The sequence below is a fragment of the Xyrauchen texanus genome, chromosome 10, assembly GCF_025860055.1.
Source record: "Xyrauchen texanus isolate HMW12.3.18 chromosome 10, RBS_HiC_50CHRs, whole genome shotgun sequence".
In the NCBI taxonomy this organism is placed as follows: domain Eukaryota; kingdom Metazoa; phylum Chordata; class Actinopteri; order Cypriniformes; family Catostomidae; genus Xyrauchen; species Xyrauchen texanus.
In genome coordinates, this window is record NC_068285.1 from 32,658,251 (window position 1) to 32,801,689 (window position 143,439).

The 143,439-nt window shown below is 37.5% G+C and overlaps 11 protein-coding genes across 17 annotated transcripts; 6 read left to right on the top strand and 5 right to left on the bottom strand.

Annotated features, from left to right (window-relative positions):
- Positions 1-4,410: 4,410 nt before the first annotated feature.
- si:ch211-215i13.3 (brain and acute leukemia cytoplasmic protein) lies at positions 4,411-6,341 on the bottom strand. Its single transcript, XM_052136754.1, has 3 exons — positions 6,077-6,341; positions 5,736-5,869; positions 4,411-5,503 (listed from the first exon to the last, which is right to left on the bottom strand). The coding sequence occupies exons 1-3, from the start codon at positions 6,258-6,260 to the stop codon at positions 5,303-5,305; spliced, it is 519 nt and encodes a 172-aa protein (XP_051992714.1). The 5' UTR covers positions 6,261-6,341; the 3' UTR covers positions 4,411-5,302.
- Positions 6,342-8,297: 1,956 nt separating this feature from the next.
- On the bottom strand, positions 8,298-16,890 carry LOC127650496 (V-type proton ATPase subunit C 1-A-like). Its single transcript, XM_052135942.1, has 13 exons — positions 16,761-16,890; positions 16,214-16,373; positions 16,063-16,130; positions 15,671-15,756; positions 15,346-15,440; positions 15,156-15,247; positions 14,808-14,906; positions 14,571-14,639; positions 10,211-10,303; positions 9,882-9,975; positions 9,587-9,684; positions 9,340-9,463; positions 8,298-8,953 (listed from the first exon to the last, which is right to left on the bottom strand). Exons 2-13 carry the CDS (start codon positions 16,343-16,345, stop codon positions 8,858-8,860), a joined length of 1,146 nt encoding a protein of 381 aa, XP_051991902.1. The 5' UTR covers positions 16,346-16,373; positions 16,761-16,890; the 3' UTR covers positions 8,298-8,857.
- Positions 16,891-19,825: 2,935 nt separating this feature from the next.
- azin1b (antizyme inhibitor 1b) lies at positions 19,826-30,431 on the top strand. Its single transcript, XM_052136411.1, has 12 exons — positions 19,826-20,013; positions 21,449-21,592; positions 22,171-22,347; positions 22,479-22,652; positions 24,751-24,923; positions 25,049-25,177; positions 26,803-26,884; positions 27,021-27,095; positions 27,194-27,347; positions 27,503-27,618; positions 27,726-27,943; positions 28,098-30,431. The coding sequence occupies exons 3-12, from the start codon at positions 22,246-22,248 to the stop codon at positions 28,171-28,173; spliced, it is 1,299 nt and encodes a 432-aa protein (XP_051992371.1). The 5' UTR covers positions 19,826-20,013; positions 21,449-21,592; positions 22,171-22,245; the 3' UTR covers positions 28,174-30,431.
- A 278-nt stretch (positions 30,432-30,709) lies between these two features.
- Positions 30,710-40,943, top strand: rrm2b (ribonucleotide reductase M2 b). The gene is made up of 9 exons (XM_052136219.1): positions 30,710-30,835; positions 35,379-35,528; positions 35,742-35,858; positions 36,748-36,881; positions 37,403-37,497; positions 37,592-37,725; positions 38,030-38,134; positions 38,228-38,341; positions 38,446-40,943. Exons 1-9 carry the CDS (start codon positions 30,824-30,826, stop codon positions 38,596-38,598), a joined length of 1,014 nt encoding a protein of 337 aa, XP_051992179.1. The 5' UTR covers positions 30,710-30,823; the 3' UTR covers positions 38,599-40,943.
- Positions 40,944-43,951: 3,008 nt separating this feature from the next.
- Positions 43,952-62,144, top strand: mtdha (metadherin a). Of its 4 annotated transcripts, none has more exons than XM_052136716.1 (11): positions 43,952-44,367; positions 45,297-45,425; positions 49,663-49,747; positions 50,045-50,209; positions 52,725-52,880; positions 56,612-56,692; positions 56,914-56,997; positions 57,587-57,711; positions 58,742-58,843; positions 59,204-59,318; positions 59,464-62,144. In XM_052136716.1, exons 1-11 carry the CDS (start codon positions 44,011-44,013, stop codon positions 59,529-59,531), a joined length of 1,467 nt encoding a protein of 488 aa, XP_051992676.1. In that variant the 5' UTR covers positions 43,952-44,010; the 3' UTR covers positions 59,532-62,144. The 4 variants fall into 4 exon arrangements, with proteins under 4 accessions (XP_051992676.1, XP_051992677.1, XP_051992675.1 ...); XM_052136717.1 differs by having other exon boundaries at positions 50,048-50,209; XM_052136715.1 differs by having other exon boundaries at positions 45,294-45,425; positions 50,048-50,209; positions 59,464-62,123.
- A 1,549-nt stretch (positions 62,145-63,693) lies between these two features.
- On the top strand, positions 63,694-75,073 carry laptm4b (lysosomal protein transmembrane 4 beta). Its single transcript, XM_052135637.1, has 7 exons — positions 63,694-63,971; positions 66,720-66,837; positions 68,680-68,753; positions 68,855-68,977; positions 69,070-69,168; positions 70,584-70,679; positions 72,896-75,073. Exons 1-7 carry the CDS (start codon positions 63,879-63,881, stop codon positions 72,968-72,970), a joined length of 678 nt encoding a protein of 225 aa, XP_051991597.1. The 5' UTR covers positions 63,694-63,878; the 3' UTR covers positions 72,971-75,073.
- A 2,593-nt stretch (positions 75,074-77,666) lies between these two features.
- Positions 77,667-79,165, bottom strand: rpl30 (ribosomal protein L30). The gene is made up of 5 exons (XM_052135643.1): positions 79,063-79,165; positions 78,897-78,945; positions 78,134-78,279; positions 77,913-78,043; positions 77,667-77,768 (listed from the first exon to the last, which is right to left on the bottom strand). The coding sequence occupies exons 2-5, from the start codon at positions 78,915-78,917 to the stop codon at positions 77,716-77,718; spliced, it is 351 nt and encodes a 116-aa protein (XP_051991603.1). The 5' UTR covers positions 78,918-78,945; positions 79,063-79,165; the 3' UTR covers positions 77,667-77,715.
- A 1,636-nt stretch (positions 79,166-80,801) lies between these two features.
- si:dkey-284p5.3 (uncharacterized protein LOC557830 homolog) lies at positions 80,802-90,770 on the top strand. 2 transcript variants are annotated; one of them, XM_052135640.1, is made up of 4 exons: positions 80,802-81,079; positions 88,140-88,436; positions 90,267-90,317; positions 90,392-90,770. In XM_052135640.1, exons 1-4 carry the CDS (start codon positions 81,001-81,003, stop codon positions 90,409-90,411), a joined length of 447 nt encoding a protein of 148 aa, XP_051991600.1. In that variant the 5' UTR covers positions 80,802-81,000; the 3' UTR covers positions 90,412-90,770. The 2 variants fall into 2 exon arrangements, with proteins under 2 accessions (XP_051991600.1, XP_051991599.1); XM_052135639.1 differs by having other exon boundaries at positions 90,267-90,770.
- A 270-nt stretch (positions 90,771-91,040) lies between these two features.
- On the bottom strand, positions 91,041-101,952 carry rida (reactive intermediate imine deaminase A homolog). Of its 2 annotated transcripts, none has more exons than XM_052135642.1 (6): positions 101,440-101,545; positions 93,746-93,851; positions 93,574-93,628; positions 93,411-93,479; positions 92,010-92,065; positions 91,041-91,520 (listed from the first exon to the last, which is right to left on the bottom strand). In XM_052135642.1, exons 1-6 carry the CDS (start codon positions 101,502-101,504, stop codon positions 91,461-91,463), a joined length of 411 nt encoding a protein of 136 aa, XP_051991602.1. In that variant the 5' UTR covers positions 101,505-101,545; the 3' UTR covers positions 91,041-91,460. The 2 variants fall into 2 exon arrangements, with proteins under 2 accessions (XP_051991602.1, XP_051991601.1); XM_052135641.1 differs by lacking the exon at positions 101,440-101,545 and adding an exon at positions 101,768-101,952 and having other exon boundaries at positions 91,050-91,520.
- Positions 101,953-109,945: 7,993 nt separating this feature from the next.
- Positions 109,946-119,743, bottom strand: stk3 (serine/threonine kinase 3 (STE20 homolog, yeast)). Its single transcript, XM_052135978.1, has 11 exons — positions 119,582-119,743; positions 119,164-119,244; positions 118,948-119,076; positions 118,529-118,643; positions 118,279-118,443; positions 118,020-118,187; positions 117,112-117,249; positions 113,889-114,011; positions 113,566-113,767; positions 113,066-113,238; positions 109,946-111,583 (listed from the first exon to the last, which is right to left on the bottom strand). The coding sequence occupies exons 1-11, from the start codon at positions 119,602-119,604 to the stop codon at positions 111,425-111,427; spliced, it is 1,476 nt and encodes a 491-aa protein (XP_051991938.1). The 5' UTR covers positions 119,605-119,743; the 3' UTR covers positions 109,946-111,424.
- A 2,951-nt stretch (positions 119,744-122,694) lies between these two features.
- nt5c1aa (5'-nucleotidase, cytosolic IAa) lies at positions 122,695-142,917 on the top strand. 2 transcript variants are annotated; one of them, XM_052136770.1, is made up of 7 exons: positions 122,960-123,109; positions 126,981-127,025; positions 130,231-130,398; positions 131,344-131,473; positions 137,296-137,418; positions 138,717-138,901; positions 140,088-142,916. In XM_052136770.1, exons 1-7 carry the CDS (start codon positions 122,963-122,965, stop codon positions 140,442-140,444), a joined length of 1,155 nt encoding a protein of 384 aa, XP_051992730.1. In that variant the 5' UTR covers positions 122,960-122,962; the 3' UTR covers positions 140,445-142,916. The 2 variants fall into 2 exon arrangements, with proteins under 2 accessions (XP_051992729.1, XP_051992730.1); XM_052136769.1 differs by lacking the exon at positions 126,981-127,025 and having other exon boundaries at positions 122,695-123,109; positions 140,088-142,917.
- The last annotated feature ends 522 nt before the right edge of the window (positions 142,918-143,439 follow it).

A 143,439-nucleotide genomic window follows, 5' to 3' on the forward strand; every position in this document is an offset into this window, starting at 1 on the left:
TGAGATATCGGCCCAGTTGCAAGAAACCTCTTAAGTTAAGAAACCCCTCGGAGTATTTCAAGGCTGAACTACGTTCACATAGGCAGAAAAAAATCTAATTAATAGGGATGCTGTTACGCAGATCCGTTTAGGCTTTTGTAGTCTAATCAGGACAAAAACACATTAAACCAGATTTTAACAAGTCTTGGTAGGTGGTTTGTAATCCGATTAAATTCAGATTTTTCTTAATGCGTCTCAGTCTGAACAGTCAGATCAGATTTCAAGTGGGGTTTTTTCGTCATTTGCTGTGCGTGATGGCTGTTATACGTCAGGTTTTGCAACGAGAAAACATACTGCGCCATACTCCGAATGGCATAATCAATGCGATCAAAGGGCTCTTCAAATTGAATAAAATAATGATGGCCATGCAGTAGGATCATTACAAACAGAATTTTCATAAAAATTACTTCAAAATGAGTTCAGCCTGTTTTATTACACATTTCATCCATACAAAACTCTCACAGTGGAAAGTAAACAGGGTATAGAGATCATCCAACACACTCTCATGGTGAAATCGGCAGGATTCGTATGACTTTTCTAAATTTGGCTAATTTGTATGATATTGTACGACTGCACTCGTTTGAATTGGACGTTCACTACAGCCAATGAAGTCGCCGGACACCGTTTCCATCTAATTCGTGACAATTACTTGCTTCTGTCACACAACAGCTTCCTATCATGTTTATACACCCTACTGATTGGTTAAGTTTAGATAAGGGGTTTGGGTAAGGGCATCATTTTATTAAGTATGTCCTTAACGCCTTGTGTGCGGAACTCGTGCTTACTTCCACATTAAACATCCGGGAATTTCCACGTGATGAAGTCGTACGAGTTTATGCAAGCAACATCATGCGAGACCATACGAAATAGCCTCGTAAACTCATAAATTATGTGTGAATTTTTATGAGATCGTGTTGGATCATCACTTCTGAATGAAACACACATGTTATTTATGTTACAGGGCATGCAAAACACGGCAAACCTCTTATAATAATACAGACATTGGCTTACCCAGAGAGATGCGCTAAGGTGCAGTAACCCATACCTGTTGCGAGAAACCACAATGTGATAAAGTATTGAATGCCATGCGAATACAGGGTGCTTGAGCATTTTGAGTGTTTCATCACAGGACACGGGTCCTCGTCTCACCGTCTGAGCTTTTTATGATTTAATACGGGGCACAAAGTGTTCAATATGGGATGTTATGCTCTTTGCTAAAATACAGGACCCCAAGATAAAAGGTGTCCCGCAGTGCTCGAATTGAGGGGGGGGCTGGGGGGATCCGGGACCCCCCATAAGGCATAGGGACCCCACATAAGAAGTAAAAAATTGACTTAGGGGTGTCCCCAAGATACTTATATTATAGTAAAAATAATGACAAATCTGATTCAAGCAGTGGATATGGTAAATTTCGTGAATTTAATATTTACAAGAATTTATATTAAGTTTGTTTATAGGCTAATTGTCATGTCTCTTTAAAATGTAAACGCTGCCTCACATCTAAAGACCGATAAGCGCATGACATCATGACTGCTTGCTTGGCGCCACTCTGGTGAAGCTAACTTTAGCTAAAAAATTTAGAATAATAAACCTCCACTCGCAGTCGGGAAGAGAAAGCTACTTACTGACATTTTTGAGGGGTAATTTTCTCTCTATATATCTTTCTACTATATCTATACACTCAATGTCAGGGCTTTTGTATTACTTGCATAAATTGGAAAAATTTAGGCTTAGTCATTTTTCATTATTATTAGGCCTGGTTCAACGGGGGTGCTAGAGATCAGAATTTGTATAAAACTTGTTTTTCATTCTGCTAAGCGAAGGACCAACGGGCACGTAAACGCTGCTAAATTTTGGGAATTACATCCACATATAAATGCGGGATTCACTCTTGAAATAGTAATGATTGACATATTGATAACCATAGCATTGTTTGTTGCTGAATAAAGCAGCCTTTTTGACAGAAATGTTTGAATAGTCTGCTGACTGACTCACTCATAACGGTCCCTTGCCGTCACCTAGTGGCGTAACAATGTAACTGCACTGAAAACGTTGACAAATTCCCACCAACACTAACACACAGACTGACAGCCTGTCTCGTCACAATTTATATATCTAATAAACTAGTTTCATGCATTTAAAAAAGTATTTTGGAACAAACATTATTATCACAATGCGTCACCTCAATCATCCAGTTGTTTTTAGGGTAGTAAATACTACATTGGTTAATAATGCTAGAATTATTCAGTTGAATGTACACTACTGTTCAAAAGTCTCTTCTGCTCACCAAGTTGGCATTGATTTGATCCAAAATACAGTAAAAACTTAAATATTATGAAATCTTAGTGAGTCTGGAAGCCATCTGATTATTTTCTACTGTTTTTGAGACATTTTGAAGTCTGAAGACACTGGTCTTCAAGTGCCTTATATGTAGTCCCCTGGTACAGTCAGGTCCATAAATATTGAGACATCGACACAATTCTAATCTTTTTGGCTCTATACACCACCACAATGGATTTGAAATGAAACGAACAAGATGTGCTTTAACTGCAGACTTTCAGCTTTAATTTGAGGGTATTTACATCCAAATCAGGTGAACGGTGTAGGAATTACAACAGTTTGTATATGTGCCTCCCACGTTTTAAGGGACCAAAAGTAATGGGACAGATTAACAATCATAAATCAGACTTTCACTTTTTAATACTTGGTTGCAAATCCTTTGCAGTCAATTACAGCCTGAAGTCTGGAACGCATAGACGTTTCATTTCATCCCTGGTGATGCTCTGCCAGGCCTCTGCTGCAACTGTCTTCAGTTCCTGCTTGTTCTTGGGGCATTTTCCCTTCAGTTTTGTCTTCAGCAAGTGAAATGCATGCTCAATTGGATTCAGGTCAGGTGATTGACTTGGCCTTTGCATAACATTCCACTTCTTTCCCTTAAAAAACTCTTTGGTTGCTTTCGCAGTATGCTTCGGGTCATTGTCCATCTGTACAGTGAAGCGCCGTCCAATGAGTTCTGAAGCATTTGGCTGAATATGAGCAGATAATATTGCCCGAAACACTTCAGAATTCATCCTGCTGCTTTTGTCAGCAGTCACCTCATCAATAAATACAAGAGAACCAGTTCCATTGGCAGCCATACATGCCCACGCCATGACACTACCACCACCATGCTTCACTGATGAGGTGGTATGCTTTGGATCATGAGTAGTTCCTTTCCTTCTCCATACTCTTCTCTTCCCATCACTCTGGTACAAGTTGATCTTTGTCTCATCTGTCCATAGGATGTTGTTCCAGAACTGTGAAGGCTTTTTTAGATGTTGTTTGGCAAACTCTAATCTGGCCTTCCTGTTTTTGAGGCTCACCAATGGTTTACATCTTGTGGTGAACCCTCTGTATTCACTCTGGTGAAGTCTTCTCTTGATTGTTGACTTTGACACACATACACCTACCTCCTGGAGAGTGTTCTTGATCTGGCCAACTGTTGTGAAGGGTGTTTTCTTCACCAGGGAAAGAATTCTTCGGTTATTCTTCATCCACCACAGTTGTTTTCCGTGGTCTTCCGGGTCTTTTGGTGTTGCTGAGCTCACCGGTGCGTTCTTTCTTTTTAAGAATGTTCCAAACAGTTTATTTGGCCACACCTAATGTTTTTGCTATCTCTCTGATGGGTTTGTTTTGATTTTTCAGCCTAATGATGACTTGCTTCACTGATAGTGACAGCTCTTTGGATCTCATATTGAGAGTTGACAGCAACAGATTCCAAATGCAAATAGCACACTTGAAATGAACTCTGGACCTTTTATCTCCTCCTTGTAAATGGGATAATGACTGAATAACACACACCTGGCCATGGAACAGCTGAGCAGCCGATTGTCCCATTACTTTTGGTCCCTTCAAGTCAGTCACCTGACCTGAATTCGATTGAGCATGCATTTCACTTGCTGAAGACAAAACTGAAGGGAAAATGCCCCAAGAACAAGCAGGAACTGAAGACAGTTGCAGCAGAGGCCTGGCAGAGCATCACCAGGGATGAAATGAAACCCAGCATCTGGTGATGTCTATGCGTTCCAGACTTCAGGCAGTAATTGACTGCAAAGGATTTGCAACCAAGTATTAAAAAGTGAAAGTCTGATTTATGATTGTTAATCTGTCCCATTACATTTGGTCCCTTAAAACGTGGGAGGCACATATACAAACTGTTGTAATTCCTACACCGTTCACCTGATTTGGATGTAAATACCCTCAAATTAAAGCTGAAAGTCTGCAGTTAAAGCACATCTTGTTCGTTTCATTTCAAATCCATTGTGGTGGTGTATAGAGCCAAAAAGATTAGAATTGTGTCGATGTCCCAATATTTATGGACCTGACTGTATATTTGCCATAGTTGCCCTTTTGGGTCTGCTGCTTTCTCACCCTCTAAATCCAGTATTACTTGGAGTAAGCCATTTAAAAGAAGAATAGTAGCTTATCTCCCTTTGTTATATAACATTGGGCTGAAAATATATATCTTTTTTAATTCTTTATCAAAACAAAAGCCTGTTCTTCTATGTAAGTCTGTTTTTAATAAATAGTATATAGTTATGCATATTATGATCAAATAAATGTATTGTATATTTTGTATAAAATGTATATTGCGAGACCCCCCATAAGACTTGATTCAATTCGAGCACTGGCGTCCCGTATGAGACGTCGTAAGATCGGCCAAAAAACAGAATGTCCCCACTAAAACGGGCAGCAACAAACATTGCATATGCCACCACTACCATTTTTAAGCTGTTGTCTGTAAAGAATATTCATAATTGGATACTGCCCTCATGAAAAGCATAATCAATGGTAAAACATCCATCACTAAAATCTCATGCACTGTGAATATACCATGACAACTAATGTGGAAGTTATAGGAAAAGCGACTAGTCTAAACATAAAAAAATCTGATCTGGCCACATATAACTTGCAGTTTGAACAGTCACTGAAAAAACAATTGAGGAAAACTATTATTTATTCTGCAGTGTGAACAAGGGTTTTCTTGCAACTGACAGCACAATAATATGAACGTGTGCATTGCTTAGTAAAATCAATGAGAATATGAGGAGATCAGGGTGCCACTAAACTGAGGCCAGTGTGCTATAGAATCCATATCTGACAAGCTAATGATCAAATGTATCTTTTCAAAACCATTTACTGTAGGCAAAGTGTAATATTTCAGCAACAGTGTAATATTGAGATGTTATGACTTGTGATAAAGCTCAATTTCTCTCTGCTGCCTTTATGATTTCTCATTTAGCCCATAACTCCTCTGAGTTTTAGTGTGTGTGCTCTCCATCTCAGACGAAGATGAGTTTTTCCCACTTGGCTCCCCTGGGGAAGAGGCAGCATTACTAACAGATGAAACATCCTCTGACTGAGTAGTTCCCTCCTTGGATGTTGTCTGCTTTGAGTCACTTATCGGCAGTAAAGCACAAACAAGCTGTCACCATAAAACATGAAAAACAGATTTGTAAAGCTCACAATTCAAGCATTGACACAGCTGCTCACTACATGGTTCATAACAGTCTCAGGGTTCATTTGTCTGTGCATACTAAACCATAAAGTTTAAAGAATTATGCATCTTGAATCTTTGAATTTGTAATGTCTCATAAATATTGTGATAACTGCTTTTTATTTATTTATTGACTATTCTCTTAAGGCAATACACTAACCTCATGACTACATTGGCAGTTTGTCCTTTGATGATTTGTACAGGGACTGGAAGTCAAAACCTGCTTCCCACATTGTGTTCCTGTATTAACCATCCGTCTGTCTTGTCTTGAAGCTTTGGCCTCCATACCTCTACCTGAGGAGTCATTGGCACTCATATTTCACAAAAACCTGTGGAAGCATCTTTTTTCCCCTAATAACACAATTCTTTTTAAAATCAGTTTAGCCTACAAAAGGTAATTAAAGCAAGCTACTATATAAATCTAAGCATCTTATAAGGCTATAAGTTTGCAGTTAAATGTAGATTCCAAGCTTAATAGCTTTGTTTACAAAAATAATATACCTGATAATTTTGCATTCTCTTTAATAGTATGGTTACTTTCTCCACGAACGACATGATTCTTATAAGTCACTCCGTGAGGGATTTCAGCGTCAGTATTGGTCAGCCACGTCGATTCAGTCTCTCTGGTCCAGCTCTCGTGATATCGCGGTTCAATAGCATCTGCACGGCTCCCACCGCAGCCCATTGAAATAAAATTGAGCGGCGCATCTGCAGATAAAATTGTGCAGCCGAGCGCGAGCAGCTTCGCAATTTCTCTTGTGCTCTCTTCAGCTCACTCGTGAGCAGTGAGTGCACTTGTGCATCTGCTAAAATTCAAATGTGTCATCACTTACGTCACTGAATGCGGGATGCAGTTTAAGGCTACAGAGGCAATTTGCAACAAAACAAACAAGAGACAAATCTGCTTGAACCATTTTAAACAAATACCCATCCGGTGATTCTCACAAAACCTGTAAAGAAAATTTCCTAGTCATATTTAACACCAAATCAATTCAACATAATGATAATAATAATAATTTGCATAAAGAAAATTAAAGTTGCAATATGTAATATATTTACTGTACTAAAGCATACAATTATCATAATATATTGTCAGAAATTTAAGTTGAAATACTGGCTTCTATATTCTACTTTGAAATATCCGTTCGGGGATGGAATTTCTGTTTGTTTTGGCCTGTGTGATCCACTGCCCATTTCCCAATAGTATTAGAAAAACAATAGTATTTGGACACCCAGGGTTGCCAGATTTGAAACAAGTTAGCCGGCAAACACATCACTGCTGCAGCCATAGAACCCAGTGTAATGGTGGCCAGTATAAACCTCACTCTCCTGACCTCAAGAGGTGCACTAGCGACAGACACTAGGGGCTGTATCCTTTAGCCTCCTTGTTAGCGCACCCGCTTTCCATGCCAGAGATGCAGGTTTGAGTCCCATGTAGAGTGGGTTGAACAGGAGCGTCACAGTGGTGCTGTGACCCGGATGGGACTGAGGTTTAGGGGGGTGAGTGTAATGGTGGCCAGCTGATAGATAGCTCTGAAATGTGTATAATCCTCACTCTCCTGACCTCAAGATGTGCACTAGCATCTGATGCTAGAGGCTGTAGCCTTTAGCCTCCTTGTTAGCGCACCCGCCTCCCATGCCGGTTCGAGTCCCGTACAGAGTGGGTAGAACAGGAGTGTCACAATGGTGCTGTGACCGGATGGGAGTAGAGGTTTAGGGGGGTGAGTGTAATGGTGGCCAGCTGATAGATAGCTGTGAAATGTGTATAAACCTCACTCTCCTGAACTCAAGAGGTGCACTAGCAACACCCGCCTCCCATGCCGGTTCGAGTCCAGTACAGAGTGGGTCACACCAGCAATACATCTAGTTAACATTAACAGAGTTATATAAAAATCCACATGATCTGGTTTATAATTGGCCAACAATAAATACATTGCAGAAAACTTAGTGTAAGGTTCGTTGCTTGCCATTGTCAATTTGCTTGTTCCTGTTGCGTGTCCTCAACCTGGGGAAGAAAAATCTCTCCAATATTTTGAATATGGACTGTTACCCATTTTAAACGCTTGATGTCAGTATTAAGTATTGCTCCTTTAAGCATACATTTAAGACCATTAATGCAGCAAACACTCCTGGCTGTCAGCAGTGGACTCGGGCACCTCTTGACAGACAGCAACAGACTATGTTGCCTCCTGAAAGTCAGCAATAGACTAGGGTGCTTCCTGACTCTCTGCAGCAAACTCTGGCTCCACCGGGAAGGCGGCCGATAGCAGAACTGACAGGGGAGCAGACATCGTAGGAATGTTGGACTCGATGGCCTGGACAGGAACCGCTAGCGACTGGGGAATGGCTTCCCTGTCCAGAAGTCCTCTGCAGCCAGAACAGGAAGTGCTGGTTCTTAGAGGACAGCCTCTGTGGCTAAAGTGTGGGACCCAGAGTCGATGATCTTGGCCGTGTCAGGACTAGGAAAGGCTCAACCCCTCCTCCCCCTCTTACTTCTTTTTTACATGTATCATGGTTTCTATAGTACCATGGGGTTACCATCAGACACCATCACCATGGTAACACAAAAGTGCTTTTTATAAGAGAATAAAGAGCTGTATTGCTGTCTTTTATTAATAATACTACCTCCTTCCGAAAATAATTCAGCAGGATTAGTGCAAAGACAGTGATTTTAACATGGATTCTTACCTCTGACCATGAAATGAGAAGCAAAATAAGGTTCTATCATTTTATTCACTCTGATTGGTCTTTACAGTATACCCAGCATGTGATCATCTATTTCTCCTTTTCCATCAAAATATATAAATTATGCAATCTCACTTGAGATGCACAAACACAGACAAACATGAACATATTGGTTGACAACATAATTAAAGATAATCACTACAATACCAGCGCATGGCACAGAGTAAGCTCATAGAGGAAGCTAAAAAGAAAAACAATAATTAGATGCACAACCACTATGGTTCAGTAAAAGAGGAGTGATGTCACTGCCTCTGTGTTAAATGTTGAATGACACGTCTTCAAAGGACAGATACAAAAAAAAAAGATATTCTTCATTTGTAAACATATTAAAGCAAAATAAATTTAACCAGCAGTCACACGACAGATGTGACTGCTAATGCCAATAGCCATCTGCAGGAATGATAGAATGAGACAGAAATAGGAAGTTACTGGCAGAGAGGTAAAAAGGACAGAAAAAACAAGTCATTAATAAATTAAAGGGACCAGTCTCTGTGTCTCACAAAAGCAGAAATGGAATGGTGCATTTCAATATGAATTCTATTTGAAGTCCAGGAGATTACATTCAATCTTGTAGAAAACATATGGATAGTACTCCTGCTGGCTGAAATTCAGACCTGGGATGTCCATAGATGCCTATAACACAACAAAATTTGAGAAATTAGCTGTGATACCAGTTAGGGCTGTAAATCAGTACCTAGATTTGACATTGGACATCAAGTGGTGACCCAACACAGCACCAAAATGGTTTATCGTACAAACATGTAAGCAAAACAAATGTCCTTAACATCAAATGTTGACATCAATTAATATGACCATGAAAGGCATAGGCCCAACAATATGCAAAATTATTAATATGACATAGGCTTTTTTTTTCACATTGATAAGCCTAATTATTTTGCCATCCATACTATCTATGATTATATGGTGATTTGCATGTTATTATTTGCAATGCATTTAGCATTGTTATTCCCTCTGTATCAAGCCAATTTTTTAATCAAAGTCATAGAAAGCTCTCTCACATCAATAATAGTAGCACTGCTGTCCAAGTACTTGTAAAGGTCTTGTAGAACTTCTCTCAGCTTCTTCACATTCTTCTTGCTGGGTTGCAACAGCATGGCCTGGAAATTGACAGGCAGCCCATATCTGATAATTGAAAGAATATTAAAGTCATTTTTTTGATGTTCACATCATTACACAATCTTACATACTACATACAACAGGGACTGAGATATGTGTTTTTACTCGCCAAATATCAGCACACTATACCTCAAGACAGACTCTGTAAAAACTCGAAGTGCCTTGATGTGTATCCATGCGATGAAGCCCTCACTGAAGTTTACTTTAAGCCAACGTACCAAAGGGCCCTGTGTGGATGGGCGAAAGCAGATTGTCCATTTTAATCAAAATGCATCTTTTCTCTTTCCTGTTACTAAAAAAATCAAGGCTAAACAAGGCTCAGGGCCTCTCAAGCTGCCTGCGATTTTAAGGTTCCTCATCAACATCATTGTGCAGGAATCTTAATATTCAATTGTGAATCAAATTTAAGCAGCTGCATGCATACAAATTGCTTCTTCTTGTCCGTGGAGAGGCGAGTCATCTCCTCTTTGTCTGCTTTCATCTCCTCTTCATTGTACTGAAAGTCACGCACAATGAACCTGAAAAATTATCAGTAAAGCTGGGTCAGTTTCCCTGTTTCTACTTAAAAACATCATCAAAAACCAGCAAACATTCAAAAACACACTGATATCAGTCTTTGCTTTATACAGCACTATCTTCCTCATAATCTGGGAATATATTTTTGTTTTTTTAAGCATAAACCCAAAAACCTTCAGAATAAACAGTTTTATATTTGACTGTGTTAGTGCAGGCTGTGAGGGAAAAGAGACTCACTTGTTTTCTCTTGCTTTGTGTTTGAAGTCATCAATAGCTTTTCTGAAGAGTGTGACACTAAACAACCCACTGTCTTGGTCTTCAGATATAATTCTAATATGAGAGCAGATGAAAACTCTGAGTTAGGATGCATGTAATCATCACACCAATAAGGCAGTCACTTTCATTCACTTAACTGAATGAAAGAATAAACTGCTAGTTTAGTTGACAAGGACACAAAACAGCACGTAAACTCAGCAAACTCTCACTTTCAATTGCTTTTATTTTCAGCAAATTAAACATGTGTAAATATTTGTATGAACATAAAAAGATTCAACAACTAAGACATAAACTGAACAAGTTTCACAGACATGTGACTAACAGAAATGGTATAATGTGTCCATGAACAAAGGGGGGGTGGGGGGGGGGGGGGGGGTCAAAATCAAAAGTAACAGTCAGTCTCTGGTGAAGCCACCAGCTGCATTAAGTACTGCAGTGCATCTCCTCCTCATGGACTGCACCAGATTTGACAGTTCTTGCTGTGAGATGTTTCCCCACTCTTCCACCAAGGCACTATCAATGGGATTGAGATCTGGGCTCTTCGCTTGACATGGAAGAACACTGACATTCCTGTCTTGCAGGAAATCATGCACAGAACGAGCAGTATGGCTGATGGCATTGTCATGCTGGAGGGTTGTGTCAGGATGAGCCTGCAGGAAGGGTACCACATGAGGGAGGAGGATGTCTTCTCTGTAACGCACAGCGTTGAGATTGCCTGCAATGACAACAAGCTCAGTCCGATGATGCTGTGACACACCGCCCCAGACCATGACGGACCCTCCACCTCCAAATTGATCCCGCTCCAGAGTACAGGCCTCGGTGTAAGGCTCATTCCTTCGACAATAAACGTGAGTCCGACCATCACCCCTGGTGAGACAAAACCGCTACTTGTCAGTGAAGAGCACTTTTTGCTAGTCCTGTCTAGTCCAGTGATGGTGGGTTTGTGCCCATAGGCGACATTGTTGCCGGTGATGTCTGGTAAGCACCGGCCTTACAACAGGCCTACAAGCCCTCAGTCCAGCCTCTCTCAGCCTATTGCAGACAGTCCGAGCACTGATGGAGGGATTGTGCATTCCTGGTGTATCTTGGGCAGTTGTTGTTGCGATCCTGTACCTGTCCCGCAGGTGTGATATGCAGATGTACCGATCCTGTGCAGCTGTCCTTCCTGTCTGCCTGTAGAACTGTCTTAGGCGTCTCACAGAATGGACATTGTAATTTATTGCCCTGGCTACTAGGGTTGCAATGGTATGAGATTTTCACGGTACGATAACCGTCCAAGAAAAGATTGCGGTTTCACGGTATCATACAATTATTATTAGCAGTTACAATGTCATTTAAAGGAGTGAAAACAGGAGTTTTATTTATTAATTTTTTTTTGGTTGAACAAACACTTATTTATAACTGAAACTTGAATTTTCTTTTTTAATTGATGTGTAAACAAATTCTCCCTTTTGAAAATAAATAGAATAAATAAGAAAGCTAACCGAATTATAAACATGATAAAAAAAAAGCATGTAAATTTAACATGTTATATAACTAAAGTATGTTAGTTTACATAGCATGTTAAATTAAATACTAAATGAAAAGTAACATCAGCTGTGTGAGCATTTAAAGTAATGTCCTATGATTATTAACAGTTAACATATACTGCTCCTGTCTGTAACTTTAACTCATGGTTCTCAACTGGTTTTGCTTCAGGACAGATTTTACATTGGAAATCAAGTAAAGGAACCTGTATTTAATGTATCCTGGGTCACAATTCCATTTATATTGCATAGTTTTGCAAAGTACAAGGACGTGCATCAAGTGACATTATTTTTGTTGTTGATGTCAACAACAAAATCTTTAGAAAGTTTTCTCTCCCCCTTTTAAAAACTGAAGAGCATATTTATATATATATGAGCCCATTATTATACCGTTTATTTTCTAATTTCAAACATAACAGAACATACATATTACACAGGAGGAAAGGCTCCTCATTACCATGGTTAAGTCAGTGTAGCTAGTCTTAAAAAAATAGTACAATAGTATAGTATAAATAATAGTTGCTCTTTTCCTCCTCAGTGCTGTTTGGCATGTCAGGGCTGTTTACTGTTTGAGAGGTTCGACTTGACTTCCTCCGTAACCCTTTAAACTAGAAAACTCTCACTAGCACTGAAATTGGACACATCAGTTTTGAGGTCTGCGCTCCGCAATATCGAGGAAAGCCTGGTTTTTGCAAGCGCGCCAGAGAGAAGAGCAGATCATTAGCTCGAGCTCGTTACACTTGTGCGAAAGTGCAGATGAGAAGTCTTTAGCTGTTTGCGAGATTATCATTAAATCTGCCTCGGCAATCCTAAACAGGCTATCACTTGGGCGGCCGCCGAAATATCTTCAATGTGAAAACCATGACATTGTTCTTTCCCTGCTGTCCAAGACCCAGTCCGAATAGACCAGTTGAGAAACACTGGTTTAACTCTCACACACACTCACTTATGCCAGACCCCCTCGCCTCACTTCTCACTGACATTTTCTCCACTGCGTGTGTGTGTGTGTGTGTGTGTGTGTGTGTGTGTGTGTGTGTGTGTGTGTGTGTGTGACGCAAGTTGACGAGTCTGACAGGCAGTCGAGGATGAAAGGAGATGTGCACGCGCATGTGAGATTCTCCGTCCAGTTGCATTTTTTTCTCAATACCGTAAGAATATTGAACAAGCCTAAGGCATGTTCACGTAGATGAGCAGGGACCCAGGGCATCTTTCTTTTGGTGTTTTTCAGAGTCCTAAGTTTTTATAACAGTGACCTTATTTGCCTACCGTCTGTAAGCTGTTAGTGTCTTAACGACCGTTCCACAGGTGCATGTTAATTAATTGTTTATGGTTCATTGAACAAGCATGGAAAACATTGTTTAAACCCTTTATAATAAAGATCTGTAAAGTTATTTGGATTTTTACAAAATTATCTTTAAAATACAGTGACCTGAAAAAGGGGTTTCTTTTTTGCTGAGTTTATATGACACTGTTTTATTGTGTATAATCACATTAAACTTTGTGAATTTAACTACTTACATTTTATGATGCATATATTTTTCCTTTCACAAAAACACAACACATTTAAATGTGAAAAAGTGTGAAAGTTTTTACATGTAAAAGTATACAAAAACTTTTCCTACTCCCTTAAAGATATTAATGAAATAAGTGTCCTGAGATATCTCACCGGTATGACAACTGTGGACTTTGTAAACAGCAAATAAAAATGTCTCCAGACCACAGAAATTGGCGCTTTTCATCTGTCAATCATTTTGCTCGCTCTCATTTGAAGATGAGGCTTTGATTCATGTTTGTCAATTGAGGGCGCAACTGTGCCACTATTGAATTTGACAGCCACAGGAACAAACAATGCTGCTCTTTTGCTCAGTTTTGGTCTCAAAATTATCTTTGGAGGGCGGGGTTTTGGAATGAGGGGCGTGGCTAATTCAACGGCTCAGTAACATCAAAGCTTTTGAATGCTAATCGCTCACATCACCTTTAGGTCTGCATGATTATGGTCACTTTTATTAGTTGTTTTTATTACTCTATTATTATTAATTATTTTATAACACAATCTACCTGGCATCTTTTGTTTTTAATGAGAAACAAATGTGCACCAACAGTACCATTAACGTAAATATTTTAACTGAGAAGGATATGCCACGTTGCGGAGATTTTCTCGATTAAGGGCACACCTGAAAGTGATAATATATCATTGCTTTAATACTTATTACTGAGTAGTTTTTACTTTTATTTTGTACCAATTCTTTAGGCAGCTTGGCATAATATGTGTTTAAAGTGAAGTCTAAGTGTTAATTTAGTTAATTTAGTTAAATACTTTTATATATAAAATAATGATGAGCTGTTAAGTAAAGAACAGTCATCAGTTGATACTTTCAAGCAATAAAGTTCATTACAAAGGCCTGTTTTAAAAAAGCAATATTTCAATTCAGCCCCCAACAGCTACCAGGGATAGTGTTAGCATCGGTCAGTCATTTAAACTTTTGATGAGTTTTATTTCAAAGGTATCAAAAATGTAGGCAGCAGAAGAAAAATACTGGACCGAATCCAAAATGATGATTAAGTGTCATAACTCTAGCTTGTTTCTGATTTAATACTGAGTGTGTTATAATTTCCCCTCATGCATGCCCCCTATATACGAGATGTGTTTAAGCATGTATACTAAATAACATTTAATAGATCAGTAACATAGAATAATGATGTTGTCATGCTTCAAGCAAGACAAACAGTTATGTAACAACTAGAAAGCTCATTATACTATGCTTTTGACAAATCAATTTTGAGGTGTTACTTACTTTGTGGATCTTGGAACCACCATTTCAGCAAGAGTTTCATAAGTCTTCTGCCAGTCAACATAACTTGTCCTTTTTGTTTAGCCATAACAAAATAACAAAGAAGATCAAAATAAGGTTTTATTTGTCTTATCAATGCTTAAATTATTTTAGCCAAAGTGAACACTGAAAAATAAGAAAAGACTTTTCTTCAACACAAATGACAGAAAAAGTAAATATAAATACTTAGTCTTGGCTTACTTTGGGACAACCACTAGAAGAGTGATAAGGTATTCAGAGTCTAGAACAAAATCATCTTTCTTAACAATATCAGCCAAACTCCTAGACAAAAGACTCCCCCTAGTGGACAAAAAAGGATTAACGTACAACATTAAAATAGCTGATTTAACAGTGAAAAAAAGATTTAAAAAAAGAATCGAGTATTTGTACTTAATATGACAGATCTGTATCAGACATTTCCCCTTTAAAGTTCCTTTTCACAAAGGAAATCTTTACTGCGTAACTGTTGTTGCAAAAGCAACGTAATTCTTCAGAAAAAGGATTTCCGTGATGTAGCAGAAATGGGAATATAAAAGCCCTTCCACTTACACACTCTTTCTCTCCAGGCTCTGTAAGTTGCCTTTTAGGCTATTATAAGCTGAAGCTCTTGCTTTAAGGTCATTGTCAATCTGAGTCACTTGCTGTATAATAGAGAAGCAAGAAGTGATATTAAATTAAAGACCGGTCTTTTAGTCTCTACACACAACAAACATGGGTAAATTATTTCAATAATCCTCACCTTGGTGATGATCTCTGAAATGTTCTTAAGGGACTGTTTGATTGGATACTTGGCCATATCCCACTGGAACCGTGAAATATATGTGACTAGATCAACTGCATGGCAATAATTATCAATTAAACATATTTCTAAAACACAATCTCATTTATTAGGACATTCAAATACCACTGATTGGATTAAGAGGGATTACATAACCTTCTTGAACATTAATTTAACATTACTACCTGTTAAATATGCTTTATAGTGGGACTGACAAAAATCAAGAGAAACAGAGTTTACCATCAATAATGTGGTAAGTATATATTAAGGATCTAAGTTCACTTGCCTCCATTGGCCAAAAGATTCTCCTGAACTTTATCTCGGGTGTTCTCTAACACATCAGCCATGTACTGGGCCACTTTCCTCACAACGCTGGGGAATTTTTAAATATAAACAACACAGGGTAAATATACATTTAACTATATTTGGAGAACCATAATGTGAAAGAAGCTAAAAAATAAATAAATAAATAATAAAAATAAAACTTGGGATGACATTTGTATCGCACTTTTCACAACAAACATCCTTTCAAAGCGGCTTTACAGAAAATTAAGATGCAAGTCATCATTGTGCGGTTTGATTAAAATAATAATAGTAGTAATAGTAATAAAACCAGTAATCAGTTTGGTGAAACTAAAAATAGATTTCCTGCAATACAAATGCATTATGTAGACAAACCTCTCAATGAACGCATCCAATTTGGCGAGCTCATCTGACAGCCCAACAAGGATATCCAAAGTACCCACCTGTGGAGGAATATCCAAAATCATGAGTGAGATTTCAAACATGTGATACAAACCAGTGATTTAGTCAATGAGTAGTGATTTACTTTAAGGTCAGGAACGTTGAACTTGTAGTTAGTGGACAGGTTGTTGGTATGGCTTGTGGCCATGTTCATCTTGTCCCATGTCTGCTGGCAGGTCTTCTCTCCAGGAGCAGAGATCAACCAGAACTCTGTCATGACGACTCAAAAGATCAATCAAATGGTCCTAACATTAGATGGATACCAAAGGCAGCAGGTGAGACAACAAAACATTAAAAAAAAAGTCATTTACAACATAAATTACAGAGGTCCCTTTAAGGTTGATCAGACGTCACACTTCTCCATTTCTTTCCATATGAAAGAATGACAGGTCACGTGTCATTCTTTCTTAAAATAACGCAGCGCTATCAATAAAAGGATTAAACATCGTAGACATCCAATTGATCACACCATTTATAATCTCAACAGTGTGCACTGATATTCCATACGTGATTTATATTAGAAGCAGCGGGTTAAACGCGCTTGTGGAAGTCTGTAAATATATAATATGCCCCGGTTTTTATGGCTTTCACGAGTCGACTATAACATTTAATGAATCCTTGGCCATACTTACCGATCAGAAAAGTTTAAACTTCAGTAAGATGGAAAAAAAAAATGCGTTAAAATGTATACCGTTTAATAAAACAGCGTTGACAACACAGTTAATTCCGTTGATGCGCTGCAAACCTTTCGAACGGCGTCACACTTGAAGTCAGCTGATCGGAGGACGTTGTGTTTAGTGTAGTTGACAGTGCGTTCAGGATGCGCAAAATGGATTTTGGACTGGCAACTGCGCATAAATAGCGCAACTATTTGCTTCTCATTTCGTTTGGCACTACATTTAACCCTTATTTTGTGTTATTATTATTTGTATTTTTTTTATCCCCTTTTTCTCCCAATTTGGAATGCCCAATTCCCACTACTTAGTAGGTCCTCGTGGTGGCGCAATTACTCATCTCAATCCGGGTGGCGGAGGACAAGCCTCAGTTGCCTCCGATTCTGAGACCGTCAATCCACACATCTTGGCTACCATGAGGAGATTAAGTCATGTGAATCTACCCTCCCTAGCAACCAGGCCAATTTGGTTTATTAGGAGACATGGCTGAAGTTACTCAGCAAACACTGGACTTGAATTCACGAATCCAGGGGTGGTAGTCAGCGTCAATACTCGCTATAATATTTACATTCATATTATTATTATTATTATTATTATTATTATTAACATTGTTATTATTAACATTATTATTATTAATAATAATAATAACATTATTATTTACATTGTTGTTAGTATTATTTTTGGTAGATTCGTTATTCACAAGAAGATTGGCATGGAAAAAATCCACTTTTGAATTATTTCTTCTAGGATTTTAAAATTATTTAATGACTGTAAAATTGTTTAAAAGCAGAAATCCGACCATATCACTGTTATAAAAATGTACCTATTGCTCTTGTGTTTACATTAGCTGTTTAATCATCAGAGACCCTTAAAATAATTGCTTAATTAAAATAACTTAAAAGCAATTAAATAATTCCTATTTGTTCATAAAGAAAAAACAAACTACACATTACAGCAGCTGAAACTCTGAAATGCAAAATGATGCAAAACAGTTTTGGGGAAGGAAAAGTTCACCCAAAAATAAAAATCAGCCTGGCATCCCAGATGTGTATGACATTATTTCTTCTGCTGAACACTAATATTTTTAGAAGAGTATCTCAGCTATGTAGGTCTATACATTGTAAGTGAATTGACACAAATTTTGAAGATCCAAAAAGTATATAAAGGCAGCATAAAATACTCCAGTGGTTAAATCCATGTCTTCTGATCCGATATGAAAAATTGTGGGTGAGAAACAGATCAATATTGAAGTCCAGTTGTACTATAAATCTCAACTTTCACTTTTCTTATTTTATTTTTGGCAATTCACATTCTTCATATATTCATATATCACCACCAGCTATACAATTTTTACATGACTGTAAAATTGTGTAAAAACAGAAATGCAAAGAGAACTGTTACATTTGTGTGTGTGTGTGTGTGTGTGTGTGTGTGTGTGTGTGTGTGTGTGTGTGTGTGATTTGCCAACTTTATAATGCGTTGTTGATAAACTGACTGTTGTTGTAATTGTTTTAATATAAGTATTCCCATTCAAAAATGTTTGTAAGGTTAAGTATTGGAGTACTGCTACCTAAAGATTTGGAGGAGGAACAGCAGGGTCTTTATTCAGTAAAGTCTTTGGGTACTTATTCAAAATCTGTTCTGCAAAGCAGGTGCAAATTAAATAAAAATGTGTCTCAAAACAGCATATACATCATAATGTTATTAGAGCATAAAACAGTAGGGAAAGAGGTTGGTAAAAAAACATAAATAAATAAAGGTTTTTCTAGGGATATCATAATTCAAACAATGGCATGTGACAATATAGCTATTCACTTTATACGGCCACAAGGATAATAGGAAAATATTATTAAGAATTCACTAGATGTTTCAATAACTTACAAAAGAAGCAGGATATTCAACTGAAGCAACCATTCACTGAACAAAACAGACCTTCAGAGTAGGGCATGCACTTGTTTTGGTACTAATGCATTTATTGTAGTGAGTTATTTGTCTGAAAATTAAGCTTTTTGTCTGTTAGGGACTTATCTGAAATTATCTGGCAAACAAGCTGGAAACCGGAACTGTAAAATGTGACCCTTTGACCAGCAAATGGCTATGAAAACATTTGTAACTTACAATATTTTTTGTGTGTTTATTATTGTATAATATGTTTGTTATGACAGCTCTGACCCTGTGGTGTTGCCTGTTATGAGTCACGTTATTTTCATTATCTAAATTCCATTATGGATGAGACAGAATACAACTGTAGTTTATTCAATAAAATGTGATCTGTCGATGGAGGTGAGTAGAGTACCTTATGGTTCATTATAGTCCTGAAAAAAGGTAAACATTTGTATACATCATACATTTAAACAAAATATTTAATCACATTTTGTGTTTTCAAAGTACTTTATTGTTTTGTGTATGTTTACAGCCTACAGTACTATCATACCAAAGATCATTTCACTGTTATAAAAACATACATATAGCCATTGTAATTACCTTAGCTGTTAAATCATCAGAGACCCTGAAAATAATTGCAATATTTTTTTATAAGCAATTAAATCATATATATGTTTTTTCTTAAATAGTACACATAACAGCAGCTGACACACTAAAATGTATAGCAAAAATGATACAAACTATGCTTGGGTTAAGATTAAATAACTAAATAAAATTTTTTTGCGGGTGTGGGGGGGTGGGTTTGCCAGTTTTACAAAATGTACAAACAGTACAAAAACAAAAAGTACAAAAGTTGGCCCATACATGTTTAGAGGAGCGCTGTTCTCGTGGAATGAATTCACGTCACGAGTACATGTGTCCACATACATCAGTGCTCCACACCCACCAAACCGCAGATTTAGCTCATGAATATTAATCAGAACATGCTGACGTTCTTTGAAATATACTCCCCTGAGCGTCCAGTCCACTGATCAGTGGTCCAGTCACGTAGTTAATTAATATTCATAAGCCAAGCCTTCACCCGTACCAGGATTTGTACGTTGGCGCTCCGCCTCTTATTCTCTCACATCTCGCCCGCCTTCCACCTCCAGCACCATTTCTGGCCGAGACAGTCAACAGTGCGTTCGTGTTCGACTGAGCCCTCGTCGTCCAAGCATATGGCACATACCGCCTCTTTTCTTTCTTCTATCTGTGTCCCCACCACTCTTTAAAAATTCCGCCGAAAAAGAGAAGACGATTTTCCAAATCATTCAGGCCGTTATCTCACGTAAGTACAGCATTTCTTGTTGTTCTTGTTTAAAAATCCCCGTCCGCTGTGTTGAGCTCGTGACACTCAACATGGCGGTTAATGGTAGTAGTCGTGCTTGAAATACAGGCAGCGGCAGTGCTCCGTGAAGGACGACGATAAATTAGTTTAAAAACAGCAACGTATGATACAGTTAATATAATAAATATATAAATATAGTTATTCTAATCGTGACGGTTGAAGTTGGGTACATAGTTAATAGCTGATTCAGTCAACCAAACCCTGGCGCTTACGACATGCCATTATCAGTTATATTATTTTACTTTGTTCCGACCAGGGATGGGACAATCTTATGTATGTTCACGAAATAAACTGTGGCCTTGTGAAACATTGTTTTATTAAAACAGCCTCATGGCAAAACATGATATAAAAACGTTATATTACCGAAATAACCAACGTCATGCCGGCTTGTAGATCTCTGCGTGTATATATGTACACACACATACAGTAAATATATCTCTGTGTGTGTGTATACATATATCTATATCTGTGTGTGTGTGTGTGTGTGTGTGTGTGTGTATGCATATCTATAACACATGGTTTAATATACATATATATTAAACTATTTATAGATCAATTATCAATACAAAATAAGAATCAATCAAACATATGAAGGTTATGCAACATGTTGTATATGAAGAAACAAACACACCTCTGATGAATGTTCAACAGAAACACAAGTTACTTAATTTATTGATCCTAGGTGTGGAGGTCAAGATAAGACTGTTGTTTAATGCTTAAAAAATTAGAACACTACTTAACTGATCACCCAGGTCTGCGTAACTAGTCAGTAAATGTGTAATCACTTTATAAAGGTATGACAGCCTACAAATACTATTTTGCGTAAGCTTAAAGGAATAGTTCACCCAAAATGTTAATAGTTCACCTCTCATAATTTACTCACCCTCATGCCATCTCACATGTGTATGACTTTCTTCTGCAGAACACAAATTCTTTTTTTATATTAGAAGAATATTTCAGCTCTGTTGGTGCATACAATGCAAGTGGGTGTGTGCTCACCCACACCTATAATATTGCTTCAGAAAATATGATTACACCACTGAATTTGTATGGATTACTTTTATGCTGCCTTTATATGCTTTTTGGATCTTCAAAGTTCTGGCCACCATTCACTTGCATTTAATGGACCTACAGAGCTGAAATATTCTAAAAAGGTTCATTTTTGTTCAGCAGATGAAAGAAATTCATGCACATCTTGGATTAACTATTTCTTCAATGCTTCCCAGAGAACCGCTTCTCTGTACAAGTTTGGCTGTATCACAAGTGTTCTTTCTGGTTCAACTTTTTGGTTTTGCTGTATTACAGTTTTTTTTAACCAATCATCAGCTCTTTTAAGCAAATGTTTTAAAATATATATGAATTTATTTTTCCACAGGGCTCTCCACTCTCTCTGCAAGTGTATAAACGCTATCCAGAAGGCCTAGGGGAGGCCCTCTACCGCGAGCAGTTTGACTTTAACGCTGAGCCGCCTTGGGATCCTAGCTGATAGCGGGAGAGGACCATCTCCCACATCGTCCATGTGAGTAGCAACATTGTGAACCTAAATAGACAATATACCTGACCCCTGAAGCATTAGTTACTAAATTAATGTTGCAACACACTGGTGGATTGCTTTTTGTTTCACATAATGCTGTGGGTAGCTTATATGTAACACCCCTGTCCCCCAATTGTACAGCAATAAAATCCATTGGTAATACCATCAAACGCTCCAGTGTGCTTCAAAGCCACAGGGATTTAGCTTGATTGGGTCGGAGTAAAAAAAAAAAAAAAAAAAAGGCAAGATTCTTAAAGCTTCTGTGTTTATGTCATTTCCAAACACACTTGACCAGTTACTCATGTGATGCTGTCTGGTTTTGTGAGTAATTCTCTTTGCTTATTTTACTTTACTTTAGAAATGTGCCCAATAAGCAAAATATGGAACAATGTCAGCCATGCAAAGTGTATGATTTCCTCAGTTTCTTCCTGTTCAGTGGATACTGTGGTTTGAAATATGTGGGTAGATGAAGTGATTGCCCGCCTTAACAGAAAGTTTCATGTGAAAGTGTCATGTTTATATGTTGTGTTCTAAAACTATAATGCTTTTGTTTCTCTGAACAGTTTGTTGCATACCCAGAATACTCCAGCGGCTCAGTAAACTCTCTATGATTGTCGGTTTTGCGGAATACGGTTGAGATGAAAGGATTTGTTGATGCACCAAACTACATAATTGAAGTACTTGAGGGAGGAACGACCCTTGAAGATGTTGTCGACAACCACGTCTATGAACAAAATCTGGTGAGAGGAATGCTCTTTGCTGTTTTATAACAGTCTGGATTATATTCAGTCACCAAGTACATGGAATGTCAAATCGCGTTATGAAAGTCTACTGCTGGTGTATCACATTGTTCATCCAATTTGTTCCTCAGGCTGAAAAGAATGCATTTGTTGTGGCCAACCTTGGGGCCCTAATGCGACAGCATGTTCTGTGGAAGACCACCATGCCCCTCGTTCGACCCTTCTACCCAGTCAGTTGTAATAGTAGCCCTGTGGTCATTGAAGTCCTGTCTGCACTCGGTGTTGGATTTGTCTGTGCAAATAAGGTAAGGTTGTCGAAAGACCCATTTTGCAATTTCATTTTTTACTAGGGGTGTAACGGTTTAACGTGGCACGATACATCGCCGTTAAAAAATGGGACTATGTGCATCGTCGAAATTGGAAATCCCTTCATTGCACATAAGGAGCTCTAAATTACGATTGCACTCAAGCAGCCACATGTGTTTTATGATGTGTATGGCTGAAACAGAAAAGCGAATGTAATGCTGGGTGCACTAACATCAGGAGAGAGACTGGATCGAATGTCTGTTTGAAGATCGAGTGTGATCTGCTCTGACTGCGTGAGAGAAAATTACAATTTTCAGAGGTTTAATGAAAGTGCTGTATATTATGTCTACTATATATTATGCTGAATACTAGGGGGATAAAATTCTAATGTCAAATGTCATGTCTGATTTGGTTTCATAAGTAAATTATTAATTATGAGGATTAGCATGCACTTCAATTAAATATGTATTTTTGAAAAGAACATTTTGATTTAATCTGTGACAATATTATTTTAGAAAAATAGAATTGTTTTTTTTAAATATTTTAAATGTATTTAATCATTGAGTGTGTGTAAGCAGCAAATATCTAACATAATTCTGTATTTTCAGCAAAGCTGAATTATTAGCTAATGTTTCCATTTGGTGTCACCATTGCCCTGTTCTGGGCTGATTTTAAGTCCCAGTACATCTCTGATGGATTATTTTGGACTATTAAGAATAGTACTTTTAGCTAAATTTTAAACAAAATAACTTTTCATATGTTTTTAAATTACCGTAATTTCCGGACTATAAGCCGCAACTTTTTTCCCACGCTTTGAACCTCGCGGCTTATACAATGACGCAGCTAATATATGGATTTTTCCCGCTTTCAAATTGTATAAAAAAAATTAAAAAAAACATTCTGTGATGTGCTCAGTTTTTTGGCGGCGTGAAGCTTTCATTAGACCAATGAAATTGCCGAACGGGTTAAGGTCAAAACAACTTTTTTTGTTTACTGTTTAGATTAAATCGAGCGCGCTCAAACTTCCCATCATTCTGATTACGGTAGTAATTTTGTCACCCTCACCATGGCAAAGACATGGAGAAACGCATATGATGCTGCTTTCAAGTTGAAGGAAAAGGAAATAGAGCTGCTGCACGGGAGCTTGGTCTTAATGAGTTGATGATAAGACGTTGGAAACAGCAGCGTGAGGAATTGACTCAGTGCAAAAAGACAACTAAATCTGAGGCTATTCAACTCCGACACCGAAGGAGATGACTTCAGTGGTTTCAGTGCACAGAACGAGGAAGATAGTGACCAATGACTTTCTTGGTAGGCTACTGTTTACTGCAAATGTTTTATTACAAGCCGTGTGTGGCACCGGGGGCGTGGTCAAGCGCCCGTCCGGGAGAGAAAAGCTGTAAAGGCGCTTACACCTGCGCTAAATTATGTCTAACACCGGTGTCTAATTTCAAGTGCCCTGCTTCACGTGTCCTTCTTGGGAAAACTGTCACACGGGCACCAGTGTGACAGTTTTCAGCAGGGCACTTGACGTTCCAGGTAAGGCTTTTAATGGCCACAGCAATGTTTACAATCAATTTTATAAAGTTTCTCAATTCTTCTATGCGCCAACACTAGACTGACGTGTGTCGCTCTCTCAGCTCTGTGGCTGCTGCCTTTTTATGCCGCTCTCCCCATGCTTACTGAAATTAGACACCGGTGTTAGACATAATTTAGCTCAGGTGTAAGCGCCCTTACCGCTTTTCTCTCCCGGACGGGCGCTTCAATGTACCGGTAGGCACCTGCGGCTTATAGACAGGTGCGGCTTATTTATGTTCAAAATAATATTTTATTTAAAAATCAGTGGGTGCGGCTTATATTCAGGTGCGCTTAATAGTCCGGAAATTACGGTAATAATAATAAAAAAATGTAATCTTAACTTGAGTGATTAAGGCTTAATTTAAAAAAATTGTGAACAAACCATGAGATGAGTGAATTGTTACATCTCTATTCTTTACTGATGTTCTTAAAGACATTCGAGACCTCTCTAAACACAGATCTGGAAGCGTCCCTTGGATTTTGTATGTTGTCTAATGGAAAATTATTAACTTCTTTCAGGCTGAAATCACCTTGGTACTCAATCATGATATCCCTCCTGAAAATATCATCCTGTCTGGAGTTTGCAAGCAGTTCTCACTCATTAAACATGCAGCCAAGAATGGCATTAACTATCTGATGTGTGAAAATGAGGCAGAGCTTCGCAAAATTGCCCGTGCCCACCCTGAAGCCAAGTAAGTGCTAAAAACTATTTGAAATGTATATGATTGTGTTTACTGTTTTTAATGCACCATTTATAGGGAGAAAATTGAGGGAGAAGATTCATTATTCTCTCTATACACTTTTCTTATCTTATAAGGCTTTTGCTGCAAGTGTCTACGGAAGCACAGGTGGAAGAGGCTAGTGTGACCATTGGATGCTCCCTGAAGGGCTGCAGGCACCTTCTGGAAATGGCCAAGGAGTTGAGCGTAGATGTGGTTGGAGTCACGTAAGTCAGGAGTCTTCAAACATTTTCAAGCCAAGAACCCCTTGGGATGTAGAGAGATGGAGCAGGGGCCCCCGTTGACTTTTATGCCTATAAAAGCGTGTATGGTACCTTGTTATTGTATGTACATTTTTTGATGTTTACATTGCAAACCCATTAAAATAATCATTAAATTACGTATAGCAGAGGTCTGCAACATTTTCGACTCAGTGCTATTTTTTTATGTTCCTTTTTAATCACTGTGCTACAACCCCTAAAAAGAGAGACAGACAGATAGGGTTTTTTCAAAAATGTTTAACGGAGACCACAATTTCTAACATTAACTCCTCATAGAGCTTTCAGACTGCTTCCACCAAACTCAGCACAGACCTTCAGACTATTCTGTAATATTAGGCTTTGTCTTTTCTAATTGATCAGACTTACAGGTTTTGCACAGCAGATGATCAAAAATCAGGGAAAATCCCATTGATCTACATTATAGGAATGTTTACGTTGGCCAACGGAACACTCGTTAATTCAAACTCCAACTGTCAAAAAAATTAAAATGTAAACAAACACACAAAAGGCCTTTAATCAACTTTATGTTGCTCTCTCTCTCTCTATATATATATATATATATATATATATATATATATATATATATATATATTATTATTATAATTTTTTTTAATACATTTATATAAATGAATTGTAATATTGAATCATATGTATAAAATCATGACCACTCACATGAGATGAGGCTCTAGTCTTATCAGGAACCTTATAAAAGCTGTTTTAATCTACATAGGGTAGAGGCACCCTCATGGGGTCTGTAATTTTAGAATCACATGACCATCTGAATACTACTTGCTTAATCTCAGTAACTGTCTTGTTATTGGACACTTTCACTAGTGAATTTCTAAAATGGCATCTGTAACTGAAAACTTTTGATTTTGAATGATGCTGCCATCACACCATTAGGTGTCACTAGTGAGTCCAAGATGACACGAACAGAAATTCACTGAGTGGAGCTTTAAATGTCTTAAAGGGTAACTAAACCCTAAACCAACCTTTTGTAGTTAATGATCTGTAAGCATGGGGCTTTATTAGTACTGGTCATTGATTCAAGTAATTTTTTTGACATTTGTGTATAAAGTGTTTTAATTCTACAATATATGGTGTAAAAACGTCTGAGTGCTGCCCTCTTCAGGTTGAACGGTGGCTACTGCAGTTGAATTTTCCTATTGGCTGTTGCGGTACTTCGTGACGTAAGCGGTGACAGCTGACGTAAGCAGGTTCCAGCTCACCACGCCAGATTCATGTACATGTCGTCTTGCGACCGTTTGAGGAATAATAATAACATAGAGTCTGACAGCAGCTGTCAATTAATCCGTCACTACGAGTCTCAGGTGCCCCCCCGCTCTCGGTTCCTTCCCTCTATCCCCGCCGGGATCTGCCCACTTTTCCAGCATTTTCAAATATTTCTAGTGGGTGGAGTCAGACTCTGAGCAGGTGTTTAGTTACCCTTTAAACTAGTTAAACCTTTTAGACAAGGCTTTGTCAAGCCATCATCAAAGTTTGTCTTGGAAAACTTTATCTATCACTTTGTCCTGTTCAATAATTTTTAGAGTCTGCTTCTGTTTCTACAGGTTCCAGGTACCAGTTTCATGCAGAGATCCTCAGATGTACACCCATGCACTGTCAGACGCTCGCTGCATCTTTGACATGGGGGTGAGTTGTCGGTATACTGCTATTATCTTGTCTTGGGTATCACATGAGAATTGTCACTCTTTTAGGAATTCAAATCAATGGCATATTCCTTGTATACAGTATTGGAGTGCTGAGTCTTCCTTGTGTCGTTCTACAGAAGGAACTAGGCTTTGACATGAAGATTCTGGATATCGGTGGTGGATTTAGTGGTTCTGAGTTTCAGTTGAAACAGGTACGTCAAGCTTGTCTCATTTGCTTTCCTCTTTATGAATGTTGCCCAATATTGACATTACTCAAAGCATTTCTTCTTTTGTGTCTGCTTTTCTTCAGATACTGTCTACTGTCAGACCACTGCTGGAGGTCTATTTCCCCTCTGTGTCTGGAGTGAACGTCATTGCTGAACCAGGAAGTTTCTATGTGTTTTCCTCCTTCACCCTGGCTGTCAATGTTATTGGCAAGAAAGCAGTTTACCAGGACATTCATGGTGAGTACCTTCTCATTTATTCATACTTGTTAGATGGTCCTCTCCCGTCCCATTATATGTATACCATAAATGTGGCTTCTCTACATTAACATGGTGTAGAAATGGCACTTTCTCTGCCCTGTCATATTTTCTTAATGTGTCTTTTGCACTTTCAGATGGGCTGACCCCAAATGACGAGCCAGAATTTCTGTATTATATGAATGATGGTGTTTATGGATCTTTTGTGGGGAAGTTGTTTGGAAATGTAATCACTGCACCCTCTGTGCACAAGGTAAATAACACACATGCACTGCCGTGAACAATAATTGTACCATTTGTCTGGTTGCAGATTTATTGAGGTGAAGTATATAAAGCTGGATATTGTTTTTCGTTTTTCAGATGTCCCTCACATTAGATGACCCAGTGTTCTCCAGCAGCTTGTGGGGTCCTTCATATGATGCTCTGGACCAGGTGGTGGAGCATTGCCTCCTCCCTGAGCTCTCCATTGGAGACTGGCTTATTTTCAGCAACATGGGGGCCAGCGGTCAGAAGGGGCAAGCAACCTTCAGTGACACAGACCAACCACCTGTGTATTACACCATCTCCACAGATGACTGGTAATTGTGAACAATTTTACTTTGACCTTTTGTGCTTTTGGTTGACTGTTTGTCTCTCTTGCACTTTGACTTATTTTATGTCACGTTTCCAGGAGATAATGTGATAAAAGTTGTTTTGGTTTAATGTTGCGCTGTTATGATTTGTTTTCTTCAGGTTTGAGATGCAGGAGGCTGGGATTTCTCTTGACGACACCATAAAAAACTTCTCATTGGTCCAGTATGGCTTGTAACTGAGCCGAACTCCGTCCACTAACCACTAGGCATGTGAATAGCTTGCAGAGTCAACATTCCAACAGTCATGGGTGGAAAAATTATATTGGTGCTGGTGGGGAAGAAAACAGACTTGATGTTATTGGGCAAACTAATTGATTGACAATTATTACCTCAGTTTCTTACAATTACAAAAAGGCTCACTGTCCTTATCACTCAAAACAAATGACAGAAAACCCATGTTAAATAACATATGCAACAAAATGGATGACTGTGGAGATGGCACCCAATTCTTGGGGTACATATTCAAACACTGTTTACATAAATGTTCAACTAATTTAATTGTATTATGTATACAAACAGTATATAGATATAGATTACCTACACTCAAAAAATAAATAATAATATTAATTTTAAGATTTATGCATTTCAATTTCTTAATAAAATTCCACCAAACTAAATTGAGTAATCTTTAAAATAAATTGTAATTAAAAATTAAATAAAATAGTTTGTTTTAATTTAATTTTGTAAAAAATGTCACTTTGTTTTGTAAATCTTAAAGAATAGTTCACCCACAAATTAAAATTCTCATTTACTCACCCTCATGCCATTCCAGATGTGTATGACTCGCTTTCTGTAGAACACAAAATCATTTTTAGAAGAATATTTCAGCTCCGTAGGTCCATGCAGTTTAAGTCAATGGTGGACAGAACTTTTAATCTCCAAAAAGCACTTAAAGGCAGCATTAAAGTAATACATAAAATACTTTTTAAAGTGATATGATCTGTTTGGGGTGACAACAGACCAAAATATAACTCCTTTTTCACTGTACATCATGCCATTGCAGTCTCTAGGCATGATTGTGATTTCAAGCTCAATTACACTTCCTAGTGTTTGATGCATGCGCAGAGCACTAGATGCACTATATGAAGTGTAATCAAGCTTAAAATCATGATCACCAAGGAGACTGCTTTCAAGATTTATTGTGAAAAAGGTGTTACATTTTGATCTGTTCTTACCCAAAACCGATTTGATTGCTTCAGAAGACATTAATTAAACTACTTAAGCTTCAAAGATCTGGTCATCATTCACTTGCATTGTATGGACATACAGAGCGGAGACATTCTTCTAAAAATCTTCATTTGTGTTGAAAGAAATGTATACACATCTAGAATGCATGAGAGGTGAGAGAATTTTCATTTTGGGATGAACAATTCTATTTAAAATAGGCAAAAATATATTTTTTGAGTGTACTGACAGTCTTGTAAATTAGTTGTCTGTACAACATGATACATTTGTTGAAAGTGTAATCTCAATAAGAATAGAGTTTAGTATCTACACAAATAGGCCATGACCCGTAGTGTATAGTAGAATTTTTTTTTTAGTAATTCTGTCCACTAAGACCAATTAGGGAGTATGTCATTGCTCCTCTTGCCAAATTATTATTTCCTTATTACATGTGGTGCGTCACATGACCGTATCTCCAAAGGTTGTTAAATATTTCATAGTGCTCTTTGGTTAAGTGCTGTACTTTTGAGTATCCCCTATAACGATTTTTTAACTTCTGCCAGATTAACATTGTGTCTCATGGTGTCCTATTGGTCTATTGGCAACACTTTATAATAAGGTTCCATTCATTAAGATTAGTTCATGCATTAGGTATCATGAATAAATAATTAATATATTTTTGCAGCATTTATTCACCTTTGTCAATATTAGTAAATAGAAAAATACAAGTGTTCAAGGTTAGTTCATCATATATTAATTTAAGTGAACCGAGACAACTTTTGAATTTTAAAATGTATATGTTGAAATTGAGATTAACGCTGGAAAAATATTGTTCATTGTTAGTTCTTGTTAACAAATGGAACCTTATTGTAAAGTGTTACTGGTATATTTTATAAGCCTTGAAAGACTGCATGGCATAATGGAATTGCAGACAAAATCGCTTCATGGAGCTCACCTCAGTATCACACCTAAAAGACAGTTTTACCACAATTGAATTAAATGCGTCCATGCCAGGCAGTTGTTCTCGATCTAAAATTGAAATCGCAAATGATGTATATCGCAAATTTATGTGTTATACCTTCTGTGTGTCTATCACAATTAAATGACTGATTTTTATTATAACAGCTCACTCTGTTTTATAAAATCAACTATTGTTAATGAAATATGCAGTACCTTATTTGTCTAAGGCACTAATGGACCATTGCCTGTTTTTGACTGTACAATTGTGCTTGTAAAAGTAATGAAAATATTAATTTAATACATTTATTTGAGCTAATACTATTGTTGAGTCATTTTTGTGTCTCAAAGGTCAATGTGAATGAATTTTACATGACAAATATCAGGAACTTTTGAAAATAAATCAACCCTGAGTGAATTATTGAAGTAAACTAATGAGAAAAAATACCGAAGACAAACCATAAGTTACTCCTAATAAACGTTTGACATCTGGTTTTATATACCCTTCTAGACATTAAATGTATTCAAAACCAACCTCATAGTAGTTCAAAAGAGTAATTGTGCATTTATATAAGATTAGTGAAAGGGTTAATTTAACCGGAGGAGGAGCAGCTATATTCGTGTTTCACTCGGTAGTTTAAAGGATTTTCAATGATAGACGACATACAGAGAGTGCAGCTTCAGTTCTGCTGACCAAAGACAGTTATGGAGTATCAGGTAATAATAAACTTACATTTTAGTATATTTAAATACGTGTTTAAAGCCTCAGAATAAATGGTGAATCTGCCTGCCCGGTTATGTCATGTCCGCTGCTGCGAGCTTTCATAACAATGAGCCTCGCATTAGGTAAAGAGACCATAATTTTAAATAAAGAGATATAATCGGCGAGCAAAATGTCGGAATTTGTTTATACAAGAATAACAGCGTCAGTAAATATGTATCAACGATTGCAAAAATTACCTTTTAGATTAAAAATAATCTACATTAAGAATTTAATGGTAATGTTGATGTCTATGTAAAGCGAATAAGATTTTTTTTTTTATTTGAATAGTTCCTATTTACCCAATAAAAAAAAGAAATTAATTTAAAGTTTATACTGTAATACTCACCGTATTTTATCACATCCACATGAAAACTGTGGCTTTAATTGGTTGAAAAGGAGATTTGTCATCAGTCTGTTCACAGAACTCAATAGACCTTTTTCACACTTCAAGTTTTGGAACGCGGAAATAAAAGTGGGCGATCACAGCAAATATGATTTGCACTTACCCATTTACTCAAAGACCAAAAGATAAAATCCACTATTACGTTTGAATTCCAGGGTAATATAACACAAAGCACAGTCTGTGGACTGTCTCTTTGTGACTGTAGTTCCCTTGCGACTCAGTACACTTGACACTGCGTGTTAACGGATATGGGGGAGTGTCCTTCCACGTGGCCTAGTTGAAACCTCTACAATTACACCAATATTCTAATATTGGCTATGGTGTTTGAGCTCTGCCCTTTTAGGCATGAAGCTGTCCTCTATAAAAGCAGGTGTATGAACACAATTACTCAGAATTTTCTTCCTTCAAAACAGCAATTCATCTCTCATGTAGAAGCTGCTTTGCCATCCACTACACAAGTCAGTGGGCGGTTCACAGCAACGAGAAGTCACTCCGCTCCCCTCTAGCGTTCCGACAATCATCTCTCAGCCTCGCCTCTTGACGCTTCGCTGGTGAACGGGCCGCTTCAGCATCCTGATGCGTGAATGCATGGCAAGTCTTCATGGGTGTGTCAGAGCTGATGTTTACAACGATCGAGCACAATTTGTGGTCTGACCACACAATATGCCGTTATGTGCACAGACCGCGACACACACAGCGAGATTTACAGCCGTTAATTCCTCGTTCTGGAGAAGGATGGCGGGCTCCAGCCAATTCTAGTTCTGAGATGCTTGAATCGCGTGCTTGTGATGCACCCATTAAAAATTTTAACGCCGAAACAGATATTTTCGCACATCCGTCCTCAGGACTGATTTGCGTCAATAGATCTGAAGGACGTGTACTTGTACCAGTTGCACAGCGTTCGAGGGAACTGGTATAAATTGAAAGTCCTTCATTTCAGTCTGTCTCTGGCTCTCCACATGTTCTCGAAATGTATTGATGCAGTGCTCGCCCCATTGAAATCAAATGGTGTTTGTGTGTTTTAAATGACCTCAGTGTCTGGTTATTACTAGCCAATCAAAGGCACTACTGAGCGTACACAGAGACTTGCTGCTTTGTTATATGGAAAATCTGGTCTAATGTTAACTGGCAAAAAGCACACTTTTCCCCAGCCAGTAAATTTCCTTTTTTGGAGTTCATGCATGAGCACCTCATGAACAAGCACGTACAGACCATTCTTTGGTGTCTGTTTCAGTCCAAACTGAAAAAAACATTACCACTGAAGTAATCTCATTTTCATGTGCTTTGCGGTAACTCGCCACTGTCTGGCTGCTGTAGCACCACGGACAGTGCCAGACTTCTACCAACAGGGTGTTATGCTAGGTCAAGTTTTAAGAAAGAAAGTACTGACCACAAATGCATCCAACACAGGCTGAGGCACAGTGTGTAATGGACGGCTGACTTACGACACCTGGAAACAGCTGTGAAACGGCCGTGACATATCAGCCGTCTAGAGCTACTGTCTTTCTTGCTTTGAGAGCTTTTCTTTCAGATATTGTGAATCATCACATTATGATTAGTTCGGACAACATTACAGTAGTGGCATATATATGTTGCCATGACACGCTGACCCACGTATGTCCGGCTGTGAAGGACTCAACAAACCATATGGAAGGAGGATATAGGGAAGCAGGTTTTTCCAGACTCAGGTAAGGCTTTTAATTGGCCAATTCAATACTTTACAGCTTCACAAACTCAACAGTTTCCAAGGCATGTTGGCACTCAAACTCATTAGCTTCACGACCATAAACACATCAGCTTCCATGAGCACTGTAGGCTCACTTGTGCCAGACTCTCTCTGCTGGTGGTGTGGCCGTTTATATGCTGCTCTCCCCATGCTCACTGGAATTAGAGAGAGGTGTTTCAGTAGACATAAATCTAGCTCAGGTGTAAGCACCCTTACCGCTTTCCCTCTCTACGGACGGATGCTCGACCATGCCCCCTTTGCCACACCATCAAAATTTAAGTATGCGCTTCTCCTGGAGCGCCTCCTTCATTCTGTTATCAGCAAAGTCAGAGTGGACATGGAAACAGTTCTGTTAATTGTACCAAAATGCCCCAATCAGCCATGGTTTCCGGAAACGATAGAGATGTTATACAACTCGCAATAGGAAATACTGCTGAGGAGGGATTTCTCTCTCAGGTGCTGGCATCCCCAGCCCAAACTGTGGAACCTGCATGTGTGACCCATGAATGGAGTGCGCTAAATGTGCCAGAACTGACACATTCAGTCATGAACACCATTTCATCCGTCCACGAGACTCTTATATGTGCTTAAAGGGAATGTGTTCACTGATTGGAGTCTTTCACATGGCAAAGACCCAGTAAACTGCCCCATACATAAAATTCTCATATTTTTTTCAAGAGCGATTAGACGCAGGACTCACGCCGTCAACGCTCCAAGTTAATGTGGCGAATATATACGCGTATCACGCACCTGAAGCCAGCACCAGTATAGGCAAGCATCATTTAATCATAAAGTTCCTTAGAGGAGCAAGACGATTAAATCCACCTCAGCTGGCTACAGTACCGACTTGGGAAATAACTTTGGTCCTAAATGTGCCCGCAGGGCCCCCTTCGAGCCTTTGGACTCTGTTGATTTGTGCCTGCTCTCCCTTAAGACCACACATTTGCTGGATCTGGCCTCTGTAAAATGGGTTGATGACTTCCATGCTCTATCAATTGACAATTAATATCTGGGGTTTGGCCCCGGTCTTTGAAAAGCCACTGTCAAACCCAGAAAAGGATATGTGCCTAAGGTTCTAATCTTGCACTTCAGAGAACACCTTCAAGCTTTTTTCCCTCCTCCATTTAATTCAGATGAGGAATATTCCTTGCATTTGCTATGTCCTGTGCGGGCGCTACACGCATACGTTGAGGACACCCGCCATTTCAGACTGTCTGATCAGCTCTTTGCATGCTATGGAGGACGCAAGAAAGGAATGTCCGTCACCAAGCAAAGATTCTCACTGGATTGCTGATGAGATTGCCCTGGCTTATGAGTCGCAGTGTAAAATCTGCCTAAGATTAGTATTAAAGCACACAATTAGAGGCATGGCCTCCTCATGGGCATGGACGAACTGTGTGTGTCTTTACAAGACGTATGTTTTGGAGCAGGATGCTCTTCTCAAAACACATTCGCAAGGTTTTACAACCTAGATGTAACGTCTCTCTCTTCACAAGTCCTCTCTGTTTCGAGCACTTGCTATTTAGTTTGCCAAATATACTGTATATAACTAATGCCCCTTCCTTAAGTATGGTCTCCCCATCGTTTTACACAACCGCCTGCATCTGGTCATTGTAATTTACCATAATGTCACAGGCACTTTCATTATAAATAAACTCCCTTCCCGACTGGGTTCGTGTAGGGGTTAATACATACTATGTGACTATAGTTCATATATTCAATCTTAGTGCTCGCCTCCTGGCCCAACATGAGGGTCACTCACTTGCGGCATACCCATGTTGGTCGCTGTCCCATGGGGTCATGTTTCCTCTCTGGAAGGTTATGTTGTGTAGTGCGGCGTGATGGGATTCTATTCTCTATATGCATTAGCACACAATGTCAAGTATATGGAGTTGTAAGGGAATGTCTCTGTTACATACTTAATCTCGTTTCGCTGAGACGAAGAGAATGAGACGTTGTGAACGTCTCTGGCTGCACTAAAAGACTCAGTTCTTCTGAGGTGTGAGCGATGCGCTCCTTGTCCCTCCGTAAGATCTGAGGAAATGTGTTTGCGCACCTGCTTTTATTACGGACAGCTTTGCGCCTAAAAGGGTGGGGCTCAAAGACCATAGCCAATATTAAAGTATTGGCGTTATTGTAGAGAGGTTTCAACAAGGTTGTGTGGAAGGACACCCCCCCCCCCCCACCCCCATATGCGTTAGCACGTAATGTCTCATTCCCTTCATCTCTGGGAACAGAGGTTATGTATGCAATCGAGACATTTTTCTGTTCCATCTGTACTCCCTTCACACAAGTAAAATATAATTAAAATCAGCTAAAAAAAAACTGTGCTTCTGTTAATGGTTATGTTTTTTTTTATGTTATACAGAATGGTCACAAACATGTTGACCCCTACAGTATTGAAGATGAGCCCCTCCTCAGAGAGAACCCAAAGAGATTTGTCATCTTTCCTATTCAGTATCCAGACATCTGGAAAATGTACAAACAAGCTCAGGCCTCATTTTGGACAGTTGAGGAGGTAATTATAATTTTTTATTTTAAATCCACAACATTTTTTAATTATAACTTTTAAAAGGTTATAACTCATTGGTATAAAAAGCCCTTAAATACTTTATTATTGAAAATATGCCAAATGTATTGTAATAACTGTTGTACTTCAGGTAATATAGTCTAGATTACATTTATGATGCTGGATGTGAAACCACAAACCAGTTTTTTATGGATTGTGTAGGTGGATTTATCTAAGGACTTGGTTCACTGGGACAACCTGAAGCCTGAAGAGAAACAATTTATATCACATGTATTGGCCTTCTTTGCAGCAAGTGATGGGATTGTCAATGAGAACCTGGTAAATCTGCCTCTTTTGAACCATTACCTCTTTGTTTTGAATTCATGATAATGGTAATCAACATGAAGTGCCAGGAATCTGCTTGCACTACTGCAAAAATCGTCAACCTGCATTTGATACTTAAACATTTCTACCTGATCTAACCCTTAAAGGAATAGTTCACCCCCCAAAAATGTATCTCATCCTTTACTCACCCTCATGCCATCCCAGATGTGTATGAGTTTCTTTCATCTGTAGAACACAAATTGTGTTTTTAGAACTATATATTTCAGCTCTGTAGATCCAGACAACACAAGTGAATGGTAAACAGAACTTTGAAGCTCCAAAATGCACACAAAGTCAGCATGAAAGTAATCCATAAGTGTACAATGGTTAAATCCATGTCTTAAGATGTCATATGATAGGTGTGTGGGAAACAGATCAATATTCAAGTAATTTTCTTTTACTATAAATCTCCACTTTCACTTCCAAATTCATCTTTTTTTTTTTGGTGATTTACATACTTTGTGCGCATCACTACCTACTGGTTGGGTCAAAGATGGAGATTTATAGTAAAAAAAAAAAAAAAAAAAGGACGTAAATATTGATCTGTTTCTCACCCACACCTTTCATATTACTTCTGAAGACATGGATTAAACCAAAGGTGTCTTATGGATTACTTTTATGCTGCCTTTGTTCTTTTTGAGCTTCTGGCCACAATTTTTGGGTGAGCTACTGCTTTAAATTAGGTTTGTCTGTGTAATATTATGTCTTCAGTTTCATTCAGACAAGCTAAATAATATTTTGAATCAATGAAAGAAAGTAATTTAGATTTTTGAATTTGGTTATGAAATAGGTTAGTGCAAGTTGTACTTCCATTAAACAGTTATATTTCCTTTACTTCTCATAGGTGCAGAGGTTTAGTCAAGAAGTGCAGCTTCCAGAGGCTCGATCCTTTTATGGGTTTCAGATCCTTATTGAAAATGTTCACTCTGAAATGTATGGCCTGCTCATCAACACCTACATAAGGGATTTAAAAGAGAGGTGAGATGAAAATGGGATGGTGTAGTATTCAGTTTGGTACTAGTAAATTAAACAAAAATCAGCTTTAATGTGAGTTTACACAGGTGACAGGTGCAAGATTCAGTTAAACACATTTTCCACAATGTGGTTTATGAGCAGACACGGCACAATGTTTTGTGTGTGTGTGTGTGTTTTACATAAAGCCTTAAAGGAATAGCTCACCCAAAAATTTAAATTCTGTCATAATTTACTTACCCTCAAGTCGTTACAAACCCGTATGACATGCTTTCTTATGCAGAACTGTCTTATCAATACAATGGCAGTTGACTCACTTTAAAGCTTTAAAAGGACCCAAAAGTGTCATAAAAGTAGTCCATGTGACTCCTGTCTCGTATTCAGAATTCCTATTCCTTTAAATAGCCTGTGTTAAAAATGTTGCACATTACATAAACATGTAGTGTATATTTAACATAAAGGCACTCTCTAAACCAAAATATATTTTATGTAAGTAAATACTTATGCTTTATATTTTCTTCCTACAGGGACTATTTGTTTAATGCAATTCAGACTATGCCTTGTGTAAAACTGAAAGCAGACTGGGCCTTACAATGGATCTCTGACACAAAGTCAACTTTTGGTGGGTGGAAAAATACAGTTTATGTGCAGTATAGAATAAGACAACAATATGGATTATTACTGTTGATTTAACAGAAGTTTTCCCTTATTTTTAGGAGAGCGATTAGTAGCATTTGCAGCAGTGGAAGGCATCTTCTTCTCTGGATCATTTGCTGCCATCTACTGGTTAAAGAAAAAAGGTTTGATGCCTGGCCTTAGCTACTCCAATGAGCTCATCAGCAGGGATGAGGTTAGAAAACACAATGCAAATGTTATAATTCTAGATATCTTAAGCTTTAAGATATTTGGATTATGGACATATACCTGTACAATGAGTTTTGTTTTATATATATATATATATATATATATATATATATATATATATATATATATATATATATATATTAGTACAAATGTACCAGATTAAATCAACAGATTTAAAATCTAGAAATACACATTGCAGATACAAAATCTAGAAATTTGATTGGAAAAAGTTACATTTAAAAATGGATCTTATCAAGGCTATTCTAATTATGAACTGTCATTTTTCACAGGGTCTGCACTGCAATTTTGCATGTCTAATGTATAGCTACTTGGTGAAAAAGCCTTCTGCTGACAGAGTGATGGATATCATTACAAAAGCTGTGAGCATTGAACAGGTAATTACACACAGGTGTATCCCAGTTGTGCAGAATGCATTATTTCAGTCATGATAGTAATTGCGTCTCTATTCCCTTGTTTTTTTTTTGAAGGAGTTTCTCATAGAAGCTTTACCAGTCAACTTGATTGGGATGAACTGCACTCTCATGAAGCAATACATTGAGTTTGTGGCTGACCGGTTACTTACAGATTTGGGATTGCCAAAAGTTAGTGCCATTGTAGTATTTGTGTTTATTTTAGTAAGCATGTTAAATGCTTATTGATTTCTTTATATTAATATTGCAATGTTTCGTCATTTTCATCTCCAAAGTTTTACCAATCAGAAAATCCCTTTGACTTCATGGAGTCAATTTCGCTGGAGGGAAAAACTAACTTCTTCGAGAAGCGAGTGGCTGAATACCAGCGACTTGGAGTGATGTCTAACGTGATGGACTGTGAATTCACTCTTGATGCAGATTTCTAATGCTGAACTAGAATATAGTATTTATTTATTTGGAAGTTGGGTGTTTCATTACAATACAGAAAAATGGCAGTCAGTTTAACTAGATGTGTCAAGAAAAGTTCAAGCAGGATTTTCCTTTTCTTTTTTCCACCTAATAATTTTAACACATTGTTTTGGTGATTTCTAATTGCAAGCAAATTTGTTGCCTGGCAAAACCATTTTACCCTATTGTCGGTTGTATTGTCTAAAAATTATTATATTCACACAACTCACCCTCATGCCATCTCAAACTTTCTTTCTTTGGCGGAACACAAACAAAGCTAATTTGAAGGATGTACGTGATGCATTATTGTTTATACATTGTAAGTCAGTGGGGTCCAAAACATTCAAGCTCCAAAAGGATATAAAGGCATCTTAAAAGTAATCCATATGACTGGAGGGTTTTAATCGGTGTTTTATGAAACCATACGGCCTCTTTGAGTGAGAAACAGACCAGAGTTTAAGTCTTTATTTACTATAAGAAACTATCCCTTTAATAAAACATATAAAATGTAATGATGAATAGACTACATCCATGGTACAAAGACAGACTTCAGATTAAAGTGACCAACTTGAAACAAGGGTTAGTTCACTGAAAAAGAAAATTCTCTCATCATTTATTCACCCTCACACAAACCCAGATGTGTATGACTTTCTTTCATCTGCTGAACACAAACAGATTTTTAGAAGAATATCTCAGCCCTGTTGGTGCATACAATGCAAGCGTATGGTGACCAGAACTTTTGCGCTCTAAAAAGTGCATAAAGGCAGCATAAAATTAATCCATACGACTCCAGTTGTTAAATCCATATCTTCAGGAGCAATATGACTGATGTGAGTCAGAAACCGATCAATATTTAAGTCCTTTTTTTCTATAAATTCTCCCCCCTGTATATGTGGCGATATGCGCAAAGAATTTGAATCAGCAAAAAACAATGAGAATGTGGAAGTGCAAGCGGAGGATTTATAGTAAAAAGGACCTAAATATTGACCGATTTCTCACCCACACCTCTCATGTCAGTTCTAAAGACATAGATTTAACAAATTAAGTCATATGGATTACTTTTATGCTGCCTTTATGTGCATTTTGAAGCTTAAAAGTTCTGGTCACCATTCACTTACATTGTATGGACCTACAGAGCTGAGATATTTGTCTAAAAGTCTTACTTTGTGTTTTGCAGAAGAAAGCAAGTAATACACATCTGGGATGGCATGAGGGTGAATAAAAGATGAAGGAATTTTTATATTTGGGTGAACAATCCCTTTAAGAGTGTTCCTAAGAAGAAACTAAGTCTGTCCCAATACCGATATCGTCTGGATACCACGCTCATGCACTGGTACTCGAACTCATAGAAATGCTCAGATACCAAAAAAACCATACCATCTTAAGTACGAATATAATTACGTAAACATTCAGCCCACAAATAAATATCACGTTATGTCCTAGTGAGATTATTTAACCACAAAAGCTGCAATTTAATGAGATAAATATATAGTCAGCATGTAATTCATATATGAGCGCTATTGAACGTGTGGAGACAGTGTTGTGCTGACGCTGGCTGCTCATACATTTTTTAAGGCTCCTCCAAGTCTCATACAGGGAAAACACCATCATGAGATTGTGATCGCACTCCGTTTGTACCAGATGACAGTAAAACGAGTGCAAATTCACATTGTATAATATATAATTAAATATATATTTAAATAAATGGCAACCTTTTGCGGTTTAATAATCACTTAAGTCATATAGGGACCGACTCTTCCAGAGTGGGAAGCTGCCATCATAACATCAGAGCTACTTGGTCAAAACAACACATAAACACTTCAAAATAAAAGCTCAGTCAAAATTAAAGGCACATTTATAGGAAAAATGTATGACAGAAATATATCACCACTGTAAAGTTATGTAATATTCTCTGTAATTCTACTACTAATAATAAATCAGAAGTAATTGTATTATACTTATGCAGTATCTAATATCTGTGATGCTCTGACACAATATTACTCCAGTGTTGTGTTTTGGGTTGTGTTGGATGTTGAAAACTAATTTGTATATTTTCATTTAATTAAAGTTTTAATGAATTCATTTATTTAAACGCCATTTGATGATACAATTTAAATAAACTGATGATATGGACACCCCTAGAAGAAACAAAAACTTAAATATTTCTGGTGTAAACCTAATAGGATTTCAAAGATGTTTTACATCAAAACAAGTAATGTGTGTGGGCACAGGCTTCTTGGAAAAACTATTTTATGAAGAAGCTGTGCCTCTATAAACCTATGGACTCTTTTTTTTTTTTTTTTTTTTAAATAAATAATTCAGATAAAGCCATTTTTGTGTTGCAGTAATTTTTTGAAGTGTCATATCAGTGTTATAATAGCAGCTTATTGCACACTGAGGTGTAAGAGTAAGTTGCAAACAGCATAACGTGGCTCTCCTCTATCTGTTAAAGGGGTCATGACATGAGAAACCAAATTTGCCTTGATCTTTTGGTATATAAGAGGTCTTTGTATCATTAAAACGTCCTGCAAGTTTAATATTTTAAGACGTCCTCCCCATTCTAAACGAATCATTTATTTAATCAAGCTCAAAATACAGCTCGTTCTGGATTCATGGTTAGAAGTGACGTGTCGGTTAGAAGTGACGTAACAGCGTTTGCATATGACCGCCTCCAGCACAAGACAACTACGCTTTAAGCGCAAGACAACTACGCTCATTTCAGTATCGCCGTCGCCTCACAAGTGTTCAGTCGATGGACAGCGAGCTCTGACAGAGACTACTTGTGCACAGGAAAATTACGATGCCACACAGATGTGCTGTTCCTGGCTGTGGTCAAACAAAACCTCTGAATAAGCTGCCGAAAGATCCAGACGTCAGGGAAAAATGGATGCAGTTTATTTTTTGCGGACGACCCAGTCACGGCAGTGTTAACTTAAGCGTTTGTTCTGTACATTTTAAGGATGACTGTTTTGAGAACAAATCTCAATATGATGCTGGCTTTGCCAGAAAACTGTTGCTCAAAGATAAGTCCGTGCCGACTATTCTGGGAACAACGACGACGCAAACTGTAAGTAATCTATTTTAAACTTTAAACTACTTTTTAAAGCGCAATTTCATTCATTATGAATAATCACAGTGTTTTTACTTAGTTTACTTGCATATTGTTCTGGCTGGGGGCGTCAATAATTGATACATAGGCACTGACGTTAGCCAATCATAACAGTGGGCGTTAACACTGAAGTCTTAAATGGAAAATGCCCCCAAAACAGACTGTTTGAATCAGAGTAGTGGTGGGAAGTTCGGATCATTTTACTGACTCGGATCTTTGAGTCTCGTTCAGCAAAATGAACGAATCTTTTTTCGAGTCATTTCGTTCATTTCAGCAGAATATAATTAAATGTCATGTTAAATAGCCCAAAACATCAAGTAGTCTACTTACGAAAATGTTGATTCAATTTGAAATAAATAAATAAAAATAAACTATAGGGTAATGCAACCAAAGCCAATTTATAAGAAACCGAAATGTTAATTTATTAATTGGGTCTTAAGTTTAAGCTATTGCAGTTAGTTCACCTCACCTCCTTTTTCTCCGCCTCTTGTGTCATCGGGTTCGAACTTCAAAACGTTAAAAATACTTAGTTGTCGATGTCGACTCGTCAGTGTCTGTGTGTGGGCCGTGTGGTGTGACACAGCAGCCAATGCACTCACTGACTGCATGCACATGCAGCATACCGGTCCGGATCCGGAAAGATAAATGATTAGTTCAAGTCTCGACTCTCGAGTCTTCGGGTTTGGGTTCGGCCGGGTCCGAGTCTTTCGTTCTTCCTGTCAGTCCCATAGAGACTATGCTGTCAGTACCGGAAAGAGAAATGATTAGTTCGTCTCTTCGGTTCGAGTCGTTCGTTCTTCAAGTCAGACTCACAAACCCATAGCACTATGCATTGACAGAAATGATTAGTTCATCTTTCGAGTATGAGTCCTTCGTTCTTTTGTCACGTGACAGCCCTATTAAATACTTAACCTAGTTCATAATTCACATCATTCTTACAAACATGTTGTAGTTAGTTTTTTTATTTGATTTTTACTTTTACAGTTACATGTTACGTTTCTGGTCTCAAATTGTATCTTTTTTCATATGTATTTGTGAATTTCTGTCATGAAGATTCTTTTCTATAACATTGAATGTAGTAATGTAGAATGTAGTATTCATGCATTTTTCCATTCACTATGTTTTTTAGTCCATAAAAAATCACCTAAAAAGTCTACGAGTTGTTTTGTGAAAAGTCACAGTATATAACTTAAATATGCAGTTATTTAATAAACCTATGAAACCTACACCTTTGTAACATAGCTTATTACAACACTGTACACACTATATTGACTGGATGTTTATTGTTTGTTTATTTTTTGCCAACAATGCTTTAAAAAAATTGGATAACTATCCAAAAAGGAATTAAATAAAAATAAATAAAAAATAAATAAGAATGAAAAGGACACTATAAAGCCACAGAGTAACCATATAACTTAAATCACAATATGCAAAATGCATAGTGCTATGGGTTTGTGAGTCTGACTTGAAGAACGAACGACTCGAAACCGAAGAGACGAACTAATCATTTCTCTTTCCGGTACTGACAGCATAGTCTCTATGGGACTGACAGGAAGAACGAAAGACTCGGACCCGGCCGAACCCGAAGACTCGCGAAAGATGAACTAATCATTTATGACTTCATGTACCTTATGCGATGTTGCGCGCATGCGCGGTCAACACAAAATGAACGAATCACTCTCTGAGACAACTCGGTAGTCCCGAGTCATATTAAAGATTCGTTCAAAATGAACGAATCGTTCATGAACGACACATATCACTAAATCAGAGGATGAGAAACAGGGTGGGAAAAGGTCATAAATCACTAGATTTTAAAAGTTTTTCTAAAAAAAAAATATATTAATACTATAATTGCACCTAAGGGAACATAATAATACAATAAAAAAACCCATGTCATGACCCCTTTAAGTAATTCATACGTACCTTACAGCAGTTTTTCAGCTTGATGCATTGAACGGAAACCATTATCGAGTCATTTCATTGAGTTGGCATTGGCTGTGGCTAAAAACCTAGTGAGTTGCCTACCTAGACAGCACTCGTGGACAACATAAGTGATTGCAGCATTTTTAGGCTTCATGAACCTATGATGCCCCAAAATGTTGCTCGCTTCTATGATACCCAACAGTGTTGTCTAGCTAGTAAACTCGCAAGGTTTTGAGACACCACTATGTAAGAAGGCGAGAAATATCAAAGCCACGCCCTCCTCCCCGATCACTGTCTCCCGCTGCCAGCAGCAGCTCAGTATCCGACTCTGCGTGCGGTTCGTGAACGCTTGTTGAAAATGGACCAGGACTGGAAAACTTTAGCCACCCAACGAGCCGAATACGTGTCCGACCGTCTCCGCGGGCTAATGTCCTCCGGTCTGGACTTTCTCCAGGTCGAGCTAGGGGTAGATCTGGGCATAAAGCCGAAAGAGTTTCCGTCGTGGGTGATTCTGAGCGCAGCGCTGAGCGTTGTGGCACTACTGGTGCTGTTCGCGGCCTGTGGTCGAAGGAAGCGCCGAGCGACTACCGTCACTGCTACCGTGACTTCCAGCACCACAACCGACAGCCAGGTCAAAGCCGCCGTGCTACCGAAAACTGTGAAGACCGAACCAAGCGAACCGAGGAAGAAGAACAAAAAGAAAGCCGCTGACAAGGTAAGCTGCCTGTTATTCTGATCTCCAGGTCTGAATGATCCTGGCTCAAAACCTAGTAACTTGTCTATCCAGACAGCTTTTTAGGCATCATTTTGGGACATTATCGAAGGTTTGGAACGCCCTTATGATACCCAAAAATATATGCAGTTCAGTAGGTTTGCGCTCATAGCCAGTGTCTTCTTGTAAAATAAATCATCTCCCTCTGGCTTGAGTTTGACAGGCTAACGGAGACTAGCAGGAGTAGCTGGCTAACTAAATGCTTTAAAACCATTAGCTATTATCTATATTTGAAAAAGACTAATGCATTTATTGTAAATTGACAAAATATGTAAAAGAAAAAGAACAAATGCTCGAAAATCAGCAAGAATACTGCTTCATAATTTATATTTTTATTAGTATTTTTTATCATGAATATTATTTCATTTTTGTTGTATGTGTGCTCCGTTTTAGGGATTTGTGTTTATGATTTTTAAGTGCATTGTTGTAATGAAAATAAAATAAAAAGTTGCTAGCTATTAGCTAATTGCTAACCTGTCAAAGCTATTGAGTAACAGCTGCTAAGACAAAAGGATTTTGCTAACAGTTACTCGCTATTAAAACCATTTAATTATACTGTGTTGACTGTTCTCACTTGCTATAGGCCTATATTAGCAAATCAGACTTTGTGGTTTTGTTATAAGTGCTCTGATAAGACGGACATTGAGGCGATAGAGAGCCACGTAGCAGCATAGCAGACCCGTGGCTAGCTCTTAAGTTTCGTATTCACTAAACGCCACCGCTTGAGTTCGATTGTATGTGATTTGCGTGTTTAAGGTCTGGAGAAATAACCGTATACGTGGCCTGAGGCAAGTTTAAAGTAAGAGACATTGTCTGTTGTAGGGGGAAGGAAATGTGTTGTTTGATTGGTAATTGTCTTGTGCCCGCAGCAGAAGGCCCAGGCGAATGGACAGACAGTGGCTGAACCTCAGGAGGAAACCCAAGTCCCTGAGGAGAAGAAAAAAAAAGCTGCACCTGCACCCACACCAGCACGAGTTCAGCCACCACCTGCTGATCAGAAGGTTGATGCTCCAAATATTCATACTTGTTCTTTGCAGGAATTGTATTTGTTATTATATTTTAAGGATTAGGGATGGAGGCTTTTTTTTACACTGTGTAAATAGATGGCAATTAAGCATCTTATTCTTTGATGCTGTTTGCACACCTTCTTATTCTAACATTCTGTATAGTGACATCACTACAGTGTGTTAATTGTGTTTGGAGTCCCACAGACAACCTAACCCACCCTTAAACCTAACCCTTACCTTACAAAAATTAATCACGGTTTTACTTCAGTAACCATAGCTTCATCATGGTATTTTGAAGTAAAATAATAATAACCACAACTTGTTGGTTATTACACATGGTTAATATATTAACACCATATGACTGTAGTAACACCATTGTTTACTGCAATAAAACTATAGCTTTTGCCAAAAAAAAAAAAACAACATGGTTATTGTAAAACCGTGGTTAATTTTACACAGATCATGGTCCAATCACTGCAATGAAATTAACCGTTACTCATTTTGTGTATTTTTATAAGTAGTATTAAAGGATATATTAAGAGTGGAGACAGGAAACGGGACAAAAGGAGGATTCGAACCTGGGTCCTCCACACTGTATTGCAGGTGCTTTTTACACCTAGTACAAATAGTCACTCCGTATTTTTAAGTGTTGATTGGGAGAAAAAGTAGTTAGTTTGGAACACACGAGACCCCCGGTTTTCTGTGCGCCTTGCAAAAACTCACGGTGACCATAATGTCAGCCAAAAATATGTCACTGCAGTTGTGACTTCTATAAAAAAATAATACATTTATAAAACCATAATGCATTTATATGTTATATATTTTTTTCTTGTTTGGGTGGCTAATACCAAGTTACTGGCTAGTTGTGAATTTTTTAAAGTTCAAATATTCCATGTACCAGTAGTTTTTCATGAATAGGATTATGCAAAAAAAAAAAAAACTGTTTTAATTCATCCAACACTACTTTAAACAAAAACATTTTTTATCAATCGTGCATACTAATTAAACAATTAATATGCACAAATGATAAAAAAATTAGTTTAAAGTAGTGTTGGATGAATTATAGCATGCCAATAGTGCTCTACTCTGCTGTCACTTCTTGACATTCTATTGATGTCTATTTCTCTGCAAACAAAACTGTGGTAACATAAGTGACTATGGCATAATTTTCCACAAAAAAAAAAAATAGATTAAAGCAACTTTAACCTGGATTTCACCATCAAAATAGCCATAGAAGTGGGATGGTGATAAAAACAAATAATAGTAAAAATGTTTAGATGAAAAATTAATGCTGAACTTTGGAAATTAAAACAATACTACTTACTAAGTCTTAGTACTTCTAAATGACCATTTGAAATAAGAAGAATTGTTTTGCCTAGTAAGTCTCCCTGGTAGTTTGTATCAGCCTTGATTCAGTCTGTAAACACTGTGATTAAGAGAGGTCGGTGGCCTGTACCATAAAGCTGGTTTCGTGGCTGCAGGTAAGTTTTAGATTAGTTTGCATCAACCCCAGATTTTAGGTACCATGAAATTTGATCAGCTTTTAGCGGTGATCATCCCCATAGTAATTTACGCTACACTGCTAACCTGCTCCGTAGCAGGTTTAGTTCTGGATTACAGATCGCTAACAGATGCTGAACCAATCAGCTGTGAGTAAAGTGACACCTCTGGTGCAATAAGTCACTCCCCATGTCTCTTAAAGCACACTACAGATAACATCTTAGAAATACACAAAATCGACTCTACATGATAAATTATTTATTTTAAAATCTAAATGTAGATTTTCAGTAGATAGAGTTTTGTATTTTATGTTAAATTTAATTGCTTTTCATTTACCCTCTTTAGCCATTCCAAAAATATCTTTGAAAATATAAACATAATATATTAGGCTATCTATAAAACAGCCAGTAAGGTGGATTAATATGATACCTGCCACCCAAACCCCTTCTTTCTTTCTTGGACTCAAGATGAACATACAGTATTTTACTTGAAGTTATAATAATATAAGCAGTACACTAAATTTTATAAAAAAATTTAAAAAAAAAGAACAAATACATATTTTTATTGCATACCAATTTTTCTATAAATAATGTGTAATTCATTCATTTACAGGTTATATTTTATTTCAAATAAAGTGGAAATTTAAGGCATCACCTCCTATTTTGTTAAATATTAATGAGATGAGACATAATTACCTCCTATTTGAACTAATTTTGTTCAGAAATCAAGAATCCAAAGGAAACAATCCATCTAAATTTATTTATAATATTTTTAAGCAAATCCCATTTATGTTACTTTTATTCATTTAACTTTCTCCATTTGCTATATTACCCTAAATATATTTAGTTCAGTTTTATTTCATAAGGACAATGGCATTTTACCCAAAATAATGTTTTGGGCATGTATTTCTATTGTGCAGTTAAATAATAAATGAACTATTAAATATTTATCTAGTCACTTCCAATAATTTGTCAATGTAGAGCACTCGTATTGAATTAGAATGAGCCTTTTTTTCTCCACAATTTCTCCAACAATCCCCTTTTACCAGCTATTGTATTTACTTTGAATAACAGGTGTTACCCTCTATCTGCCCAACACTTTAATGTGTTCTCTAATCTATTTGGCATGAAATCAGTATCTTTAGCAATTTCTTGTAAATGAACTATCTTTCTTTATTTGACTTTAATTTTTTCTAGCCAAATTCTAAAAGTAATATGAATACAAAAATCATCTATTAATTTAAATTTGTTACTTTCTAACAGGGATATACTAATAGGTTTCCCCATTTGATTAATGTTTATCATCCTCCCATTTCACTTTATATCCTTCGTTCGTTCATCCAAATCAATATAGGTTGAATTGGGCAGCTTTATAATCATTTATTAAATGTTGGAATTCTAGTCCTCCAAGCCTTTTTGAGAATTTTAAGACTAATTCTAGGTGTCCTATTATCCCATATATATTTACAAAGTAGTTTATTACATTGTCTTAACACATTTTGATATATACTAACTGGTAGATTTTGAAAAAGGAAAATAAACTTAAGCAGAATATTAAACTTCATAGTCTCTGTTTGTTTAGTAAACAATAATAGCCTATTTATTTGTTATTGTTTTGAATGATATATATATATATTTATAAAGTTTTCAATTCAAATAAATATATATTTATATTCTATTATTTTTTATATTTTAAATAAATTGCCGGGATGTTCTCATTGTGGGCCTATATTAATTCACTTACGCATTGCTATCCAAGCTGTTTTATATATATATATACATATACATATATATGTATATATATATGTATATGTATATATATGTATATATATATGTATATGTGTATATATATGTATATATATGTATATGTATATATATATGTATATGTATATATATATGTATATGTATATATATATATATATATATATATATGTATGTATATATATGTATTTTTTTATCACATTAAGAATTTGTTTCCAGCAGTCCTCTTGAGTTGTTGTAGCAGCCCCTGTTTTTTTCTTGTTTTGTAAATGTCTTAAATTACTTGATTATTTTACAGTTTTCCCTTGTACTGAGTAAATCATGTGTTTCAAGACTTCATGATTTCATGCTGAACTCTTGAGCGGTGTAAATGCGTTCACATTTTTAAAATATTTTTGAAACAATGCCTTTTAATGGTGTTTTAAATGATTTTGAAATTTAATTTTCATAATCATCAGCTTTCAGTAGAGAGGTAAATCCGTCTCTCACAAGAAGTGAATAGCATTCTCTCACACAATTGGTTGTGTTGTGCAAACATCACTCATTCATGTGCAGGAGTGCGTAATCTAATCTTAAAGTCAGGATCAAAGCGGGAGTTGACAGAGAAAGTTGATGAGCTGCATCATGGAGTCAATTAACTCTGATTGGTTTGAATTTGTCAATCTGAAACTGAGTTTGTTCAGCGACCTTTTTACAGCCCTCTGGTGTCAGTATCTGGTTTTTATCTGATCATGCAGATACAGCAAGTGTAGGGTACATCTAGAGAAGTATGCACTTTGACCCAAGGCCTTTTCTCTTGTGTTGTGTGCAGTTTGTACAAGACCAAACAACTGTAAGATATCTAATATTGTTCTAACTGTATTATGTGGCAGAGGTGAACTAATTTATAACTATAGTAAGTGTGCGGGGAAGATTCTCTGTGCCTGACTTGTCAGCAAGTTGTAAATTAGTGTTTTTGTCTCCTTATATAGAACAAGAAAAATAAGAAGAAACCAAAACTAGAGATGAAGTCAACCAAAGATGCTTCCTCCACCGATGGCAAGGAACCTGAAGAAGGTATGAAACTGTGCTGACACATTACATTTTTGTCTTATGCAATACATAAACCTCTAATCAAAGAATTTGGATCAAAATAGTCAGAGTCTTGTTCAGACAGTATCACAGCATGTTGAACTTTGTTCGGTGTAGTCACATTCTATTAAGAGTCATTATCAGATAATTCAATCTGTTTATCAGTGATTTTGTAGCATGTGGTACTTAACACAGTGACTAAATGCGAAACGGTTTGAAAAATTCAAATGAGATGGTTAGAGAGGAAGGGTAAAAATGCTTTCTCACTATGACTGTGTTTAGCAGGTGCTTGGGAAATGAAGGTTAGTAATCGAGAGAAACGTCAGCAACGCAAAAAAGATAAGGGCCCTGGAGACGGCTCTGAGAGCCCTGAAGCTGGAGATCGTGCCAGCCTGAAGGTAGAGCAACCGGTGGTTGCAGGAGCAACAGGCACCAAGAAGAACAAAGGTAAAGTCTTCTTGCATTTCCTTTATTGATTCCTTTGTTGAATCATCTTGTGCCAAAATGGGAAAAACTGATGCCAAAATTTTACTTTTTATGTACTTAATAGGCCCCCACAGAATCTTCACCCTTTTTTCTTGATTTAAAGGGATAATTCACCCAAAAATGAAAATTCTGTTATCCATTTACTCGCCTTCATTCTTTCCTCCATTGACTTACTACTTTAATCGCCATTTACTTTCTTTGCATCTTTGTCCATACAATGAAAATGAAGGGTGACTGAGGCTCTTTTGTGCACATGTTGCAAATGATACAGAAATTAAATTTTTGTGTAAACTATCTTTTATTAATGATAAAGTTTGTCTAATGTAGCCGAGCATACAAAATCTTATTAGTAGCTGAAAGCTTGGTCAAAGTTAGCCAAAATATGTAGCAAATTAACATGTAAAGGCCATGGAAATCAGCAGAGCTTTATGTAGATGCAAATTCTGTACAGGCCTATTGGTGCCAGATCAAGCCCACCACCTCATTTCATGTGGCCTGTGAGCTTATTTCAGAAACGTAGGTTAGCATGTGAACAGGTTGTCAGTTAGCACTTTCCTTATGAATATTAATGAGCCTTTCCCTGACAGTCTAACCTTGTTTTTGGTGTGGATTTTGCTCTCTCCAAAAGCAGAACGTAACTGCGCTATCTGCACCAATTGGGCTTGGCGATAAAACGATATCAATATTTATCACGATTAAGAGAAATCCATGATATCGATGATAAGCTTTTGTGTAATTTTCGATATTTAGCCTGTGTTCTTCATCTTACACATGCGTGTATGTTTCCACTGTCACGTAGAGAGCGAATGTGAGCAAGCGCTTTCAATTACTTCCTATGGAAGCAGAGCGTCAAGTTCGCGAGGTGGTTAGTTGACAGCAGTGTGGGGCAAGCGATTCCCTAGCGTTGGAAGTGGCTTTGTGCGGATTTCTTCCGCGTTAGTGGAAACGCAGCCTCAGACTGTATGAAGTTGCTATTGCCCCCGCTACGCAGGTCACCGCTTTCCGGATCCAGACCCCAGATTGATTCCATCTTGACTGCAAGACATCATGACGATGGTTACGCCCTCTCATCGTCTCTAGTGAGCAGCGCGACAAAACAACAGTGCCTGTACAGTCTGCGCTATATTCTTGAATATTTTTCTCTAGGACTGAAACATGCTTCACTGATGCCCGGTCCCGGTCCACACACGCTTCCTCTTTCCCCCACATGTGAGTAAACATGAGATGCGTGTTTCCAGAGCGCCTTTAGACCATAACGTTTTTCTTTCTAAATTGATTTTTTATTAGTCGCCATGTTCCAAACCTTTAATAATAAACAAGTAGATTTCTGTTCTAAATAGAACATTATCAACAGGGCTAGTCGCTTCCTGGATCAATTATTAGCAGAACAGAATGGGAAGAGGTGCGCGAGCACAAAGCAGATGCATTAATTCGCGGACTCGTGCAGCAAAGAATTCTCTTTTGCAAAACTCCAAATGTCTCTGTGATTAAATTAGTTATGTTCCAGGATACTACGGAAGAACTATGGTGAATTTTGTATAATTTTTATGGACCAAGCTATCAGTTTTCCTTCTGTTTAAAATCTGTTCTCTTCTAATGCTCTGATTGTAGGAAAATGTAACTAGTTTTATTTGCTTTCATAAACTCCAAGAAGACTGTATTTTAATCCGTATGATTAATGAAAAGAATCTGTACAGGAGAGCTAATTTAGTCACACTGTCAGAATATTTCAGATTAGCCCTATATAAGGTTTTAATTCTTTCACAGGTGTTACTGATGATTTCACATTTTACATTTGCGTCCCTAACTCAAGATCAACGCATCCTGTTAAATGTGAACTTCAGTGCACAAAATACGCTTCATGTCTCAGTCCTGATCATTCTGTCTGTTTATTGTGTTATAACTGGCTGACTGTACATTTTAAATATATTTATGTGCATAAAGTATTGCTTATTACACAGCTACTTGCCAAATAAATACATTTATGTACATAAATTATTGATTCGTGTAAAAATGATACGTGAAGAAATTAATCTCTAAACAGCTGAAATCAGTTACCGGTTTGTGTTGAAGTTCTGTTGATGTTTACTTTGTATTTAATGAATGTCTGACTGCTCATTATGCATCTTATAACTAGACTACTTGCCAAATAATAAATGAACATGAAACAATGATTTGAGTTTAAATAATTTTATTAGCTGACTTGCAGAGATCACAAAAAACACTTGAGTAATCTGATACGTGGATGTGCTGTTGTTACTGAGAAATATCAGACCGCGAGATGGCACCATTGACCAATCAGAATCGGGTATTCCAGAAAGCGTGTAAAAATGTTTGTAATTGCATGGGTGCTAAATCGGGTGCTAAATCAGGTGCTTGTTCCACATTTTCAATCGCTGCTTTGGACAAATCGCTGATGTGTCTATGTGACACCCCTGCCTTAACTGTTTTTAACCTATGTTTCACGTATCTGTAGTGACCTCAAACTGGAATGATGTGAACTCAGTAAATGGAAGAGGGTCGACTGAAGTGCCAGTGAAGGCCTCATCCCAAATGAACACTTCAAACAACGAGAAGTGGTCTGTTGGCAGAAAGAACAGTGATAACTCCACCTGGAAACAAAAATCAGAGGGTAATAGATTAGAGTTGCTAATGACCCTGCCTTGTCATGCTTGTAACAATTAGGGTTGCTGTGTATTGTTTTTGAGCTGTTAGGCTATTTTGACAGTTTGTAGTTTGTTGCAACATGTAATACTGACTGGTGTCCAAATGAAATGTAAAGATTTTTTTAGTTTTTAACAATTTTTTATTGATTCCATGCAGCAAATCAAATAGACACAACAAAAAATGCAAAATCAAACCACATGAATTCACAACCTTTCCCCCAAACATTAACGTTTAAAGTTTCGAATATCTTCATTAGTATACGAAGACGTGGATCTATTGAGATCAAGATAGAATTCTTTATAAGCATTATTAATATCAATGGCCGAGTTAAATATTTCTCTACCAGCAGAATTCACTGAGGGAATGGTAGAAAAAGACACTCTCTGCTTTATGTATCTAGCTAAAAGCTTCCCCGCCTCGACTCAAAGCTTTGCCCTGAATAGCCAAAACTCCACCTTACACAACAAAATAGTACTATATCTGTATTTCAATAGGGGCAATTCTCTGAGGCGATCAGACAACATTCAGTGCTTCAGCACCTTTTAATATTCCCTTCCAGTTCCACGAGTTCTCGTGAAGGATGCATATTGTATGATCCGATCCCTATAACTTACTTAAATGCCTTCCAAACTACGCCCACAGAGGATACTGAGGACCAATTGGTTTCCATATAAACATTGATTTCAGCCTTTAACATTTGTTGGAATTCAGGATTTTGCAAAAGGGATACATTAAACCACCAACTATATGATTTATTTTTCTCAGTATGTAGCAACACCTCTAAACTCACCAGGGTGTGATCTGAGACCAAGATGTTTCCAATTGAGTGATCAACAACAAATTAAATGAGGGACTTGGATATAAAAAAAAAGAATATTCTAGAATAAATCTTATTGACTGTTGGAAAAAATATATAGTCCCTACCAGATGGGTTCAAACGTCTCCAAATATCTGTAAGACCAAGATTTTTTACAATTCCTGTGACGTATCAATGTTGCTTTAGGGGGCTTACACACTTTTGCTTCACTGTGATCAAGGACCAAGTCCATCAAAAGATTAAAGTCTCATTGCAATATCATATCATGAGGGGTGTCAGCTGATTCCAACAACCTTTCAAGATCTATAAAAAAAGCCCTGATCATCAGTGTTAGGTGCATGAATATTAGCCAAAATCAACCTTTGCTCCTGAAATTTTTCTAAAGCAATAATGCCTCTTCCTAATTAATCATTAATCTCTTTGAGACATTTGAATTGTAGATGCTTACTTATCAATGTAATGACTCCCCTAGTCTTACTTGAGCCAGCACTAAAGAAAATGCATCCACCCCATATAGTCCCAAATTTTTCAGCTTCCGGCTGGGAATGATGCATTTCTTGAAGAAACACAATATCATATTTCTTACGTTTAAGAAAATAAATTCCTTCTTTTTATGGGTTGCCCCAACCCATTCACATTCCACATGAAGAGAGATGATCCACTCATATTAACATTTTGAAATATGAGAAAAAATAGATTGTGTCAAAAATAAAATGAAATAAATAAAAATGAAATAAAATTCCCCCCGAACAAAAAAACACAGTAAAAAGAAAAACGTGCGCATTAATCCCACACACGACGATTAATCCCACGCGTCAATCCCTCTAAACTCAAACAGTTCATGTACGCCTAAGAGAGCCCCCATGACAACTTTGCTGCAAAGAATGTGTAGATTCATCCACATAACTGTTCCGAAGGTGTGTTCCTCCACAAAATAAACTCCCATCTGCTTGGTGGAACCATCACCAATAGAAACAAAAAAGGTACCCAGTTTCCTTGGACAGTCAAGTGAATGTTCAGTGAGTCAGGCCCACTCGGCTGTTATATGAGTGCAACAGATGCCCTAATCACTCCAATGTTTTGCAAGATATATTCCACAGCACAAACTCCAACCAACAGGAGGCATAAGCACAAAGAATGTGCAGATTCATCCACAAACTGTCCCGAAGGAGTGCTGCTACACAAAACAAACTCCAGCCACTAGGCTGAAACACCAGCACAAAAAGAAACCAAGAAGGTTCTCCGATTCCTCGGACAGTCAAGTGATTGTTCAGTGAGTCAAGCCCACTCTGCTGAATAGAGAGGATCACACAATGACCTACTCATTCCATTGACTATGAAGGACATCACTTGCTGTGGGCATGTAAATATTTTGTGGCCATCCTTGCCATCTATTCTCACTTTGGCCGAGAACATCATTGCAAAAGCAACCTTCTATTGATGTAGGAGTTTCTTGCCTTCTTTGAATCTACCACGTTTCTCTCTTGTCAAATTCGCAATGTCTGGGAACAAGAAAATTGTGGTTCTTCCAAGAAAGTCTTCCTTCACTCCTCGTCTCGCATAACACGAGATTGTTATCGGCTGATCTCAGAAATTTGGCCAGAATTTATCGGGGCCTGTCTCCCTCCATGGATCTCCGAGCCAGAACTCTGTGAGCTAGCTCGATTTCCAGCTTATGGCCTGTTATGTCAAGCAGACTCTGGTAGAGATGTCTAGGAATTTTACCATATCTCGGCCGCCTTCGTTCTCGCCGGTTACGATTCTCAAGGTCTTACAACTTTTCTCAGACTCCCTCCAAGTCTGTCTTGGTCGCTGGCGGTTTAGCAGCTAATTCCCTCTCCGATGACTCCAGGTAATCAATCTGTTTCTCAACGGCCGACACTCTTGTAAACAACTCGGGAAATTTAATCTCCATGGCAGTGATTGATCAACGTATTACAGCAAGATCCTTCAAGTCAGCAGTGACCTTTGTCATCATCATTGACATGTTCGACAGTTGATGCTGAATCTCTTTTACCGCACTGGCCAAATTGATCCCGGGCCTGCTCAGGGGCTTCAGCTTGAGCACGTAAGTTTCTTTTAATGTCTCTAGAGCCCGAGGATTTTGAAATCTCTTTTTTTTTTTCTTTTTTTTTTTTATTTGAAATGCTTAATTCCCAATGCGATCCAAGTCCTCGTGGTGGCTTAGTGACTCTCCTCAATCTGGATGGCGGAGGAAGAATCTGACCGTCAATCCACGCATCTTATCACGTGATTTGTTGTGCATGTTACCGTGGAGACAAAACACGTGTGGAGCCTTCACATTATTCTCCGCGGCATCAACGCACAATTCGCCTCGCACCCCACCAAGAGCGAACCACATTATAGCGACCACGAGGAGGTTAACCCATGTGACTCTACCCTCCCTAGCAACTGGTCCAAATTGGTTGCTTGGGAAGGATTTTGGATTCTTTGACATTGTCTTCCTAGAACAGTTAAGAATCATAGTGTATTGAATATCACCTGTTTATGAGATAAAAAGTATTAAAACTAGCAAAGTGAGCAGAGCTTGCTGTTCACATGTCCGACCCTCACATGGTGCCACGCAACAAATGTAAAGCTTTCTAAGTTATTTCACCATTTCTAGTATTTGCTTTTTTTAGATCCATGGTTTAATAGTGAATTGCACAGTAAGATGTTGCAACACGTTTATCAAAAGACCTTGTGTTGCAATTTAGTAATTGCCCAGTGTGTTCATCTATATTCATCTGAATTAATATATATATTTTTTTTTCACCCATGGAAGGATTTTACAGGCAATGTTAAAACGTATGTAAAACTGCAAAGTAAACTTGTAAAAACGGTTGACATGGATAAACAAGTCTTATTTTTTTTTACAGGGCCATGCACTGGTATGGATGGTCGTGTTAAACCAGATCCGAACCCAATAAACTATGCAATGCTAAGATTGAGCACTTCAGGTGGTTATAACTTTTTATTTTCACTATAAACTGTTATTCTTGCTAAGAGCACACAATATGAAATTCCTCATTGAAAAAAATGTATGTACTTTATAGTATTTATAGAATGGTATTTAGTATTTGTAGCATTTATATTGAATTTTGTCCAAAAACAAAAATCTTTACAAATATGAAAAGATGATGATTTATGTTTGTAGCATTTATATGTAATTTTTTTATAGGTGGAGAGACTGTGACTCAGCCTAAAATTGAAATGGGGCAAAGGGACAAGGTCACTGCTGTTGACAATGAGTGGTCCAGCTTCAGTAAGATCCCAACTTGAAATGTTTCATACAATGCCCATAATTTGCTTGATGGGTATTTTTTTCTTTCTTTTTTTCATAATTTTCTTTTCCCTTTTTCTCCACAATTTGGAATGCCCAATTCCCAATGCGCTCAAAGTCCTCATGGTGACGTAGTGACACGCCTCAATCCGTGTGTCGGAGGACAAATCTCAGTTGCCTTCGCATCTGAAACCATCTTATCACGTGGCCTGTTGAGGACATTACCGTAGAGACATAGTGTGTGTTGAGGCTTCACGCTATTCTCCGTGGCATCCAAGCACAACTCGCCACGTGCCCCACCGAGGGCGAACCACATTATAGTGACCCCGAGGTGGTTAACCCATGTGACTCTACCCTTCCTAACAACCGGGCCAATTTGGTTGCTTAGGAGACCTGGCTGGAGTCACTCAGCACGCCCTGGATTCAAAATCACGACTAGGGGTGGTAGTCAGTGTCTTTACTCACTGAGATACCCTGGCCCCCTTGCTTGATGGGTATTTTGATATAAATAGATATATCATGAAGAGCGTTATGAATGCTATTAAAGCTTCCATTCTCCATATGATTTCAGATGGTATTGCTGCTGTGGACCCGAGTTCAGACTGGAACGCTCCTACTGAGACATGGGGAAATTATGAGGAACACAAAGTAGATACTCCTGCTCTGAAAGAGATGCCAATCTCTAAGCCACTTGGGGTGTGGAAAAACATATATCTAAAAAAAAAATATATACATATATACATACATACATACAGACATAAATACATATATACAGTGCATCCGGAAAGTATTCACAGCGTTTCACTTTTTCCACATTTTGTTAGGTTACAGCCTTATTCCAAAATTGATTAAATTAATAATTTTCCTCAAAATTCTGCAAACAATATAGAAAAAATATAATCAATAATTTAATTTAATCAATTTTGGAATAAGGCTGTAACCTAACAAAATGTGGAAAAAGTGAAGCGCTGTGAATACTTTCTGGATGCACTGTATCTCTATAAAACATCTAAATATATACTTGTATGTATCATTCAGGCTTAAAGGGATAGTTCACCAAAACATATTTCATTATTTACTCACCCTAATGACATCCCAGATGTGTATGACTTTTTTCTTTTGCAAAACACAAATTAACATTTTTAGAAGAATATCTCAGCTCTGTAGGTCCATACAATGCAAGTGAATGGTAACCAGATCTTTTGAAGCTCCAAAAACACATAATGACAGCATAAAAGTGATCCATACTCCAGTGGTTAAATACATATCTTCTGAAGTAAAATGATCTGTGTGGGTATTATATTTAAGTTGTTTTTTACTATAAATTTTCACTTTTTTTGTGTTTTTTGTGCATATCACCACCTATTGGGCTGGGATGAGAATTTATTATAAAAAAAAAAAATTCTCACCCACACCCATCATATTGCTTCTGAAAATATAGAATTAACCACTGGAAGCTTTTGGATTTACTTTTATGTGTCTTTATGTGCTTTTTGGAGCTTCAAAGTTCTGGCCACCATTCACTTGCCTTGTTTGGACCTTCAGAGCAGAGATTTTCTTCTAAAAACCTTAATTTGAGTTCTGCAGAAAGAAAGAAAGAAAGACATGTACATCTGGGATGGGATGAGGGTGAGAAAATGATTTAAAAAAAAAAAATCGGTTAACTATTCCTTAAATATACAAGACTGTGAGGATTTAACTAAAAAAGTATTCGTGTTGGTTTCAGGAATCAAATGATGACAAGGACAAGGCAGATCCTGCTGGAAGTGCTAAATCCAAGAGAAGAAAGAAAAAGAAGGGACCAGAGGAAGAAAGTTCAGCCAATGAGGTAAGAATAATTACTTTCAATAACGTAAAGTAAATACTCAGACTTAATTGGGAAGTGTGTGATTGTTCTTATGTTAACATACTTTTCCTATTCCAGCTTTATACGCAGAGACAACTAGAAATTAAACCCTGTGGCTCTGTGGTACTATTAAAACATTGCTTTGTTTGTTTGAGCATCCTGACCACCCCAACACAGCAATGATGGTGTAAAAACCAATGTTTTGAGTTTGGTGTGGGACTATCAGTTTGATCCAAATTCTTTAGCCAATGGAAGATGGCAAAAGAAACCGTTTCGTTTGACGACACTAGTGGTGCTAGTACTTAAATTATGAATGCATTTATGGTTGTGTCTTTCATCCAGGTGACCCAAGAGAGTTCTGCTCCTGCAGAGAAGATTGTGACCGTCAAATCCAATTCTCCTTGTGTGCCAAAGGAGGAGGTATCCAAGCAAAAGGTCCCTCCACCATCTTCACAAAGTGAGTAAATCAGAATTTATGACTCTTATGAATGTAAACTTTTAACAGAAGTTTAGCGGGAATTAAACATGCATGACCATAGAAACGAATCCGCAGTTTGAAAATGAATCATACTGAAAAGAATCCTTTATTTTTGCTGCCACAGAGAAATCTGATCAGAACTGGGAACCACCGAAGCAAGTTCAGAAGAAAAAGGCCAGGAGAGAGACATGAACCTTGAATATCGTCCAGGATAGCTTATGCAAATAGATTGTTTATGCAATAATTTCACAGTACAGAATTTCATACTGAATAAATTGACTGTGCTTTTAAAAAGAAAATCCAAAATAGCAACAAAACGTGAGTAAAGGTGAAACGGTCCATGGACTGGAACACTACTTATGTGCACTATTATGCTTCACTGAGGTTTGTTAAGGAGTACTTATCCTCCTTGATATCAGACACCCTTTCAGTGGGGCAAAACATTCATGATCATTTTTTTTCCAATGGGTACTGAACTAATTTTGAAATGTTTATAATCCTGAAGTTGAACAGTTGAATTTCATTTTGAGGACATTTACTTTGCATCAATTACTGTTCTTGTGACACTTACTGATGTACTACTAAGATGCATTAGAAAGTGCTGCAGTTATGGAAGTGTTGCATTTAGTGTGAGATGCCACAGGAGGGCGCTGCAAGTCAGCAATTTCCGCAGCAGTGCTTCTGTGACGTTAGCTTGAGCAGTGAGAGGTTTATACTGTGGTGAAAAACAAGAGAACCAGTTATATTACAAATAATTTTCTAATGCTAAACCTATTTTCTTAGAGCTTTTCTTTCATCCCAGTTATATATTTTACCCATATAATTGGGTCCGTGGATCTTGGAGATGTTTGGAGATACAACTCTTCCCTTATCAACTCTTAGTTGATTTGAATGCTTTATTTCACACAACCTAAAGTAGAAAAAAACCATGCCATATGTATAGAACTACAAGGGCTTTTTTCTATGCTAAAACTCTTCGTAATTGCACTGTGCTGAAGGTTGTAAAAATCCCACATGTATTGACTTTTTTTTTTTCTTGCACAGTGTGAACATCTTGTTTGACTGAGTACATTTGTAGATTTATTTGATTATGTTTTGAAAAAATCAGCAATGATTAGAGCAGCTTTTATTCCATGACACTAAAACAAGTATCAGTATCAGGAGTCTGTTGCCTTAATCTGTACTTGGTAGTGTATGCTCTTTGTTCTCAAAGTCTTTTTAACTGGAGGTGTGGCGTTCACTTTCATTTCAAATTAGTTTGATGTCAGTGTAGCACTTGCATGAACTTAACCATTTATAGTGATGGAAAATGTCCTGATTCTCTGTCCACTCGGGCAAGTACCACTCACTGTAAATATGCTTTAATGAATGAGAATGGATGTGGGGGGATTTTAAATGCTCATTCTTATATGGCTTGACTTAGTTGTGTTTTGCCCATGGTCATTTTGTAAATTTCGGTAGATCATGTGTTTCCGAGGCACTCTGGGCTTGCAGACGCCTGCCTTAGTTTATCATTCTAGGGTTACTCATACGATGTATTTTATGGATTAAAGAATGATCATGTTTAATTAAGTCAATGCAATATTTCTATGTTGATTTGTTAAATAAAAGGAAAGGACAACTTCCTGCTATTTTTTTCCCCCACGGCAGTGGTGCTCTAGCTAAAGGTGGATATTTTTATTATTATTATATTGATTGTATTGACTCTACAAATCTATTTTTTGATAGATTTTGCTGTATCCAGACCATAGCAAATGTAGTCTCGTGTCATGTGCAGACTCATAGTGACCTTTTCTGATTTAATTTTGGACCTGTGGTGCATTAATCCTTGTCTATTGATTTCTGTAGTTTCTCTTTCAAAAGAATGTTTGTTTGTGTTTTAGTGGAAATCCTCTGTGGTAGCCTTTCTACTGATGTTGAAGGGGGAAAACATTACAAAGAAACAAAAAGCATAGATCATGAGATCATTGCGCTAATCAAGTTAATTACATGGATATATATGTCTCAGGCAACTCTAAAACATTTCAATGTTTTCATTTATTTGGTTTCAATAAAGCAGTCATCTGTGATTGCATTTGCCAGTTTAAAAATGTAATTCTAAAACTTACATCTAAACTTATATTAGTGATTGACCAGTTTGGATATCAAGGTTCCTAACATTTTGACCAATTAATTTCCATGATCTTGAAAACTGGAAATTTGAATTTTATGAATAATTTTAATTCTGACAGGCTGGCAAATGATTCATTTGGGGCAATTTGTGAACCGTTTGAACCAATTTATTGAAAAGAACCAACTCAACCTCTACAAATGAGTGATAACTAGGTGATGCAAAACTAGAACAATTTTATTCATTAGAAATTTTCATAAATTATGATGTTATTCATTTCCATTTCTTTTCCAGGCCTAGAAAACACAATTTTAAAATTCCTTGATATTTCCTAGTTTTCTAGGTGCAATATCTGGTGCCCAATGAATGAAATAAATGCTCTGCTATATGACATTTCATAAAAATATTCTGTAAAATCAGGTGATGTCTATCACCTACGGAATTTCACTGTGCAAAGTTAAATGTTACTGAGTCTTAATATAGCCTATTTGAATACAATTTGATGACAGCAAATAAGATATATTTACTCATATATTTCAAAAGCATGAAATGTGCATTATGCATCAACAAGGCTGTCAGTAGACAATGGTGGAATGACCACTTCTATAAGTAGTGCAAGCAGGTAAAGTTATTGTTCTATGTCAGTTGTCTAAAAATAGCCAAATATTGGCCAATTAATCAGCCTGGCCAATATATTGTATTATCACTATACTATATATTCCTTAAAGGGATAGTTCATCAAGAAATGATTTTTTTTTTTTTCTTCTTTTGTTAGAAATGAAACTCCCTGCCCAGTAGGGGGTGAAAATCATGAAGAATGTGAATCACCAAAAACACAAGAAGAAAGTGAAAATTAAAGAGAATTTAGGTCTGTTTCTCACCCACACCTATCACATTGCTTCGGAAGGCAATGATTTTACAGCTGGAGTCAAATGGATCACTTAAATGCTGATTTATGTGATTTGTGGACCTTAAAAATGTTGGTACCCATTCACTTGCATTTTATGGACCAAAAGATCTGAAATATTCAAAAAATCTTAATTTGTGTTCTGCAGATGAAAGAAAGTCACACACATCTGGGTGGGAAAATTATGAGAGAATTATAAAAATTAGGTGAAATATTCCTTTAAGTGTAGACCTGCACTTGAAAGCTCAGCATTCCACTTAATGGTTGTATATTCATTGTCTGCATCTGGCATAGAATAAGGGCTAGCTGGTCAACTTCAATAAAGATGGAGCCCTCAATTGCATTTCACTCTTTGTATAAACACCATGTTGTTTTGCTGTTGCTGTTTAAACTTATTTACATTGGCTGACAGGTTTAAATCCCATAAAACTGATGAAGCTGCCACCCACAGAGGCTTAGTGGGCACAGACATACACATGCTCATTGGTATTGGCCATCTGCTCTCCTCCGCTGTCACGTAGTGCATGTCTTGGCTGTCCTCATCAACAGAGGATCCCTTAATATAATCTCAGGATATTTCTCATGCCCCTGCCCTGACTGACAGCAAAGCGATAAACCAGCACTCCGCCCCCCTGATAAAACCATCAATGACATGAAAAATGATCATCTTTTACAAATATGTGACATTTTTTTGTGCAAGAACCTTTACTAATATAAGTGAACCTCAAGGAACATTAAAATAATAATAAAAAAAGGCATGTCATGACCCCTTTAAATCTTAGAGCTGGAGCAAGGCCTGGTGTATGATGGAAATCACAAACATTTATTTGGCTAATGCAAGAAAAACACTCCCAACTGTGAGCAAATGTAAACAGGAAGTAGTACAGAATGTTGAATCTTGATAATGTCAGAGCAAAACATAAAAAAAAGATGGCCACACTGGAAAGCGAGGGCTTAAGACTCATAGGAGCCCCTCTCTACTTCCGATGTCCACACAGAAGGTCAGCCTAGATTAAATGCATCAGACACTCCTCATGCATATGAAAAAGCAAACATACATATTGATTTCCTGACTTTAGCAGTCCTCATGTATTATTATTATTTTAGTATTATTTTGCAGAAAACAAACATTTTACAAACAAATACATATATTGCGGATTACGATGTGCATGCACTGTCACAATAGCACCAAAGTAAACTAAAAAGTTCAATACAATCGTTTTTCTTTTTTAGATTTTACTTACATGGATATAGCCTACTGCTTTTCACTAGTTCTGGAACCCCTGACGTCACTTTAAATCCCCCCTCCGGTCACGTGGTGCGGAGATGAGCTGAATTAATGCAGCGGTGAGGAACGAACTGGACAGTAACGGGAAACGGAAACAACTCGGGATTTAACGGCGACCGAATGCTGCGACGGTGAGCGACAGCTCTCGAAACCCATCGCGATTTGAACAAAATTCCATTCCATCGATCTGAAAGGCCATACGTGAAATAGTTGTGCCGTTATTTGGACGGAAAAATGATTTCTCCGTGGGACAGATGGGACACGACCGGCTGCTGCCTTTGTTGTCATGTACGGACGGGCACCATTATCCTGGGCATCTGGTATATGGTGAGACAAAGCTATATATATATATATAGAGCCTAATCATGTCATTTTTATATAACAAAGAGCACTTTTATAACCATAATAAGTTTATTAAATAGAATAGTAATTGAATGCTTTTTCTAATTCAGAAAAATTAATACATTGGCTGGAACTTAAAATCTAGTATGTTATCCAGCTGTACAGCATTTCGGGCATACAAGATATACTCTATGATGCCTAAAATGCTATCAAAGTAGATGGCAATTTACCACAATGTGTTAACACTATAGAGCCAATGCAATCAGAATATGTCAACAGAATTAAAGACTAAAATCTAGGAAGCATTAGATAGACATCTAAGATTTGTTAAACAACCATAATGTCAGACTTCATTTTAGTCAAGCTTGTTTTAGAAACTAGAGCTCTTTTACTTAGTATAAATAGAAAATAATCCTTAACCTCTCGCTTGAGACGGTCTGTTACTAAAGAAACACTGTTGTGGTTTGAGATAAGACCTGTATACAAATGAATAAGCATTCAGGAATATTCTGGTCACCTCCAGTCTCTTGTTTTTGCACCACAAGGAACAACAGAAATCATAAAAGCTTGTGACACGAGACTACATTTGCTATGGTCTGGATACTGCAAAATCTAGTAAAAACCTATGAATCCTTGTCCTGACTGCTGACAAGGATTTGTAGTGTCAATACAGTCATAAAACCTACTTTGTGATGTTTATTGACACAGAAAATACTGTCACAGATAAAAACATTATCAGGGACAATGAGGATGGATAAAGACAATTTCTACCATGTACAGGTCCTTCTCAAAAAATTAGCATATTGTGATAAAGTTCATTATTTTCCATAATGTAATGATAAAAATTAAACTTTCATATATTTTAGATTCATTGCACACCAACTGAAATATTTCAGGTCTTTTATTGTTTTAATACTGATGATTTTGGCATACAGCTCATGAAAACCCAAAATTCCTATCTCATAAAATTAGCATATTTCATCCGACCAATAAAAGAAGTGTTTTTAATACAAAAAAAGTCAACCTTCAAATAATTATGTTCAGTTATGCACTCAATACTTGGTCGGGAATCCTTTTGCAGAAATGACTGCTTCAATGCGGCGTGGCATGGAGGCAATCAGCCTGTGGCACTGCTGAGGTGTTATGGAGGCCCAGGATGCTTCGATAGCGGCCTTAAGCTCATCCAGAGTGTTGGGTCTTGCGTCTCTCAACTTTCTCTTCACAATATCCCACAGATTCTCTATGGGGTTCAGGTCAGGAGAGTTGGCAGGCCAATTGACACAGTAATACCATGGTCAGTAAACCATTTACCAGTGGTTTTGGCACTGTGAGCAGGTGCCAGGTCGGTGCTGAAAAATGAAATCTTCATCTCCATAAAGCTTTTCAGCAGATGGAAGCATGAAGTGCTCCAAAATCTCCTGATAGCTAGCTGCATTGACCCTGCCCTTGATAAAACACAGTGGACCAACACCAGCAGCTGACATGGCACCCCAGACCATCACTGACTGTGGGTACTTGACACTGGACTTCAGGCATTTTGGCATTTCCTTCTCCCCAGTCTTCCTCCAGACTCTGGCACCTTGATTTCCGAATGACATGCAAAATTTGCTTTCATCCGAAAAAAGTACTTTGGACCACTGAGCAACAGTCCAGTGCTGCTTCTCTGTAGCCCAGGTCAGGCGCTTCTGCCGCTGTTTCTGGTGCCTGTGCACGGTGGCTCTGGATGTTTCTACTCCAGACTCAGTCCACTGCTTCCGCAGGTCCCCAAGGTCTGGAATCGGTCCTTCTCCACAATCTTCCTCAGGGTCCGGTCACCTCTTCTCGTTGTGCAGCGTTTTTTGCCACACTTTTTCCTTCCCACAGACTTCCCACTGAGGTGCCTTGATACAGCACTCTGGGAACAGCCTATTTGTTCAGAAATTTCTTTCTGTGTCTTACCCTCTTGCTTGAGGGTGTCAATGATGGCCTTCTGGACAGTAGTCAAGTCGGCAGTCTTACCCATGATTGCGGTTTTGAGTAATGAAACAGGCTGGGAGTTTTTAAAAGCCTCAGGAATCTTTTGCAGGTGTTTAGAGTTAATTAGTTGATTCAGATGATTAGGTTAATAGCTTGTTTAGAGACCCTTTTCATGATATGCTAATTTTTTGAGAAGGACCTGTACTGTATTTGTTTTAATTTATACAATAATCATAAATTATTGAAAAAGTCTTTGATATTAATCGGGTGATCCTGGTTTCTATTTGTCTTAAGGCATCTTTATACAGCCAAGTTAAGGATTCTCTGTGACTGCTCAAAATTATGTGTAAAGATGCAATGCCACATAAAAGCTACACTAAATTAAGCTTGTGCTGACCCTCCTCAGCCCCTAGTATCAAAGGCAGTTCTGATGCTGCTTTGGTTAAACGAAATGCAGCATCAGAGTAGCCTTAAACATTGCTGTTGTCATAACATATATTTAATAATTGAGTTTCGTATGTAAAAGTATAACTACATCTTTTCATTTCTTTCATATTTCTGTATTCATAATTTCATATTTAAAACATTTAATCTCATAACATTATTTATGCCTTTTTAACTGCTGTGTAAATGCATTTATGCCTGCTCGGATTAAACAGTCTGTGTTAAAACACCTAAATGCCACTTCAGATGCAGCTTCTTTGCAGTGTAAAGATGGCTTTAGAAATAAATGATCCAAAACAAAAAAAATTGTGAAATGATCTCACTTCCTTGCAGCTCATCAATGCAGTGGTTTTGTTAATCCTGTTGTCGGCCCTCAATGACCCAGTCCAGTACCACTACCACCTCACCAGTTCAGAGCTTGGCACAGAATTGGACGTCATGGACGATGCAAGTACGTTTGACTCATTGAATATCCTATTGCATGTAGTTACTGAATTCTGATATGAGTAGCCTGGTATCATCAATTTTTTTAAGTTTAGCAAGAACTAATTCTACAGAGACTGGCATCCTATTTCCTCATGGTATCAGCATATCTGCCTGTGCTATAGATTTTGGCTCGGTTAACTTTGATTAAAATAGGTTGTCCTCATCAGCAGGATTAAAGATATGATTCTGTGCTATTGGTCTGGGCTGCCTTGCATCTGAGTTCTGTTATATGAAGCCTGTTTTGTAATAGTTGCTCAAGTAGACATTGTGAACTAAAGAGTGTAGTTTAAAATACAGAGGGGATTAAGTGTACCAAGTGATTTCAAAGGCCACTATCAGTATTCTCACAGACACTTACTGTGCATGTGGAGGTCAAATTAAATTGATAGAGTTACGGAGTATCATTTAAAGTATCATAGATTAATTTACATTTTTGATAATGTTAGCTATTGGATGCAATGCTGTATTTGTATCTGTAAAGCTTTTTTGTAATTCTCAATAAAATAAATATGCTTGTATTTTGTAGAGAACGAGAGCCATTGTTTGTTTTGGAAACACAGCATAATACTGTAGATAGCTGGTCAGTTTACTAGTTCATGAGTGTCTGTGTCTTGTGAGTAGCAGTCTGTGTACTACATTTTTTATTTAGGCAGCTAATGTTACTGACTCGTATATCAGTCTCTAGCTTTTTCTCTTTAACTTTCAAATGTTTTGTACGTTTGTTTCTAAATGAATCAGGCACAATTGATGATGTGACTGCATTTACAGTACATCCATGGTCAGTCTTGTTATATATATATATATATATATATATATATATATATATATATATATATATATATAAATCCTGAAACTTTTGTCAGAGAAACAGCTTTAAAATGCCATAATTTTTAAATGAAGTGCTCGCAATTTCCAAACTGATCACACTTTAAATTTGGCAACTGGAAGTTGAAAGTTCTGTTGCTGAAATCGATCTGTGCTAACTGAAATTCAAACCACTGCCCCCAGTGGTCAAAGCTGGAAGTGTTGTTGGGGTGAAATGTCCACAAGGTGGCGCATTTTTAGATGTAAATTATGTTATTATGTTAAATTATGTTATGTATAATACACAGTCAACTCCCAAACCCTAAACCTAACCATCATTGGAGTAAAAATGTAACTTAAGAGCCGCAGTACAACCTCCGAATTGCTTTCAATTTTGTTTATATAATATGTTCCTGGGTTTCATGGGACCCAAACCTGTGTCTCAGAGATTGCTCATGCATCAGTAGCACTACAGGGAATGGTAAACGCTTTTGATTTGATTTGAAAATGTTTGATGGGGGATGCACCTGTCAGTAATTTGATAGAAAGTGGTCAATTTCCGGGTACTTTCCCATGTGATCATGTTGGAACTACTACTGCATGTGTGTTTAGTAATCATCTAAATTTGCATGTTTAACTTTGCCAGTAGGGTCCAAACCATTGTTTGGTTAACCATTTTGTTATCTAACAATTGTTCAAAACGTGATTGGTAAAAGTGAAATTTTGAAGCAAACAAGTTCAGCAGAAATTCAACACAAAGTAACACAGCTACAGGACAAGAGGTGTGCAACAAATACAATTTAACAATATTATTCACAAGAAAACATAAATTAAAAGATCTGTCTTGGGATATAAAGAATTGATTTTGGAATCTCACATCTTAATTACCAAGAAAAACAACACATTAACCCAATACTAGCTTGATAGATTCAAGGCATATACATTTTGGCCATGAGACTTAATATTGCTGGTTCAGTATCTCATATTTTTCTGTTCTCCACAGATATGTGTATTGCTGCAGCAATCTCATTGCTGATGATTTTGATTTGTGGAATGGCAACCTATGGTGCATACAAGGTATCTACCGGTATATCTAATAACGATTAATTGATTTATTATCAGTTTCTTCTACCCAAACTGACCAGTTTAATGAGATCTTTTTTCTTCTTGCCTTTTAGCAACATGCAGCCTGGATCATTCCTTTCTTCTGCTACCAGATCTTTGACTTTGCTCTTAACACGCTGGTTGCAATAAGTGTTGTGGTTTACCCCAATACTATACAGGACTACCTTCAGCAATTGGTAAGGATATAGTCCAAACCTTGCATTCTGATTTATCGATATTGCCAAGAATAATTTTATCATTGATTCTCTTCATCTTTATGTTTTAACAGCCTGGGACCTTTCCATACAAAGAGGACTTGATGTCCACAAACAACATGTGCCTAGTATTAGCAGTGCTTCTCTTTGTTGGATGCATCTTAGCATTTAAGGTATTTTGAAACAACTATACCTTGAACTTTACATTAAATATGTTTTACACTAATGCATGATCTTTAAGAGTCATCATTAAAATCAGCTATGTTATGTTTCAGTCACAACATATCAGTTTACTAATTGCCAGTTGTGAAACACTGGCCTGTATGATGACTACTGAACCCTTGTACTTCAGCTAAACACTCTGTTGTCCTTCCAGAAGCTTGACTTTTCCGGTAGACTTCAGATGTGATACAAACTGCTTTATGAGAGCCTGCGCGCATTAGAGTGAGAGGGAGATTACACTGCTGGGATAAACACACGGAAAAAATTAACCTCTTCGCTTCTCTTTCATACAGTTGAATGAATGGCAATGTAATAGGCTGTTTATTACATTGCAATGTAATATGGAATCAATCCGAATCGGTTTAAGAGTGAGTGTTATTGTTGAATTCAACAGTTAATATGTTGAAGAAAAGAAACAGTCCAGACTCATTTGGCCAGACTGTTTGGCCTTTGATTTAGGAAAAAGTCAGATCAAAGGGACAATTTCTTGAACAGTAAAAGCAGATATTCCAAAATTTGGACTAAACAGGTTTCAGATTGGTTAGAACTAATATTGTTTTGCACAATTCATGCTGACTTTGTTTTCAAGAAAATCTATAGTTCAGGTATCCTAAGCAACCAAATTGGCCTGGTTGCATGGGAGGATAGAGTCACATGGGGTAACCTCCTTGTGATCATTCGTTCTCTGTGGGGCGCGTGGTGAGTTTTGCGTGGATGCCGTGGTGGAAGGCGTGAAAAGTGTATAGTGACAGCCATTTCCCACAGTGCCACATGCTATAGTTTATCTAAATATGATTCAAACAACATTATTCTAATTCTTTTCTCAAACTAATTCTTGTAAAATTGTCAAATCTGCAGTTTTATTTTATAATTTGAGAAACTACAAGGAATATTAGTACTTTTAGAAATTTGTTTGTCACAGCCCACAACTATTTTAATGAATAGTTCGCAGTAGTTATTTACTAACCCTTGTGTTGTTCAAAAGCTGTTATGCTGTAATTTTTTCCATGGAACACAAAGGGAGAATTTTTGAAGAATCTTAACACTAATATTTGCATTTTTAAGATTTACGCATTTCGATTGTTTGACAAATTTCCATTACATTTAATTTATTAATATTGAAATGAAGTGTACATATTATGAATTTAAAATGTATGCAGTATTTAATTGAATTGAAGTTTTCATGAAAAATAAAGAATTTTACTTGTTCCATAGGTTCTTGTTATAAATGTTAACCAGCTGGAATGAAATCATGTAGACAGGGTGCTGTGTCTGGGGCTCATTATGTTTATTGTTAAGCCATATGCACTGCTCATGACTTATGCAGATGTTTTATTTAGCATCAACGGCTGTTTTCTCTCTTTAGGCTTACCTTATTGCCTGTGTGTGGAACTGCTATAGATATGTCAGTGGAAGAAGCACTACAGAGGTCCTGGTTTATGTCACCACAAATGATACTACAGTAAGTCAAATGTTTATTTGAACTCTTTACTCCTCTGAATCTTAGTTCTTCCACTCACAGATGTTTACATAATGAACTCCTATGCAAGACTTTTGTAGTTTTCCCAGTACATTACATCTCTGCAAACCAATGGCAACATGCGACATGCATCACAGCAGGATAATGATGACGGTCTCCTCATGCCCTCCATACTGTTGAGTCAGTGTTTATAGAGGGCATTAGAGAGTGCACTGTGCTGTGTGTCTGTACTGCCTCTAATCCCCAGCGCTGTCTGCCATAGTAATCCTGTCTTACTGCCACTGTCTATCTGTCCTGCTGCGCTGTTGACCCTCACAGCCCTCCAGTCACTGACAACTCAAATATATTTCACTTGAGTTAGTTATGTATTAATGGTGAATATTGCACAACTTGTCAAGAATATGTTCAGTTCATATTTAACCCCAAAATCAAAAGAGAGGAATATTACACATTTATAAATATTAAATAAAGAATCATTTCTTTAATACTTAAAGAAAATGAAACCTAATTTAGGACCATAATGGGTTTTGCTTTGTGACAATATTTTCATGACAATTAAGAGCCCCTTTCCCATTCTAGTTATTTTAATGTAATAAAATCATTAATGCAGTGCACATAAACTTACTACAGTAAAACATGTAAAAAAAAAAAAAAAGATTTTTTTAACTGCAAAATATGGCTTTTATTTGAGGTGAAATGTACCCAGAGATGATTCAGTGACACTTCCCTTATATGGGCTCTGTCATACTGTATATGTTTTTTCTGATTAATTTGATTGCCCGTGCTGTTCAGATGAATCCCACAGATGCCCTTCCAGCAAAATTAGTAGTCAGATGCTTTTGAAAACAGACAGAGAGACAGGAAATAAAAGGCCCTTGAGAATCGTTGGGCTTTCACATTATTGAGCCGTAGGCCATTACATAACTTTCCATACTCGTTTAGTTCATTTGAAATCCTCTCAGTTGACGCATTCCAACCATACTGACAAGGTGAGACTGCGATCCCCTTAGAGCATTCCTGAGAATATTACTAATCACGTTTTTAATAACACAGTGAGCAAAGGCTGCTTTTGGTGGGTCTTTTTTCTTCTTGTGAGGCTGACTGACTTTTCTCTGATAGCATTGAAATTGTCGTTGAAGGCATTTAGGAGATGCTCTTATCCAGAGTGACATGCAATTAGTGCAGAATTTTCACATGTGAGACTGATATGGTCCACAGATGGCTAGTTGCTTGCTAACAAAGCAACTACTAAGTTTGTAAATTATATATATTTTTTGCCATTTTAATGATGGAAATTGTGAGGAGAGAAATGGGGAATAGATCTGGGGCATGAGACAAACTAGATTCGAACCTGCATCTCCCATAAAAGCACCATAGCTCAACAATCATCCATCGTTTATTTAGAAAAGAAAAAATTGTGTTTACAATAAGGCACTAACAATGGAAGTGAATGAGGCTAGTCCATAAACACTAAAAATACACACCGTTTTAAAAGTATAGCCATAAGGCGTAAAAAATGTACTGTACGTGTTAGTGTGATGAAATCACTTCTTGTGGCTATACTTTTGAAATGGTGTGTATTTGAATGTTTATGGACTGGCCCCATTCACTTCCAATGTAAGCTGCTTAAAGTAACTGCATCTTTTGCTTTTTTTTTTGTGTGTGGATTTTTCCCATTTTCTCCCCAATTTGGAATGCCCAATTCCCAATGCGATCTAAGTCCTCGTGGTGGTTTAGTGACTCAATCCGGGTGGCGGAAGACGAATCTCAGTTGCCTCCATGTCTGAGACCATCAATCCGTGCATCTTATCACGTGGCTTGTTGAGCACATTACCACGGAGACATAACACGTGTGGAGGCTTTGTGTGTTCTCTGCGACATCCATGCACAAATCACCACACGCCTCACCAAGAGCAAGAACCACATTATAGCGACCACGAGGAGGCTAACCCAATGTGACTCTACTCACCCTAGCAACTGGGCCAATTGGTTGCTTAGGATGCCTGACTGGAGTCACTCAGCATGCCCTGAATTCAAACTCCAGGTGTGGTAGTCAGCGTCTTTACTTGCTGAGCTACCCAGGCCCCCCATCTTTTGCTTTTTTTATATAAACATGGGACGAGTCAAAATAATTTCTTGTGGTAATCAACATTATGCTAAGAGTTTATACTAACATGACATTGCTGCTTTGTTTTTAGGTACTACTTCCACCATATGAAGAGGCAGTAGCCATTCCACCGAAGGATCCCCCACCCCAATATGTTTCGGCTTGAGATCAACGGACCACACTCTTTCTCTTACTTTCCCCCCAAGACACAATCTCTCATCACAATAGCTCATTCCACTGCCCCTGTCTCCTACTTGAAGATGTAAGTCTCCTCTCCTGTCTGGAGGCAGTAGAATGACATTGAGATGCCCTTCCCAATACAAGGCTGCCCAGCTGTCCTGGCAACACAATGTTGTGTGTCAGCTCCAATCTGATTTGCACTTTCGGTGATAATGTGTGGCACCGGCCTTTTTAATACTGTGAACTTGTCAGTAGTGTTGTTGTCTACTGATATACCTGAGATTTGAATGCAGTGCGCATGATAAACATGGGTGTTACATAAGAGCACTTTTCAAATGGGAAATCAATATAATGAATGTAAGAAGGAGGCTGTTTTCACATAGTTTTTTGGCAAATGTACTGTATGGAAAGAAATGTTAAGAAATCCTAATTCTGATTCAGAATATAATTAAATTAGTTTTAAAAACTTATCTAAAGCAATTCTACAGTCTTCCTTCATGCATAAACAATGTCCCAAGACAGGATCTAATCACAGTCTTTGGGTAATGTTCTCTTTAAACCGATTGCTAATTATTTCAATCAGTTTCAAAGGGTGTCGATGTTCCTAATGGAACTGCTTTTTATGAACCGCTACATACATTTGTATACATTTACTGTATACCAATGTATGTCGCTGTTAACATTTACATAATGACAATGTACAAGTAATTTTACAACAGATTCTGTTGACTGTGTATTTGAATGAACACCACAGGTTAAAATATCGTCACTTAAAAATGTGATTGCTCAGATGAGTAAATGAGAATTACGGGTGTATGGAAATCAATTTTTGTTATTTGTTAAGGCCAAAATCTCCTGTTCAGAGAAGGATCCTACTTTTCTGTTGTAATCACCAAGTAACCATCTATGGATGCATACTGCAATGTTTTTGCACAGATAAATATTATTAATTCATATTATTGTCTGTTATGAACAGTGTTTAAATTAGTAATTGTGGCAAATGAGAAGAAAAAGATGTGACCCCAACTGTAGATTTGCATCTAAGCAAATAACTAGTTAAGTTCCAATGACACAGCATCTCCCTTAGTTACTTTCTAGCTTTATGTAGCTTCCGTTATTGGGAACATTTTTCATTTTTATATACAGTGGCTATGCAACCATATTTTGTAATATGCATGCATAGCTTACAATATAGTTGCATTTATTTGTCATGGTAATGATAGGTATAGAACCATTAAGAAAAGTCTATAAAATTTTCAAATTGATAGATGTCAGCATTTTCCTTTCATTGTTCTGTGTGTAGACTGCCATCTTCAATTCAGCATCGCAAATTCAGCTTCACGTAACATAGTTTTACAGTGGAAGTGGTTTAACAACAACAACAAAAAACAGCATGTATCCTGGCTGATAACTTGCTAAATATTCTGTATATTTGGAAATAATGTTAATTATATACAGTTGGGTTCAAAAGTCTGTTTTTATGCTGTTCACACTGAACATCTGGGATTCAATATCTATTTCAAACGTGGAAATAAACAAAGTTTTTGGCTTTCAAAAAAAAAAAAAACTTCTGCACCATTTCTAGATTTCTTATCAAATGTTAGCAAATTCGTGCCACTGAACATTTTAACTCATTTTGTACAAAGGGGTCGGATTTCTTTGCTGGCACTGAAGCACACAAGATACTCTTGGAACAAAGTTGAATCATGCTGAATAACATGGATCATCAGGTTTTGCACAGACTTGTGGGTCAATGCCTGTGTGAGTGCATGCTGTCATTGAAGCAAAAGGTAGACAAAACAAATGCTAAATAGTTGAGAAATCCATGTTAATACTTTCCACTCAAATTGTTATGCTGTCAGTATAATTTGTAGTGAGGAAAACTGGACACATTTAGAAATATGCAAAATAGATGGATTTTTGAACCATACTGTGTATTCCTGGTAAACATTTTTCTAATAGTAGATCTATGGATATCACAAAATGAATTCACTGAATACTGAGTAGAATGCCTGTATTTGGTCGACATTGGCTTATGTCGTATTTCTAAACAATAAAATATTCCATTAATGCTATATGGCTGTGCATCACTTTATTATTCTAACTGACAGTGAGTAATATAATACAATTATGTTACAGATTGCTACAGTGGACCTGATGTGAATGTGGGTAAATCTTTGTTCATGCTCTATATGTGGTTGGCTGATCCCCAAAGGACCAGGGAGATTTGGGGCAGATCAAAGTGGATTGATTCCACAAATGAGACCGATTTACCCATTTTCAGTTCATTGTATGAACACAACTATGTCAGGAGTAAATTATTAGACTTTGGATTTAAGAATTCATGATATATACAACTCATCCACTGTCCTAGTTTTGATGGTTCGGGATTCCAAGGATTCTGTCTAGTGATGCCAAACAAAGCTTGAGGTCCTTTCTGTAACACGGTCTCATAAATAATGCTCCACTTGTTTTCCTATTCCCCAAATGTATCCTTTTCTTGTCGATAGCTCACTGAAAGTGCTGTTGAGACTGATTATATTTATCCATGTAGGTATTTAAGATTTAGACGTCAAAACTTATAAGGCAATCATTTCTTTGGGGAGATATTTTGATGTTTTTCTTTGCCCAGTCGCATTTTTATTTCTGTCTGAAAATGCTTTAGAGAAAATGTATGTCATTGTAGATGCAGCAGCACATTTTTAATGGTGGAGCCTCATCAGCCATCATGTGGAATGAAATATAGGAAAGAGGCCAAAGCTCATTACAAAAGAGTTAAAGACATTTAAAAAATCTTTGTGTCCTGCTTTCCTACTCTCAGAAAAAAATACAAATAAATACTGTTCATCATTTTAAATGTTTGCATGGAGATCCTGAATAACTGCAAAACTGTGTCACTCTGGGAATGAGCACAGGACCAACTGTAATGGCAGAAGCACAGCTACTAGAGGAGGTTCAAATTTAATCTTTACATTAGATGGATTCTGCACCATTAAATGCATTAGTTGCATGAGGGACATTAAACCTGTAAATTAAAACCCCTTATGTGCCTGGAGTAAGGTTCTAAGAAAGTATTATTTTATTGCACATTGGTAAATTGGGCACAATCTAAAGATGATAGCGACTGCAATGTCATCATAGTGCCATCAAATAATGTAAGTCTCAATTCAGTTAAATGGAATCATGTTGTTTTTTCAGAAAACAATAAATAAAAACACTGATTTAAGTTTAAGACTGCAGCAAATTATTAATAATACTAGATGTTTAAAAAAAAAAAAAGGTTTTGATGAATTGTACCCCCTCATTAAAGTGCTCTAATGCACCCCAATTTTTGAGAAAATTATTCTACCGCATAGACAAAAAGCTTTAAACATTGTGCCCTCTAGTGGTAAAATGTGTGCACATCGAGGAGTGTGATGCTTGGTTTGTTACATTAATTTTAAGCAAATGGTTAAATGGATTTAAATCCACCTATTACAGTGCCGCAGGTTAAATGTCTCATTCTCAGCACATCTTATGCTTAATTTTTTTAAATAAATAAAATAAACATCCCACCAGAAGGATTTCAAAACACAGATGAGTCAATGTGACTTTCCTTTAAAACACATAAAAAATATGAACAGTTGAAGCAAAGCCAAAAATTAATTTTCCTCATATTATCAAAGTATGCTTGTCTTTTTACATAACCCTTCTTAAAGAGAGTTCACCAAAACATGACTATTCTCATTTATACACACTCCTGCCATCTCAAACTCACATGACTTTTCCAGCATAAGTAAGATATTGTTTTAAAGGGTAACTAAACACCTGCTCAGAGGCTGACTCCACCCACTAGAAATATTTGAAAATGCAGGAAAAGTGGGCAGACCCCGGCGGGGATAGAGGGAAGGAACCGAGTGCGGGGGCACCTGAGACTCGTAGTGACGGATTAATTGACAGCTGCTGTCAGACATGTTATTATTATTCCTCAAACGGTCGCAAGACGACATGTACATGAATCTGGCGTGGTGAGCTGGAACCTGCTTACGTCAGCTGTCACCGCTTACGTCACGAAGTACCGCAACAGCCAATAGGAAAATTCAACTGCAGTAGCCACCGTTCAACCTGAAGAGGGCAGCACTCAGACGTTTTTACACCATATATTGTAGAATTAAAACACTTTATACACAAATGTCAAAAAAATTACTTGAATCAATGACCAGTACTAATAAAGCCCCATGCTTACAGATCATTAACTAAAAAAAGTTGGTTTAGGGTTTAGTTACCCTTTAAGGTTGTATAATGTAATTTTGATCCTTATGTAATGTACTGAGGCAGACAAAAGTTTGATAAACAGTACAATCGATGTACCTGGCAAACACGTGCTGCATCACAGAATCACCATCTTGAAGCCTGCACTATGCTCCAATAAGGCCAGATGTAAACATTTCTAGTTATTTTCTAGAGCCTTCATGTCAATTTGAGCCTGAAAATGTTGGACTCCATTGTCTAAATCTATGCAAAAAATAAAAAATGACACCCCTCAAAATCTCTTTAGTGTTCTGCAGAATTTGAGATGGTAGGAGGGCGAGTAAATCTTGAGAATTATTTCTGAGTCAACCATCCCTTTAAAGACAAAACAATTCAAGAACACCAGAACAAAAGTTGAGACAGAAACAAACAAAAAAATTAAATAAACTCAATGACCGTTTCAACCAATTTTATTCCTAATAACATCTGGTGGATTAGGCTCTACTTCTCTCCCTGCTGCTGGTCTGGCATGCTTCTGATGATGTCAGAATCACCTATTAACACAAGAGAAAGACAATATTTACAGATCAATGCATTTCTTAAACTGACTAAAATGTTACATGAGGCTAGTTTATTAGAGGCATCTAAGGGGCAGTCTAGACACTAGATGTCAGTGTTTTACGTGTACTCATACATACCAGGGTCAATGATTGCCAGTGTGCACACCCTGTAGTATTTGCCACAGGCTGTGCCGAGCTCGATATTGTTTCCACTGTAATGATGGACTCCAGTTTTGGCCAACATAGCGTAGTACTCAATCTCGGATTTCCTTGGAAAATTAAAATAATTTAGTTTTAATAATTTAAAGACCCAAAACTTATAAGTCACGAGCATTGGGAAATAACCATACAACACAAACCTCAGAGCAGGGCAGTTGTTAGCCAGGATTACCAGCTTGGCTTTGCCTTGGCGAATCATCTTCTGTGACTGTTTGTATCCAAGGACGTATTTACCGCTCTTAATCACAAGCTGCAGCCTGGAGTTGATGGACTCCAAAGACTTTTTCTGTAAATACAGTAGTATGGGACAAAACCATAAATACATCAGCACACTGCAGGTGGTTTGAAGCAACAAACCCAGCTGAAAATGTAAAATCTATCAAACTTATCTTCATCAAATACATTGTCAAAATCATTTGCATAATTATGTAAATAATGAGGCAAGCCAATTGAAGTTCAGTTAATGAACGTTCACGTCAAAAGACTGGCCCACTAAGCCATTCTCTCTGAATCTCTCATCTGTCAATGAACATACGTTCACATTGAAACAATGTTTATATTTACACTAAATGACACTTCCGTTATCATAAAGTATTTCTCTCATGCAACACATTAAGGGTTTACTTTTAATATATAATGTGCCGACAGAAAGACATTTACTGAGAAGTGGAAACACTATCAAACAGCTCAAAATTGGCTAGTACACATAGAGTACAACACAATGTGGCCTGAACGCAAGCAATCCGATGTAATCATTTGCACAATTTAATGCCTTACAACACTTCAACTGCGTTAAACGATACACGTCTGTTTATACGTCAAATCATGCGAGTTTAAATCGCGAGGCTACATTGGGCTTCCACGTGAGGTTCTCAGGCACGCGCAGCACTGCGCTCCACTCACCGTTTTCTTTGCTGCCACCATTGTTCCTGATTAGTCCGATCTGGCCAACCTGAACACAGCAAAGCGACAAATAAAAACCTGTGCTTTCGACACAATGCGTTTATATTTTGCGTAAAAGTCTTAAAATTTAGTTTTTTTTAATAATGTTCACTAGAGCCGCTCTCACCTCCTGATCACACCAAGATGGCCTCGTTGAGAAAGGGCTTCCCAACGTGCACCGCGGGCGTAAAACTCACGCGCACACCTCGCGAGACCAGGAAGACTCAAGGCGTTCGAGACCATTGATCTTAAAACAGACACAAATACTTATTTATATTATAAATAACTATACAAATATCATTATAATATACACATATTTATATGAATGCGCTAATAAAACGACACTACCAGTAACAACTTTGGCACACCAACTAATTCTTTAGTATGAGAAGTATGGAATGATATAAGGACCAAAAGAACGTTAAAGGGGCACTAAGTAATTTTTCCCTCATTAAAAAAACTTTGCTCCTAAAGAAATCAATAATAATTTTCAAACATTAGTATAAGATCATGAGCACTCACATGAGATGAAGACACCAGTCATATCAACGAGCTTATAAAAGCTGTTTTATTCTGCATGGAGAGGGTCCACTCATGGGGACGGCCATGTTTACCTAATAGCAACTGAATACTAGCCTACTCCTTAATTGCCTGTTATAGGACACACTGACACTCATGGATTAAATTAAGCAGGGATCATGTGAATAGTGAATTTCTACAATGGCACTGATAACTGAAATTATTAAAAAAGGACTGAGTGCCCTTTAATTACCCCTTTCAAAACGATCTCATATTTTCCCCGCCACATTAAAATAATAATAAATTATGCTTTGGTAAGTTATAATTATGAAATACAAATAGTCAAAAATAAAATTTTAAATTATTAAATACAAAGTCAAATTTTGAGGTGTTAAAATTACATTTTGAGTTCCTAAAACACAATTATGAGATGTTAATATATAATTTTGAGGTACTAAAACATAATTTTTAGATTACTTTTAATCTAATAATTACATTTTTTATCTCGAAAATAAATTTCGAAATAATGACTTTTTATCTCACAATTTAGAATTTGTATGTTTTAATATAACTTTTTATCTCATAATTATGACTTACCAAAGCATTGTATTTATATTATATTATTATTATTATTTTATGTGGGAGAAACGGGCTTCCATAATCTTATCTATTTAAAAGTAAAAAAAAAATAAATAATGTTTTTTTTTTTTTTATATAAATTAATACGTAGGCACAATTTATATTGGTTTACTATACTCATTTAAATCATTTGAGCATTAATTTTACATCAAGTTTGATTTACGATATAAAATAATAAAAATAGCAATTAATTTTGAAATGATTAAATATATAATAAATAAACGAACACCTCTAGATATCACACTCTTGAACAATTATCTTTCCAACCTGAATCAATAATTAATTGATAGTTTTATTGTCTGAAGTAAGAAACACATGGAGTAGGCTAATAAAATACTTTTAAATCAATAAAAAAAAAAAAAAAAAAAAAAGACTAGCATTGAATTAGTAGCCTATTTATGTATTTACCACAAAGGTTTAACATATTCAACATACTGCAGGTGTCGCCAAAAAACATGAAATCACCAGACACTTTGACTACATGACGTCATGCTCAATTAAAAGTTAGATTATATTTTGCGGGTGATAAAACGGATCATCGGTTGTTTTAAGTTCTATTTAAAACTAAAAGTGTCTATCTCAAAATCAAACATTTCTAACGTGACACATTGAACGCCAGGAGGATACACCACCGATCCTTTTCATCAGAGAGAACAACAGGGGACACTGGTGTTTTAGCATTGCAAATAAAACCGTGACCTGTAAAGTCACCACGAATAAGGGCAGGTTTGCATATGACCGCCGTGTATACACACTCAAATGGATCTAATGCGTTACCTTTCGAGGGAATGACTCAGTCAAGGGCGCGTTTAATTAACGGAGTCTTCCTGCTCTTCAGATCGACGTGCACCGGTGGGCACGAGAACACCCAAAGTGTTTGACTTCAGTCCTGTCATTGGAAAACACAATGGGATGCGCTTCTAGCACTCAGACCACCGCTCAAGACACAACACGAGCCAACACCAAACAAGATGGGAGCACCTCTGGTAAGATTATACAGTCTAGAAGTGCAGAATTGAGTTTTATCTTATTTTATAAAATTAATGTTTAATTTCTGGGTGTTTCATGAAGTTGCATGAACAATGTCAAGCATATGGGCACTGCAACTGGCATATTGGGCTTGAGTTATATTGTAACATAATTTTCTTTATGTAGACACAAATGCTAAATAAAATCATGCATTATAGATCCTTAAGTGATAGAGCAAGATTGTGATCTTAGTTACCCGTGGGATCCTGGGTCACCCTAAATGGAACTGAACCTGAGACCTTTGTGTAAGGCACCCAGATCCTTATCCATTATGCTGTCATCTGCACGCCATGCAGTTTAGTTCTACTTGACTCCAGCGTCTCTCAGAGAGAAACATATAGTATTAATTACACTTAAAGTCCCTCTGGAGAAAGCTAAGGTTAAAAGCCTAACCCAGATCCTAAAATGCCACATATTTAATGGAAAGTCACAAGAGAACTACAATTGATAATTACCTCTAAAGTAGCTTTTTTTTTGTCATCTATGTGCTCAAAGTCAATTATTTATTAGCTAAAATGTAATTTAGAACTTTTTGTATTGTGAACAGCACTATACAAATACATTTGAAATTAATTGCATTCAATATAAATTAAATTAATTTTTCAAGCAAAATATGGCCAATTGTATTTTGTTTTGTGGATGTGCTTATATTCTTGCCCTGACTTATTCTGTGTCTATAGTGAGTCCTCGGAATTTGAGTAGTTATTTTAGGAATGATTTAACTGTCAGAGGAGGTCCTCCCCACCTTAGGTGCTCCTTCATATGTGGTGATGCATGTCAACCTGCCAAAGGCATAATTTAAACAAAGTATGTAATTATGGACCTGAGAAGAAGGTTTAATGCAAATGTCGTGTACTTTAGACCAGAAGTTTGATGGCATATTGTTATAACCACTAGTTTGCCTGTTTTAGTGCATCCAGTTTTTTTTACAGCATAGAAACATGTTGTATGTGGAGGTTGTCATTATTAAACCAGGATATTAATGTTTTGCTTCCAGTTTCAGATAATTATTAACAGTATAGTTTCAATAATGTAATTAGTAGACCAAGCATCAGTTTTGGGGTGTATGTCAAATTTCCTTTCAGATTTTCCTTTCAAAAAGTCCTTTCTGGCACTCTATTTACAATGATTCTGTTTTACAGCTACCCCTTACACTGTATACATTTCATTTTATGTATATATATACACAATATTAGGCAGGTGTTTTTAATGATGTGGCTGATCGGTGTATATATACATTAAAAACACCTGCCTAATATTGTGTAGGTCTCCCTCGTGCCTCCAAAACACCACCAATCCGCATCACAGAGATTATTTCTTCTCACCACAATTGTAAAGAGTGGTTATCTGAGTTACTGTAGACTTTGTCAGTTTGAACCAGTCTGGTCATTCTCTGTTGACCTCTCTCATCAACAAGGTGTTTCCATTCACAGAGTTTTGATTATTTCTGTAACTGTTGATCTCCTGGGATTTTCACACACAACAGTCTCTAGAATTTACTCAGAATGGTGCCAAAAACAAAAAACATCCAGTGAGCAGCAGTTCTGTGGATGGAAACGCCTTGATGATGAGAGAGGTCAACGGAGATTGGCCAGACTGGTTCAAACGGACAAAGTCTACAGTAACTCAGATAACCACTCTCTACAATTGTGGTGAGAATGCTATTCTGAGATGCTGGTTGGCGCAGTTTTGGCCTACACAATATTAGGCAGGTGTTTTTAATGTTGTGGCTAATCCACACACTCACTGGTCACTTTATTAGGTACACCTGTACATCTACATATTAATGCAATTATCTAATCAGCCAATTAGATAGATTAGAGGAATTTGACAGGAAGGTGACAGGAATCCAAATAACCACATGTTACAACAGTGCTATGCAGAAAAGCATTACTGAACTTACAGTTGAGCATTGAGGTGGAAAGGCTACAGCAGCAGAAGACCCCTCCGGGCACCACTACCAGGGCTGGACTGATAATCTGGCATACCGGGCATTTTCCCGGTGGGCCGATGCACTTTGATCAGGGGCGGACTGGCCATATGGAGAACCGAGCGGGCTGGTGGGTCGGCCGCAAAACGTGCAGGGAAACGAATGGGCTGCGACAAGCAAAAATGAGCCGCCACTTTATGCAGAGGGGACCACAAAACGGCGGCGCAATATGCAGGAAAGGACAGTGAAAAAAATACTAAGGAGCCATTGGCTCCTAAAGTGAAAAATGTAGGAGCTAAATTGCTGTTTTAGTTGCACAGAAATCACAGAATTGTTTGATTTATATTGTTACAAAAACAAGATAGAAAGCCAAAGAAAAGACGTGATAGACGATATAAGGAAAATGATAACTCATTTATCGGGTGTTTAATACATATACTATATAGTTGAGTGCACAAATTTGCATTATTTTTCACACCCCTTTCAAAATGTACACAAATATAAGAGATAAAATATCTTTTTTTTTATTTAGTACTGCCCTTCAGAATCGACATAAGAAGATATTTACATAAAATATAGTATGCATATAGTAGTGTGCTGCCTTCTTGAGCATCAATGAATGTTTGCACCTTGTGTAATAGTTGTGTATGTGTCGTATATATATATATACTGGCGGATAAAAGTTTGGAATAACGTACAGATTTTGCTCTTATGGAAAGAAATGGGTTCTTTTATTCACCAAAGTGGCATTTAACTGATCACAATGTATAGCCAGGACATTAATAACATGAAAAATTACTATTAAATGTTTTTTTCAGAACTTAAACTACTTCAAAAAGCTCATAAAAAATCCTCCACATGCAGTAATGAAAGCTTTGCAGATTCTTGGCATTCTAGCTGTCAGTTTGTCCAGATACTCAGGTGACATTTCACCCCACACTTCCTGTAGCACTTGCCATAGATGTGGCTGTCTTGTTGGGCACTTCTTATGCACCTTACAGTCTAACTGACCCCACAAAAGCTCAATGGGTTTAAGATCCATAACACTATTTTCCAATTATCGGTTGTCTAATGTCTGAGTTTCTTTGCCCAATCTAACATTTTATTTTTTGATTTTCTGTTACAAAAGTGGCTTTCTCTTTGCAATTCTTCCCATAAGTCCTGCACCCCTGAGTGTTCTCTTTACTGTTGTACATGAAACTGGTGTTGAGTGAGTAGAATTCAATGAAGCTGTCAGCTGAGGACAAGTGAGGCATCTGTTTCTCAAACTAGAGGCTCTGATGTACTTATCCTCTTGTTTAGTTGTACATCTGGTCTTCCACATCTCTTTCTGTCCTTGTTAGAGCCAGTTGTCCTTTGTCTTTGAAGAATGTACTGTACACCTTTGTATGCATCAAACATTTTATAGCCTTCATTCCTCAAAACAATGATTGACTGACGAGTTTCTATAGAAAGCGGTTTTCTTTTTTTTGCCATTTTTGACCTAATATTGACCTTAAGACATGCCAATTTATTGCATAATGTGGCAACTCAAAAACAAACACAAAGACAATGTTAAGCTTCATTTAACAAACCAAACAGCTTTCAGCTGTGTTTGATATAATGGCAAGTGATTTTCTGGTTCCAAATTAGCAATTTTAGATGATTACTCAAGGATAAGGTGTTGGAGTGATGGCTGCAGGAAATGGGGCCTGTTTAGATTTGATCAAAAATGACTTTTTTTCAAATAGTGATGGTGCTGTTTTTTTTACATCAGAATTGTCCTGACTATAATTTGGGATCTGTTGAATGGCACTCCGGTGAATTAAAGTACAAATTTCCTTCCGAAACTGCTAAATATGTACATTATTCCAATCTTTTGGCCGCCAGTGTGTGTATATATAAATTCTGCAAAAAAAAGAAACGTCCTCTCACTATTAACTGCTTATATTTTCAGTAAATTTAACATGTTTAAATATTTGTATGAACATAAAAAGATTCAACAACTAAGACATAAACTGAACAAGTTTCACAGACATGTGACTAACAGAAATGGAATAATGTATCCTTGAACACATCCTTGGGGGGGAGGGGGGGGGGGTCAAAATCAAAAGTAACAGTCGGTATCTGGTGTGGCCACCAGCTGCATTAAGTACTGCAGTGCATCTCCTCCTCATGGACTGCACCAGATTTGCCAGTTCTTGCTGTGAGATGTTTCCCCACTCTTCCACCGAGGCACTTGCAAGTTCCCGGACATTTCTGAGGGGAATGGCCCTAGCCCTCACCCAGGTCCCAGACGTTCCCAGTGGGATTGAGACCCTGGCACTTCGCTGGCCATGGCAGAACAATGACATTCCTGTCTTGCAGGAAATCATGCACAGAATGACCAGTATGGTTGATGGCATTGTCATGCTGGAAGATCATGTTAGGATGAGCCTGCAGGAAGGGTACCACATGAGGGAGGAGGATGTCTTTTCTGTAACGCACAGCCTTGAGATTGCCTGCAATGACAACAAGCTCAGTTCGATGATGCTGTGACACACCGCCCCAGACCATGACGGACCCTCCACCTCCAAATCGATCCCGCTCCAGAGTACAGGCCTCAGTGTAACGCTCATTCCTTCGACGATAAATGTGAATCCGACCATCACCCCTGGTGAGACAAAACTGCATCTCATCAGTGAAGAGCACTTTTTGCCAGTCCTGTCTGGTCCAGTGAAGGTGGGTTTGTGCCCATAGGCGATGTTGTTGCCGGTGATGTCTGGTAAGGACCTGCCTTACAACAGGCCTACAAGCCCTCAGTCCAGCCTCTCTCAGCCTATTGTGGACAGTCGGAGCACTGATGGAGGGATTGTGCATTCCTGGTGTAACTCGGGGAGTTGTTGTTGCCTTTCTGTACCTGTCCCGCAGGTGTGATATTCGGATGTACTGATCCTGTGCAGGTGTTGTTTCATGCTGTCTGCCACTGTGAGGATGATCAGCTGTCCTTCCTGTATCCCCGTCTTAGGCGTCTCAGTACGGACATTGCAATTTATTGCCCTGGCCACATCTGCAGTCCTCATGCCTCCATGCAGCAAGGATCCTGGGTATCTTTCTTTTGGTATTTTCAGAGTCAGTAGAAAGGTCTCTTTAGTGTTCTAAGTTTTTATAACTGTGAACTTAATTGCTTACCGTCTGTCAGATGTTAGTTTCATAACGGACGTTCCACAGGTTTATGTTCATTAATTGTTTATGGTTCAATGAACAAGCATGGAAAACATTGTTTAAACCCTTTACAATAAAGATCTGTAAAGTTATTTAGATTTTTACAAAATAATTTTTAAAATACAGTGACCTGAAAAAGGAACTGTAAAGATATCAATGGAAAGGAGGAGGCGAGAACCGGCTTGACGATAAAAATAATAGTTTTAATGATAAACTCAAAAGACAACATAAACGCACACATAACGGACATGTCCGTAAACGATCTCTCTCTCCCGCAGGATTCTTTGCAGTCGACCCTTATACCTCAGAGGCTTGATTAGCCTAATACGGGACCGGGTGTGTAGGAACCCGCCCCCGCCCTCGACCCGCCCCCCGCCCCTGCCACAGGGACGTTTCTCTTTTGCTGAGTTTATATATGTACAATACTGTGCAAAAGTTTTGGGCACTTGTGAAAAATGTTGCATAGTGAGGACGTCTTCAAAAATAATGACATAATAGTTTTAATTTCTCAATAAATGTTATACAAAGTCCAGTAAACATAAAAAAGACAACCTTTGCCTTCAAAACAGCACCAATTCTTCAAGGTACACCTGGATACAGTTGTTCTTGGTTGTTGGCAGATACTGATGTTCCTTGGAGATGTATATATATATATATATATATATATATATATATATATATATATATATATATATATATCGCAAAAACATATGTCTTAAAACGGTTCTTTTATATATTCTGCTTTCAGTGTATCTATTAATATCTATTTATATTTCAACATTCCCCATATATATATTATACACCGAAAATGTCTCTAGAACGTCAATGTTTATTTTAAAGGGGTCATGACATGTTTTTTTTTATTGTATTATTATGTTCCCTTAGGTGCAATTATAGTATTAATATATTTTTTTTTAAGAAAAACTTTTAAAATCTAGTGATTTATGACCTTTTCCCACCCTGTTTCTCATCCTCTGATTCAAACAGTCTGTTTTGGGGCGTTTTCCATTTAAGACTTCAGTGTTAACGCCCACTGTTGTGATTGGCTAACGTCAGTGCCTATGTATCAATTATTGACGCCCCCAGCCAGAACAATATGCAAGTAAACTAAGTAAAAACACTGTGATTATTCATAATGAATGAAATTGCGCTTTAAAAAGTAGTTTAAAGTTTAAAATAGATTACTTACAGTTTGCGTCGTCGTTGTTCCCAGAATAGTCGGCACAGACTTATCTTTGAGCAACAGTTTTCTGGCAAAGCCAGCATCATATTGAGATTTGTTCTCAAAACAGTCATCCTTAAAATGTACAGAACAAACGCTTAAGTTAACACTGCCGTGACTGGAACGTCCGCAAAAAATAAACTGCATCCATTTTTCCCTGACGTCTGGATCTTTCGGCAGCTTATTCAGAGTTTTTGTTTGACCACAGCCAGGAACAGCACATCTGTGTGGCATCGTAATTTTCCTGTGCACAAGTAGTCTCTGTCAGAGCTCGCTGTCCATCGACTGAACACTTGTGAGGCGACGGCGATACTGAAATGAGCGTAGCTGTCTTGCGCTTAAAGCGTAGTTATCTTGTGCTGGAGGCGGTCATATGCAAACGCTGTTACGTCACTTCTAACCGTCACGTCACTTCTAACCATGAATCCAGAACGAGCTGTATTTTGAGCTTGATTAAATAAATGATTCGTTTAGAATGGGGAGGACGTCTTAAAATATTAAACTTGCAGGACGTTTTAATGATACAAAGACCTCTTATATACCAAAAGATCAAGGCAAATTTGGTTTCTCATGTCATGACCCCTTTAAGGTCTTTTTTTATTTTTTAGAAATTATATTTATTTATAATATTATTTAAATTAATACAAATATTTGTCTTGATTTCTTAATCTCTAATGGACAGGTAATGAAAATGGTGGTCTTGCAGCAGACAATGAAACAATTACAGCTCTTGATTTTACCGAGGAAGTACAGAGCTCTGCGTCTGCTACAGCTCACAGTGAGCCAGAAGCAGCTCCAGTTGATGCCCAAGCAGAAGCAGCTCCGACTGATGCCCCAGCAGAAGCAGCTCCGACTGATGCCCCAGCAGAAGCAGCTCCGGCTGATGCCCCAGCAGAAGCAGCTCCTGACCAGTCTGCAGAATCTGAACCCAACCCCTCCACAGCAGCTGAAACTGAAGAATCTGCACCAGCACCAAGTGGTAGGTTTTAAATACAAATGAGGGAAAAAGAAGGGAAAGAATTAGTCACCCAAAAATGAGAATTCTGTCATTATTAACTCCGGAACGCCAAGGTGAGTTTTTGAAGAATATCCCAGCCACTCATTTCCATGTGAAATTGAATGAGCACAATGTCAATGTCAATGTTGAATGTCAAGCTCCAAAATGACCAAAGAAGTACCATATTTCAAAATGACTATTCAATATATGAGAAATGACTTGATAGCTTTGTGTGAGGAACATATCAAAATTAAAGTTGTTATTCACTGAAAATCTTGACATCCGCTCAGCTCTCTTTCTCCCAATGTCCTATTTGGGAAAGAATTCTTCTTTTGAGGTGCATCTTTTCAATGGATCAGTTGACCCAGTTTACTGAATTGGACTAAATGATTCATTTATAAATCATCCATTTCTCAGGTTCAACTAACTGATTCAATAATCTATTTGCAGTTGTTAATAGCTCACTGGAGGGGAAGTTATCAGTCAGTAACTTAAATTTCAGTCTGTTCTTTACACAAAGCTATCAAATAACTACAGAGGACTTGAAATATTGTGCATGAGTCAATTGACCATTTTTATAATAATTTTAGGGTGCTTTTTTGGGGCTTGACAGCTCAAGTTTACTTTCACTTTCATTATATGAAAAAGAGTGTCCAGGATATTACAGGATCTGTTGTAGAAAGTCTTTTGGGATTGGAATGACACAAGGGTGAGTTAATGAAGACAGAATATTAATTTTTGGGTAAACTATTTCTTTAATGATTACTATTCTGCCAGTTTTTATCTTACAAAGACAGCTGTTTATCAATTCATGAAAACACATTTCCTTCAGAAAATGGGCTCAAAGTAATCCTTCTCAGGATCAAGGTACACTATACCTTGTGTTCCTCACCTGTGTATGCAAATCACTTGGGCACTTTCAAGGGACATATCTCTAGATGCAAAGTAACTTGCACCTTCTTTTTGGCAATGAAGAAACAGGACAGTCTATATACAGTATTCAGTTGTAGTGCTTATTGTAAAACTTTCCTATTTATTACTTTAATAAGCACACCATTTGTTTTCTCATCATTTGTATCTTCCACTTAAAGTGAAAGTAGAGATCGCAGTAGTTTAAACTCCCTTTCCAGCCCTTGTAACTGAACATTTTACAAGGTTTTCTATCTTAGAAATGTTACTTATATGGTCCAAAAAAGGTTAAGAGAACTGAATCTCAAGACAGCCACTATCTGATTTTGGCTAGTACATACACAATTTCCTTTTGTGATTAACAATATGCAATAGATAATTGAAAGATTCTTTAAAATAGCTATTTTGCCCATATCTGGAACATGCCAAGGGCAACAACATGCTTCACTGACAGAATTTCAAATGTAAATGTCAATTTATTCACTGATGCAAATATCTGGCGTGCATTGTGGAAAAAAGCCTTTGTGAAACGCATACAGACTAGCCGCAGAAAATGAATGAAACCAAAATAATTTCCTATCTGCTAGGACACCAACTGATTTTTAAGTGTTTCAGACTAGTTGTAATTACTTGCAAGTTCAAGATAAGAAACTAGAAAAGATAAACCCGCAGGGCAAACCTGAAAGATGCCAAGATTTCTGCCTAGTAATATTGTGCCACTTAAAAGATAACCCAAATGACCTCTGAGGACTCTTAAATTGGTGATATGTCTGAGGATTTCATATGAATCAAAGGATTAAATAGGAGTAGAATTTCACTTGGGATAAGACAAGTTAGTTTATTGGATGATGATGTAATTTACTTATGTAAATGATCTTTTTCTTTCTTTTTTTGTTTTTACAGAAAATACAACCGAGGGCCAGGCAGATTCCTGCCCACCTGAGGAAGGACCAGGTAAGTGTAATAATATCATTAAAAAAGGTTTTTTGTCTCTATGTAACTCAATTCCCTTATCCACTCTTTTTCAGCTACTGGTGAGGACAGTTAAGTGTGCATCGATTGCCAGAGTTTCTGCAGAATCCAGACTGAAACACATATTTCCAATACAATCAGGATTTCACTTGAGATTAATAAAACTACAATGAAACAGTAGTTTATTTAGTTAATGCTTTCTTGTTGCCAAGGTATAGACCCACTTATCTTCGAATACCATCTTATATACAGTACTGTGCAAATGTTTTAGGCACTTGTGAGATTTGTTGCATAGTGGGGATGTCTTCAAAAATAATAACATAAATAGTTTTCAGTGTCTGTGGGTGTCATGCCATCTGTTGCAGGACTCCCTGTTCTTCTATTCGAATCTTTTCTATTTGCAAAAGTAATATTTGGGAGTCTAACATTTATATTTCCTATTGACACTCTAAAGCTGAAGATATAAATGACCATCTTAAGACAAATGCTTTTATGAAACATGAAACAAGACTTTTGCACAGTACTAATATACATATATATATATAAATAATGCAAATACACCCAATTATAGCTTAATGAATACGAAATTGTAAAACATATTTTTTTTTTGTGCCATCAATTGAAATTCCTGGTCTTTATCTTGAATGGAAACACTCCAATTCATGTTATATGCATGTACAATAAATACAATAGATAAAATAGCTGCATAAACAGGGTTTTTTGTTTATTCATGGTATGCTAATATTTTCATGCAAAAAATAAAAAGGACAGCAGATGGAACATAACTCTCTCTAAATGGAAGACATTTTTAATTTTGGGGTGTGGTCTAATGTAATAATGACAGATTTTAGGAGTTTAAAAATAAAGTTTAACAAGAACTATTTGCATCGTTGTTATTGTAGATAACATATGTTATTATAAGATTATATATAAAAGAATGTAATGATACTGTATAACAACCAGAGTAAATTCACTTAGTAATTAATAAACTGTTTTTCTGTTGCTGTTTCCCTTTGTTGATGCATATGATGTAATGTGAGGTTGTTAGTGTGATTCCTTTTCTAATTTGTGGCCTTCTCCATATAACTGTATTTACAATTTGTTATGCATGCTTTGGCTATACAGTCAGGAGGCATCTGTGATGGGTCCCAATACAGCAACTGCTTCAATCTCAACAAGCCCCCCCTGTAAAACAGAAAATACAATTATATCAAGAACAAGAAAACAAAGGAAGGTATAAACACAAATAATATAGTTTTTCAATCTTCTTAGATTCTAAACATAGATTTTTACATTTTCTGATGACTTTAAAAGTTGTTGCCACAATGCTAGACTATATGGGTGGTTGCCTGGGTGTTATTAGGCAGCTATAGGGTGTTCTGGGTGGTTGTTTACTGGCTCACATCAAAAGACCCCACCCCGAATTTTAGAATCGCTGGATATGGCTTGGGACCCTCCTTCGATTTAAGTATGGGACTTTTTGGACAGTTTTATTGTTCACCAGGTGAAAATCCTAATTCTGATTGCTTGAGAAAGTAATATCACACCTCTCCTCAGCAAGCTGCATGATTTGAGGTATCATTAATGCCTGTAGGTTTGAGATGATTTATGAACCAATCAATGTTTAATACTTAGGATTTTAACAACATCAGCTAAACAGCATTTAATACTTACTCTGGGTAGGGCAGCTACTTGATAGGCAGCCCTAGCTGGGTAATTTCTGGTGAAAACTATTAAAAAGTGAGTGGGATAGAAAAAGTCATACAAAAGAGAAGTTAAAAAACATAAATAATAAAACATAAGCACCAGCTGTTAGACAATGGGAAACTCAGTTTTTTGTGCCCAACACAAAGTAGGTATCTAAAAAAATCTTCCAAACAGTTAAAGGTAGAACATCAGTGGATTTTGATAATACAATAACTAAGGTGGTGGAAAATACACGCAACCGATGAATCGGCCGTCAGTTTCAGCTGCAAAGATTTTTGCTGATAACCGTTAGTCACAAAATATAACTATTGGCACTGATTAATCGGTAAAACCGATATATCGTTCTACCTCTAGTTAAAATCACTTGATATTAATATCTTGATATGGACACCTTGTGTGTAAATGGATAAATTACATCTCTGCTTACCCAAAGTTTAGTTAATAGCATTTTCTCTACTTCTCAACAAAATTCTGTCATAAATGACTCACCCCCATGTTGCTCAAATATGAATGATTTTCACAAAAGCAGCGATCTAGCAGAATTTCAAAGGTGCATTTATTGTATGGAAAAGTGCAGCTTGGACATCCTGCTAGAAAACTCATTTTGTGTTTCACGCAATAATGTCTATCAGTTTGGAACAACATGTGGGTGAGAAAATGATGATAGAATGTCTGGGTTTGAACTGTCCCTTACTGTCTCTTAAGAGATTGACAAGCATCAAAATTCCATTTCAAAGACAAGAAAAACATTATTTTATACTCATGCTGCTAACTGTATCATAAATTGAATTTTATTGAGAGACATTGAATGTAAACTCTGTTCTACAGTATTCACACTCATTTGCATGCCTCATCATGGAAATTTAGTGTGGTAGGAGGCAGTGATGATGGGTTGTCCTCAAGGAGAGGAGTCTATCGTTTCACACAACTGCTATGTATCCCTTTACATGCAGACAGGGTAGGATTACCCATCAGCATTTTATTGAAAAGGAAATACCCGGTGTTGCACAGAGGTATCATTCTGTATCATTTGAATAAACAATAACAGCTTAAAGTGTTAACCACAAAGTGTGGGAAATGTGAACGGAAGGTACTTTGGTTTATGTACTTCTGATTATTAATAACAGTTATTTTTGCCCCTGTACTACAGAAGGCAAAATATTGTGCACCAGTATCACTGCCCATGAAACCCATGGAGATTTTCAATATTAATCAAAGCCTTGTACAGCTTTTCATTCAATAAAACTGTAAGGAAAATCTGTGGTTGTGAGTTTAGGGATAATTTGACACTCTCTGTGGTGAATTATGCCACCATGAGGCTTTTCTGAAAACAAGTGTCAAGCACACGACTCCTTCAATCTTACTCACATTGCTTGTAAACATCATTGACATTATTGAAGTCATTTATGTCTGCCAACAGCACTGTTGTCTTGATAACTGCAAAAAAGTTAGACTGATGAACAAATTGTCAAACCTTTTGAAAGCATGAAACGAATGACATGTAACAACCAAATGGTAGTAGACCACCTACCGTTTTCATATCCACATCCGGCAGCTTTCAGAATCTCCCCCATGTTAATAAGTGCCTTGGAAGTTGTAAAGAAAAAATGCACTAAGGACATAATTCAATATATCCCAAACTGGGAAGGAAAACAAATCTATTTGATAGCCACTGTACACATTTTGCCCTTTATTTGTCTCACCTGTTTGGCCTGGGCCTGCACCCCTCCTGCCACCAGCTGCCCAGAGGCAACATCCATGCCCAATTGTCCTGAGATATACACTGTACGATCCGCCACGACAGCCTGGCTGAATGTTATGACAACATCATTTATAATTTTTTTAATTAATTGTGAAATCTTGGAACTTAGGAAGAAATGAGGATGTTTTACACATACAAATTACAGTTCTTCTTGTTTGCTGACAGTATAATTGAATCAGTTCTGTAATGTGAATTATTTTTATTTCCTTACAGTATTTACCTGCACACTTCTATATTTGATGTAGTATAATGTGCTATAAACTCAAAGCATAAACAGATTGACCTGCAAAATTCTCCAAGGTTGATTGAGGTTTGTGTAGTAGCATCTTGAATTGAACTGGTGTGTTGTGAGAATAGTCTGAAAATTTGTTGGGTTTTTGTTTCATTTGAAGCCAATATTTAAAAGGAATATTCTGGGTTCAATACAAGTTAAGCTAAATTGACCGCATTTGTGGCATAATGTTGAATATGAAAATTTTGACTTGTCCTTCCTTTTCTTAAAATAAATATAAAAAAATTTAAAAACACAATGCGAGACACAATGGAAGTGAATGGCAGAAATGTGAAGATTATAATTTTATAAAAGCACACATTAATTTGTCAGTTAAAACATTTTGGTTATGTATGTAACCTCTGTTCCCTGAGACGAAGGGAACAAGACATTGCATGCTAACGCATATGGGGAGTGTCCTTCCACACAACCTTGTTGAAACCTCTCTACAATAAAGGCAATATTCTAATATTGGCTTTCATTTTTGATCCTTGACCTTTTAGGCACAAAACTGTCTGCTATAAAATCAGGTGTGCAAACAAAATTCCTCCTAATTTTTTGACTGAGGGACAAGGAGCGCATCGCTCACACCTCAAAAGAACTGAGTCTTGTTGAACGGCCAGCGTTCGCAATGTCTCGTTCCCTTTGTTTCAGGGAAACGAGGTTACGTACGTAAACGAGACGTTCCCTTACAATTCAGTACACTTGACATTGCGTGCGAATGCATATGGGGAAGAGAATCCCATCACGCCACACTACACGACATAACCTTCGGAGAGGAAACATAACGCTGCAATCCCATGATGTCGGTCACATGAGTATGTCACAAGTGAGTGACCCTCATGTTTGGCCAGGATGCGGGCACTCAGATTTAATATATGAACTATAGTCGATATACATTTTAACTATAGTTTAATATATTGACGATATAAATCACATTTTAATAGTAAACTTAAAAAACAACATAAACACACACATGACGGACATGTCCGTAAACGATCTCTCTCTCCCGCACGATCCCCTGCAGTCGACCTTTAACCCTCACGGAGGCATACTTAGCCTAATACAGGACCGGGTGTGTAGGATCACGACCCGGCCCCGCCCTCTGCCCTGCCACACACACATACACTGCTCTTGAAGCATGACAGAATGGCCAATGGAGGATGAGTTGTTGGCAATCCTAAGCATTCACGAATTTAAAAATGATGTAATTGAGATGAATATGCTGGTTTGTTTTTAAAAATGTGTAAGAATTACATGTGTATGAATATTAATTTGCCCATTTTCTAAAGTCATTACAGTAATTATTTGGACTCGTTGCACAGTGAACAGGAAGAGGATATAGAGGCTGCTAACAGGTTTAAAAACAAATTAAACAACAAATAAACATGCAAATACATGATACATGATGTGAGTTGTGGCAATCAGATGTTGTGTTGAGTGATAGAGACTGTTTGAGCAATCATGAAAGCATTGGCGGAAATCCGAGGGTTATCCCCCCCTAAAATATCATTAGAATATGTGTATTGTAAATAATATAATGATATATTCTTAAAATAATTGTAAAAGAATACAAATGCAAATGGGGCAAAAACAAAAACCCCTTCAAAAATTGCTCTTGAGAATTGTTATGTTTATTGTCCCCCCCCAACATTTTGATGAAATTTTCGCCCCTGCATGAAAGTTTTAGCTTTACTCTCTTTAATATGAGCGTTCTCTGTGCCAATAAAAGACATCAGGTGCTCTCAATATCTCATCAGTCAGTCATCCCAATTTAAATCAGATTAATGTTGGTCACAATACCACTAATAATAAATATAACTGTTTAACTTTCAACAACGACACCGCGTCTTCATGCATTTGCTTAATAATTAGTGGTTTGTGTTACAGCAAAACTCAAAGACAGTAAACAGACCATAGATATTAATGATTACTCACTGGAGCAGATTTAGAGCTTAAGTATATATTTTTCTTATTTTTTTATGTATCTCTGTGTGGTTTTTACTGGTTGTATGTCACAATGGCCTTTTGATATTGACAACAGAACTATTAATAACTGTTTCATTATTGTTGAACTTGGGCCTGTTCAAGTTTAACTGTTTACGTCACTTTTAAGTGGAATTACGAAATTTTGAATTTGTTTTTATTGAATAATTTTTCTGTTGTGTCTATTTAAGTCAAGCGGTTTATCCCATTTGTAAGTGCATGTAAGATTTCTATTAATCCATACAGATGGATTTGTGATTTATTTTTATACCTGAATATTAAAGTTAAAATAAGCTATTACACAATTCTAAGTAGAAGATTATTTTATATGTGGAGTTTTATAAAAAATGCAAGCTGCACTAAGTTAAAAGCATTAAGCTGAAGACATCTTTTAGTTACTTTGTTTACTTATTTACTTTGTTTACTTATTTATTTTTGTAAACAAACAGTCTGCAGCTCTATTATCTCTGCAAATACAAGTATCGGATCGGGACCCATTATTGGCACATATTTAATATTTAAATATCGGATCGGGGCCAAAAAAGCTGATCCTGACATCCCTACCGTGAGGGTCAGCCAGATGTGACAATCCAGAACTACCAGGTAGCCCACTGACTTGCCAATAGCCTCTGCAGTGACTTTCATGGCACACAGCGCTAAGTCCGTAGCGGTGCTGAGCTCTTTGAATGTCTCTGGATTGTAGCCTACCTCATCCATTTGCTTGAGGAGACCTGGAGCACCACCATCGCGTGAAGTGCTGAATCAGCTTGGCCTGCCAATGAGTATGCTCTTCCAGCCAGTGTGGACGTCATTCGACAGGGCTTGGAAGGATGAATGGGGCGTGATTTCCACACCCTGCTTCTCCCTGGGCAGGTGTTGGCATTATCGTTTTCTTCCCCGTGATCCACATTAGAGAGGATGTAATCGCTGTACGGGAGTGCTGAATAGGGCGCACGCCAGGATTTTGACAGTTCGTTATAAACTTCAGGGAATAAATGGGAAGATCTACAAGACACGGTCGCTTGACGCGTCCAGACTGCAGGAACCATTCATCAAGGTGAGATTGTGAAGGTTCCTCTGGAGGAGACCACTTGATATCAAGCTCTTCGACCACCCTTGAAAGGACGCGAATCATCTCCTTGTCAGTGGTGTATACACACTTTCTGGGGGAAGTAGCAGTAGCATCATCCACTGACCACTCGCTTGATGCAGCGAGAGGATGACATTTTCATCATCCCCAGCATCGGAACTGCCGAATGAGATAAGACCGTGTGCCATGCTTGTCACGCACATAATGTATCAGCATCGATGCATTGTATGGAGATTGAGGGACTCAAGGGGCATAAGCCGGCACGAAGTCCACCTCAATTTCATCCTGCTCAACCTCGCAGCCCTGCCATGCCTGCTCGTATGATCCCTTGAGTGTCACAGAAGAGGCGGGTGGGAGGGCACGGGTGGCTGGATCATCCCTCAGAATGAAGGCGATTCGCGACGCAGCGTCTTGAGACCCATGCCCTTGCATTGAGGGCAGTCTGTCTCCATGAGAGCGGTCTCCGCGTGGGCGCAGCCCAGACAATGAATGCAGCTCTCATGCTGATCTGACGGCGGGATTTACCACTCGCACAAGGAACACGTAGGGAACGACATCTTTAAAAAGATGCGAACGCGTAAGTGACTCTTTTATAAATATATATATATATATATATATATATATTACACTCCCCTAAAGGATTATTAGGAACACCATACTAATACTGTGTTTGACCCCCTTTAGCCTTCAGAACTGCCTTAATTCTACGTGGCATTGATTCAACAAGGTGCTGAAAGCATTCTTTAGAAATGTTGGCCCATATTGATAGGATAGCATCTTGCAGATGATGGAGATTTGTGGGATGCACATCCAGGGCACGAAGCTCCCGTTCCACCACATCCCAAAGATGCTCTATTGGGTTGAGATCTGGTGACTGTGGGGGCCATTTTAGTACAGTGAACTCATTGTCATGTTCAAGAAACCAATTTGAAATGATTCGAGCTTTGTGACATGGTGCATTATCCTGCTGGAAGTAGCCATCAGAGGATGGGTACATGGTGGCCATAAAGGGATGGACATGGTCAGAAACAATGCTCAGGTAGGCCGTGGCATTTAAACGATGCCCAATTGGCACTAAGGGGCCTAAAGTGTGCCAAGAAAGCATCCCCCACACCATTACACCACCAGCCTGCACAGTGGTAACAAGGCATGATGGATCTATGTTCTCATTCTGTTTACGCCAAATTCTGACTCTACCATCTGAATGTCTCAACAGAAATTGAGACTCATCAGACCAGGCAACATTTTTCCAGTCTTCAACGGTCCAATTTTGGTGAGCTCTTGCAAATTGTAGCCTCTTTTTCCTATTTGTAGTGGAGATGAGTGGTACCCGGTGGGGTCTTCTGCTGTTGTAGCCCATCCGCCTCAAGGTTGTGCGTGTTGTGGCTTCACAAATGCTTTGCTGCATACCTCGGTTGTAACGAGTGGTTATTTCAGGCAAAGTTGCTCTTCTATCAGCTTGAATCAGTCGGCCCATTCTCCTCTGACCTCTAGCATCAACAAGGCATTTTTAGCCCACAGGACTGCCGCATACTGGATGTTTTTCCTTTTCACACCATTCTTTGTAAACCCTAGAAATGGTTGTGCGTGAAAATCCCAGTAACTGAGCAGATTGTGAAATACTCAGACCGGCCCGTCTGGCACCAACAACCATGCCACGCTCAAAATTGCTTAAATCACCTTTCTTTCCCATTCTGACATTCAGTTTGGAGTTCAGGAGATTGTCTTGACCAGGACCACACCCCTAAATGCATTGAAGGAACTGCCATGTGATTGGTTGTTTAGATAATTGCATTAATGAGAAACTGAACAGGTGTTCCTAATAATCCTTTAGGTGAGTGTATATATATATATATATACACATACACACAGACAATATACAATTGCTTTATAAGGAAACACAACTCCTGCCGAAGCGCTGCAGGGAATCAGGTTGCTGAATCGGCCCATTCACCAGCGAAGCATCAAGCGGTGAGGCGGAGTGATGTTTGCCAGAGCACTGCAGGGGAGCGGAGAGTCTTCTTGTTGCCATGAAGATCCTGCCTGCTGACTCATGTAGTCGACGGCAAAGCATTAGAGGTCTTCTAGACAAGAGATGAATCGCTGTCTTGAAGGAAGAAACTTCTGAGGAATGGTGTTTGCGCATCTGCTTTTATAGCAGACAGCTTTGCGCCTAAAAGGGCGAGGCTCAAACACCATAGCCAATATTAGAATATTGGCGTTATTGTAGAGAGGTTTCAACTAGGTTGTGTGGAAGGACACTCCTTATATGCGTTAGCACACTATGTCAAGTGTACGGAGTCACAAGGGCACTTGTATTATTTGAGCTGTAAAGTCATTTTAGGGTTTGTTGACATTACATCATCATAGCAGTGTAGTAAAATTGGCTATAACTTTACACAGAAAATGTTAGTAAGTGATTTTATCACTACATTTTTATGTATTTATGGATTGGCCCTGTTCACTTCCATTATAACACAGATTTTTAGCCTTTTTTTTTTTTGAAAAGGAGGGGCAAGTCAAAATAAATTTTTGTGGTAATCTATAGTAGGCTATGCCACAAATGCTGTCGATTGAGCTTAACTTGTATTGATCCCGGAATATTCCTTCAATTTTGGCAGAAGTTAATGTGGTTTTGAGTGTAATAATTCATGTTACGTGGAAGTTTGAGGTTTGTACAAATTGGTGCGTTGTTTTGAGATGTTTATAGTTCAGAGAAAACGGTTCATTGTTTCACTTAGCGATCAGAAAAACAAACAATAAAACTGTGGTAACAAAAGTCCTTTTCAAGCCAAAGTCAGTCCACTTGGCGGCCATCTTTGGTACGGTCTCAGACACCTATTTTCAAAGGATTCAAGCAGCATAAAAGTAAAGCTCCTATCTACTTGAATGGGGAAAGACGAAAATCTTCAAAATAGTGGGTCAAAATAGCGATCAAAGAACATATTTCAAATCAGCAGTAAAATCTGACAACACTGGTATCATAAATGGTGCTTCTTTCGCTCAGATCACGCTAAAAAAATTATTTTTCAGGCTGTCCAGCTAATGCGCATGGGCAATCTCGAAATGACTGTGCTCTTTTACCAGTAATGAGGGACTTCCTTTTCAACAGCTGCCATATTGAGCATTCCATTTTCTCCCATTCATTTTAATACAAATGCTCCGTCTCAGGCTAAATCGTTTCTGTAGCGAACAATGCATCTTGAAAAATGTTGTCCTACAATGCCTTCTACTGGAATAACAAACACACTGCAGTTGCGAACAGGCTAACACAAAAAGTTTTTCTGCTTTCTTAAAGGTAGATTATTACAGTTTATTCTGATATTAAACTTTATAACCTGGTTTACAAATATCACACTGTAGACTTCTAGACCAAAAACTGCATGCCTGAGTCTAGCCTGAGATCACTGGGTAAGACCAAACCATAAAAGGTTGAGTCCAAGACAACAGAAAGAAACCTAGTTAATGTGTGATTAATTTAAGACCACTTCACAATTAGTTATATAATGCAATCAATCACGAATGTGGCAATTATTTGCACAAGTGTGCCTGCGCAACTATAGGAAAAGTAATTCCCTTGGTCTCAGTTTTGCAAAAAAGGACTTAGGAGATCCACTTAATCAAAAGTCTTCTTAGAGGAGGAATAAATGATCTGAATTAAGCCAAAAATAATCCTTTCTGCCATAAGAATATTTTAGAAGCTCTTTTAAAGGATTTTGTACAAGATTGTACTTATATAAAACATCCTGTAAAAATGACACCTCAGCAGCAATGCCATTTATTATTATTGGGTACATATGGCCTGATCATTATCATGTCCATAAAGTGTCTCATAGGCAATTAAACATAACCACTAACATAGCCACTGTTGTGCAGAACTAACCAAGTTGGACTCAGGTCAAGGTAATGATATTGCCACTTCTAACTGTCTATTGGTTGAAACATAAAACACCCCCTGAAATAAGCTAAATCAAGTCACTTCACATGACCAGAAACTAAATGAATCACAATTTGTAAAGAAAAAAGACCTTAAATTTGATAAACAAGTTCTGAGAAAACACATACATGCAAGTACTAGATTTAATCTGAGAATTTCTGAAGTATTTGGCAGCAGATACAGACAGTTGCCTCTTGTTCAGTATAGAGCAGTTCCAACAATTTTATAATGCATGCAATTATGCATTGTAATTATGCATAATACACCACAAAATTACACTTTAATGTAATAGTTGGAAACTAAGCCTATATGTTCTGACATATTAACAAAGTTCATTGAGACGAATCCTACCTGTAAATGCCCTGTCTAATAGGAGCTGTAGGTGTGTAAGGGATTTTTCTCTGAACATAAGACATCTCGTCCAAACAGTACAGTAAAATTTGCAACAAATCTTCAGCACAAAGTTGACGAGATCATTTTGAGTGTGCTGTAATGACACGCCCCGAACAAATACTACATTGCAATGTCATTTCAGGTGTTTTGTCGGTCAAGGTTGGTTGTTAAACGCGTAACTACACGAGTTTGAATAAATAAATACAAATAATTATCTATATGCTAGAGCACGTCACGTGTGCGTTTACTGAAGAACATAAACTCAGTTCGACAGACTGATTCTCACCTGTAAGGCCCGATCGCGGCTGGAGCAGCTGCAGTGTGAATAATCTTTCTAATAACCGCAGACATCTCTCATTAACGAGACCCCAAAACTGTCCAGTGCAAACTTTAATGTATGCTGATGGTGCAGGGTAAAAACAGGGTAATGATGGTTTGTAGAGCTTCACTTCCAGTAGGCGTGCACGATTCCGATTCCTACCATAACTATTGACATATAAAGTCAAATGTGCTCATGTCTATTCTTTTCTATTTTGCACAGTTCGGTCGTTTAACGGTTAAATTTGGGAGGGAGGTAAGGGGCAGACACAATTTTAATGGTATAAAAAGATGATTCGGACTTTCATGCTGAAATATTGTAGCTGGCACAAGTTATTAAAAATTCAAGGCTTTGTGTAATAGTACAATTACGGTAATTAAATTCTTGAACGATCAAGAGATTAGGCAACACACCAAAAAAAAAAACTGCAAGTACGACATATTCATATTAAAGGCAATTTACTTTGAAGGCATTGATGGTTTAATGGGATATGATTTAATATTAGCTATTATCATAACTATAATCAGGGTTGGTGTGTAACGAAATACATGTAATGGGATTAGGCCTACGTATTTAAAATACAAAATATAAGTAGGGCCTAACTGTATTCCAATACAGTTACAATTTAAATAATTGGTAATTAGAATACAGTTACTTTCAAAAAGTATTGTGATTACTGAAGAGATTACTTTGCGTTTTATTGTCATTTGTTTCATTTAATATTTAGTTCTTTCAGATGTTATACACATTTATACATATAAATGATGTGATCCAAAATGCATTTGAACAGCAGTAAAACACTTTCTTATGATGTGTTACATTCATACGAGCAGACAGAGTAAGTAATCTGAAGTAAGTTTGGAGCAGAAGAAATAGAAAAAAAACTGTCAGCTTTATGCTAAGCTAAAATGCTATTTCTAGCTATTTTACACGAACATGTTACAAGGCACGATCACATTCTTTTTTTTAACCAGGAATATTCACGTTGGATCATAATAAATTTTTTCTTGTAAGACCTTTAATATTAGGGCAAAAATCTTGATAATAATTTATTGTTTTCCTGTAAAAATATTTAAAAATCCTTAAAACATGATCAATTTGATTTATCTTGTTTTAGAAACAACACTACATGAGATATTTAGGTTTTTCAGAGAATGTATTTTTAACATGTGCTGTGGGACAACTTAACAGCAGAAGGGAAGTAAACACAGGGAAGTGAAGTTTTGCCTGGCACAGGTAGGATTGTAGAAACAAACTTCTTCACATGAACGTAATAACTTCAACACATCAGCTTCACAAACATAACAAATTAAACAGTTTCAGCTTCAGGAGCACCGGGGACTTGCTTGTGCCAGACTCTCTCTCGCTGCTGGTGGCATGGCTGTTTATATGCCTCTCTCCCCATGCTCACTGGAATTAGAGACAGGTGTTAAACATAATCTAGCTCAGGTGCAAGCACCCTTACCGCTTTTTCTTTCTTCGGACGGACGCTTGACCACGCCCCCACTGCCACATGTTTATTTTGTCCTACAGTCATCATTAGAGTTTTTATAGTCAAAACAAGTGAAAAAAAATCTACCAGTGCTGAAGTAGTAATCCAAAGTATTTAGATTACATTACTAACCTTGAGTAATCTAACGGAATACATTACAAATGTCATTTTACAGCATGTATTCTGTAATCTGTAGTGGAATACATTTCAAAAGTAACCCTCCCAAACATGACTATAATACAGTTTAGGTATTGTAAGGCTGGCACCAGGATGTCGTAACTCTGCAATTTCTTTGACATCATAAAACTCTTACACCGATGAGCATCTCCACCTGAGACAACGTACCCTACCGATTAAGGCCCATAAAACACAAATATCAAATCTGACCTCTGTCTCACCTCTGGCCAATTTAGGCCTGTTCTCGTAAAACTCACATCTGCTCTCTCCCCCTTGTCTCCCCCACAAGGCACAGACACACAAAATGTATATGTGAAAATTTAACAAAGAAAACCATGAAAACAAATAATGTAACTAGGCAAGTTTGGTTTAATTTAAAATGTCTCAGTGTGACTGGTATATTGGTCTCTTTCCCATGTTGATAAAACTAATTGTTACAAAATTATAAGGTCTTTTGCCAAATACTGTATAATTCTGGAGGTCTGTCCCCCTCCCTGCCTGTATGTTAATAAGGTATGACCCCAGGACTTCCAGACCTAACCACTTCCAAAAGTCCCTTTGTTCATGGTTTGGATATTTAAGGAAAGCTGGGCCAGAGCTTGTGGAATCTGCATTCAGATCTCCCGCACAGTCGCTGTGTGTAATGACAAAGAAATCATGGTCTCTCTGTAGCCAAATTGACCCACACAGAAAGCACTGTGTGTAGCTATCAGGTAATTGCAATTTGAATTTCTTATGTTTGGTAAATGTTCGAATGGAATGCAACTTCCGTTTAGGACATCATGAAGTTGTCGACCAAGCCTAAATAGGGTGAAGTCTAAACCTCTGGTTAATGTAATAATAAGTGTACATAGGAAACTATGTCATGATTATATAAGCTATTTTTAACTTAGGTATTGTTGGTCTATCTTTGTAAATTTAGTGGTCATGACCTCTGGGTAGCAATAATGTTACTCTAATTAAGTGTTTACAATCTAAGGGGACTAAACAGAATACTTTTAGATAAAAGGGCAAGCGTGAGCAACCATCTAATTATTATTTAGTCAGTTACTGTTTTAATGACAATACTGCTGTATTTGTGACCATGAGATCTACGTACACGGCCAGCTTTCTAAGCGACAGGAATCCGAATGAATGAGTACAATATAAAATAGTTAAATACAATAATAAAACGAATAAAATAGTTTTTTAATTGGAACGAATTAACTTAAACTGAATGCGCATGATAAGACAGAGCGTGCAGAGACCTTCAGCCATGCCATTGAATACCATCCTTAGGCAAGTTGGGTGGCTTCCCTATTCCTCCTTTACCTTATTCCCCTTCCCCCTTACAGTATAAACAGTTGAAATAAATAGCTTGAGACAATGTTTACAATCAAAAAGAATAATGCTTTTGTAACTTCAAATAATATGAAGCTCAATTTAGTCCACATTAAGGGTAAGATGACAGTAACATTTCAATATTCGCTCTGCATATTACGATTCCCTGTTGTCTGCCCCGCGTTTCACACGTCACCGTCACAAACTACATTTCCCATAGTTCCCTGCCCTCATCACTGCCAGCAGTCACTCATTGTTTTCACCTGTTTGTCTAAACCTCTGGTTTAGACAAACAGGTGAAAACAGGTGAAAACAATGAGGTGACTGCTGGCAGTGATGAGGGCAGGGAACTATCACTGCCAGCAGTCACTCATTGTTTTCACCTGTTTGTCTAAACCTCTGGTTTAGACAAACAGGTGAAAACAGGTGAAAACAATGAGGTGACTGCTGGCAGTGATGAGGGCAGGGAACTATGGGAAATGTAGTTTGTGACGGTGACATGTGAAACGCGGGGCAGACAACAGGGAATCGTAACAGTGCAGGGTGCAAATTAAATTATGGAGGACTGCAGCTAGTTGTCAGAGCTAATGATATAGTTAATATTTATTTTTGAAAGTCAAGGTATAGAGTAGACAGTAGACACATTGCCTTGTCTATACTATTTTTGACTACAAAATATGAAATATGAATATTTCCACTGTTCCCAGGGGGAAAAACAATTTATGTAACAAACAATTAACATGGTCCATATTTAATGTGTATAATATTTAATGGCTTTTAGCAATATTTTAAGCAGGAAAAAAGTTTTTGCCAACAGAACACAATAGTCTATATGTAAAGTATATGTAGGTATGAACTTACATATAAAAAAAGAGTGAGGATAATAATTTTGTCATACGCTTATGCATATTAGGTACAATGGGGCTAAAGCCCCCTGGGCCTCCTAAAACACTAAATAGCAACAAAAACTACCACAGGAATTTCCCAAACACCTGTTTGTCAATATGCACTGCAAAACAACCCTGTTCCATGAGATAATTTAGCATGTAACGTCTTAAGGTGGATTTTGAGGTAATTCGATCAAATATTTAATCATATTTAAAATGTTGCAAATGTATGTAGCCAATGAAGAGCCAATTTGAGGCAAAATATTAATTTGCCATTTTCAGCCCCACATTACACACATTGTTTTTCTTAAATGAGGGGAATAGATTTATAATGAACAATGCTGAAATTAGGCTCACATTAGATCTGAAATTTAAAATGTGATTGAAACTGCAAAAAGGGAATCGACCTGCTGGAGGCTGCACGAGACAGGAAAATGCAGGTTGATCTAGACCAGAAGCTCATCTTTCCACCTGAGATAATTACAACTAATCTCAGGCCGGACCTGATCTTGTGGTCAACCTCGAAAAAGTCCCTGTTCATCGTGGAACTAACTGTGCCATGGGAGGCTGCAGTTGGTGAAGCGTATGAACGTAAAAGGCTGAAGTACTCAGACCTAGCAGCCGAGGCAGTACAACGGGGCTGGCGAACCCAGTTGTACCCCGTAGAGGTTGGTTGCAGAGGTTTTATAGCTATATCAACAACTATGCTGCTGAAGGGGTAGGGAGTCAGGGGACATGCCTTCCGACAACCCGTCAGGTTGCTGTCAGAGGCTGCTGAGCGAAGCAGCAACTGGCTGTGGCTAAAACGAAAGGATCCCAAATGGCCTGCTAAATGACCAAGAGGGGTAAAAGCGGAGGGGGGCACACCTGGGATGCCATGTGTCGCTGCTGAGCCATTTGGAGGTGTCATGGGCTTATCAACAAAACACCAAGGAAGGAGGATGCCCTCCTGATGACCCCAATGAAGTTAGTAACCCCACCCCCCACCCAAGAAAGTGTTGATTATTCTAAGGGATTGTACTATCAAGTCCTATAAACTCAACTCTTGGCAGGATCAGCTCTAAACACTGTCTAGCTCTAACTCAAGAGCAAGAATCTTATAACAACTTCTGCTTTTACTTCTGCTTAACCTGGATAATTTTTTTTTATGCCTAATGATATCTAAGGTAAGTTTATAATCCTCCTCAGAATTCAACATGCTCCCATAAAACACAATCACTGTTTGGCTGCACAAATTGCTCAGTCAGCCTTTATTTTGTGTTACTCTCATACTTCATGGCACATATTAAAATAACCATCCGATTGAGGTACTAAGTATGCACATTTTGTTTGTATAAGTGAACCATTAATTTTTCTTTATGTAAAAAAAAAACTGTCCCAGAAACAAATGAACTACCACAAAGGACAAATGACCACCACCCACATTTGATTACCTTATGATGGGAAAGTGTGCTAAACAAGGTATAGATGTAGATATTGGCACACACTCAGTTGTTAACACATTTTTATTGTAATTTCTCCTGGATCTCAAAGCGAAAATATTAATCTAGTACACAGTGAGTCTGGTTTCTCCCAAGGTTATTTTTCTCTATTAATCAACATCTTATGGAGTTTTGTGTTACTTGTCACAGTCGCTTTCAGCTTGCTCACTGTATTAATATTTAATTACTTATTTTTAAACACGATTAACAATTATATTTTATCTAATTACACAATGATGATTCATCGACATTGACATTGCAGTTTTATTGTCTTTTTATGCCTGATCTTCTGTAAAGCTGCTTTGAAATTATGTGTGTTGTGAAAAGCACTATATAAATAAAATTGACTTGACTTCAGAGCTTATATTCAGTATCTTCAGGAGAATGGCTATGCTCAGAAGGCCTTTCAGGAGCAAGGAACAGCAGATCTACAGTCCTCCTAGCAGTGAGGAGCCAAGAACTGTAGATTTTCTGCCAGCAGAACACAAGGTCTGACTGAAGTGGCCTATTGACATAACTAAATAAAACTAAATATTTTGGATTCAAACATTTTTGGGATTCAAGCACGACTTGGATGGTAGATCATAATCAAGTCAGTGTGAGAGAGCATGTCTTTTTAAGGCACATGTAAATAGCGATGTAAATAGAAGTCACACGTTTGTTAGATTATTTTTTTAATTATTACTTTTTATAAAAATATTTTCCAGAAAGAAAAATCTTAACTAAAGTGGTCAGATTACTGCTTAATAAAAAGGGAAGGTCTTATCCTTGTAGTCCTTAAGCAGCTCATCTGCAGCTCTTTGTGCAAATGCTGTTGGGCTTTCCATGCATCATCTCTCATTTAGTAGAACATTTTTGTGAATGTAAAGAGTTTTTCATGAAAAACCACCCTCCCGTAATTCCTGGAGTTTTAAATGGTTTAAACCAACAGGATTCAAATAGTTATCTGTCAAAGGTATCGGGGTGAGAACAGGTGTGCGATCCCTGTTTTCAGCCTACATATACTCTGGAAAAGGCAATTTCACGAGATCAAAACCAAAATGGAAGACTGAATCTGAAGTACTACTTATTTATCATTCTTTCCCCTATGTTTGTAAAATAAACATGTTTGATTATATATTTTGATGATTTGATTATTTACAAAATATACTGGTAAAAAGCTTCAAATATCAGTTTGATCTCTTTCCTTGACTTTTGTTTTAAGTTTTATTTGTTTAGCTGTTACATTTGTAACATATTCCGTTAGATTACTCAAGGTCAATAATGTAATCTAAATTCCTGGGATTACTTCTTCAGCATTGGTACATTTTTTTCACTTGTTTTGACTATAAAAACTCAGACAGTACAGTAAGATAAAATACACATGTTAAAAATACCTTATCTGAAAAACCTAAATATCTGATGCAGTGTTGCTCCTAAAACAAGATAAATAAAAGGATTTTTAGACTTTGCCCTAATATCAAAGGTCTTACTAGAAAAAAACAAATATGATTGTGTCTGGTGACATGTGCATGTAAAATGGCTAGAAATAGCATTTTAGCTTAGCATAAAGCTGACAATTTACACAAGGTTTATTTCTATGTCTTCTGCTCCAAACTTACTTCAAATGTACTTCTCTGTCTGCTCGTATGAATGTAACACATCATAAGAAAGTGTTTCACCGCTGGTCAAATGCATTTTGGATCGCATCATTTATATGTATAAATGTTTCCATCTGAAAGAACTAAATATTAAATGAAACAAATCCCAATAAAACGCAAAGTAATCTCTTCAGTAATCACAATACTTTTTGGAATTAACTATTCTAATTACCAATGATTTAAATTGTAACTGTAGTGGATTACAATTACTCATATTTTCTATTTTAAATATGTAATCCTGTTACATTTATTCAGTTACTCACCAACCCTGGTTCTATTAATTTATGTTTTATTACTTATCTTGTACTTTAAGTACTTGCCATTGCCAATGTTGCATCTCAACTAACCCTCAAGCCCTACTTCAACATCCTAACACCCTTGAAATAATACAGAAACTTTTATTCTGAATTACTTAAATGAATAGTTCACCCATCAATGAAAAATTCTCTCATCATTTACTCACCCTAATGCCATCTTATATGAGTTTCTTTCTTCTTCAGAGCACAAATGAAGATTTTTAGAAGAATATTTCAGCTCTGTAGGTCCGTACAATGCAAGTGAATGGTGGCCAGAACGTTGAAACTCCATAAAGAAGATAAAGGCAGCATAAAAGTAATCCATAAACTCCAGTGTTTAATCCATGTCTTCTAAAGCGATCCAGTTGATTTTGGGTGAGAACAGACCAAAATATAATTTTTCACGTTACATCTTGACATCAGTCTCTTTAGTGATCGTGATGGTAACACAATACGGTTCCACTCGTTAACATTAGTTAATGCATTAGGTGTCATGAACAAATACTTAATATATTTTTAACAGCATTTATTAATTTTAGTTAATAAAAATACAAATGTTCAATGTTTGTTCATAGTGCATTGTCAAATGTTAACTAATAACATTTTTGATTTAAAAAAAAACATATTAGTATATGTTTTATGAATTTACATTCATTAAGATTAATAAATGCTAAGTATTTTTCATTGTTAGTTCATGGTAACAAATTGAAACTTATTTTAAAGTGTTACCGTCTTGATTTAAAGCTCGATTATGCTTCCTATGTTGCCATCTAGCACTCTGACAGAGCCCTTTTAAGGAAAGCATACCATTTTTTGTTTTAAAATTGTTGTTAAATAAATTAAGATGATGGATAAGGAGACAAGTAACAGACCTTTATTCAAAAACAAACTGCATAGTGCAAAAAAAATAAAGAAAAAAGAATGCACAATAAATTAGTGACCAATATGAATGTCAGAGTATGGAATACAACTCAACCAGAGGAAACATAAGGCATTTTTAACCACGTATGGCAAGTTTTAACCATCTCATGAACAAACTCTTATACAAAAACAATGCAAACATTAACAGACTATACTTAAAATCAACTCTGATTTATAGACACCATTAGTCAACAATCAGGTCAAGAACATTGTTGAGAAGCTTTAGAGTTGTTTAAGGCCAATTTAAAACTCCTCAAACTACTTTTTTGAGGCCATTTACTACACTGGTATTATTACATTACTGCATCCTTTAGTTGCTGTATTGCTTTTGGTAGGTATGGATGGACTAAACATCAACAATGGTACCATTACCATAATAAAAAATATATACATATACAAAAGAAAAAAAAATAATTGGACTGCAAAATAAAAAAGAGACCAAGAGAGAGTTCATAGCCAAGCAAACCCTGAGATAAAGTGAGAACTTTTGAATGGTGCACAGGAAAATTAATCCACTTCCTCATACAAATACTGACCACACTTTTTAAGGACCTAGTGGTGGTGAAGAGAACATAAGGGGGTAGAAGACATCACACAGAAACATTCACAAACCGAGAAAGTGACATTCAGCTTAAATAAGTCATGCATTTTTACAAAGCTGTGGGCAGATATTTGAAGCCTATCTTTGTGTTGAAGGGAGTTTTGATGGGATTGGAAGCACAGCTGCATTAACTCAAATCATTTTCTTTCTCTAAATGTTTACCAGTAAAGATACCCTTTAAGACTCAAGGCTGAGCAGATCCCTTCAATGTTAATCTCTACTGTACATGGTCCCACAATAACAGAATCTTAAACTTTAGTTTGATGTAAAGCAAAGCAAACTTTTAAAAGAGGGTTAACACGCTCACTAAGGCATTCTCTACATATGATTGTCTTTGGTTTAGTAATCCATTCACACCTAAAAATGACTTTGTAGCAGTCCAGCCAGCTGTTTCTATGCATTACACCAAAAGAACTCAAATTTTCACAGTTATTTTCACAACTAGCCCTGATCGATTCAGCTTGGTTTCTTTTACAGCATTGAGGAAGTATTAACTGAAGATGTAGAAATGGCTAAATCATTTCTTTTTGGAAAGCATTACTTCATAACAATGGAGAAAGAATGAGATTGATTAAGAATAATTCAGCTTGTTTTAAAATGAACAGCTAATATCTTGAATGCGATTTCTGAACTCTATGGAAAAATTAGTGATTTAGTATGATCATGTGACTTTCTGTCAAGTTTCTTACACCCACTGAGACCTTCTTCAAATGTACAAACAGCAGGTGTGTAGAATAAGCATCAGTACAAAGATTTAATACAAGAGGAGACATAAGATCTGGCCAGCCAGCTTTGATCTGACAATTCAGTTAGAAGTTCTGCTGCCGGCGCTTCTTTGCATCCATGGCATCGAGAATGGGTTGCCTCTTTGCCGTATAGCGTTGCCGCAGTTCTTCAATCTCACGCTCCATCATGGGATCCAGAGCAGTGAGACGCATCTGCAGCTCTTCAAAATCTAGGTTTTTCAGCTACACAGACAGAAACACACATAGTGAAAATAAATAAAAAATATTAGTCTTTCCTTACTATGACAGGCAAAGACATAATGTTCAACCAAAATCCCAATAATAACCAGAACAAATGAAGATTGTGCAAAGCACGGGACTTTTAAATATAAACAAGCCTATAACACACTTTATAAATGGAGACTTGGCTCAATTAAAATGCTCTATAGTTATTATGTTAATATTATGGTTTTTCAAATATTACCTTTAATATAGTGTGTTATATAGCTGTTTAGTTAATGACTCCCAAAACAAAGAACAGATTCTGAACACCTGAAACGAGTCGTTAGTAATTCCAGATTTCCTGTTATAACCCATGTAATTTGGTAACAAAAAATCTGCCTCTGTTCTTCATTGGCTGCTCGCGAACAACTTTAACCCACCCTCAAACACTACACTAAGTGGTAGACCAATCACAACAGACTGCCCAATCAGAGCAGAGTATGCTCTCTGAAAGGAGTTTAGAATGAATCCTTTAGAACGGATCATTGAACAAGTTGTTTTTGACACTGGGAAATAAAGGTAATGCTGCAATTAAAATTATAAGCAGATTAAAGTGTTTTTTTTTATTTTTTCCTTGGATGCATGTAAATCTATTGTATGAGATCTTTAAAACAGAATTAGGCACATTTAAAAACATAATAAGTACTCTTCAAAGGAATAGTTCACTAATCAATTTAAGAAAATATGCATTGAAGTGGCAAAAAAAAAAAAAAAAAATTACCAACAACTATGGGCATAGATATTTGCTGATAACCGATAATTCCAAAAAGCAACTATCAGCACATACTATTTGGTAAAACCGATATATAGGTCTACCTCTAATTAGTGTTAGACAAATAAATAGCCGTGGCATGAATGGGTGGATATATTGTATTATAAAATTCAACATCATCCGATTCATTAAATTCAAAGTTCTTAAAGTGTGTTTTATGCCACTGTCAGCTAATGATGTCATATTCACTGAGCACTATATGTACAAGTAACTTTTTTGAGGTTACTGGGATACTGTTCACACTGTTGTTATTTCCTCCATTTTATTAGTATGTTTTAATAATTTCTTTGTGTATATGGGTCCTGTGTAGCTCAGCAAGTATTGATGCAGACTATCACCCCTGGAGTCATGAGTTTGAATCCAGGGTGTATTAGTGACTCCAGCCAGGCCTCCTAAGCAACCAAATTGGCCCGGTTGCTAGGGAGGGAATAGTCACATGGGGTAACCATCCTCGTGGTCAAGATTAAGTGGTTCTCGCTCTCAATGTGGTGCGTGGCAAGTTGTGTATTGGCGGAGAGTAGCGCGAGGCTCCACATGCTGGGAGTCTCTGCGGTGTCATGCACAGCGAGATTGGCCACCCTGCTCTCTATATATCAGCATTAAATGGCATGTGCCATTAATAAGTCCATATTGGTCGACCACTAAAAATTACATTGTATTAAAGCACTTACAAAATCAAAGTCTCCGTCTTGAGGCACTTTCCAATTGTCTGGGAAAGCGGTCTTGGAAATGAAATAAGGGTCCTGCTGGTTGTGGTTGTAACTCTCTTGTGCTTTGTTCGAGTCCTGTTTGTCGAAGTAGTCCATGAAGGATGGACGCAGAGCTTGCTGAACTGTAGGATTTCCTATTTTAAGGGAAAACATTAGCTCATATTTTCCATCAAAATGTGGCATAAAAAATAAAAATGAAAAGATAAAACAAGGTTCACACTCCTACTGAACAAAGAATTTCAATGATTTTCCAGTTGTTTGTAATTAATGGCTAAGGATTTTTTTTTATATATAATTTCCTAGAGATTGAACTCACAAAGAGTCTTTTTTGAGCTAAATATATCTATAAAAAAACGTAATAAAAATAGGACATTTCCAGGCCACAATCTCAAATTTAAATTCCCTGATATTCCTAGGTTTTCGGTGACTGCGAGAACCCCGATAAGAAATTCAACACTCACTCCTCATCGAGCCAGCATCCACCACTACTTCTTCATCTTTGCTGTTGATAACCATGGTACCCAGGTCGGACTCCAGCATGGTGCTGCCATGCTCAATCATGGTCTGAGCCCCATCGCTCATGGTGCCTGTGGCTCGCATCGTGCCAGCACTCTCCGAGCCAGACTTCACCATGGTGTGGGAATCCACTTCTACGTCCTCATCCTATGGAATTGCAATCACATACAACATCAGCTAAAACACAAATGCTGTGTTCATCTTAAACATGAAAATGTGGAAACGAGCTAATTCCAGCCAATGAACTCATAATAAGAGCAATCCCTACAGAGTTCTCATCCTCATCCTCCTCTCTCTGCTGCTCCTGTTGTCTCTTTGCCTTCATCTCCATGGACTCTGTGATCAAGTCCCGTAGAATGCTGACCGGCTTAGCACTGGTTATAAAGGGGTGCTGCAAAACATTCAGAATATTTTTTTAAATGTAAAATTTAGCAAACAGTTCTTTTTTCAAGCACTTTCAAGGTACCAAAATCATCTTGTTCAAGCACCTCAAAGCTTTACATATGATACATTCTAAACATTAGTTGACAAAAACGCAATGATAAAAAAAACATTGTCAGCGGGGCCTGGGTAGCTCAGCGAGTATTGATGCTGAATATCACCCCTGGAGTCGCGAGTTCAAATCCAGGGCATGTTGAGTGACTCCAGCCAGGTCACCTAATCAACCAAATTGGCCTGGTTGTTAGGGAGGGTATAGTCACATGGGGTAACCTCCTCGTGGTCACGATTAATGGGGCACGTGGTAAGTTGTGCGTGGATCGAGGAGAGTAGCATTAGCCTCCGCATGCTGTGAGTCCCCACGGTCTCATGCACATCGAACCACATGTTAAGATGTATGGATTGACGGTCTCAGAAGCGGAAGCCACTGCGACTTGTCCTCTAACACCCGGATTGTAGTGAGTAACCGCGCCACCATGAGGACCTACTAAGTAGTGGGAATTGGGAATTCCAAATTGGGGAGACAAGGGGGATCAAAAACAATTGTCAGTGATTTCAAACATTGACCAATTTCCTTTACACCCAAAGATGAAACTAGAATCATTCATATGATTACAACCAAAGTTTTGCAATGCTGGTCATCTAAAGGGTGTGATTTACTGTGGGGTGGGGGGGGGGGGGGAGACAAATTTCCCCCCACACCAGTATAAGACACAACTGCAATTATCAGACTGATTTGAAGAATATAACAATTGTTTTCAGCTGTTTTAACAGCTAAAATATGTACAGTGAGGGAAAAAGTATATGATCCCCTGCTGATTTTGTTCGTTTGCCCACTGACAAAGAAATTATCAGTCTATAATTTTAATGGTAGGTTAATTTGAACAGTGAGAGACAGAATAACAAATTTTTTTTAGAAATTTAATTTTAATGAGGGAAATAAGTATTTGACCCCCTCTCAATCAGAGATTTCTGGCTCCCAGGTGTCTTTTATACAGGTAACGAGCTGAGATTAGGAGCACACTCATAAAGGGAGTGGTCCTAATCTCAGTTTGTTACCTGTATAAAAGACACCTGTTCACAGAAGCAATCAATCAGATTCCAAACTCTCCACCATGGCCAAGACCAAAGAGCTGTCCAAGGATGTCAGGGACAAGACTGTAGATCTACACAAGGCTGTACCATCACCAAGCAGCTTGGTGAGAAGGTGACAACAGTTGGTTTGATTATTTGCAAATGGAACGCAAAAGAACTGTCAATCTCCGTCGGTCTGGGGCTCCATGCAAGATCTCACCACATGGAGTTGCAATGATCATGAGAACGGTGAGGAATCAGCCCAGAACTACACGGGAGGATCTTGTCAATGATCTCAAGACAGATGGGACCATAGTCGCCAAGAAAACAATTGGTAACACACTACGCCACGATGGACTGAAATCCCCATGCTCAAGAAAGCACATGTACAGGCCCGTCTGAAGTTTGCCAATGAACATCTGAATGATTCAGAGGAGAACTGGGTGAAAGTGTTGTGGTCAGACGAGAACAAAATCGAGCTCTTTGGCATAAACTCAACTAGCTGTGTTTGGAGGAGGAGGAATGCTGCCTATGACCCCAAGAACACCACCCCCACCGTCAAACATGGAGGTGGAAACATTATGCTTTGGGGTGTTTTTCTGCTAAGGGGACAGGACAACTTCACCGCATCAAAGGGACGATGTACCATCAAATCTTAGGTGAGAACCTCCTTCCCTCAGCCAGGACACTGAAAATTGGTCGTGGTGAGTATTCCAGCATGACAAATGACCCAAAACACACGGCCAAGTCAACAAAGAAGTACATTAAGGTCCTAGAGTGGTCTAGTCAGTCTCCAGACCTTAATCCCATAGAAAATGTGTAGAGGGAGCTGAAGGTTTGAGTTGCCAAATGTCAGCCTCGAAACCTTAATGGCTTGGAGAAGATCTGCAAAGAGGAGTGGGACAAAATCCCTCCTGAGATGTGTGCAAACCTGGTGGCCAACTACAAGAAACGTCTGACCTCTGTGATTGCCAACAAGGGTTTTGCCACCAAGTACTAAGTCATGTTTTGCAGAGGGGTCGAATACTTATTTCCCTCATTAAAATGCAATTCAATTTATAAAATTTTTGCAATGCGTTTTTCTGGATTTTGTTGTTGTTATTCTGTCTCTCACTGTTCAAATTAACCTAACATTAAAATTATAGACTGATCATTTGTTTGTCAGTGGGCAAACGTACAAAATCAGCAGGGGATCAAATACTTTTTCCCTCACTGTAAGGGATAATTGTACAGCCAGGCTGGTGCACACATTCAACAAGCCTTTTATATAATGAAATTGCAGCCTTTTAAGAGGTTTAATAAATCACACTGGGCCATATTGCAATTTTGATTTTATTTTGATTAACTGTACAGCCCTAAACTTATTTATTGCATGTGTTAACTTACTGACCTACTTTTAAGCATCCATGCGATACAAATTATTAATCGTAAATTATTCCAGTCAATTCAAGTTTTAATCAAGTTTTATCAAGCTTTTTCTCTGTATTTTCCTTCAGAACGTCCCATATGGGCTGCAAATTGCAAACATCCATTGGTCTGCTCTACTGATTGGCATGGATGCATGATCATGATGCAAACGTTTTCAGTTTCCAGATGCAGTTATAAAAATATCCTATTCGCAGGCTTATTTGTCACCCATGACTAATTTATTTCCCAGCTAAAAATGACTGATAATAAGGGGTTACTGAGATAAAATGAGCAGTATGAGGCTGAACATGTGATCTGAATCCACACCGTGAGGGGACAACATCCCGTGTGAGTTCCACACTAAGTGAGTGGGCAAATGTACTTTTTCATTTAAAGCACCTGGGATAATGGTAAATTGGCCTTCACACTAAAATGATCTATCAGCTTGTTCATTTTCAACAGCGAATAAGTATAAAGCTCATTAAGTCTCTGCATTTTATATGCACATGTAACAGTCTACATTTGCACATGTAAATGAAATGTGTGGAAGCATTCAATGCCTCTTTCCAAACCTGCAGCAGATGAGTGGCTGTGGCTCTCTGCTCAGGGTTCTTCACCAGACATTTCTTCACAAAATCTGTGAAGTCATCACTCCATAGCTCTGGTTTCCGGAAAGTGGGTGGAGGGTTTGTTGGGATCATAAAAATAGCCTAAAGTGTAGACAAAAAAGGTATAATGTATAATTTTGAGATGTTGTATGTTTCCTGTTAATGTATTGCAAGGTATTTGAAAGGGATAGTTCTCCCAAAAATGAAAATTCCTTCATCATTTACCCACACTCATGCCATCCCAGATGTGTTTGACTTTCTTCAACAAAACACAAATGAAGATTTTTAGAACATCTCAGCTCTGTAGATCCATACAATTCAAGTGAAAGATGACAAGAACTTTGAAGCTCCAAAAAAGCACTTAAATGCAGCATAAAAGTAATCCATACGACTCCAGTGGTCACGTCTTCAGAATATAATATGTGTGGGAGAAATAGATCAATATTTAAGTCCTTTTTTATTATAAATCTCCACTTTCACTTCCACATTCTTTTGTTTTTTGCATTATTTGTATACTGGTCGGGGCTGGTCAAAGAGGACTAGATTAATAGTAAAAGAAGACTAAAGATTGATCCGTTTCTCCCCAACCCATCATATCGCTTCAGAAGATATAGATTTAACAACTGGAGTCTTAAGGATTACTTTTATGCTGCCTTTATGTGCTTTTTGGACCTTCAAAGTTCTGTCCAACAATCACTTACATTGTATGGACCTACACAGCTGAGATAATCTTCTAAAAATCTTCAATTGTGTTCAGCAGAAGAAAAAGTCATACACATCTGGGATGAAATGGTGAGAATTTTTATTTTTAGGTGAACTACACCTTTAAGGTTAAAAATAAAACTGCAGACTTATTTATATGTTCCACTCACCCTCATTGGATGAATGTCTGCATAAGGAGGCTTTCCTTCAGCCATTTCTATGGATGAGATGCCAAGAGACCATATATCTGCCACACAGTTGTAACCAATCTCTTGGATCACTTCGGGGGCCATCCAGAAGGGTGTTCCAATAACTGTATTTCTCTTGGCCATTGTGTCCTTTAGAGGACATTAAAAAAACAAAAAAACATTAGATGATTAAATGGATTCATTAACATTATATACGCAATCCCTACATTTTGATACTCACGGTGAGTTGTCCAGCCACTCCAAAATCTGCTAGTTTTGCATGGCCCTCTGTGGTGAGGAGAATATTCCCAGCTTTGATGTCCCTGTGGATTTTCCTCATGAAATGGAGATACTCTAGTCCTTTCAAGGTGGATTTGAGGACTGTGGCAATCTCATCCTCAGTGAGCTTGTCAAGAGAAAGAACACTGTGTTTTTTTTAACCATGTGATGAAAATGTGCTGCATTTTGCTGTCTCTTCTCCCATTACTTACCGTTTTGTTGCGCAGTCTGATAATATCAGACACTGATCCAGCACCACAATATTCCATCACAATCCAGAGGTCTGTGTTCTTGAAATAGCTGCCATAGTACTTCACTACATATGGACTGATTAAGGACAAGGATAAAATCACTGTGTGAGAGATTATAACGGAGCAGTGCTTCCCAACCCTGTTCCTGGTGGCCCCCCAACACTACACATTTTGGATATCTCCCCAATCAAACACCTGATTCATCTCATCAGCTCGTTATTAGAGACATCAAGACCTGAATTGAGCATGCCAGAAAGGGGAGATGTCCAAAATTTGCAGGGTTGGGGGGCCTCCAGGAACAGGGTAGGGAACCACTGACATAGAGCAAACAAAAGTGTACATCATGAAAGTTTGTTTATTTTTCTACTAAATGGCTTTACCTGTCGCATTGCTGCATAATGGAGATCTCTTTGATGATCTCCTGCAGATCTGATTCTACAGGAACCTGTTTGATGGCCACCACTTGCCCTGATTCCTTGTGAATGGCTTTGAAAACACTGCCATATGATCTGAAACAAAACACAGAATACATTTAAATGAGTGTGCAGAACATCTTATTCAGTATCACCATCAAATAAACAAAGACTTATACGTACCCTTCTCCAAGCTTTTCGAGAACATCAAACACTTCCTCTGGCTGCTTGGTTAGACTGTCTTCACTGAGCTTCTTCAGTTTACTGATGAGAAAGAACAACCTTACTCCCTTTCACGTATAATATGTCAGGAGTTCATACACTAGCAGCTGTAAGAAAACGTATTATAGCCTACGTATACACTATACACTTAATATAACGAAATTACGTGTTTACAGTACAAAATTAACATAAAACATAATTACAATAGTCAGGCTGCGTTCACCCATTATTCTGTAGATTTAGTTAATCATGTACATTATGATTATAAACACAAAATAAAATTAAAGTTTCTTCACTGATCTGCAGTTTCAGTTTAATTGTTGAGTTGAGGCCCGTAAATATTAGATAGACTGGTTAGCCGAGCTGGATTTTTACTTACTTTCTGGGCACCGGCTGATCCATTCTTGTTTTTTAAGTTAACAAGTATTTGGTGGTTAATTTCAAACACTTTTATTGGATCATAATCTAAGTAAAGGAGCTAAAACGCATGTTTTGTTCAGACTTTGAGGAAGCACAGTTATCTGCCCATTCGTACCGCTGCTTACAGCGATGTGAAGCGAGCTGACGTGTGGGATTTTCCATCATAAATAATCCTTCAAAATAAAAGTCCTACTATAACTCGAAACGCGGAATAATCAATAAACACATTTGAGAATAATCTCATAATGTAAAAGGATCAGCAGACTAAGCACAAATTCGTTGTAAAACACGACCTTCGTTAGGGTTAGCTACAGATAAACAGATGTCAATATATACCTGTATATCTTTCAACGTTCAATGAGGTGCAATAAAATTACTCTAAAATAATACAAAAAACTCAAACATTTAATGTGTACACAATTGGGTTCAGCTATATTTAACCGATAAAGTGACTAAAAAAACAGTCTCGTGCAAGAGATAACAACACAAATGATTTAAAAAACAGTTTGAGAATTAATGTTGAAGTGGATTTTCGTTTAGTTTCACAAATAAGAGAAGCTACATTTAAAGATTCCCTTACGACTCAGTACACTTGACATTGCGTCAGTGAGCTGACGCATATGTGGAGTGTTCTTCTATAAGACCTAGTTAAAACATTTCTACAATAATGCAATTTTTTACAAAAGAAAAAAAAAGAAAAAAGCACACAGCCAGTAAATCTCCTTTTTGGGAGTTCGACTGGACTCCGTGAGCATGTGTGCACACCTCATGAATGAGCAGTACAGAGCCAACAAGACACCTTTATGCACTGAAATGGAATGTGTTCACTAATTGGTGCTTTTCATGTGGCAAAGACCCATTGAACTGCCCCATACCTGAAATTCTTACATTTCTTTAGAAGTGATTGGACACATTCAGACCGTTGTAGTTCCCAAAAGTCACAGGCACTTTCATTACAAATAAGCTTCCTTCCCAACTGGATTATATAAACTATAGTCATATATAAACTATTTGACTATAGTTTATATATCCATTCTGAATGTTCCCCTCCTGGCCCACCATGAGGGTCATTCACTTGCAGCATACTCATGTCGGTCGCTGTCCCGCGATCCGCTCTTGTCCATCAGTCAGAAAAAATTAAATAAAAAATTGTGTTTGCGCACCCACTTTTATACCAGACAGCTTTGTGCCTAAAAGGGTGGGGCTTAAACACCATAGCCAATTTTAGAATTGGCGTTATTGTAGAAAGGTTTCAATTATGTCATAGAGAAGGACATTCCCCCATTGCATCAGCTTAGTGATGCAATGTCTCGTTCCCCTCATCTCAGGGAACCGAGGTTACATATGTAACCAAGACATTATATGGAGATGTTCAGGTTGTCCAATCCAAAAAATTATAAGAGAATTGGATTTTTGAGCCATTACCTCTGGATTTTCATATGTTTTTTATAATGGCAGTTTTGGATTTATGAGTAAAATAAGGTCTGTGATATATATTACTTTAAGATACATGAACAGACATTACACTGTCAAACCCTGAACGTGAATTGTTAAGATGCTGTGTTTAAAAAAAATGATTATGTTGCTAACAAGTTGCTAAATAAGGACTATAATGGTATTCCATTTCATCAGGCATATTCACTCACATGCTTGTGGTTGTTGTAGTCCTTATCTAGCAACTCGTTAGCAATATATATATATATATATATATATATATATATATATATATATATATATTAAACACGGCAGCTTTAAAATTCACGTCTGAGGTATGACTGTGTAATTTATGTTGTAGAACAAAACAGCTAAGTATCTTCAAGTAATGTTTACCACAGTCATTATTTTAGTCATAAATTGAAAAACCCTTAATAAAAACCCATTGGAAATTCCAGAGTGAACCCATGGCGAAGTAGTTCACCTTTCGGGTTCATCTACAAATTGGCATAAGAACAGCTTTCTCAAATTGATGGCTGAACAGCTCTATTGTAAACTAATATGCTGTCACGTATTCCCTGTTTGTGACTAGACTTTTATGTTGAAATTATTGTTTATTTCCTGTGTTTTGGAGTTCCTTTTTGTAGTTTCATTTTATGATTGTTTTACTCTAATTGTTTCCCCAGGTGTTCCTCATTCCCCTGTTTTCCCTGGTTTCTTTTTCAGTATTTGCATGTGTTATATTATGCTCTGTGCTTGGTTCCCTTTGTTTTGTTTCTTTATATTCTGAGTTAATTGGTTTATCTTTGTTTCATTTAAGCTTCACTAGATCACTTTTAACACTGGCTTGCCTTGTTACATATGCCTTTAGATGTGAAGTAAATAATGCTCACACGATTGCTTTCATTATCTGCTTCTTTTGTGGGAGAAATTGGGCCAACAGAAATATGCTGATTGAAGCATCTTTATAGTTTTTTTTAATTCTGAACTTCTGAGCAATAGTTGTTGGGTAGGCAGGTTGTGCTGAAGTAAAGACACCTCCACTTAAATCTCTGCACTCTTAAAGGCACCTCCACTTAAAAGGGCACCTTAAGCTTGCGCCCCTGCAACCCTTGCTCTGTGCACATTAGTGCAGAGCCTGGACACCATGAGTGATCTATCACTCATTGTCCTAGGGCATAAACTAATCAACCAATCTCTGACAAAGTTCAACATTGAGTCGATGTGCTGCCTAGCAACTGGTCAATGGGCTATTTGAGCCTTCAAAATGGCATCATAGGGTAAGTGGAGTGAGAGGGTAGAGGAAGAATTTGTTTGTGTTGGTGTGTGCATGAGGCATCCTCTATAATATACATCAGCCTCCATCCATCATTGGCTAAAAGATGCTGATCTGGTCATCATATATTATATTTGCTGATTTGGTCAGCATACATAAAATTATGAGTAGGTTACATGCCAGTTTGCTGTACAGTATGTATGCAGAGAGAGAGCGAGAGGGAGCATGAAGATAGATGATAGCACGAAATAGAGGGAAAAGGAGGGGGACAAGAGGACAGCAAGTGCATGAGCGAGGGAAGGGAGGGGAGCGAGGGAAAAAAGGGGTCAGATATCCACACGGCGTCAGAGCAGCAGATTACAGGCAAAGCGTCAGAGAGAAGAGGATTCAGCTGCACAGAACCAAAGCCAGCGCTGTCATTACACACAGAATAAGGAGCTACAGTATGCCATAAGTAGCAGTATTATTTACAAACAATACTCTGCTACCTAAGGTTGGTGGACACACATAGATTAAAACAGTGTGTGTGAGAAAGGAAAGAGGTTGAGTATGCATGCATGTGAAAGGAGAGAAAGTGCAGTGTGAAACAGCCCTGGATCAGTGTGTGGTTAATGAGAACTGTTGGGAAGAATGAGTCTTGATCCTGTGCTGGTCATGAAAGGGCAGGACCCGATGCTCAATACATGTCTGTCAGCTTCAAATGGAGATAGTGAAGCATCCTGGGAGGACAGTAAGGATATCCATGAGAATGTGGGTTCTACAAAGAAGCCCAAATCAGTAAGTCACTCATTTATAATTTTTCTTTATCAGAATTTAAGATTTAAACCAGTCTGACTATCTTTGTAACTGTAGCTCTAAGCTGACTAACATTCAGTGTGAAGTGATTTTCCTGTCGCTTCAGTCCTTATTCTAGTGAGGTCACTCTTGGCTCCTATTTAATGTGTAAAATGTTTACACAGCACCTGTGTTTCTATGGCCGTCTTTAGGCTTTAGTGGCAAGCGATTTTTAATCTATTAAGACTTATACTGTATTTACAGAGACTTTGTCTCCCATACAACTGCACACAGTAAGTTTAGTAGGTCTGGCCATTATCAAGAGAGCGTAATTAAATGAAACATAATTAAAATACATGTTTTGAGGTGTAATTCCATAAAGAACAGCATTTCATTTCATAGCCTTTCATGTTGTGTAGCCTGGTTGTGGTGTCAGTGTTTATAAATGAGAAACACAGCAGGTTTCAAGGAAAAGGATGGGCAGGGAGTTATAGCACTATTAGGTAACCATACTAAATGAAAGGTGAGAATGCCATCTGAGGTGCCGTTCAGTGCTAATACTGCTGTATGGATATCTAAATGCCATCTGTTAAATATACTGTTAACATTTTTTTAACATTGCTAGGACAGAACTTATAATAGGAGATTGAAAGTTAGATTATACTGTTCTAAAGCTATTGGAAAACCAAGAAACATAATTATTTTCATATAGACTATTCTTAATTATAAGCAAATACACTTTAAAAAGCTTAGCTTGCTTCAGCAGACTTATGTTTTTCACCGAAGCCGCGTGTAACAGGCAGTTGGTTAAAGCCATGTGGATAATTCTGTTCTAGACTTTGGCCTTATCCAATTCTATTAATAACCTGCAATGTTGTTCTCTTCATTGTTATCCTCTTGTATTATCCCCTTGCCTCAGTACCAGCATGCTTTGCTCCAGACTGCACTTTATTACCTTGAGTTCAGTCATGACAACACTCAGAATTATTTAATATGGTAATGTGGGTATGACATATTGATAGGATATTCGTCTTGACAGACTAGATCTGCTACACTGCTGCTGTGGCTGCAGAACATATACAAAGAATTTATAATGCTAGAATATGCACAGACATACTGTAGATCTAGATTAGTGAAGCTGGGGAGGAGGAGGGTTTCAGAAAAAAACCTTAAAAAAAAAACTGCAAATTGCTGCAAAACTAAGCAATATAAATGTTAGACAAAGAGCAAGTACGCAAGTTGATTGGCTAACTGATTACATGTATTACATTAAACTGTAAAAAAAATTGTTAATTATCCTTATTAGTTGTAACGATGTTGTAGCTGGCAATGGCAATGACGAAGACGTGAATTGAAGAACCCAAGTGCAGTTTATTTACAATCGTGAAAACCCTAACTCAACACATGAACCAAACTAAACATAAACATGGCTTGACATAAACATGGCTTGACATAAACATGGCTTGACATAAACATGGCTTGACATAAACATGGCTTGACATAAACATACATCAATACTAGACAAGAGACAATGGCAAACATGAGTGCTTAAATACATGGACATGGGAAAACATAAGCCAATGAACAAACAGAACTCTAAACAAGATAACAAGACAATAAACTAAAACCAATGACAAACTAGAACTGATAACAAAGTAATCAAACAATGAACCAATGAAAACAAGACACATGAACATGGAGGGAAACAGGAATATCACATGACAAGGAAACAGGAACAAAACATGACATGAACTTTTCAAAATAAGAGACATGAAAAATGGAACCAACAGAATAAACATGACATATCCCCCCCTCTATAAGGGGCGGCTCCCAACAGATGAAAAAACACACATAAAACATGACAAAGTTCAGAGTTCTGTAGAGAGCTGGGGGAGGGGAGGGGAGGGGAGGGGAGGGAGGGGGGGTAGGTGAGGACCAAGGTAGAATAGGGGGCCTGGACCATGGAGCGGAGACGGTCCTGGAACGTGGAACAGAGGCGGGCCTAAGACATGGCATGGAGAAGTCTGGGGTCTGACTGTGACATGGCATGGAGAAGTCTGGGGTCTGACTGTGACATGGCATGGAGAAGTCTGGGGCCTGACTGTGACATGGCATGGATCAGACTGAGGTTCGGCTGTGACATGGTATGGAGAAGTCTGGGGCCTCACTGTGACATGGCATGGAGCAGACTGAGGTTCAGCTGTGACGTGGCATGGAGCAGACGGAGGTTCGGCTGTGACGTGGCATGGAGCAGACTGAGGTTCGGCTGTGACGTGGCATGGAGAAGTATGGGGTCTGTCTGTGACGTGGCATGGAGCAGACTGAGGTTCAGCTGTGACGTGGCATGGAGCAGACTGAGGTTCGGCTGTGACGTGGTATGGAGAAGTATGGGGTCTGTCTGTGACGTGGCATGGAGCAGACTGAGGTTCGGCTGTGACGTGGCATGGAGCAGGTTGAGGCTCGGCTGTGATGTGGCATGGAGCAGGCTGAGGCTCGGCTGTGACGTGGCATGGAGCAGGCTGAGGTTCGGCTGCGACGTGGCATGGAGCAGGCTGAGGCTCGGCTGCGATGTGGCACGGAGCTGAATCTGGCTCGGCTGCGACGTGGTTTTCTTTTTAATTATCTATGTCTTGCTGCTGTTTTCGTATTATTGTACACTGGTAGCTCCTGTCACCAAGACAAATTCCTTGTACGTGTAAGCATACTTGGGAATAAAGCTGATTCTGATAAAGGTTGTTGTAACTTCTTATGGGATAGACAGACTATTACAGTATGATCAATTATATGAGTACAGAAATCAATTATTTAATATTCAGTAATTTTGGTGAATTTTAATGAATATTTTTCTTAAATAATTGAATACTGTATTCATATTGTTATAAATACTGTAATAATCTCACCTGGAAAATGGTGACAGCATGGCAAAGCACAGCCGCAATAAAGTAATGTAAAGTACTGGAATATTCTAGCTAGAGAATAAAATCTGGAACTTGCATCAAAAAATGACTTGAATATGAGGTCTATCCATGTCAACATATTGTCAGTGAAGTTCAGTATTTCGGTCAGGAGAAATGGCATAAGTTGAGATGTATGGACAAAGACAAACATGGTTCCATCACACCAGCCCAATTATCGTTTTCTTCATTTTAATATCTCAAGGTCCAATTTCCAAATAAAATGGCAAAATCTAAATTGCTCTTAATTTTGCACTTCAACAAAAGGCAAGCATTTTTGAACATTATGGTGACTGTCTATGCCCACTACATATTAGTACCCCAAGGTTTCCAGTGTTTCAAAGGGAAAATAAAAACACATTAGTGACCTCACACTAGCTACTGCTGGTTTCAAGCAATATGGAGCCCACCTGTGGTGTCTGTATCTGTGCCAACTGAGTGTATTTAAAGTGTCTCTATATCAAAAGCATTGAGTTTGAACCATGAATAACACCACATACTATTGAGAAAGCATTTGAGGAGCTTTTTCCACACACTGGGTTTATATAACATCACCATAGGAGAGCTATATCCACTTCAAAGCCCTGTATGATTTAGATATCACTTCTTAATTTCTTTGTGAAACATAGTGTGTTTTATTGAATCATAAGAAATGGAACCATTACTGTTTAGATAAGCTTTTGGGTTTTACTGTCATTTGCCATTAAGCAGATTACCACTGACATTGTCAGTTCTTCTTTCTTATGTAGTAAGTTAAAGAGCTCTCTCCCACATATGTTTTTTTTAATGCTAACTTTATGATTTTACCCTGGCAACCTCTGAATGTAAATGTATTTTTATGTGTAGCCTATTACATAACTATATATATATATATATATACTTATGATATGGAGGCTGATATTAAATATACTTTTATAAAGGTACCAGTGAGACGGGCCAGGAAGGTGGAGGGAGGCATATTCTTTGTAAGTATTTGAAAATGGTGTCAAAGGTCATGCAGACTTTCATATCTGCCACTTCATTAACAGCCTGTTCTTCTTGGCTCTGTACTAAATGCATGACCTCTTGACCCACGATACAGAACCATACAAACAAATAACTTAATGCATTCTTAAGAGCACAATTTGATAATGCTTCCAGTTCATTGTTTTAATTTGTTATTAAATAAGTGCAAAGAAAATACATTTCGAAATCCAATGTTATGGTATATTAATGTGTTTATCTCATGTGCACAGTGTTTAACTAATGGCAAAAAAATATATACCTTCAAGTGTGTCTGCATTTTTTTTCCTGTATGCATAATGAATGTTGATTTTCCTGTGAGTGACTACACAAGAGAGACAGGAGATCACAATAACTTACGTCATCACAAACTGTATAATTGTTTATTCATATGGGAATGTGTTTCACTTGTGATCATTTACAGGCTGTTGAGTATCTTACTTTGCACTGAAAATTACCTACAGAAAACATCATCATTTTTTCTACTTTAAAAAATACAGTACATTCTACACACTGCATTTTCATTGTTAATCCTACATTCACTGATATTTAAGATTTTTCTGTAACATCCTACTTGTTTGCATGTGCTGAAAGTGAGACTGTAAGTTCTTTTCCCAACATTAAATGCAAATGTGTAATTTTTGAACATCTAGTGGCCCCCAAAAAAGTTTTCAAACAGGTTTCCCAAACACCCCCTTTCTGCTGTTACCAAACTCTCCCCATTGGTTGAGCCAATGTTGCTATGTATGTTGAGATGCTCAAACAGAGCAAGATTTGAGAGTGCCACAGAGACTGAGTTTACTGTCTCTGCTGCATAAAGCTGTAATAGGAGAAAGTATTTTAACATTAAAGGTGCACTCTAATTTTTGTGTGTATGTCATCTTAGACTTAAACACCTAGTGGTGTGGATACAACAACATTCACACGCAATCGTTTTCTGTTACAGATGCCATTGTAGAAATTAATTATTCACAGTCTGTCATGATTAATTTAATCCAAGAGTGAAAGTGTCCAATTACAGGGTGGTTACAGAGATTAAGAGAGTAGTATTCTACTGATCAGTTGATCTCAACATAGCGGCCCCAATGAGGGGTCCCTCCACATGTAGAATAAAACAGCTTTTATTAGGTTACTGATATGACAGGAGTCTTCAACTCATGCGTGTCATCATGATTAATATATGTGTTCAAAAATACAATTCATTTATTGAGGAATACAACTTTTTTCATGAGAAATAAAAAACACCTTGACAATGTCTGTCTGCAACAGTATTTGGTCTGTTCAGAAGACAGTTAGTGTCTGTAAGGATAGCCTATATCATGCCACATAACAGGCCAAAACACTGTGGTAGCAAGATTAGCAAGCCATACAATGACACTCATTTGGGGACAGTTCCAAAACAGGTCAATGTTCTCTTTTTTTCCAGTCAGTATAAGGCTTTTAGAGTAAATGTTCCACCTCTAGCATAGTGCTGAATAGTTCAATTCTAGTCCCTCTGTCCCCACAGCCCATTTCCTCTGTAATAACCATGCACTGGCCACTCATGCACTCAGTAATTTCTCATTTCCACAACCACCAGAGCCCCCTGAAATGCCCTATCATCCAGACTCTTTTTCCCCTCCCAGCATTGGCGACATGCTTCATCTGGAATGGTAAATCGGTCTCCTGTTCTTTAGGGGAAGAAGCTTTAAGCCCATCACAGATCAATTTACACAGGCTTGTCCTTTTCCCATAATCCCCCCAGGCAGTACATGTTGGGGCCGGTTTGAGGGCATGTTGTACCACACGTTCAGCAGTCTGGCAGCGTCATACGGTACCCCCCAAAATTAACTAACCTTTCTCTTCCTGGTGGTTTCCTGTGACATACTGAGCTGCCAGCTCATTTGTGGGCCATGTGACTAGATGCACGTGGGACTGTACATGTGTTATGATATGCTGCTGGTAATCACATTACAGACTCTGCCATCTGATACATTTACCAACAGCTTCCACTGAATATTACATAAACACTGATGGAAAACATTAAAAAAATACATTTTGTCATAATTTATTATATATTAACTTTAAATTAACTATTTACATTAAGAAAATTAACATTGATGCCTAACAGGATTTTAATAAAGATTTGAAGTTAGCCATTGCTCAGAGATTGACAGTAGCTTGAAGTTTTGGAAATATTGGTATTATTGTACTGATTTCTGTAATTTCATCAAATAGGATGGAGTGTTTTAAAGTGAGACATACTGACTAGAAAAAGAAAAACATAACAGAATTAATAAAATACACTGCTAAACTTACTGTTTGTGTTTCCCCCCAAAAAATTATGCCATTTACTCTAGGAAGAAGGCTTGTGTCATTTAAAGGTATATTACAAAAGACTAACAGGATTTAAAGTGATATAGAGGACATTAGAAAAAACTATAAATTGATACAATATTCCCTATAAAACTTTTTTTTACATTTTAGAAGTTAGTGTACAGCAACACACAGCAAAACTGGCAACATTCGCTCAAACCAAAGTGAGTTATTTGAAATTAGTGTTCCCGTAGGTTCACATGGTGAGGATGTGATAAAAGAAAGATGATTGTATTTATAAATATAAATATGATTTCAAATATTTATGAAATGATAGTTTAAGATTTTGTCCAATATACTAAGACTTATACCATGGGGACATTAAAATGCATGTCGGCCTACACAGAGAGGTGCCAGAAACAAAATTCTGCCCATATCTATCTCTGCACTGGTACCCATTAAAAGTCAAGAGCTGCGATAATCTCAGATGTTCTAATCCAGTTTGACCCCATCTGAAACTGGAGAACCAAATGTGTGCTTCATTAACCAGCTACTCTTTCCAGCTCACCTATACAAGATAATCTGAAATCACGCATGCGTTAGCCAGGATCTAACATTACCGCTTGACTTCTGCACTTCAAACTATCGTTTTAAATGACACCAAATTCTTGCTGCCTCATTGTAAAGCAGGCTAGACCTAAAATATTTGGTTGATCATAATGCAGAGATCTCATCTTTTGAAAGTCTGAAACACATGCACAAATGCTTTTGACCAATAGAAGAGTCAGTTACTCTTTACTTTCAGCTCATTTGCTAAAAGTGACCTTGTGTTTGTGATGAATACCTCACAGCTCTTTTATTATCCTCATTTAGCCCAAACCAGAGAACGCGGTCACCATAGCCGTGTCATCGCGGGTGCTGTTCCGCACAGAGAAAGAGCAGAAGGTTTATGAACAGAAAGGAATCGAGGAGTACCTCAAGTATCAAGTGGAACATGAGAATGAGCCTTTTGCTCCTGGTCCAGCATTCCCATTTGTTAAGGTAATTATACATTATGATATCAGTTATAGTTGTAAAAAAAAAAAATATTTTATTCCATATCAAGTTAAAATTAGTTATTTTGTTTAAACAAACGTAAAAATATAATTATTTGAAAATGCAGCTCTCATTTCATGATACTCATAGGATGATGTGTAGATCTCACTTTAATATGGGGTGGGGGCAACCAACAGGAAAGTGCCTTAAAGGAATAGTTCACCCAAAAATGAAAATTCTCTCATCATTTACTCACCCTCATGCCATCCCAGATGTGTTTAACTTTCTTTCATCTGCTAAACTTAAATGAAGATTTTTAGAAGAATATTTCAGATATTTTGGTCTATACAATATAAGTGAATGTGTGCCAACATTTTGAAGTTCCAAAAAGCACATACATGCAGCATAAAAGTAATCCATAAGAGTCCAGTGGTTAAATCAATGCCTTCAGAAGCAATATTAATTAGGTGTGGGTGAGAAACAGATCATTATTTAAGTCCTTTACTATAAATTCTCCTCCGTGCTTAGTCAATCCCCACTTTAACTTTCACATTCATATATTCATTATCTAGCAAAAAATTACAAAAAGATCAAAAAATATTTATCTGTTTTTCACCCACACCTTTCATATTACTTCTAAAGATATGGATTCAAACACTGGAGTTGTATGGATTACTTTTACAATGCCTTTATGTGCTTTTTGGAGCATCAGAATTTTGGCCACCATTCACTTGCATTGTATGGACCTACAGAGCTAAAATATTGTCCTAAAAATTACAATTTGTGTTCAGCGAAAGAATGAAAGTCATACACATCTAGGATTGCATTAGGGTAAGAATGATGAGAGAATTTTAATTTTTGGTGAACTACCCCTTTAACAGGACTGATAATAATATTGACAATTTGATGTATCTACATTTGTGTAGATAACTTTTTTGTGTGTTGTTTTAGGCACTGGAGACAGTGAATACTCAGTTACGAGAACTATACCCAGACAGTGAGGAGTTGTTTGACATTGTGCTGGTAACTTACAACCATGCCCACGTAGGGGTGAGACTCATCAACACCATCAACTACCACAGTAAGCTTTCTTACTGACCCTTACAGAAAGATAAATTTTTATTGATTATAAACATAATACCACAACCATATAGAATGTTTGCTTACAGAAAGACCAGAACTACCATTTATGTTGACTATAAAAAAAAATAATTAAAAAAAACTATTGTTGCAAGAACAGAAAACTTTCAATTAAAATAATTAAACTCATAGAATTATTATTCATATTAGAGAAGTACATGTGTAGTTGTTTTGGTGGTACAAGATAGTTAAATGTAAATTAAGGTGGAATAAATGTAATATGTGTTATTGTAGCCGACTATTGCCTACCCTTACATTTTCAAATATGTAAACTCTTTTCCTAAAAACTCAAAATGTTCCACACAAATTCTAAAACCCATCTGAGGGATATAAATAATCATAAAGCCATAAAGCAATCATAATGTTCTACTGTTAATTCGGCAACAAGAGGTGGACAATTCTGCTGCTGAAATCTGTCTGGCCTAAGCTGGAAATGTTCTAATGGTGAAATGTCCACAGTGTGGCACCAAAAGCAAATTGTATATTTAGTAGTAAATTATGTAATACAGTAAATACAAATGCATATTTTCAACCTACTCCTAAACCCTAACCGTCAGTGGAATACAAATTTAATTCTAGAGCGAAATTGCAACCTCCAAATCACACTCACCATTGTTTATGTAAATATGATTAATTCCTGGTTTCCATGGGACTAGATCCCATGTCTTGGAGTGAACATGATCACTTCTTGGTTTCCATTGGAATGCTACAACACACTATCAGTGGTGCCACAGGGAAAGCTGTGATGGTTGGTACTCATCAGTAATTCATAAGGAAGAGGTCAATTTTAGGGTACATAAATATTTGGAATCAGCATGTCAATTTCCAATGTGATCATGTTGATGTAAGCAAACTTTCAGCATGACGAACTGATGAAACCCTTAATTAATTGAATTTGTCATTGAAACTATTTTGCACTCTCTAAATTAAATATTTACAACCAACTAAAAAGTCATAACCTTGGGATGGAATATAACTGTAAAGTAACTGTAACACAAAACTGTAAAGTTGTTCTTAACTATGTTTTCCTGGAAGGTAAATCTCCAGCTGGCGAATCATATCTTCCCACAGAGATGCATGTGACACCTCTAACCTCTGTATTACAAACCAGCCACTTCCTGCTCGGTTCCTTGCAGCACCCCAGCTGGACTGGTTTTGATTGTTCCGGTGGCTTACTCAAGGAAAAACAAACATCAGTCGATCCTTTGGCCTCTCTATGGACAAAATAACAAATATGCAGATATGGACTGATGTTTCCAGCACCATGTAAAGTCAGAACGCCATGATCTGTTCTAAAAAGATAGAAATTTGTATAATGTTGCATATATTCCAAAATCCATTATTGGCAGCAAAAATATAGCTGCAAACAGCGATTAACTGGGTTCAAGCCTTTAAGGTCCTTTAAGTGCATATGTAACATATATGAAGTATTAATTAGACAGTCTATTTGGAACTAAAACAATGATTAAGTGCCTTAATTTTCAGAAACATCAGGTTAGGTAGCACAGAGATATGGTATTTTTTACATGTCTGACTGTTAGTGCTACAAAGAGGCAGAGGTATCCACATTTTGTATGTGTCTTCAGATGGACCTCCTACATAGGTGTTTTAAATTTGGTGATGATATCTCATTCCGTCTAAGAGTTTTAACCATTTAAGAAAAAGTGGCCACCCTCACTTTGTATGTTTTGCCATACTGTTGGAACAGTGCATCAAAAGTTCAAACATTTTTGATAATTTTTGAGATTGGGACTCCAGAGAACCTTTCTGAACTGATTTGGTTCAGATTGGGTGAACGGCAACGGACTAGTTCAGATAGCTGTTAAAAGTTGATTGGTCGATGGCAGACATGTTTTTCAAGATATGCATCTGTCCTCATAGAACTTGATGGTTGCAAAATTTAATTGTTATAACTATATAATCTTTTTAATTATTATAAAGCCACCAATAGGCAGAGACACATTTTTTTTTCATGTATATGTGTACCAAATTTGGTGATAAAACCTCATTCTGTTCAAGAGTTATAACCATTTTAGTAAAGGTGGCCACGCCCCCTACGTACATTTTGCATACCTTTGTGATGATGAATTGAAAGTTCAATTTTTTTTGATAATGATTAATATTGGTACTCCAGATAATCTTTCTGCACTGGTTTGGTTCGGATTGGGCAAACGTTCGAAAAAGTCGTTTTGTTAAATAATCTCAAATATTTAATGAACAGTTTGATTCACACCAATGGTTCTTGAGGCAAAATTGTTCAGAAAGAGGAGTTCTATCATATGATATTAATAATGTGAAAGACAGCCACAAATATATATATATATTTACAAGTGTTTAAAACTCCCGGTGGCCAATTTATTAAAAATGTTGCACAGACCTCTCGGGCCAATAGACAAGTAGGCCTACCAAGTTTCATTTCGATCAGTCTTTTCTAACCTTGTCAAATAGCTGCTAAAGCTGATTTGTCGATGGCGGCCATGTTTTCAAGATATGCAACCTATGTCCTCTTAGACTTTGATGGCACATTGGACAAAGACACTGCATGCAAAATTTCAAGTCGATTGGACCAATAGTTCCAAAGTTAGAGCTATTTTATTTTTTTAATTATTATAGCGCCACCAAGAGGCAGAGGCGTGCAATTTTCTTGTGTTTCCTCAGCATTACCCCATACAAAAGTGTATCAAATTTGGTGATAATATCTCAATCCTTCCAAAAGTTATAACCGTTCTAGGAAAAGGGGATATGGACTATGAAAGGTTACAAAATAAACATTATGCACTATGCATTATGCATTGGCTACAGTATTACGTACCATTTTATGATAAATCGAAATTTCAAATTATAAATATTCATACTGGGACTCTTTCTGCACTGGTTTGGTTCAGATTGAGCGAACGGCCTAGGATGAGTTCGTTTAGAATTTTTTTCAAACAATCCAAAATACCTGGAAAACGAGGGGGCAGAGCCAAAATTGGCCAGATCTTAAAATATTTGCCATGATGCAAGGAATAAATGGAAAACTTTGTTTCTAGCACATACGGTTCAAGAGATATGGCCACATATATAAATAGAACTGTATTGCTGATGCAACATTAAACTGGCAGCAGGAGGTGAAGCCACCAGAAGTGTTTGAGCGGCCATTTTAGTATGCCCAACATCTCATAAAGCATCAATGACTGACAGGAGAAAACACTCCTGTTTCACCGTCTCTGACCTGTGGATACAACAGTTGCATTTCGGCCTCTAGTGACAATCACGTTTAATCCGGTCATATCCGTGAGTGTGACAGAGGCGCAAAGAGTGTGCACTTATCAAAGTGACCTCAAGAACAAAGCACTTTTTGATAAAAACTTGAACAAACTTCGATGTTCACAATAAATAAGTCTAAAAATGTCTGTTTGTATCTTACCTCAGTTTCAGTGAACTAGTTTACATTCAGCTGATCTGTTCACTGATGAAGTTTGTTAGAGGTGGATACTGTTTAATATAGATACACATAACTTGTATCTATAAAAAATAAAAAATAAAAATAAAAATGATTGGTTGTGGCCCAAAATGTGATTCTTTTTGCTTTGTTCACTATAGCGGCACCTATGGGTTGATCGGGGTGATTCCATGCGTATTGCTAGCCTGCCGGAGTACTACCATCCCTGAAAGTTTCAAGTCTTGAGGCCTTACGGTTTGGTCTGCACGATCAGTTTTATAGCAGAATAATAATAATAATAATAATAATAATAATAATAATAATACAAATCCTGACAAAAACAATAGGGTTTCTAGCCCTTCATACAGCTGTACTTTTTTTTTTTACATAGTACAAGCACTTACATGTTGAAATGTGGGGGTTGTAAATTTTGTGTTAAAATGTGTACCTGACATGACAAGTCATTTCATAATTATACATGCAATATGACATCATATGGAAAGGCTAGTCTACATGGAATTTGTACATTAAAAAAGCAAAAATTTTGCACCCCTTGGTTCTTTTTGTGTTGCTTTCATGAGCATCAGTAATTGTTTGCACCTTTTGTAATAGTGGTGTATTAGTCCCTCAATTGTCCCGAGAGTGAAAAGCTGGATATCATCATGCTGCGAAACCAAGTAACTGTGAAGTAGTTAGGGGTTTTTCTTAAGTAAAGTTGACATCTTCACTGCTCAGGACAAAGCTCATGAACAGTTATTACACAAACAGTGATCATCGAGAAAGCAACACACCATATTAAAAACCAAAGGAATGTAAACTCACACAAACCAAACAAACACACACAAGTGTCCCATCCGTTTTGAGACTTTAAAAATCTGGTCACCCTGTTTAAGTTATTTTAGAGTGAAGACTATAGGCCTAATTTCTGCACCACACGGCTTACATTAGTTCGCTAAATATTAATTGAACAGGATACATTATAGGTGGTGGCATGTGCTGCTTCATCTGTCAGTAAGTGACACATCAGTGTTGTAGAGGAATATAGCTGATACAATGGGTCTGATCAGAAGGTAAAAGTTATTTCCATTTCTGATGGTTGGGAGCAGAGGTATTCAAGCCTTAAGAGACTTTTTGAAAAATTATTTAAAAAGTAATGGAGATCTATTGAAAGTTGCATTTTTAAACTTAGAAGTGTTGCTATAAATAAGACTCTTCATGTGCTCCCTAGACATTAACATTTAGAGAACATATTGACGTATTGTGTTCCCTTCAACTGATTCCTTAGATTTTCTTTAGTTGGTCTTAAAACATACTTAAATTCTTCTTGAAACCTGCAGAAACCCTGGTTGCACTGCTAATCTCGTTGGAGAACATGTTGTATTGTGCTGTAATGAAACCTCTAACCCAAATCTCTTGAAAGAGTCCAGTCAGCAGAGACAAGTTATTCTGAACCGCCCTCTTCTAAAACGTTCTAAAGATTTTTCCTCATACTATTTGATCCATCGCAGTCTTTTAGTCTCATTTAGGCCTATTCTCGGTCTGTTTCATATTGCACCATGTTCCTTCCAGGACAAACTTGGCTTGACACTTTCATGTAAACTACATCTGCTGATGATGTCCTAAATTGAGATGGCACTGCTCATGCACTTGTGTGTCAGAAGCTACAAGGGGCACATAACCCCAACATTTCCCCCCAGTCTAAACTTTCCATCTGTTAAACAGTTCAACTTCGACAACTATCAACATTAGGTGTCTCAACTATGAAATCTGCTAATTAAAAAGATTAAAACACAAACTGTTTAAACTTGTTTTAAACTGGAAACATTTCAAACAAAGGGCTTTAAATGATATTTTCTATATTTTACGTAAAGCTTTCTTTATTTTATTGACGAAGCAAATATGTATAGATTTTCTCACTTTTACACAGAGTCTAGTCTCTAAATAGAAATGTTAATATATTCTCATTAGGTAATGCATTAGGTATCATGAGCTAACAATAAAGAATATTTTGTACAATATTTATTAATCTGTTTTTGTTATACTTTATACAGTACAGATACTATTGGCAATAGTTAGTGTTAGCATTAACGTATTCAACTGTTAATAGTAAAAATTGAAAAATGTGTTTATTTAGAAAATATACCTTAACCAAGACTGATAAATGCTGTAAAACTGTTGCACATTGTTAGTTCTTGTTAACTATTTAATTAACTAATGTTAATTGATACGCAAGCACATTGTAAAGTGTCAATGACATGTTCAAAACAGTGTGGTCTAGGCTGGCAACTGGCACTCATGTAAATGTTGACTGCTAATTAATATTATTGTTTTGTCCTCAGACCTATTCATTGAGCGGTTCTGCATGACAGGAGGTAGCAGTCCCATTGGGTACCTGAAAGCGTGGCATACAAACCTGTATCTGTCTGCTGATGCTGAAAAGGTTCAGGAAGCTCTCGCTGAAGGTTAGGATACTGTAAACAGTAAATATAAGATAACACACGCAAATGCCTTGTAGTTCATCCAAATGATCAAAGTTCAGCCATGCATCTCTATGTGGCACAAGCTGATAGGTTCTTTGACTATCAGTTTGACAGTTTGCTCACTCACATGTGACATGTTAGGCAAATCGGCTCACATGGTGTAAGCTGATAGGTGCTTTGACTTGTAATCGGGTATTCAATCAACTTGCATCTCTCTTTTTGTGTAACATTTCAATTGCTCAGTTTTGCAGATACTCTGGATTCACTACAGTGCACTGCAAGACTTTTTCTCTGAACCCCTCCTCCGTCCCAGCTTCACCTATCTATATCTGCTACATGTGGATTTTTTGTAATGTCTATTTGTGCAGCAGCTTATCATACATGCTTGATGCAGCATATCTTGCATTTTGTCTAATTGTTCAGCAGCAGCTCATGTACACATGCTTAACTTACTATGTCTGAGTATTTTCTAGCAGTAGCAAGTCCCAGTACTTGCTCAGCAGCAGCAGCAGCAGCATGGCCGATCTAGTCCACAAAGACCCATATCCTATCAATATGTCATACACACATTAACATGTTAAATAACTTTAACTCACCATATGTGATACAGAATTGGTGTCAGTACAGTTATAGGTATATAAACAATATGATATGCCTTAATGGAAATGTAGATTCTAGACGTTTCACTGACAACACAGGAATTCACCAAAAATAAATTATTTACGCAATGAAAATCATAGAACAGGTGCTCTTCACAGAAATTAGACCTGTTGTGGTATATTAAGACAGGGATCTGAGCGGTAAACTGTCAGTGATTTTGAAATTAAATACCAAATTACTGAGTGGTTAAAGTGCCCCCAAAGGAATTGCACTTGCAGTTTGCCATTTATAGATCTCATCATCAAATCAACCTGTAAGCATATACATATCATGTAAAGCTTTTTTTACTCAGTATCACATTAATTCAATTGATATATTGCATGTATAATAAAAAAGTAATTGATTTGATGGAAAAACATTCAACTTTAAGTATTGTGAGCAAATAGTACACCTTTCAGGATTTTTGCAAAGCTTTTTACCCATTCATTTAATAAGGTTTATATCACTTTAATTAGGAAATATACTCTTCAATTTGATTGTCCATTATCATGTGCTCCAAACTGACTGTGTTTTCAGTGGTTAAATGGGTACTAATGTCATTAAAGAACACACTTTTACTGGCATGTGGCTTTTTCCTAGGTTGATGAGATTCTTTTTTTTTTTTTTTTTTTTGCTAACAGGGATTGCAGCAGCCACCATGTTTATGCCAGAAAAGCAAATAGAAGTGTCAGAGTCCCAGCTGAGAGTGGCATTCGATGGAGATGCTGTTCTCTTCTCTGATGAGTCTGAGCGTATTTTTAAAGCCCATGGTCTGGACAAGTTCTTCGAGCATGAGAGGGAAAATGAAAACACACTGTTAGATCATGTACGTACACGAATTTCATTGCTACCTCTTTGTGCTGTTTATTTTGCTACAGTGCACATGCAAAATATTAAATGTAAATAATAACATTATTACATACAGTATAATGTTATTTGATAAGATTGACATTTTGTTACTACAAGACTATTTTGAGAGATGATGTTCTTCCTCCTTGTGACATCTTAAATTAAAAAATCACATCGTGCTAATGAAAATTGGAGGGAAAAATATACACAACTGTCATGATGTCACAATTTAAAACAACTTAGGCTTTATTTTCTATATGCAAAATATAATTTCTTATTTTCTTTTGATTTTAGAGTAATATAGGACCAGGGCATTTTCTTGACAAGCTTTGTGAAAATCACCCAACCATTTACCTGGAGATAAATGTAACTAATGATCTAAACAAGTTAAGATCATTAGTTACATTGATCAAACACCAGCATGAGTCCAACTGAAAGTTACATGCTGGTGTGTTAAAGCAGTGTTGAAACCAAACTAATAATATAAAATGTATTTAATGGTTCTTTGCAGTAAATTAGTGTTTGCAATGAACACATCACCTTTATTATCAAGTACCTTGAATAAGCCATGCCCCCTCATTCCAAAACCCTGCCCTCCAAACATTATTTTGAGACAAAAACTGAGCAAAAGAGCAGCATTGTTTGTTCCTGTGACTGTCAATTTCAACAGTGGCACTCATCACTCAATCATAGCCTCAATGATCCACTTCAAATACAACACTATGAGAACGAGCAAAATGATTGACAGGTGAAAAGTCTCAATGTCAGAGGTCTGCGGACACATTTTTGTTTGCTGTTTACAAAGTCTACAGCTGTCATAGAGACTGGTGAGTTATCTCAGGACATTTAATTCATAATTCTTTTTAAGAGAGTAGGAACATTTTTTTGCATACTTTTACATGAAAGAAATCACTTACAGCACCTTTAATGTTACAACATACATTCTTCAGATCAGCCCTCATGGGTACATAGCTAGTTTTCTAAAAAGCCATGGAATTTGAAGGTTAAAGGTTCTCCTACCTATGGCATCAGGCTGTAAACACTTTTTTGTAACATTTATTATTAAGGGTGAGAAGGCAGATGTCCAGGAGGAGATCTAGAGTTTAGCTGACTCTAGTATAATTGACACAGTAAATGTTTTATATAATGTCTCCATGTCATAGGGCCCACTGAAGGGTTTTCTGGAAGTGCTTGGAAAGCTTCAGAAGAAATTCTACACTAAAGGCCATCGCATGGACTGTCCCATCCGCACCTACCTCGTGACTGCCCGCAGTGCAGCCAGCTCAGGCATCCGTGCCTTAAAGACTCTCCGTGCCTGGGGACTAGAGATCGATGAGGCTCTTTTCCTGGCTGGGGCACCTAAAGGCCCCATGCTAGAGAAAATACGACCCCACATCTACTTTGATGACCAAATGTTCCACGTGGAGGGGGCCGCAGAGATGGGTGCCATTGCCGCCCACGTGCCCTATGGGATCGCACAGAAATACCCTCATAAGAATAGCACCAATACTTCAAAATAACAAACTGGAAGAATTTAGGAGATGCCATAAGCAACATATGGCAAATGTCCTTCTTATTTTGGTAGAGACTCTCAAGTTGCAGATCTTGTAAATTTAGTTATGCACACGTTGGATCGGGACAGATCTCTTTCTTTACCTTATTTCGATGTGACCTATACAAGGCCACACAACTACTCATTGGCATACAGTATACTCAACTGAAGATTCAACACTGTGCTGTTCATTTTAAAGCTTACAGCTCTTTTACAGCAGCCCCACGATCAATTATTCTGTATATATTACAACTCTCAAAAATCATGCAATGTCCAAGCACTACAATGAAAAGTCATTGTGGCAGACATGCCACTTGATCCTCTGTGATGCCGGGCGATGCCACTGGACTTCACCTCCTGGCTGACAGAAGCAGGCTCCTCCACCTCCTGGCTGATGGCAGCGGGCTCCTCCGCTTCCACCTGGCGGACAGCAGCGGTTCCTCCGCCTCCTGGTGGACGGCAACGGGCTCCTCCGCTTCCTGGCTTATGGCAGCGGGCTCCTCCTCCTCCTGGCGAACCGCTCCAGTACCACCGGATCGTGTATCCTCGCCATCGCGATCCTCCGTCAGTGGCGAGGGCTCTCTGACAGCGCGTCTTCCTTCAGTCCTGGGTTTCGGCACCAGTGTGGCAGACAAGCCTCTTGTTCATCAGAAAGGAGGAAGTGGGAACCGAGTTATCAACCAAAAAGTCTTTAATAACACAAACATAAAACTGCTTTTCAGCATTAAAAAAAACATGTGCGTACACACAAACACAGCTCCGTGTATCTCTCTCGCTCTCTTTAGCTGGTGTCTCCGGCTCCTCCTTATCTCTCTCTTCCGCTGATTGTGGCAACTCTTCGACAGGCATGCATCCTCACGGCCCGGCCATGCCTTCCTCCTCTAAGCATTGTCTGGGTGCAGCTTCTCTTCAATAACTAGTGCACAGTTCACATGATTTGAGCTGACTTTTAAAACTGAATGTGTGCAGCTATTCTTGTAAGCCATCATTAGTTTTCCTACAGTGAATTGAAAATGGAAAAAGACTGATATTCTGAAATGGTGTATTATCAGTTTACAATGTGTGGGCTTTAACCACATTTAACCATGTCTAATCCAGCAAGAGAATGTGATTGTGCTCTTGTTTATTGCTGTATGTGTTGTGTGAGCAAAGCAACAGTATTCTTTCATGTGATCTAATGTATGTTGCCATATATGATGAATGGAATGCTAGTCCTTAAATGCAACAATTAACATAGATTTAAAACTATTAATATTAGAGAATGACATATTTTCATGTTTACCTAATATGCATATAAGATATTTTTTGACAGAAAAAAATTGTAAGGCAGTTATTGCTTTTGTGTTCTGTATAAAGTATTAGATTTGCCACATGCAGCACTTAAATAATTCCCTGTGGGTTGATCCAGCTGTGCTCATGGGCCTTATGTAATAAATTAATGTACTGTAAATAATAAATACTTACTGTATTTATTCACAGCCCAGAAAATTTGAAATAGTTGGGCCTATTTTTCAATTTATGACAGAATTTATAATGGGAATACAGTGGGAGGATGTTTACAAATGTCAAACCAAAGAAATCAGAAGTCACGTTCTAGCTAAACATCTAAACTGCATAATATTTCTCCAAAACGATTAATTAATTGTGGAGTTAATAATTCTTGTTCTCAAATAAAAGTGAATAAATAAATACATTTTTCATTCTGAATTGGCAGCTAATTACTTTTACTTTAGTGTTCTGATGACAATTTCCTGTTCATGATGGGATTGTTTATTCACATGTTTCTGGTGCCTTGGTTTAGTCTTTCACTGTGCTATTTAGTAATGTTGAGCAGCATTCATCCTGTAAACATTATTGGAACAAATTGTTTTGACATCACTGTTTAGCCTGTCTCCTTAAATGAATTAATCTCCCATTGTTAAATCTACCTTAAATGATGTCTGTGACAGTGTAATGGGTAAAGTACTGGCACCTCCGGCTCTTTTTTATCCCTCTCCTGCTGGTTGGGCTGATTCCGACCCCTGGCGGACGGAGCAGCTCCTCCCCTTCCTGGCGGATGGCAGCGGTTCCATCTACTCCTGGCAGCTGGCAGCAACTCCTCCTTCCCCTGGCGGATGGCCGCGGTGAGGTCTCCACGACAGCGCATCCCTACTCCTTCCCGGGTTTCGCACCAATGTAACGTGTAAAGGATGGGCAACGGAACTGGCTGAGCAGTCAACTTAACTTAAATACGAACAAACGAACTTAAACGTAACATAAAACACACAGACAGCACGGCCGCGTGCATCTCTCTTTCGATTTGATGTCCCCGGCTCCTCTTTATCCCTCTCCCGGTGAGTGGGCTGATTCAGCGCTGGGCGTCCATCGATACGGCCCGGCCACGCCCTCCTCCTCATCACAGACAGTTTACTTGACGCATTTATTACTAAAACTGGAGGAAGTGTCCCTTATTATAAAACTTCAAAAGTGGCAACCCTAATGGCATATCTTGCTTGTCTTAATTATGTGCTAATGTCACAATGATACAGATAAAGATCTCATTTATTATAAATATATAATCACTGTCAGATTCTTTCTAATAATCTATGCTCAGGCCCAGGAAATGTAACCATATTTAAGACATTTCCAATAATGCAAAAACTTTTAAGAGTACTACTGCTTAAGAGTAGGATGCTAGTAAGGTCTGGAATGAAGCAATGAAAGAGTAATGAAAAAGAAATGTGATGTTAACATTTATAGTGCATATGTGAACCTAACAAGAATCGCATGAAGAAGAATAGACTCTTTGTTTGGTCTATGTATATGGCTTGTGCCCCTTTATGAGCAAATATTTGCTTATGGTCTTTGCATTTAGAATTTGATGTGAAAATCACCCTTGAACAAAGCGTACAATTTCAAGGAATGCACATTTTTATTAGGAAAGCATACATTTATTCCACAAATGCATCAGAAAAGACAAATGT

Bases quoted from the DNA above. Each gene is read 5' to 3' on its own strand.
- LOC127650496 (XM_052135942.1), bottom strand. From the start codon at position 16,345: ATGACAGAGTTCTGGTTGATCTCTGCTCCTGGAGAGAAGACCTGCCAG. The intron at 16,131-16,213 runs GTAAATCACTAC...ATTCCTCCACAG, and splicing joins TCAACGTTCCTGACCTTAAA to GTGGGTACTTTGGATATCCT. The intron at 8,954-9,339 runs GTGAGAGAGCTT...GTTGTGTTATAG, and splicing joins GCAGTGCTACTATTATTGAT to GCATCTATGGACATCCCAGG.
- rida (XM_052135642.1), bottom strand. From the start codon at position 101,504: ATGTCTTATGTTCAGAGAAAAATCCCTTACACACCTACAGCTCCTATT. The intron at 93,852-101,439 runs GTAGGATTCGTC...CATAACATTCAG, and splicing joins ATTAGACAGGGCATTTACAG to CCAGGCTGTCGTGGCGGATC. The intron at 93,629-93,745 runs GTGAGACAAATA...ACAACTTCCAAG, and splicing joins TGCAGGCCCAGGCCAAACAG to GCACTTATTAACATGGGGGA.
- laptm4b (XM_052135637.1), top strand. From the start codon at position 63,879: ATGATTTCTCCGTGGGACAGATGGGACACGACCGGCTGCTGCCTTTGT. The intron at 68,754-68,854 runs GTATCTACCGGT...CTTGCCTTTTAG, and splicing joins CAACCTATGGTGCATACAAG to CAACATGCAGCCTGGATCAT. The intron at 68,978-69,069 runs GTAAGGATATAG...ATGTTTTAACAG, and splicing joins AGGACTACCTTCAGCAATTG to CCTGGGACCTTTCCATACAA.
- si:dkey-284p5.3 (XM_052135639.1), top strand. From the start codon at position 81,001: ATGGGATGCGCTTCTAGCACTCAGACCACCGCTCAAGACACAACACGA. The intron at 81,080-88,139 runs GTAAGATTATAC...TCTAATGGACAG, and splicing joins ACAAGATGGGAGCACCTCTG to GTAATGAAAATGGTGGTCTT. The intron at 88,437-90,266 runs GTAGGTTTTAAA...TTGTTTTTACAG, and splicing joins ATCTGCACCAGCACCAAGTG to AAAATACAACCGAGGGCCAG.
- azin1b (XM_052136411.1), top strand. From the start codon at position 22,246: ATGAAAGGATTTGTTGATGCACCAAACTACATAATTGAAGTACTTGAG. The intron at 26,885-27,020 runs GTGAGTTGTCGG...GTCGTTCTACAG, and splicing joins GCTGCATCTTTGACATGGGG to AAGGAACTAGGCTTTGACAT. The intron at 27,619-27,725 runs GTAAATAACACA...TTCGTTTTTCAG, and splicing joins CTGCACCCTCTGTGCACAAG to ATGTCCCTCACATTAGATGA.
- stk3 (XM_052135978.1), bottom strand. From the start codon at position 119,604: ATGGATCAGCCGGTGCCCAGAAA. The intron at 119,245-119,581 runs GTAAGTAAAAAT...CTTTCTCATCAG, and splicing joins GATCAGCCGGTGCCCAGAAA to TAAACTGAAGAAGCTCAGTG. The intron at 113,768-113,888 runs GTAGGGATTGCT...GCAATTCCATAG, and splicing joins AGGATGAGGATGAGAACTCT to GATGAGGACGTAGAAGTGGA.
- si:ch211-215i13.3 (XM_052136754.1), bottom strand. From the start codon at position 6,260: ATGGGCTGCGGTGGGAGCCGTGCAGATGCTATTGAACCGCGATATCAC. The intron at 5,870-6,076 runs GTATATTATTTT...ATGACTCCTCAG, and splicing joins AGAGAATGCAAAATTATCAG to GTAGAGGTATGGAGGCCAAA. The intron at 5,504-5,735 runs GTTAGTGTATTG...TTATGGTGACAG, and splicing joins ACTGCCAATGTAGTCATGAG to CTTGTTTGTGCTTTACTGCC.
- rrm2b (XM_052136219.1), top strand. The intron at 37,498-37,591 runs GTGGGTGGAAAA...CCTTATTTTTAG, and splicing joins TGACACAAAGTCAACTTTTG to GAGAGCGATTAGTAGCATTT. The intron at 38,135-38,227 runs GTAATTACACAC...TTTTTTTTGAAG, and splicing joins AAGCTGTGAGCATTGAACAG to GAGTTTCTCATAGAAGCTTT.
- nt5c1aa (XM_052136770.1), top strand. From the start codon at position 122,963: ATGAGTCTTGATCCTGTGCTGGTCATGAAAGGGCAGGACCCGATGCTC. The intron at 123,110-126,980 runs GTAAGTCACTCA...ACTTTTATAAAG, and splicing joins CTACAAAGAAGCCCAAATCA to GTACCAGTGAGACGGGCCAG. The intron at 138,902-140,087 runs GTACGTACACGA...TCCATGTCATAG, and splicing joins AAAACACACTGTTAGATCAT to GGCCCACTGAAGGGTTTTCT.
- mtdha (XM_052136714.1), top strand. From the start codon at position 44,011: ATGGACCAGGACTGGAAAACTTTAGCCACCCAACGAGCCGAATACGTG. The intron at 44,368-45,293 runs GTAAGCTGCCTG...TTGTGCCCGCAG, and splicing joins AAAAGAAAGCCGCTGACAAG to CAGAAGGCCCAGGCGAATGG. The intron at 56,693-56,913 runs GTGGTTATAACT...ATTTTTTTATAG, and splicing joins GCTAAGATTGAGCACTTCAG to GTGGAGAGACTGTGACTCAG.
- rpl30 (XM_052135643.1), bottom strand. From the start codon at position 78,917: ATGGTGGCAGCAAAGAAAACG. The intron at 78,044-78,133 runs GTTTGTGTTGTA...TAATTTTCCAAG, and splicing joins AACAACTGCCCTGCTCTGAG to GAAATCCGAGATTGAGTACT. The intron at 77,769-77,912 runs GTATGTATGAGT...TTGTGTTAATAG, and splicing joins ACTGGCAATCATTGACCCTG to GTGATTCTGACATCATCAGA.